Source organism: Cibotium barometz, chromosome 15, assembly GCF_041138505.1.
Source record: "Cibotium barometz isolate CiBa-2024 chromosome 15, ASM4113850v1, whole genome shotgun sequence".
NCBI lineage: Eukaryota > Viridiplantae > Streptophyta > Polypodiopsida > Cyatheales > Cibotiaceae > Cibotium > Cibotium barometz.
Genome location: NC_141060.1, coordinates 4,603,948 through 4,738,634, shown reverse-complemented (window position 1 = coordinate 4,738,634; position 134,687 = coordinate 4,603,948). Strand labels below are relative to the sequence as shown.

General features: G+C 44.3%; 1 protein-coding gene across 4 annotated transcripts; it reads left to right on the top strand.

Annotated features, from left to right (window-relative positions):
* Positions 1-21,789: 21,789 nt before the first annotated feature.
* On the top strand, positions 21,790-107,473 carry LOC147630874 (Transducin/WD40 repeat-like superfamily protein). Of its 4 annotated transcripts, none has more exons than XM_086809255.1 (9): positions 21,790-22,170; positions 22,404-25,316; positions 72,032-72,135; positions 100,051-100,120; positions 100,196-101,014; positions 101,094-101,281; positions 101,370-101,490; positions 106,166-106,375; positions 106,914-107,473. In XM_086809255.1, exons 1-9 carry the CDS (start codon positions 21,997-21,999, stop codon positions 107,061-107,063), a joined length of 4,749 nt encoding a protein of 1,582 aa, XP_086665381.1. In that variant the 5' UTR covers positions 21,790-21,996; the 3' UTR covers positions 107,064-107,473. The 4 variants fall into 4 exon arrangements, with proteins under 4 accessions (XP_086665381.1, XP_086665380.1, XP_086665383.1 ...); XM_086809254.1 differs by having other exon boundaries at positions 21,791-22,170; positions 22,401-25,316; XM_086809257.1 differs by lacking the exons at positions 106,166-106,375; positions 106,914-107,473 and adding an exon at positions 105,524-105,712 and having other exon boundaries at positions 21,791-22,170; positions 22,401-25,316.
* Positions 107,474-134,687: the final 27,214 nt, after the last annotated feature.

Here is a 134,687-nt window from a genome sequence, read left to right as displayed (position 1 = left end):
CTTTTTGACAAAGATCAAAGATTTCAAAGAGCAGCTCATTTCTGCAGATGAAATCCTGTCTGACAGTTCACTTGTGCAGACTGTTTTGAATGGTCTACCAGATTCTTATCAGGGTTTTGCTTCCACTCTTCGCTTGATGATGAAAGGCAATCCCAATGCCTTATCATTTGAGGAGTTAGTTTCTGTTTTGCTGCAAGAAGACCAGTCAAGGCAAAACAGGAATATTATGCGTGTCGCAGATCAAGCTTTCGTTGCTAGTCAGAGAAGCGGGAAAGGTAAAGCTGGCTTTTCTTCTAGTAAGCAGAAATCTGCAAATGCTGCGCAACCAAAGAAGGAAGACAAAGATGAGAAGAAGGGTGACAAACAGAAGACATTTTGCAAGTACTGTAAGGGAAATGATCATGTCATCAAAGCGTGTCCTAAGCTGGCTGCGAAAGAGGCTAAGAAGAAAGAGGCTGGTATGGCTGTTGCAGATGCCTCTCCTTCTAACAATGAATCTGCTAATGTTGTGCTAGATACAGAATGGGCATTCAATGCGCAGTGCAGTTATGACCCATCTTTGCATGACACATGTATGTCTGCAGTAGATTCAGATGTATGGTACTTTGACAGTGGTGCCACTAAGCATATCACCTCGCAGCGCAGTTTATTCACTTTCCTTGAGTCTGCTCCCACAGGGAATACTATCACTTGTGCCAATAACTCCTCTTATCCCGTTAAAGGAGTTGGAAAGATTGTGCTGAATGTTGCAAATGGCAACACCTTTACACTTTTTGATGCATTGTATGTGCCAGGGATCAAAAAGAATCTGCTGTCAGTCTCCGCATTTGCCAAAACAGGTTTGGTTGTAAAATTTGTGGATGACAGATGTACTGTTCATGATCTCTCTTGTGGTGACATCATTGTAGCATCTGGTTCACTATGTCGAGGGCTGTATAAGCTCAATATGGATGGCAAATGTGTAGAGGATTCAGCATGTGCTATTATGGATACGCAGGCTATTTCAGATGCAAAACTGTGGCATGCACGTTTTGGTCATCTGAATTTTGCAAGTTTGCTGCGCCTGCAGAAATCTGAAATGGTGTCTTCTTTGCCTAAGCTTGAGGCACCTGTCAAGCATGTTTGTGAGGGCTGCATACTGGGTAAAATGCAGCGTGCTTCCTTTCCCAAAGATGGATCAGTGAGAGCTGAACGCAGATTGCAGCTTGTTCACAGTGATGTTTGTGGTCCCATGCAAACTCCATCATTTGGAAACTACCTTTACTTCGTGACTTTCATTGATGATCTTACCAGGCATGCATGGGTATATCCTTTGAAGGCAAAGTCCGAAGTGTTTTTGTGCTTCAAACAGTTTTTGGTTATGGCTGAAAATGTGTCAGAAAGTAAGATGGGCACCCTCCGTTCAGATCGAGGGGGGGAGTATATGTCTTCAGAATTTAATGCATTTCTGGCTGAGCGTGGGATAAAACACCAATGTACAGTGCCGTATACACCACAGCAAAATGGTGTGGCTGAGAGAAAAAACAAGTCTCTCATGGAAATGGCAAGATGTATGGTTAAGAGTCAAAGTCTACCACATGGTTTTTGGCTTGAGGCTGTCATGTGTGCCACTTATGTACTAAACAGGTGTCCCACCAAAGCATTACAGGTTGTCACTCCATATGAGGCTTGGCATAGCCGCAAGCCATCTGTTGGCCATTTACGTGTTTTTGGTTGCCTGGCATATGCATTAGTGCCTGTGCAACATCGCAGAAAATTGGATGACAAAGCTGTCAAATGTATTTTTGTTGGATATAGTGCTGAGAGCAAAGGCTATCGTTTGTATCATCCACAGACAAAGCGCATTTTGGTTAGCCGTGATGTTGTATTTGTGGAAGATGTAGTTCAGCCCTTGGTTTCATGTACTAAGGAGACAGATATCAGCTCACGTGATGTCTATGATACATTGTTGCCTCTTTTCAGTGGTGCACAGTCAAGTGCAATACCTCATGAGGCAGTTTTTCAGCCTATGCAGGTTTTAAATGATGGCACAGATCAGCCTATATCTGATGCAGATGTGCATGATGCACTTGAGGATGAGAGACAAGAGATTGAAAGCTCTAGGAACATGCCTAGATGGCTGGTGCAGACTTTGCGTGACAGCAAGTTGGATGCCCCTTTGTCTAGTCGCACTCGTTCTGGCTCTCATGGTGCCTCTTATGCGTCAAATTGTTATGCATTGGCTGTTTCTAGTATGTGCGATGAAAGTGAGCCTGTTTCATTTGATGAGGCACAAAGTTCAGAAAATTGGATGGCTGCTATGCAAGCAGAATACGATGCTATTATGAAGAATGGTACATGGTCTTTATGTGACTTGCCCCCTGGCAAGAAGGCCATTGGCACTAAGTGGGTATACAAATTGAAGCGTAAGCCTGATGGCACAGTGGATCGCCATAAGGCTAGGCTTGTTGCAAAAGGTTATGCTCAAGAGAAGGGCATTGATTTTGATGAGACTTTTGCTCCCACATGTCGTATGACCACTGTTCGTAGCATCTGTGCATTAGCAGCTCATAATGGTTGGAATGTACATCAGCTGGACATAAAGACTGCGTTCTTAAATGGAGATTTGCATGAGGAGGTGTATGTATCGCAGCCTCGTGGTTTTGTTCAAAGAGGGCAGGAAAACAAAGTGTGCAGGTTAAAAAAGGCTTTATATGGTTTAAAGCAAGCTCCACGAGCTTGGTATGAAAAAATACATGCATATTTGACTGCACATGGGTTTCAGAATAGTCCAACAGAAAGCACTTTGTATGCTAAACGTGTGGATGGTGTACATCTAATCATTGCTCTCTATGTCGATGACATGCTGCTCACAGGACCAAATGAGAGTCATATTGCTGATTTTAAGGCTGATTTGAATGCCTCTTTTGAGATGTCAGATTTGGGGCATTTGCATCATTATTTGGGGATACAATTTAAGCAGTGTGATGGAGGTATTGCTTTGTGTCAGACAAAGTATATTGAAACATTGTTGCGGAGATTTGGCCTTGAAGACTGCAAGCCTATTGCTACTCCAATGGAGACAGGTTTGAAGTTGAGTCTTCATGATGCTGGAGATCACTTTGATGTCACACTCTATCAGACAGCTGTTGGTTGCCTCATTTATGTATGCATTACGAGGCCAGACATTCAGTTTGCAGTCTCACAGGTGAGCAGATTTATGCATAGCCCAGGCATTAAGCATTGGCAGGCAGTGAAGCGTATCTTTCGCTATTTGAGTGGTACTCGGCATCTTGGTTTGTTTTATCCCAAGGGGGGATCATTGCCGCCAGATTTACATGCTTTTTCAGATTCTGACTGGGCTGGTTGTTATGACACACGCGTGTCCACGAGTGGTTTTTGCTTCATGCTTGGAAGCTCATGCATATCATGGTTGAGCAAGAAGCAGCCTACTGTGGCCACTTCTAGTTGTGAAGCTGAGTACAGGGCAGCTTTCACAGCTACGGTTGAGTGTGTGTGGCTCAGACGCCTTATGGCTGATTTGGGTGTTGGGCAGCCATCTGCCACCACCATCTTCACTGACAGTCAGAGCGCATTGGCAGTTGCGCGGAACCCAGTGTTCCATGCTCGTACGAAGCACATTGAGGTGCACTACCATTATGTCAGGGAGAGACTCTCTGCAGGAGAGATCAGTTTGGCTTATGTGCCAACACAGGATAACCTTGCAGACCTTTTCACAAAGGCTCTGCCTCGTGAGAAGTTCGAAGCTTTTCGCAAAGCTTTGGGCTTACTCCCTTTTGTGGATTCGTCCACATAGCTAGACACTTCCCTATACATGAGTGCTAGCTCTTGTTCACCGCATCACTCCAGGGGGGATTTGTTACCATATTATAGTAGTGATGTGTGTGAACACACTTAGGACCGCCGGGGCACTTTTTCCCTCACTAGGAGGTTTTTTCCCCCGTGCATTGTATATACGCCCATTATCTTCTAGGGCTAGTAATCTTTCATTTTTGGCACTCATAATACACTACTGTGTTGTGCTCAAGCTTCCTCATCTTCTTGAAGTTGTGTGTGCATTCCTGCAACCCTAATTCCAACAAAAGTGTGGAGATATTCTGGGAAAAGTAAAGAGGTGGAGAGAATCAAGCAAAAGAGGTGGAGATATTCTGGGAGAGGTGGAGTGAATCAAGGAGAAATCAGTGGGATTAGATGCTTGGATGTAAACTCTATAAATTCAGGCATTGGCCTAATGAGAATTTGCTGGTTTTTTATTATCCATGCCTACATTAAGCTATTTGTTAATTACTCACTATCACGTCTTAATTATTTGCTAATCACTTTGTTAATGATGTTGATTCTAGTATTTGATCCACCATAGCTCATCACATTGCTCTAATTTCAACATCTTTGGCAATGGGTAGTTTTGGGAACTTGGAGTGCTTCTTTTGTAAGTATGTTCCTATGTATGTGGGGATATGCTGAGTGTGTGTATACTACTTTATGCCCAAAGACTCTTCCCACAACAGACTATTTATACAAACAGGGGATGCATACACATGAGGTACCAAAGGGGATGTGTAGAATAGCTTGGAGAAACACAAAAGACCTTGTTGCTTGAGTAGTCAGCATGGACCACAATGCAAGTCCGAGAAAGATTCATATGATTATTGCTAGGGAATTAATTTTGAAAGTGTTTATAGATGAAGATAAAAAGGTGGGAGAACACATGTTTGAGAAAGAGTTTTCTAAGATGGCATAAGAGCTCCAAGGATTGTTGAAGCTTTAGCAAGTAAGTGATTCCTAGTACTTTTATGTATTGTAGTTGGAAATTTCAAAACACGGCGTTTATGGATATATTTGTTGTGCGGGCTAAAGCAAATGGTCATGTAGAGTCAAAAGACTAATCGACCACAAGGTGAAAGGATAGAAGCAATCTTGGAACTCAAGAGAAAAGGTCATTTTGCATTCTTCCATGGCGGTCATTTTCCCTTACAAGCTCAAAATTCTGATGAGAGATATTTTATCTTTAAGATGTCAACAACAGGACCAGGCTCAGAGGGGTGGACATTATGGATCAAATGGATGCTGACGGTGATGGTGATTTGCGACACTTGGATTTGTCAACACAGGACCAGGCTCAGGGGTGGACATTATGGATCAAATGGATGCTGACGGTGATGGTGATTTGTGACACTTGGATTTGCTTTGATCACATTCATAGAGTTGAGGGATGGCATACAATGGCCACACATGTATATGACCCCTTGTGAGTAGTTTCATTTTTACCGCAACCTTCACTGATCAATAGTTTCCTTGCACACTTCTCTCATGTTTTAATTTTGTTTTCAGTGTTCGAATAGTTTCCTTGCACACTTCTCTCATATTTTAATTTTATTTTCAGTATCCAAGAGTTATTAACAATTGCCACATGTGAGTTCATCAAGGAAGAAGACGAAGAGGCACAGGTCTTATTCTGGGAGAATCAAAATTTAGTTATGATTGAGCAACGAGGGAATCTAGCAAATTTTTTGTGGATATATGGTTGATGAGGCAAGAGCCAATTGGAATGCTATTTGTAGGGTTTACAACAATGGCAAAGAGATGGTTGGAAAAGAATGCTCGTGACTTTTTCATTGGAGAGATAGCCTTAATATTCATACCAATAAATATATTTTCTCGCAGTATAGAGAGGTGCACATTCCAATGTGTGAAAAGTGAAGGACATGCAAGACAAAAGATGATGCTCTTGCATGGTTCAGAAACAATCTTGCTTGGTGGGCAACATGTAAAGATAAGAGCATTGTAAAACTTGATAGCTGGCTTATTTGGTGGCATTTTAGAGTAGGACACTAGGGACACTTCCTTGTAAAAGTGCATAAAAGTTCTTTGTTATTTGTAAGATATATGTTTTCTTCTTAAAATGAGATTGTGTCATGACCTAAGAATCATGTCTGTGTGTAGGGTGGGGATTCCACAGTCAGTGCATTGGTGCCCAAGACTAATCTATCGGAATCAAAACATGGGAGTTGGCTAGCATGAGAGGGTTATAAGCACAAAATTAGCCTCTATGATGCTTATGTCACAGATCTAATAAATGCAATCTTGCAATGCGCTTGACAATTAGGTTTCATAGAGGGAAAATACATCTGTAGTGGACTTGATCTTCAAATGCTAATAGATAGAACTTTGTCAAGACAAAAGACCAGCCCATCTCCTGGAGCCACTTCACGAATAGTTGGTGGTAATGCAGTGATGGGAACTCCAATGTTTACAGACATGATAAAATTCAAGGGGGAGAAGAAGACTATTCGAGGGGGAGAAGAAGACTATTCGAGCAAAGATAAATCTTCACCAACAACAAGGAGAAGAGGAAAATGCTACTAATTGTAGTCATAGACCAGAATTTATCTCTATGAGTAGACTAGGTGGACTCTGTAAAGGCAAAGGATGCAACGATACACTTGGATCATGATATAAACAAATAACTAGTAGAAATGGAAAAGGAAATTCATGATACAAATTGGACTATTAGAAGAGTTCCAAAGACAAGCAAGGTAAAGTGGCATCATTGGGCAAAGGGTCGTGAATGTGATGTGTAGTTGCGAGGTGGGGATGCTGCTTCTTGTTTTTCAAATGACTCTCAATTGTCACAATGGACAAAAGATAAGATGTGCTATTTTCACAATACTAATGTGAGACATACATGGAAGATTCAAACACTAATTTTACATCCACCCCTTAGTGTTCTTGATGTATGACCCATTGCAAAGGGCACCTCCTTGAAAATTAGGGAAGCACTAAAGCTTAGTCATGCAGGTTTTGATATTGGTATTCCACTTGAGGATCTCCCAATGTCCATAACTTCACACAGTGACAGTGAACTTCTTGGGGGAAAAAGCCATAAGAACAGATTCAGCAAGCATTCGACATGAAAGAAGAGATTGTTGGCAGAGTCGTATACAAGGCTGGTGTCAAAGAAATGTTCTATGTGAAAAAAATGATGCTGATTGTTAACCCAATTCTAGGGTTAACAAGATCTATCGCCATTATCTTACATGAAGGAGTCACGATAGAGACACCAAAGGGTCATACATTCAAGATATGAAGCAATAGTGTCCAAAGCTACAACTTGGACGGGCGCTTGTAATGGTGTGACGAAGTATTTATGGCGATTCTTGCTTCAAGAGCATAAGGTAACAAGTTAGGATGAAGTCATAAGTGATGTACTTCATGGATATATTATGAGAATAGTCATTGTAATAGCATTAGGCCTCTTAAAGTGCCCAGCCGGCCACAATTTAAGTACGTGTGAACACTTATTGCGAGGTATACAAGTGAATATCTCTCATAATACAACATACTCTCCCATTGTGCAATTGAGTCTTACTCTTGCTAATCTCTCTCCCTAATGCATGCTACTGAGTGTGTGTGAGTGAAGTGAGGTAAGAGGAGGGACGAGTACCCATAGTGCAACACGGCGGTGTGACAACGCTCACGAGGCGTGGTGGAATTGCTTCTCAAGGAGTTGTAGAGCTTGGAGACCTCAAGGGTTACGAGCTTAGCCATTGGAAACATCCTCACGACAGATACAGTTCTCCAGGTAATCTCTTGTTGGATGTGTTTTAAGGGGGGTTAGGGTGAGCCATAACATTTTTGGCACCGCTGCCACAGGGAGCCATCCCTGTGGCTTTTTCCATCATTTTTTCTCTAATCTACACATTACCCATTGCCCATAATCTTGATTAATGGTTTCCCATGAAAAAGATATGGAGTTGATGGTTGTGTGTGATTTGGTGTAGAATAGCTATCTTGTTTGTTTAGGGCTTGCACATAGTTTATATTAGGCTTAGTTTTCATCCATTGCATCAAATAATGCAATAATCTTGTTCAAGAGGCATAAATTTTAGAAAATGTGTTAATTGGAGTCAAAATTGATCATATGAGTAATCGAAATTAGTGTTTTTGAGTGTTTTGAGAGCATCTAAATGCATCAAAACACCTAATTACATTAATTTCTTCATTAATTGGAGAAATTTGACTCTCTTAATTAATTTCCTATTTTAGATTAATTTACATAATTGTTGATGTACAAAGATTAGCATTCCCTTGCTCTATCCAATGATGATATTGTGTGAATTAATCAAGGATTAGTGGTTAATTAGAGTCTTTGATTAGTGTAAAAGAGGAAAAGATTAATAAAAGTATTAATCTTAGATTAATTTTTAATCACTTTCTTATATAACTCATTAAGGCTAATGAGCATTCAATGATGAGTAGATGCTCATTCAATGATGAGTCATGAGTTGTCAAATTGTCCATTTTGGGGGTCATTTATGTAAGGGGTATCATAGAAAGGTTAACTTTTTTAATTCCCACTTACCTTTTTAAGAAAATGCCCATATATCCTTCATTTTAAATTCAAAAAATACTCCCCCCCCCAAAAAAGGAAATTCGTATTTCCCACTAGACTCAAAAAAAAATCAAAAAATGATTCGACGTGAACCATTTCTGCAACTTCACGGTCTAAGGTTTCATGCCCTAGGACTCTGCGCCCAAAAAAATAATAATCAAAAAATGGTTCATGCCGTGAACCATTTCTGCAACTTCATGGCCTAAGGTTTCACGTCCTAGGAGTCCGTGCCCAAAAAAAATTTTTTCGTGAAGTCTACTTCATAGCGTGAAATACTAAGGGTTCACAGTGTAAGACCCTTCATTCATGCGGCAAAAAATAATAATAATTTTTTTAAAAAAAATAAACGAATTGAATTTTTCCGTGAAGAAATGCTAAGGGTTCAAGGGTTCACGACGTGAGATCCTTCATTCATGAAGTTAAAAAAAATTCAAATTTAACTTTTTCATGAAGTCCGTTTCACGGTGTGAAATGCTAAGGGTTTACGGTGTGAGACCCTTTGTTCACGCGACAAAAAAATTCAAATTTAACTTTTTCATGAAGTCCGTTTCACGGTGTGAAATGCTAAGGGTTTACGGTGTGAGACTCTTTGTTCACGCGACAAAAAAAAAAATTTAACTTTTTCGTGAAGTCCGCCTCACGGCATGAAACACTAAGGGTTCACGGTGTGAGACCCTTCATTCATAACGGCCATTTAAAAAAAACGAATTTAACCTTTTCATGAAGTCCGCTTCACGCTGTCCGCTTCACGCTGTGTGAACTGCATCCTACTAGTTCACAACATGAAAAGGGGGTCCGTAGGCCCAAAAAAAAGACTCTAGAAAACACCCCTGTTTGGAAGCCTGTATCTTCTAAATCGTATATATGATAAAGCTGCTCTAGGGCTCAATCTCATCAGAAAGCTGACATCAAGCTCTTCAACTTTGGACTTGGCCGTCCAAAGTCCAAATCGATTGTTTTAGCTTCCAACCAGCACCCCTAAATTCGACCTTGAAATCAAAGCAAAAAATAGTCCAAAAACCATGAAAAATTGCAAAAAACAGCGTGACGACAACAAACCATATTTGGGCTATTTTTTGAGAGTCTAAAAAACGACAAAATCACGGACGACTCAGGGAAACAAAGTTGTAGTACTCCAAAAATACTACAACTCTCTCACGCAGAGTTTTTTAAAATTCCTATTGGAACACCCTAAAAAACGTGCTTCAAAACAGGGAAAAAAATTCTCGGAATTTTTTTTCGTCTTGAGACAGTGATAGAAAATAGGTTTTAGGACCTCCTCTTCCATCTGGGAAGTTACTAGCATACGCTTTTTCTGGAAAATTATCTTGAAGAGGTCGTTCACGTGCGTATAACGCCTAAGCTAATTAGGGAGAACGGACACCCGTTTGACCCAACGAAGAGAACGCCATGCCTCTTGAGGCTATAACGAGCTGTGAGAGAATATCAAAAGCAAAAAAAAAAAACATGTGTTTGCTCATTAACAAGAATTTAGGCAATCCGACATGGCAAAGATAGAGGGATTACTAAGAATCACACAAGGACTGAACCCAATGGCTGAAATCTTCGAGCCATGGAGATCTATGCCGCAACTGCACCTCCCAATACCATTGGCCATGCCCATAACAAGCCTGTCTCATCGAGTTTTACACCACCTATCACTTCGTTCCCACCAGGCTTTGGTTCCTTACCTAACATTCCCACAAATCCTATAGGTACCAACCCTTTCCTGGATGCCCACACCTTGGACATACTGACTAGTCTAGGAAGGGGGGTAGCCCAAGGACTCAGTGAGTCTCTCCCAAGAGCACTCACATACGGCCTCAATGTGAATCATACATAAATACAGCCATATAGATTTCTAAAATTATGGGCAAATACGACGGAATAACAGACCCTGTTCAATTTATTCAAATGTTTAAACAGAGATATGAAGCCTTTGGAAATCCCAACTGTCCCACCAAGGTACATGCGTTGAACCTATGCTTAGAGGGAAAGGCTAGTTGATGGTTCATCACATTGATGCCAACAATCAAGACCAACTTCAGAACCTTGAAAATAGCCTCCATCCACGGCTTTTCCAGATAGGGTGATCGGTGGAGTGTAGCAAAAGAACTCTATTCAATTGAGCGTAAACCAAATGAATCCATTAGAGACTTTATCCTATGGATAAAACTCTTGGACTCACAATGTGAGTCATGGGAAAATTTAAACGATATTCAATTGAAGAGATGTTTCATGATGGGCTTAAAGAATAACAGCTTACACAACTTGATCATTGTATCCAATCCAGAAACATTCTATCAATGTTGTAAAGAAGCAGTATGTTTAGATAACAAGATGCTAGAAGATGATCATGCTACGAGATGTTCCTCATCTAAACCAAGTGAAGCAATGGCAAAAGAAAGATCAATCTCGGAATTATCATTTCCCGAATTCTATGCAGCCTTGCTTAAAAGCTTTAAATCAACATTCCATGCCCATAGTCACTGACACTTTGCGACCCATGTGTGAACGATGTGGCATTGATCACATGTTCCAAGATTGCCCAAGACGAGTTGCTTCAATGCAACTTATCTCACAAAATATAACTCTTAACATCTTAAGTGTACAAAACGGGCAATTATCCACGGTACCCTTGAATGTGCTTACATGCTTACAAGTCAAGGCACGAGAGACGGTCAAAAAGAATGCAAAAGACAATACCTCAACATGGGTAGAAGAACATGATTTAAAGAAGAACCCAAAATAGAAAACAAAACCTTCTAAACCTAAGAAAGACAAGGGACAACAAACTATCGAAACCAAGGTTGAATTAAAAGACATGGAAAAGGAGCATGTGGTGGACATAAACCCAAAAGAGTCAGAAGCTATGTAGAAACGTCCACCTCAAAGGCCACCACACAAACCCCACAAAGCATATATGTGCGACACAGGGTATAAAAGCCCAAAGCATATATGTGCGACACAGGGTATAAAAGCCCAAAAGAAAATTCGATCTCGTCGCATGGGCAAACATAATGAAAAACTAACGATCCAAAGAAAGTCAAAAGAAACAAGTTCTAGTACGTCACTAAGTGAGGATGAAACAAGTTCTAACTCCTCACTTAGTGCACCACATAGACCAATAAAGAAACTAGAACCCACCCAACCACCCCAAATTGATAATCATGATCATATGACATATGCAAAACGCAAAAAGTAAGCTCAGGAGAGCATGCTTAGCTTGGTTGAATGTCTTACAGGATCACCTGTTGTGATTGAGCCTCATAATGCTAATCCTAAAAAAGCAACCAAAATACAAAGCCCAGAGGAGTACCGCTTCCCCTTTCAAGAGGAAGACACTCTCTACAACAGAAGAGTCATTTGAGACAGATTGCACGAATTATATACTTGAGAAAGCATGTGAGGAATTCGATAATTCCCTTACAAAATTAATGCAGTCTCTCAAAACCTCATTTGGAGAAATGCTCTTCTCTCATGGGAAGCAAGCATAACATCAGTATTTGCACCTATAAGGGCTCAACATGAGTTATACCAAGACATAAAGAACTCCATAGAACAGGATTGTGAGGATTCGCAAGCTTCCAAACAAACCTCATTTAGGATTGTCAGAGGCCAAGTGTGCCAGTGTACACATTGGGTACTCTTAAAAAAGCTGAGAGCCAAAAAGAGGATGAAAGTGAATGGGAATATAAAACATAAATAGGATCTGAAGCTGAAACAAAAACTGAAACATCCATGGTTCCTTTGGAAGATTCTATCATTGTATGGTTGGAATTCCCTATAGGCAATGATGTTAAGCGAAAATGCACATTGCCCTCGCGCTAGACATAACATCATAATAACAAGACACTTGGCTGTCATTGGGACAACCTAAACCCATCCCTATAGACAATAGTCTTGCAAGAGGAGCCAATGGATAAAACATTGAAGTTCCAGGTTTCTTTAGCTACACTACTCAAACAATCGGTGGCGATATAGAATTTACATTCCATGTTACCCTAGACTCCCTTGAGTATGATGTTGTCCTTGGGTGGAACTTGGATAGGTGAATCGTTGTATTCAATAGATGAATCCATACAAACAGTCACCTTGAACACTCCTGCTGTAAGATCCCTATTCCCACCGAGCAACAGATTCGGGATATTAGCAGCAGAAGTAGCACTTCTCGCGCGGGACAGGGGTCCCACATTCGGGGCCTCACCCCACGGATATCCGGATAAGAGATTAATCCGTCGGTTGTTCCAAAACCGAACCCGAAAAAACTTCCTTTACCGGAAAGCACGGGCGATTCCACTAGGATAACTTTTTACTCTAATGTAGTCAAGATCATTTCTGATCGAGCTGATCCAATTACATCTATAAGATACTTGGTCAGATCAAGGGAGAAACTTGCACTTGGATCATTGGGATCAATGCTTTTTTCCCCATTCAAGAGGCACAGCCGTTAATTCCTATCCATAGAACAGTTACTGTCCGGGATTTATTTTATCTATCGTAAAAACAAAAGTTTGAGTCTCGATTTACGGATCCATCAATCCAGCCTAACCCCATCCGATCCCATGGGTTAGCCAACCGCCCAACCACTGTAGTGATGGGATCCAATTAAGAATTTGGTTAGGTTTTGTCCCGGGTACCAAGGAAAAGAGTTCCAAGGCCCCCTAGCCGGATGTTCATGCAAAATAAAACTAGTCACACCACTCACACACCCAATATGAAATTGCCTTTTCACAGATTCAACCAGTTTAAAACAATCCTTTAATAAAACCATAGTATCACTGATCACAATCTTCCAAGTTATCCGGTTGATTCTTAAATTTTCCCATCATTCCTTCATCAGAGTATCTATGGCATCATTGGCAACTAGGACGCTCACCACCTGTCCACACACAGGGCCGTTTCCTAATCCCTAGCCCATAATACTCGGCAATATAATCTCTTATCAAGATGGACTCTCATTGAAGATCAGCAAGATCAACCAACAGATCCATATAAAGAGCCATGGACTCATCCATTGAAGACCAGCAAGGTCAATCAACCAGATCCATGCCCGATTTCAGAAAACAACTCCAACTCTGTTCCAATATCTTCCTCGACGCACGCGTGGGTATCCTAGGCGATCCAGAGCCCGAGCACCGTATGGTCAGCACCCTCTAGGATCCTTCGCAGGTGACTTAGCGCTTCACTCATAGGCCGCTTCCTTGGCCCCTCATCCACCGTACCGGAAGCTCACCATTTTAATCGCACCGAGGCTGGTCAAGACCTCGGCCAACCTTGCTACGCGAGACGTCCTTCATTGACTCTCCGTCAACAGTTGCAACTTTTTCAGTTAGGTCTCCACGACCTTAATCACAAGATGGTCACAATGCTTTCCCAGCAATCTTGACATAAAACAGTCATTTACAAACAGCATTTACAAACAGTCACAAAATACAGTTTCTATATTAACTCTCATTTTTCCACATTATCCCTCATCAATCCACATTGCTTATTCCACACTCCAGTTATATGTGTACTCATCCCATCACATCATTTTCCATCTCATCACTTCAGATTTCTTCACATCACATATCATATATTCACATCCATACATATATCTACATCCACATCCACATTCACATCCATACATCCACATCTACATCCATACATCTATTTTCACATCCATACATCTATTTTCACATCCACATCTACATGCACATTCAGGCATCCACATCCATACATCCACATCTACATGCACATTCACATCCATACATCCACATCTATATGCGTCCATTCACATCTACATGCATACATCCACATCTCTATGCATACATCCACATCCACATTCACATTCACCTCCATACATCTACATCTACATGCATACATCCACCTCCACATTCACATCCACATCTATACATCTACATCTACATGCATACATCTACATCTACATCTACATGCATACATCCACCTCTACATCCACATCTACATCTATACACCTACATCTACATGCATACATCCACATCTCCATTCACATCTACATCTTTACATCTACATCTACATGCATCCATCCACATCTACATCTATACACCTAAATCTACATGCATCCATCCACCTCCACATCCACATCTACATCTACATGTATACATCCACATCTCCATTCACATCTACATCTATACATCTACTTCTACATGCATCAATCCACCTCCACATCCACATCTACATCTATACACCTACATCTACATGCATCTATCCACCTCCACATCCACATCTACATCTATACATCTACATCTACATGTATACATCCACATCTCCATTCACATCTACATCTATACATCTACTTCTACATGCATCCATCCACATCTCCATTTACATCCTCATCTACATATCTATTTCTACATGCATACATCCACATCTCCATGCATACATCCACCTCCACATTCACACTCACATCCATACCTCTACATCTACATGCAAACATCCATATCTCCATGCATAATAATATTCTTTTAATTAATCTAGGATGATAGTTCCTAGAATATGGTAGGAAGTCCTCTTTTTATGCTTTGAATGAAATTATTTTATGCGTAATTTCTATAAAAATTTTGCCATAGCTTCGCTACTATGACTGGTAAATCTCAATTTTTTTCTAAGGGATAAGGCTCATTATTAAAGAAATAATTAGAATGGTCTCTAATTGGATCATCAATCCATAATGGTCTCTAATTGGATCATTAAGAAAATAATTAGAATGGTCTCTAATTGGATCATCAATCCATAATGGATTGAATCATCAATATACATAAACTAAAAGCATAGAAAAAAGCCATTAATTTGGCCTCAAGCATAGCTTAATCTTGGATTAAGGAAAAGCCTTATGAAAAGCTTCATTTGGATTGAAAAGGATCATGAGTATGACCATTTCTTAAGTGAGAAAGAGAGAAAAACCATTAGAATTAAATATAAATAGAATTTTATGTAATTCTTTACTATCATTAATTAATTAACTTCAATAGCATTTCAAAAACCATACCAATTAAGCTTCTCAAGCTTGAGAGAGGTTGAGAAGAGAGAATCATTGAGAAATTATAGAAAAGATCATAATTCACTATACTTATCTTATAATTTGCTTGATTCTTTGTTCACGGTAGAGGCCCCCAACCAATCAATTGGTTTAGTATGTTGATGGAGCCACCAATGGGGATTGAAGAAAGAGAGAAGTATAAAAAACTAGTGAATTATTAAAGAATTCACAGTTCTTGGCTTAGGTAGAGTAGAGTAACAATGCATAAGACATTATATTTTTTTCAACAAGGGGAGGCTTCTATTTATAGGAAAATTTGAGCTCCTAACCAAACAAACTGATTCTAGAATTTTCCAAGTCAGTTAGGTCACTTTTTGACCATTTTTAGGTCAGTTAAGCTAACTTTTTGGAACTAGACTTGAATGAGGAGAGAGGAGAGATGAAATATCTCAATTTTTATGAGTTTAAAACTCATTCAAGCATGTGAAATATGCACCTCCTTTAAAGAACTCTCCTTCCTTACATATGTGTCAGTTTTTTTTTACTAATAAACCTTGTACATTTTCAACTCTTCATCTTATGTGAAATATGCACCTCCTTTAAAGAACTCCCCTTCCTTACATATGTGTTTTTTTTACTAATAAACCTTGTACATTTTCAACTCTTCATCTTATGTGAGCATTTACTCATTTTTGGATACCCAAAATATCTCATATTTTTAATATTGCTCATAGTTTTTTACTAATAAACCTTGTACATTTTTAACTCTTCATCTTATGTGAAATATGCACCTCCTTTAAAGAACTCCTCTTCCTTACATATGTGTCATAGTTTTTTTTTAAACTAATAAACCTTGTACATTTTCAACTCTTCATCTTATGTGAAATATGCACCTCCTTTAAAGAACTCCTCTTCCTTACGTATGTGTCATAGTTTTTTTTTACTAATAAACCTTGTACATTTTCAACTCTTCATCTTATGTGAAATATGCACCTCCTTTAAAGAACTCCCCTTCCTTACATATGTGTTTTTTTTCTAATAAACCTTGTACATTTTCAACTCTTCATCTTATGTGAGCATATTTTTAATATTGCTTATAGTTTTTTACTAATAAACCTTGTACATTTTCAACTCTTCACCTTATGTGAGCATTTACTCATTTTTGGGTATCTTCTTTTTACAAATTGGATTTATCTCCTCCCTACACATGTATTGATGCTATTGGCCCATAGGAACCTTAATTGGACCATAGTCTAAAGATTTCTGAAAATCTAGACCCTTAAACTAAGGTTCTTTATACCTATTTCCAATTAATTCCAATTGCACATTTGAAATTTTTTTTTGAATTTCTGTTTCAGGGGGATTCATCTTAATTATATGATATATTTTTCTATCTAAAAATATTCAAAATCTGAATATTCTCTCTTTAGAATATTTTCTCTCTCTAGGTTAAAACAGTTAGAAACAAGGTCTTTATATTTCTGAAGAGGGATTGATTACAGGGGAAGATACTAGACATCAAAAAGGGGGTTGGGGAGGAATCTTACACCTGCGTGCAGACATTGTACAATTACTTTTACGAGAGAATGAGACCATAGAGAAACTGGAACTTCTAACATATCTTACTGAAAAGATCCCTAGGATTTTGGTTGGATTGGAAATTTCAAATAAAATCACCACAGCTCAAGCACAACTTTATCCAACACGAGAACACAATCTCATGACCCTCGAGCTATGGGATTTGTTAGGTCAACCAACACTCACGGCTCATACTGAAAGGATTCCTTTTACACAAGAATTGAACATGCCATGTTTGGGATACTTTGAACATACAATGTATATTGAAACTAATCCCCTTACTTGCAAGTTTTTTTTGGTTGAGTATGTGTTGGAAGTAGATTTGATCTTGGGGCATAAATGGACTATTGCTACCCAAGCACCATTTTGTGCTTCGCTCTAGCGCGATAGAGTCATCATGATGGTCAATGACAAAAAGTTGACAATACCATATTGCAAGGAAGAGGATCCAACTTTAATGGATTTCTATGATGCTGAACACAAAAGGTTACAAGCCTCTTCCAAAGAAGCCCCTCTACACAATGACCTACCATCTGTGTCGACGACCAACATCGATAAAGTATCTACTCCTTCAACCCTATCCTCACCAACGAAGTTAGATGCCGATACCTTGTGGTGGGTAAAAAGATTACTGCAAGCACAAGGATACTACCAAGATAATACTAAAGCTTGGATTCCGAAGCGCATCACAAAGTCCCCTAAGCTTGCACAAAGAAGAAAGCCTCAGCACCAAAAGCATCAACCACAAACTTATAATGTTCATCAAAGATGGGTGCCTGTGCATGTGCTTCAACAACAAAGATACTATGATGGAAATCCCATCATATGGTTGCTAAAATCAAATAATGTGAAGAAAGCCTCACCACCAACTTTAACCCCAACAGCTTCACCTAAAGTTTGACAAGCATGGAGGCCCAAACAACACCAAGCAAGTTACTTAACCACTCTCATGCATTCAACACCTACACAAGAGCTTGTGTGTTCAAGCAACCAAAAGCAATGGAGACTTATGAGGACATCAAAGACAAACTCACAATTCTCTTTTCACCCCTTTGGATGTGAAGTGTAAGTGCAGAAGCTACGTGGCAAACATAAGAACCTATTCTCTCAAAAAGGAGAATAGCCAACAAGAACTTGTTGCTCGCAAGGTGGTAACAAAACACACACACACACACACACACACACACACACACACACACAAATACAAGGGAGTCACACATATGGCCTATCAAACAACTCCCAAAAATCTTAAGTAGCCATTCCATTTTCGTTAAGTTTATGTTTCAAGGAGGGTTAGGGTGAGCCATCACACATCCTCCACTAGCTTATCCAATCGAGATAAGATTGGATGTGTAACAATTGCAAACAAGAGAGGGCAAATGGGCATCCGTGCATGACTAATCTCATCAAATGAATGGGCTCAGTCACCCCACCATTAATAAAAAGCCTTGCCAGTGCATGCTGGGGCTAATAATATAAATCAAAGAAGACATGCGAGGGGGGCCAAATCCCATAGTTTGCATAAGCTATGAAAGAAAAGACCAACTAACATTATCATAAGTCTTTTCAATATCCAATTGAATCATAACCACTGCTTGTCTTAAAGCCCTTGCATAATCGATTCCAGTTTGTACATTCATTATATTATGCAAAATATTCCAACCTTTAATAAATCCATATTGTCTTGGATGAATGAAAGTAGGAGAAATCATTGCAACCTGTGGCCAAGACCTTTGCAAATATCTTATACATGGCCCACATCAATGTGATTGGTCTCCATTGATGTAGATTAACTGGGGATGGAACTTTAGGCAATAAATGTACAAGCCCAATCTTTCAACTCGTAGGCATGATACATGTATTCCACACCTCCTGAAAAATAAAAGCGAGAGGGACCTTCAACTCATCAACATACTACGTGAAAATCTTATTGGGGAGCCCATCCCATCCTGGACTTTTCCCTTTAGGCAAACGCTTCAACACATCTTCCACCTTATTTAAAGAAATATCTATTTCCAATTCATTTGCAGAAACATCTAATACTTGTTGGTGACAAACCAAGTGAAAACAAAGACTCTCTAGCTGCAATGACATCAGAGATATGACCTCCTATGGACCCAACAAATAGCGATAAAAGTCCATACACACATCTAGAACACAAGTAGGATCAATAATCAATACTCCTTTCCTATCTTGCATCCTAGCAATATTCTCATGTGCATGCTTTTGCTACAAACGAGCAAAGAACGTATATGATTGACAATTAAAATCCATTAGGGCATGCATTTGAGCCATAAGCTTATATCTCACATATTGATTCTCGTGCAATGCTGCAACCTGATGGGACAACCAATCAATAGCTATCTCAATGTCAGGGTAAGAACCGTCCTCTTGAACCACCTGGTTCAAATCAACCAACAACGATTCTAGATTTTGCAACTTTTCCCTAAAATATAATGCATTATGAATCCCATACTAGCGAGTAAGATTTTGAATATTAACCATACAACACTCCCAAGGTGACACCCCAATAGAGATTACATGGCCTCGAAAGTTTTGTAACACTTGCAACATAAACTGATGGAAAACAATATGCTCCAAGAAAGTTTGGTTAACCTTAAGAGGAGCCTTTCCAATAATGGCCTATAAGCATCCACAGAATGGCTATGCATCTCCAATACCAAAGGGATATGATATGACAAAATATGTTTATATTCCACTTGCATGGAAAATATCTCTAGCAGAAACAAATCATGCTAGCAAATATACATTTGGTCCAGACGAGCTCTTGTACCCATGTTTTGTTGAGGGCATATGTAAATCCTCTCTCATGTGGGTGTAGCCACATATCTTGTTTCAAAACTTGACTGGCAAGCGCGTTTCGACTGAGCCTCTCTGGCCCATCCATAATAGAGTGAGGCGTAGAAGCATGCTCTGGCAATTCACACCCACCAACACAAAGCCAGCTTAGCATTGCACAAACACAATAAATCGTCCAATAACTGACGACGCTGTGCAACACCATTAGGTGCATACATCCCCATAAACCATAATGTTTCATCCATAAACTCCACTTCCACAACAACGAACCGCCGCCCTCGGACATCCTGCATAACCAATGATAGCTTAAATTGAGATTTCACTGCAATCATGACCCTTGATTGTGTAATGGGGTGCCCACTATAAAACATACAAAATTCCTTGTAATCATACACTTGTCCAGCCATGGAATATTGTTTATGCTCCACAACACAAAACATATCCCATTTACCTTGAAACATATCCCATTTACCTTGAAACATAGTATGCCACATGCGATAATTCTTGGACGATGAACACACACCTTTTACATTCCAAAGAGAAATCTTCATAATCCATCAAAACAGAAAGCCAATCAATGAGAGGTACCACCATCGGCCTCTCTTTCCTTAAAATATTGCACAGGCTCCTCTCTCTCTCTCTCTCTCTCTCTCTCTCTCTCTCTCTCTTTCGGGCATGCATGCATGCAGAGCTGCAAATGTAGGGCTGCCCATGGCCATGGACAACATGTGTCCTATGGCTTTAAGAGCTTCCCTTGCCTTGCGAAACAAGAAAAGAGCACAAAGCAAGAAAAAAAAAAGAAGCTGACCTACTAGCACTTTGCCCGTTTTGTTAGTAGAATACATGACCATAATCTATGCGAACCTCATTCAAAAATCATACCAAGCAAATGATGTGAACAAAACACAACATAGCATATGGTCGGCCTGATGTATATGTGCAAGGCTAAATATAACAAGAACGAGCATTAAAGCATGGCAAACAAGCATAAGTGCATGGCATAAGAGCATATGCTTGTGCTTGCTGTAACAGAACCGAGCACAAATGCATGGTAAAACAAGCTTAAGTACATGGCAAAATGAGTAGACAAGACCCAGCCTCGATAAAAATCACCACTATAGAAACTCTAATAAAGAACCAATCATAAGTGCATGGCAGACAAAGTAGACATTAAACCTAACCATAACGTGATTACCCTTGCCCCCTACTCGTAGCAGCGTTAAACCAAAAAAAAGATAGACAAACTAGAAAGCCTAATACAAACAAGCATGTAAAAGAAAGCGAACGACTAGGGCTAGAGGTTGCAGTGGCCCCCATCGTTAAACCATAAACGTAGCATTATTAAACCACAAAATGGGTAGACAAAGAAAGCAAACGAAAGAGAAAAAAATAACATTTATCTAGGGCTAAGTTGCGGCTCCCTCATGAGAGGAAGGAGCACAGGCCATGGTTAACGAAGCATAGCCAGATAACCAGATGAGGCAAGCTCGGCTGCCATAACCAAAGAAGGCGAGCTTGGTCACCATAAACAGAGGACGCACCGCTATAACTAGAGAAGGCACCGATGCACAAAAGCAAAGCGGGAGGGCCAACAATGGGAGACTTTTACCCTAAAACGAGGCTTACTGCTTAAAGGCTATAAATTTTAAGCCCAAAATGTTCATAAAAGAAAAAACCTCTAAAAAAGTTAACCTACGTACTATGGACACTGGCCCTCGCACACTTGGAGGGGTGCGCCAAGCTCATGAGATGATGAGAATCCAATGCAATCCTGTCTTTTATAGTAATATATGTTCATATGTAGATAATATTATCCACCTACTCTACCTACCCGTCCTCATCTTATTGGACAACTTCTGCAACCTTTAAGGACCTCAATTTTACCTTAGAAAACCCTCCAATTAATATGTGATACCACTTAAAACCTTCTAATATTTTTTTATTGATATATCTAAAACCTTTTGAGTTATCTAGTATTAAGGTAGATTCACTTTATGCTCCAACTTATGCAATTTTTAGAAAATTGCAGTTGTTTGTGTGTCATTGTCACTGTTTGCTTGCGGGTTTTCCCTTCCTTTATTTGGGAGCCTAAAAAAAAAACATGGAAAATAGTCCCTGCTGGGTAGTACAAAGTAACGCGAGCTGAGGTCCCGACTCTTCCTGTGAGGTGAATCAAAGCCAAAAAAGCAAGAAGTGGGAAGGCATGAGGTGCCACTCGGTTCAAGCTCTGTGGGCCTCCACGCCTGTTACACACGAGGTTGTGGCCATGGTGGCATCAAACAACCCACCCTCCCTCTGGACAGGGGGATCTCGCGGCGACATCATCTACTGGAAGCTGCCTTCCCGCCCTCCTGATGATCATGGCGCCTCTCAACAGGTACTTCAATGATGTTTTTCTGGGCCTGAGGCTGGGCTTAGACTACAACATCTTACTTGTTTCAAACGTGACTTCAGTCAGCCTTTATCAAATGAATGCAGGCGTGGGTTTCCCTTCATTATGGTGTATTGTCAAACCTTGTTTTCATAAAGGATGGGAGAGTCTTGTATGCTCGTCTCTGCTGGGTTTTGGCTTCATGAACCCTTATGCAACTGACTTTGAATGCATAGCAGGACTTGTGGCCAATGGCTTTACTCTGTGGACATACAGCTGTAATTGCCGATCTTGCGGTATGCAGACAGGATGAGGTCAAGGAGAAGGGGATGTACAAAAATGGTGCTTTGGTGGTGGACAAGAACTTTTGTGGGCTGCCCAAATTTTATGAAATTATAGTGAGCGTATGTGTTGAAGGATGGCTTTGTGCATGGGACAGCTTGATGGGACGATGCAGGCGGCGGAGAAAGTTGCCCCCATGGGTAGGTAGTCCTTGCATCATGACCACGCTACTGGGAGCCCAACAATATGTTGCCATTGCTTGTGATGGATGCACGACAGGTTTCTCCAGGAGCCTTGCCACCAATGATGGTGATAACGACATCAGGAGGCTAGTCGATAATGCTAGGACGATGGCTTGGGAGAGGTCAGGAAGCACAAAGAAGGATATGAGAGGTGCTGTCATCATTGTGGATTCTTTAACCCTTGGAGTCTTACAAGTTGTGTATAATGGTTTCCTTGGTATTGGACCGGTCAAAGCACTTGCTGCATTGCCAGACACTGATTTGCTCCACAAAGTAATGGTTTCTGACCCTGCTGGGCGCATTCGGGTGTGGAATGTATCTTTGGAAACACAAGGAAAGGGTGAGGCTGGAGGTGAGCAGTTGAAAAAAGTCAATTCATCTTGGCTTCAAAATGAGGCTGAGTTCGCTGAAAATACAGAGACAGTTTCCTTTTCATCAGATGGTTCATATGCACTGCTGGTTTATAGTACACATTGGGTCATCATTTTGACGGAAGATCAGAGTATTGTCCAAGAATCGGCTCAGATCAAAGGTAAATCTGCAGAATCTGGCTGGGTTGGAGGTCTATTTTTAGTTGGAACTGGTGTACCAGTTAAGTCTAAATCTGGCCAAAGCACGTTCTTGGTTTGGGATGCATGTGGAGGTGCAAGAGTGTACTATCTTCAGAACAAGCTTACTCAGATGCCTGTTGCAAAGGAAGTTTGCTGGCTACCCCCCATTTCTTCAGATTGTGAATTGCGATTTTGCGTTAAGTATCACCAGCTGCAGGAACTGCTGATATGTGTAGCATGCAGCTATTCACCTATATCAACACCTGACACTCAGGTCAGATTATGGCTTTTACCAGAAAATTGTATGTATTATTCAGACTTTCAAGATCCAGGAGTGTTTCCAAAGGAATGCTGCATAGAAAATGGTGTCTCAGCAAAGCAAACGAACCCTATCATGTATGTTCAAGGTGGCTTAAGAGCTCATTGGTTAAACCTGCCTTTCAATCATTCCCCAGATATAGCTTCAAGAAAATCAGTTGATGTGGAGGGAACATCCCAAAAATCTTTGCTAGTAGATATCAACTCTGCATTGTGTTCTTCTGTGACCAAATGGGTCACGTCATCAATGGTTCTTTTTGATAAATCTTCAATCCCTTTGGCCTTTGTTCTAGGCTTCAATTGTGGAGACATCAGACTTATCATCTTCAGAACCACACCACCAGAGCGAGAGAAAAATGGGCTCACTGAGGAGGGGAAAGACGGATGCACTGTGCAGGGGCTATATAAACACACGGGGCCTATCATTTGTCTTGCGGAACGTAGTGTGTTGACTGAAACATCTGCCTTGAACCCAGAAAAAACTGTGAAAAGATTCCTCATATCTGGTAGTATGGATTGCTTGACATGTATATGGGACTTAGATAACTGGGGTCAGCTCGTGGTGGCCCTTCATCATCATGTGACACCAGTGCACCAGATTTTGCTGCCACCATCAGGTACTTATGCCCCTTGGTCGAACTGTTTCATCACTGTAGGGGAGGATGGATGTATTGCCTTGGTTTCACTGGAGACTTTGCAGGTTGAAAGGATGTTTGTGGGACATCCTACGCAACCAAAGATGATAGCTTGGGATGGTACCAGAGGCTACCTTTCTTGTTTGTGCTCTAGTATTTCGATGCAATTGATAGGAAGTGATGTTCTCTTTATGTGGGATATGAAGTCAGGTGCCCTTGAACGCATTCTTCGAGGGGCTGCTGCACATCCCATGTATATCAACTTTGCAAGGCAGTTACAGAGAAGCTCAGTTGCTAGTGAATCGTTTGGTATCCAGGCAACGTCCATCTCATCACTGCTACATAAAGACATAGACTCGCCTTGCACACACTCTGCTTATAAATCTGCAACCTCTCAGTTTTCAGGTTTCAATTTGAAAACAAACACAGAGAGTGACTCTCAGTCGGTTTCAAGTCCTATCAGTACAACTGATGAGAAACATTCTGAGATTTATAGGCTAAATTCTGGAGAAATCTCCTCAAACAAAATGATGGGAAGCTTGGAGAAATTGTCTACCAGGCTTAGTCAGGCCCTGAACCAGGGGACAAAGGCTTCACTATCGTACCCAAAAGACCATGGGTTTGGAAGCTCATCTGAGAGCTCAAATCGCAATCTTTTTCATAATCAGCCACCTATAAAGGGAGTATCTCCTTTTCCAGGTGTTGCGGCATTGCAATTTGATCTATTTACTCTCATGGCTCCAGACTTGGGGCGTATGGGGAGAACCGTGAGAGAGAGTGAGCAATCAAAGATACAGGTTGCTGGTGGTCATCATTTACCTGGTAACCAGGCCAATGGAGATTTGAATAAAGCTGGCAGTCTAGGCATCAATACTCAAGACGGGGTTCTGGCATCAAAATCAGTTGAATTGGAACTTGCAAGCTCATTAGGCTCATCTGAGGGCCGTTTACTGGGTACAGGCTTGGCATGTCTGCATTTATGGGGGGCAGACTTGGAGCTTGACAAATGCCTCAATACGGAATTGCGAATTGGGCAACCTAGAAGTGTTGGTACTGCTGCAGGTTTTGCTGGAGATAGAGGGGCCACCACTCTGCTTCTGCCTGGCTGGCAATCCACCTTTGAGGTACTTCGCATGTCATTTTACGCAAATGCTTCAATAGTTTTGAGTGGGAGTTGAACATGGATTTTATAGTCGTGTACAGTTTTGGTGCTTAATTTAATGCATAGAAGTTTAAACCTGAGAATGCGATTGTGCATCTTGAAATGCTTATCATGCTCACATTCATGTCTTCCAAGATGTTTTAGTTTGGTGGTAGTATGTGTTTGCATGATTGATTTTATGTGTGTATGCTTGCATGCATGCACGGGGTAAAAGCCCATAATTGGTCTAGAAACATCCTAAAATACATGTAACTGTATAGAACATGCAAAATTTGCCTATTTTTGTGATTTTCCATCATGAAATTAAACATTTGTGCCCATCCATAAGCTTTGGCAAGGAGCTTTGATGGCGGTCTAGGTAGACTTAGAGACTAAGAATGTCATGCACTAGCAAGGGTGCACAGTGCAGTGAAGATAGAACTAAACTTCTTGATCTCAACATGATAGAGAGGTTGCCAAACGCATCTATATATAGTGGCCTGGGTTGGTCGTCAGCCCCATAGTCACATAAAAACAGGTTTCGTCCCTTTGAAATGAGATGAAACGTTTTCAAATAGCACTAAACCTCTTGGCTGAAATAGTGTTTTACCCAAATGCCATATTTTAGGTGAAAACATTTTTCCGAAGGTTTTTTCCCCCTAACCTTAGGTTTGAAGCTTGTGAAAGGTTGCATCTAGCCATTGCCCACAACCCATGATCCTTGCACGTGTCCGTTGACAATTGCTCCCCCCTTCGAAGTCTTTTGCTTCTGATCTTCATCACTTTCTTCTCCTCTCTTCCTCTGTTGTGCCGATTGTTGTCACGTGCAACCCATACTTGGATGCCACGTGGACATATCTGAACAGTACAGGTGCAAGGCTGAAGGAGATAGCACAATTGGAAGCATAAACAGTAAACATATTAGAGAGTGCAAAGTAGAATGAGAGAGTTGGACAAGATCACCTTTTATAACAGCAGTAAAGCTTTACAATGGCAATGGCTAGCAAGTAGATGTTGAACTGTGTGCAAGGGAATTGGATGAAGGAGTGAATAATGGGGAACTCCTTATATAGTGCATGAGTGAGCTGGCCGACTGCTCATAGGACAAATAAAACACCCCCTCTGTAGCTCATAGTGTGCAAAAGTCGGAAGAAGATAAGTCGATGAAGATGCAACCATGGATTCTCCAGCATTGCGAATACTGGAATCACCTCGGACAGAGCACCCACCGACCTGTTTCCTCGAAACAAGATGCCACCACGAACAGCAAGGAACTTTGCTTGGCCACGAATTCCTACACAAGTGTGCAGTGAACTCCAAGAATAGATGATGAGCTGTTGGACACACCGTGCCCATAATCCCCAATAGTGGACGGAACACATCACGTCCCAAAAGCCTCGAACAATGAACTTGGAAAAGATCCAATTCATAATTTATGCTGTACCAAAGATAACCATGTCTTGCCATATGTCTAATGCTTGGAACTCCGAATCACGGTTCCCATGCACCAGTAGGTGGAGTTGTAATGAGTCCCCTCTCCCGCTCACAGCCTCTTCTGGCTGGAAGCACATGTGGGGAAATTGCATGTGTACTAGAGAAGCACACCAGCTTGTGTCTCCTAAGCTGGAAGCGCCCTGGGAGCCCTAGAAGTGGTACTAGAATCTGTATCACTATCCTGTGTTGTGTCTTTGCCTTTTCTCTGAGATGAAGCCTTGTCCTTGCTCGTGTCCTTCTTCTTGGACAAACAATCTTTTGACAGATGGCCTCTTTTTTCGCAAGAGAAACAATTACTCCGACCTTTCTTTTGAACTGAGGAAAGTGCCTGGTCAGAACTGTTGACTGACACCTTCAATTTACCCTGTGAGATGAGAACGGACTCCTCCTCCAAAAGTAGGGAGCTAAGATCATCAAAATCCAGCTGAGTGGATGTGACCTGGCACTGCAAAGATCGAGAAATAACATCATAGTCCGGAGGAAGCCATAGCAGCACCCAGCTGAGAAGAGGACAAAGCAGCACCCATATAGCCAGTAACTGGTCATGGATAACCTTGGTCTTCATGAGAAAAGACTGCATGGAATTGCCTTCAGGAAATAACAAGCCGTAGAGTTGCCCTTGCAAGCTGCCCTCATCGATGAATCTTGTGCAAAGAGATCCTCCAACTTTGACCATACTTGATGAGCACTGGAGAGAGTTTGCACTGCCGGTGAGACCTCCTCGGTTATGGTCCGCACAAGCACAGAATGCGTCTTCGACTCTTGATTCTCCCAGTCTTGTAATTCTGCAGCAAATTCATCCTCCTGATCCTAAGTTCACCTCCTATAGTTTTGAGGACGCTCGGGCTTCCTTTCAGTGCCCTGAGTGGATGAACTAGACCCGCATCTGAAGCTTCCAATGAGCGTAGTTGGGTCCTTTCAACTTGTCATCTTTGTTCGTAAGGGGGGGGCCATATCCACAACAGCAAAGAACAAATCTCAGCTCTCAAACACTTCTCTCAAGTGCTTTCCAATGAAGCGAGGCACTAGGAACAATCAGCCCCCTCTCAAACTGTAGAGAGAAAGAGGCGGGACAGCAGCAAAATAGTCCAAGATCCACCGAGAACCGCCTACCGGAAGGGCAAGGACTCGTGGAGGAAGAAGAAAATGTATAGCCACTTGTCTGGCAACTCCAAATGCAAAGAACTCACCAAAAACAGATGCCGGTGTAGAAAACACAGGCACAACTCCACCTTTTATCTCTGTAGAAGAAAACGCAACCAAGTGAACTGGCCGAATTGCCTCTGTAGGAGAAAACGCAGCCACCAAAACTGGCCTGTAGCAAACAGCCGGCTGGCTGGACCTGAAAACGCAGCACTGTTGGGGAAATGCAGCCAATGTTGTCACAAATCTGCAGCTGGGAGAGATGTGGAGAAAAACGCACAACAAAAGGAAGGAAAGGTGGGCAGATTTGTAGAGTTTGGAGCAGCCTGGACCTAAGCGTATGATACCATGAAGGAGATAGCACAGGCGGAAGCATAAACAGTAAACATATGAGAGAGTGCAAAGTAGAATGAGAGAGTTGGACAAGATCACCTTTTATTACAGCAGTAAAGCTTTACAATGGCAATGGCCAGCAATTGGATGTTGAACTATGTGCAAGGGAATTGGATGAAGGATTGAATAATGGGGAACTCCTTATATAGTGCATGAGTGAGCTGGCCGACTGCTCACAGGACAAATAAATAGGAGAATACAATAAAATGTCAGATAAATGGTAAAAGCCCCAGAACACTGACATGCACAATTCTAACAAAGGCCTATGGTGGTTACTTGGTCCCATGTGAGCCCTTGTCAACAAGCTCAAAAAAACTTATGGAGGCCACAAAGGTCGAGCCTATGATTGCACATAATATGGACTCTTATGGCTAGGGAATTGGGAGTGAACCCTTGTGAGGTAGCTCTCAACTACCTTATGCGCACTGGGGATTTGATGAAGGGCCAAACATGTGAACTTTGCGTTAAAGAATCCCCGCATGTGGAGACAGGTAATACTTTGTCTCGTAGGATAAAGTCTTATGTGCACAAGGACAAGGCTTCAATGACGTCCAAGCAAGCCTCCACCCTGCATGGGTCGGGAAAGGAAAGAGATGTACATGGCAGAGAAGGTGGCAAACATGTTGGAAGTGTACATGTGATGCATGACTCCCATGGGGAAACTGTTGGGCACGTTAGCCGCTATACTTTGCCAATGGAATTGGCTAGAGAATATCCCCATCATGGGCTGAAAATTATGCATAATGTGGGGACAGCCAAAGCTGATCATGTATCACCCGCTACTCGTCACCGAGTATGCCCATGGAAAGCGAGTTTCATATACAAGAATCCTTTTGTGTAAGCAATTGCCGGGAGGGCACCTTTGCACATGTCATAGTTGCATTGGGCACATGCCTCTGTGGTACATGTTTATCACCATGGTCATATACAGGCACCTACTGCTGCCCCATTGGATAAGGGGAAGAGATAGATAGATGAGGTGAGTCACCATGCTAAGAGGCTTAAAGATTTCAAGGCGGTGATAAGTCTGTAAAGTTTGAAACTTATAATGTGATTATGATGCGAGTAAGGCAATGGCTTTCATAGCCCAGTTTAATATTGCCTTCAGTGATGAGTTGTTCTTCGAGAATCCGAAGATTCGCCATGTGAGCATGTTTCTAAAGGGCTCGGCTGCCCATTGGTGGATTATTGAAAAGCTTTCAAGCAGCCTACTTCAGACATGGGAGGACTTTAAAGAGAGGTTCTATGCATAGTTCTTGCCTCTCAATGCTGTGGAGAAGATCATGAGCAAGTGGGACAAGATAGAGCAAAAAGATAACGAGTCTGTGCAAACATGTGTGAACAAATTTTGGAAGATCTATTTGGAGGTCTCTCCAGTTCGTGGGTGAACCTAAAAAGAGGAAGTTCAAGTCTGGACCTCAACCGGTTTACAAATCCACTCTTGATACGCATCACAATGCTACTTTATTGGACTACATAGCAGCTGCTCTTGCCACCGAGCAATTAGAGCATAAATCGCAAGGTTTTGGCAAAGGAGACCATGCTTTCAAGTGCAAAGAGAGGGCTGGTCATAACATGCAAAAGGGTGGACAGTGCGACCGCTCCCTACAGGAGGCCTACAGATCGGAAGACAATATACACATATTTAGAACACTTACTATTAATCAATCGAAACAACATCAGCAACACAAACATTGGAAACACTGAAAAATACAAATGACACTAGCACTGGGGCCGGAAAGGGAAAGTGTTGGTCGGAGTAGCCTCAAATCACAAGCTCGTTCCCACCTTCACTGGGTGTACACTTGCCTTTCATTGGTCTTCCAGGACCGTGCACAAACGGGCACGCCCGTACTAACGCAGGCAACAGTGTACACCGCGGAGGGAACGTTTCCCGGTGCTCCCAATTAAGCTTTGTACTTGGTTTTTCCTCATACCCTCTTGACCTTCACTGGCTCCTCTATAAACGAGGGCGCGGTTAGGGCAGTCATGGGAGAAACCTCGTCTCATTGATCTTCTAGAGTGTATGCAACTGGAGAAGAACTTATCTACACAAAGCTTGAAATAACAACATTTAACTTGAATTATTATCTGAATTTGAAATAAAATATTGAAATAAATACCTGGCATGGATTTTAATTCAAATCTCAGTAATGAAGACCATTTCCCTTGTATTGTACTCCAAAAGGGAAGCTTCAGCTACTGTAAACAAAGCAACCAATAGGTACACAAGACAGGTCGAGCAGGTACTTATGGGCAGCCAGTAGGTGCAGCAAGAACTGTCAGGTACACGTGGGCAGCCAGCAGGTACAACAGGTACTGTTAGGTACACGTGGGCAGCCAACAGGTACAGCAGGTACTGTTAGGTACACGTGGGCAGCCAGTAGGTACAACACGTACTGATGGGCAGCCAGCAGGTACAATAGCGTGGGAAGTAGGCGACTGTATTCAGGTGTAGAGAAGGCGTGAAGGAGCAGGTACACCAGCGTGGGAGAGGTGGGCGCATCCAGGCGTGGAGAAAAAGAAAGAAAGAAAGAAAGATTTTATTAACGTCTTCCAAAAGACCGAACTCGGCCTATGAGACAAATCAGTGTACCTGTATGGGGTATCCTCTGTCATCCCAACAAAATGAAAAGGTACTGAACTAAAAAGCTGAATCTGGGTGTGCAATAAGTAGAATGAGTGGGGGAGGGGATGGAGCTCTACTACTAGGAGAATGCAAAGCTATATGCATGGAGTATACAATCATGATATGCAACCTAGCTAGCTCCATCCTGTACCATACTCGGGGTATAAAATGGTATACATCAATGAAGGGGGTGTCCACAGCTCCTTAAAGAACATGCCTGGGTCTGCTCTGAAGCGAGCCAGTCGCTCCGCACCTTCTCTGTGGAACTGAGCTCTGATCTCTGTCATCTCTCTCTGGTATAGGCGTGTGCTCTCTGGAGAGTAATTCCCTGTTGTGTAGGGGCTGGGAGTGGGGTGGATCTCTTAAAAAATGTAGTAATCTGTGTCTGTCGTCCCCCCTATGGAGCTGTCTGAGCCTGTAATGATGTCTCTCTGTGACGCTGTATGTCTAGAATGAATCTCCCCAGTATGCGCTGGTCTGCTGCCTCAAAGAGCTGGCGTAGGGAATGTGGCTCTTTGAATAAAATGGGATCTCTCTCTCTCATGGCTGTATATGCTCTGCATCTGCATACACAATGCTCCTCACTCTCCACCTCCTCTTTGCACAATCTGCATACCCTCTCCTCTCGGGGGATCCGTGCTGCTCTACCAGTCTCGATCTCCAGTGGATGTGATGAGACTAAGCTGACCAATAGCCCGTGTGGTAAAAAGCCCTCATGTATCTAGGCCTCTCTATAAATCCATCATCAGTGATACTCATGAAGTGATCTCTGTAGTACGACATCTTCGGTGGAAGAGGCTGTGTAGGCGATATCCATGTCTCTCGTGTATAGAGCTCCCATAGGTCCTGTCTCAATACTGTGTTCCTCTCACTATGAGAGACGGATATGTGGTGCATCCCTGTCATACTGGAATGGTGGTAGATGATCCATGTCTAGGCCATGCTGTGAGAACCAATGTGTGACCTGTGCATACCATGATCCTCTGTCTCCTGCCTCAGCCAGCTGTCTAGATGCCTCAAAAGCTCTGTATGACAATCTGTCCTGTGGCATCTCTCTGAATCTGTCTAGCAGGCATATAGTCTGGGATATGGCCTCTACCATCATAGGAGGCGCAACAAACTCTGCTCGGATAATGTCATGAGGTACTGACGGTTTGCTGTGTATCATGCGTGCCATCATGAGGGCTTGTGGTCTCTCTGTGTCCACCAATGGGTAGCAAGGCCTGGCGCCCATACCGCGGCTCCATACATCAGTTTCGGTGTGACTAATGTGTCAAATAGCCACCCCTTCGTTCGGGGCTCCTGAAAATGCGCCTGGTGGCACTATCTCTCTAGCATAGCCAATGCTGCATATCCCTGTGTCAATCTAGCTCTGGCTGCTGAAGCGTGTGGCTGCTGCAGAGAAGGTAACCCCTAGGTACACGTATGATGTCACCACCTCCACCTGCAAGAAAAGGAGCCAAAGAATCTACATCATATATGAGATGCTCACCCTGCAGGTCCATATGGTCGGCGGCCCGTCCATGCTGTAGGCGGCGGATAGCTTCCTGTACCATCGAGTGGGTAAAGAAGCTAGCTGTGGTAGGTCGAGGCTCCTGTGGTGGCTGAGGTATAGGTGGCTGCTGTGGGGCGTGGTATAGGTCCTCTGCATATGTGTGCCATGTCTGTGGGTGTGCAATGGGTGTCGGTGTCCGGGGCTCTCTGAAGTGCCGCCATGAGATAGGGCTATCTCTACTCATGAAGAAATGGAAGATCACTAGCTATGTATCTCTACGAAGGCCTGCCTTTTGCGGCGAGTAAGTCTCCTCATCTCTCTCCTCGACTCCTGCTCTGTGATGGCTCCCAAGGCTCTCTGTATGCGGAGCCGTGAGTATAGGGCTCTGCACTCGGCATCATACCATCTGTTCTGGGGGATAGTCCCAGATCTCGCAGGCTCTCCTGAGTGGACACAATGTGGGAAGCTCTGTAATGCAGCCGTGTGTAGGAGTGATGCTAGCTGGGCTGTAATGGTATCCATAGGTGCCAGGGGATCCATGAGTAGGAGCCCATCCTCTACTGTGCCAGTGTATATGTCTGCCATAATATGTGTGAAGTAGATGGTAGTGTGTGGCGTCGGTATGTGGGGGGCTGATGATACTGGTGATCTGGCTTGTGAAAATGCCAAGTATGTATGATCCGCCCCAATAGGACGAGATGGAATGGAGAATGAGGTGACAAGCTGTGATGCCTCCAAAGACCCCATAATGTAGTCTACCACCGTGCCTCCGGTCCGTGTATGACCCCCATGTGGGAAGCATGTCAGCCCTCCTGATCTCGGCCACTGTAGCATCCCGTTATAAATAACGAGACGATGCCTGGCTCCCAACTCTAGTAAGTGGTCCCCATAATGTCCTCTGTCTCGAATGTTGAGGCGGCGGGCATGCCTCATCTTCTCCTCCTCAATGGTGGTGTGAATGATTTGATGTCTTCCCTTTGAGTCTCCTCCCTCACTTCTTTACGGATGTTCTTCTTCACCACCTCAACTCATCCTGACTGCCTGGCTTCGAGTTTTCCCTCCATGTCCTTTGTGATCTCCTTGGAGATCTCTTCTTTGATGGCCGTGAGAGTGTTGTCATTGATCTCCCCTTCTTCCTTCTGGGTGTTCTTGACGGCTACCAGTTCCACTTTCAATGCACTCACGTCCTCCTTGAGTGCTGTGTCCTCTTGTTCAAGGTCCGTGACCTGTGCTTCGAGGGCCATGATGTGCTGGTGTAGTTTGTTCTCCACCTCATTGAGGTTGGAATCGGATGTCTTCTTGTTCTCCTTGATTAGTGCCTTCATTGCCGTCTCGAGGGCCTCGAGTTTCTCTTGGAGACTCGGGGCCATTCCTCCAGATTACTTTGCAGTCCTTCCCATAGGCAGGAGAGAGAGAGAGAGAGAGAGAGTTATGTTGCTGCTTGTGGGGACCTGAGCAAGGGTGTGTGGGGGAAAGGGGAGTGCGCCTAGCGGAGAGGGAAACAGGCCAGCATAGCGGGCGGCGGCGAACAGTGAAGCAAATCAGTGAGGCGGAATGTCAAATCCCCACGGATCTCCTCGTGATCGATCTTGGTACGAGACTCGAAACCTGCAAACAAACGAACAAACAACAAGGGGGGTGCAGGCTTGACTCACCTCCCAACCATGACAGCCATGGGCGAGCCCACAATCTTGGCTGTCCCCACCGAGCCACGAGCTGAGCTAACTAGGTTGACGTACGGACCAATCTCCTCTTCGCGACGTCCCATACCGCCACGAAGCTACCCTCGCGGGCCTCGAGATTGCTGCCAGCCTCGGCTGCGTAAAGCAGGTGCACGTCTGCACTAGATCCAGGCTCCAAGACCATAGAGCTCTCACAAACTCGCATTTCCCAATAACTAACCTTGGCCACCCTTTTATAGGCTCTTGGCCGGTCATCGGGCGTCCACACTTGGGCGCCCACCCGTCCATACTTGGGTGCCCGCCCATTAGTATATCCCTAACTCAGCTCGTCAATCAGCCTGCCTAGCTCCAAGCTTCCCCAAGCCTCGAAACTAGTCTTGCGTGCATGTAGCACACGGTAGATACACACTGTGCACATGACATACTCCCCTCTAAGAGCTCACTCCTGAGCTCACTAAAAAGCCAGGGTAATCTCTCTGAAGAGTAGTCAATGTCTCCCATGTAGCGTCCTCCTCAACACGATCCTTCCACTTGATCTTGTATTCCGTGATAAGCGTATTACGCAATCTTCTTTCACGAAATCCAAGAATCTTTTCAGGTTCGTGCGGAACAAATGTCGTGTCCTCGACATCTATAATTTCTTGAGGAGTAACTAACTGATCTGTTCCACCCAGTACTTCCTTAAGTCTACTGACATGAAATACAAGATGAACTCTCACATGAGAAGGCAAATCCAATTCATATGCAACTGAACCAATCCTTCGTGTAATACGAAGTGGTCCACAGTATCTAGGGGATAATTTCGGAGATCGACCTGTCCGTAAAGTCTCGGAATCTTTCGGAACTCGCAAATACACCATCGCTCCTTCAGAGAACTCTCTGGGTGAACGATGTCTATTAGAATAAAACCTGTCTCGATCTTGAGCACTTCTAACAGATTCCTTCGCAACTTGTAACATTTCTTGCATATCTTGCAAAAAATTACGTGCTGCATCATGCTGAAGTCCTGAGAATCCAACTGTTAACAGGTGATCTTGGTTGAAAACCATACATAAGCATGAAAGGACTAAAACCTGTACTCGTATGCTTAGTACTGTTATATGCAAATTCTAACATAGGAAGATAATCCTCTCATGAACTCTGTCTTTTGGATACGTATGCTCGAAGCATATCCTCCAAAATCTGATTCACTCTTTCAGTCTGGCCATCAGATTGAGGATGATCTGAGGAACTCAAATTCAAAGTTGTTTCCAACTTCTCAAAAACAAGTTTCCAAAAGTCACTCGTAAACTTAGAGTCCCTATCACTGACTATGTCCTGCGGTAACCCGTACAGTCTAAACAATTGCTCGATAAACTGTCGTGCTAATTGCGTAGCTGTAATAGTCTTTCGGGTCGGTAAAAATCTAGCCATTTTTGTCAAACGATCTACCACAACCCAAATAGAATCGTGGCCTTGATGTGTTCTTGGCAATCCGGTATAAAATCCATGGAAATACTTTCCCATTTATTACCTGGGATTTGCAAAGGATGTAACAACCCAGCTTGTCTAAAGCGTTCAGCTTTATTTGCCTGACAAATTTGACACTTGAGAACATAATCTTCTACATACCCTTTCATCTTTGGCCAATAAAAAGTGTGTTTTTCTAACGATAGTGTCCTATGTACCCCAGGGTGTCCAGTAGAAGGGGCGTCGTGACACTCCTTAAGAATCTTGGATCTAATGTCGGGGATCTGTGGTACACAAATTTTGTCATTACGGAATAGTAAACCATTCCGAATCATCCACTGGCCTCCTGCAGCCTGAATGGTAGACTGCTCAGTCATCGAGTCGTGGTCAATCAATGAGCTCCCGTCCTGGATCTTCTGCCAAAATGGACCAAAATAACTATCAGTCTTGCAAAGCCCTCTCAATGACTGAAATAAGTCAATAGAAATCTCGGTAAACGACAAAGTATTCACCACTCTAATTCGACTAAGCGCATCTGCAACACTATTCATGGATTCTTTCCGATAACTAATCTCAAAATCAAAATCTTGCATTAACTCAGCCCAACGAGCTTTCCTTTCTCTCAAATCATCCACATCACACACATACTTGATTGACTGGATTGACTGATGATCTGTCAATACCACAAACTTGGAGCCATATAAATAATGTCTCCAAACCTTGAGAGCATGAATCATAGCATAAAGCTCCTTCTCAAGGGTTGGCCAACGAGATTGAGTGTCGTCTAGCTTTTTACTTTCAAAAGCAACCGATCTACCATCTTGAAATAGAGCAGCCCCAATAGCATAGTCATTGGCATCAGTTTCAAGAACATAAGGCCGACTAGGATCAGGCAATGCTAAGATAGGTGCTTCCTTGACTTTATCTTTCAAAAGTTTGAAGGCCATATCCAAATCGTTATTCCAAGTGATAGGCTGATTTGACTTACGTCCACGACCTTTCAATAAGTCGATCATCGGTAGTGTGAGCTGAGAGTACTCCCGCACAGATTTCCGAAGAAAAACTACAAAACCGAGAAAAGAACGAAGTTGTTTCACTGCTCGCGGTATAGGCCAGTCCAGAACCTTCTGAACTCAGTCATAGTCAATGCTCAATCCATCTCTAGTGATCTTGTGTCCCAAGTAAATGATTTCTGTCATAAAGAACTCACATTTACTTAATTTAGCATATAGTCGATTCTATCTTAAAATAGATAAGACAATCGTGAGGTGTCTGACATGATCCTCAAGAGTACGACTATATATCAAAATATCATCCAGGAACACCACCACAAATTTTCCCAAATGTTCACGAAAAAGATCGTTCATCATTTGCTGGTTGCTGGAAAGTAGCTGGAGCATTGGTTAACCCAAAAGGTAATACGAGAAACTCGTAATGGCCATACCTAGTCCGAAAGGCGCTTCTTTCGACATGCCTTTCATGAATACGTATCTGGTGATAGCCAGTACGTAAAGCATGGTTAGTTAGTACGAAAGGTACGATACGGTACGGTACGATAAAATACGGTACTAATTGGTACCTTAAAATTTTTTGAGGTACGGTACGATATTAGTACGTTTTTTTAAAAAAAATACTTCCTAAACTTAAAAATTGTAGACAAGAAGTTACAAAATAGTAGAACCATGAACATAATGTCATCATGTCATTAGAGTACAAAATTGCTACAAAAGGATAGGCCAAAAACTCATGGCATGGGCGACTGCCAACATGCGTACATACATGATACTACATACTACAATACGTCATCGATGGGCTAGAAGGAGATAGATGCCCAATGCCTAGAGAGCTATAACATATCAAAAGTCTACATCATCACCAACATCTGCATGATCATCAACATGATCACTACTAGAGTGTCCATCAAGAGAGTTCTCTGAAGAGGACTCTTCGAAGGTGGACGAGACACTCTGGGGATCATTCTCGCTAAGTAGGTTGCCATCATCATCAAACAAGGGCTCTCTAGGCAGTGGGGTATCATCATGAGGGGGCAATGGAATATCATCATGAAGGCGGGGATTGGAGCTCGAGGATCCCCGTCTCACATATGTGCGAAGGCCACCCTTTGCCGATGCCGAAGGTGGAGGCCTATGAACTCCAACTGCTCGGCCCCGTCCATGTTGACTCCTGGTGCTGCGAGTATCTGCTGCCACAAGCTCACTATAGAGCTCCATGAAGATTGCCTCCTCCTCCTCATCAGGCAATATGATCGCTTGCCTAATATGGCAATGGCAAGTGCACACGCTCCTGACAAACAGCTCCCTATAGGCTGCAAAGGGCGATGAATGGCTCTCTAGAAGACTGAAATTGCTCCACGCAACAACAACAACAACAACAACAACAACAACAACAACAACAACAACAACACAAAAAAAATAAATCGTACGGTATCGTACGAATCCGTACGGTACGGCAAGTACGTACGGTTTCAGTCGTACGACGTACGGAACTAACCCTGACGTAAAGCTATCTTCGTGAAATATTTCGCTCATGCTAACCGGTCAATCAGGTCATCTGATCTAGGGAGAGGATAACGGTTCTTAATGGTCAGCTTGTTCAATCTCTTGTAATCTATACACATTCTCTAGGTATTGTCCTTCTTTCTCCCAAGCAACACAGGTGCACCCCAAGGTGATTTACTTGGACGGATCTGGCCCATCCTCAAATAATCTTCGAATTGTTTAGCCAACTCATCTTCCTCGGCTTGGCTCATCCTGTAAGGTGGAATATTGACAGGATGAGCACCAGGGATCAAGTCAATACGATGATCTACTGCCCGTTCAGGTGGTAAATCCGATGGCAGTTCCTTAGGAAATACATCTTGAAACGAATCAAGTATCTTCTGTAATTCTTTGCTTTCAAACACACTTAATGCATTGACATTCATGTAATTCTTTGCTTTCAAACACACTTAATGCATTGACATCCATGGAAGGTATGAGAAATGAAGAAAGTGGAATCAATACACAATGGAAAGCGGTATACAAAGAAGAATCCATTATATTTCCAAAATCAATTGTATTTACAAGAGGTCCCTGAGAGGGATGTATACAATCACCTAAAATACTATACTTGGTGTCCCTATGCTGAAAAGAAAAAATATGACTAGACCAATCTATCTGGACTTGAAGAGTCTTAAACCACTCAATCCTTAATAACAAGTTTACATTTTCTAGATGCATCACATAGCATTCCAGAGTGTCTTTGTAGTCCTGAATCGCTGAAAAGAAAAAATATGACTAGACCAATCTATCTGGACTTGAAGAGTCTTAAACCACTCAATCCTTAATAACAAGTTTACATTTTCTAGATGCATCACATAGCATTCCAGAGTGTCTTTGTAGTCCTGAATCTGGATTGGAAGCATGTCCACCTTTCGATCCCATACTTGCCTTCCCGTAGGTAGGCGTACCTCATAGGTATGATCGCTGGGTGTCGTATCAAGACTCAATTTCTGCACAAGTTTGTAGTTAACAAAGTTGTGTGAGCTGCCAGGGTCTAGAAGAATGTGAATCTTATGGCCATTCACTTCTCCATAAACTCGGAGAAGATCATGCCAGCCAAATACTTTAGAATTGAACAGACAATCAGAACAAGTACTAGGGCGAGAAAGTATAGAAATTGATGTACCTGTCAAAGACAACTGGTTAGCTGCCTTTGGCTTGGGTCCTACGTTTGTCTTGGTACCCTTTTGCTTTGGGCATTCATTACGCATGTGTCCTTTTTCTTCGCAGATAAAACAACGTTCTTCCTTCTTGAGCTTTAAAGCCCTAAGGAGTCTTTTCTTCTTCGTTGGTATCGAACTTGAATTCTTCGAAGGTTGGTCCGAAGACTTTCCTTCAGTCGTGTTAGCCATAGGTGCGGAGAACTTTCTTTTATGCTTGTTCCCCTGCTCGGTAATGGGTTTCGACTTGGAAGAGACCATTGTATCATCATAGATACGAGCTGAATGAATGGCCTCGTCCAATGTTTTACATTTGTTATTTTTAAACTGTAAACGGTATGAGTCTGGTAAACCAGCTACGAAGAACCCCAAAAGAGTAGTGGGATCCATCTTTGTAGCTTTCATCTGCAAGTCCCTAAACTTTTGGAGGTAGACCTTATAAGTGAGGTGCTGCGAGGTCATGGTCAAAGCTGAAAACCGAGCAACAACATCATAATCATCCTCTTTCTTGAGAAATTCTTTCTTGAAGACGTCTTCGAATTGTGCCCAAGTCATTGGCTTAGGGTTGAGTTCCTTCCACCAAAGCAAAGCTTTGCCGGACAGGAAACCTGCTGCTAACTGGATCTTCTTTCCATCATCATATGGGTGAAACTGAAAGTGAACTTGCCACTTATGTAGCCACGTGTCCACGATCTCCTTGGTGCGTTGCTTTTGCTCGCCCCGAACGGTTCGGGAGTAATGTTGGGGCCTAAAGCAGAGGCCAAGGTATCCATACCCGAAAGAGTAGAGAGGGTAGTGGTCAAGAGAGCAATGGAGTTTTGCAAAGCTTGCATCTGGGCTGCGATTTGTGCCCGATGTTCCGACGAAGAAGCTTCGAGAGCTACTTTGAACTCTTGGAAATCTGATTTTGACACATAATCGTCAAAAAGATCGGCATCGGTATCTTCCGAAGCCGGCAAGCCTTCGCGTTCCACAAGGGGCTCCAACTCCGATTCTTGGGTCGACATCGTGAAGAGGGTAAGGGGAGAGAAAATTTGATCTTTTCACAATAAAAGTGCGAGTGAACTTGAGAGTTTGAGAGCTTGAAAACTTGAAAACTTGAAAACTTGAGAGATGTGTGGCAAGAAGCCCACTTAAGGGGGTTTATAAAGGTTTCCACAAAAACTAAAAGCCCTCAAAAGCTATCTTTGGCTTTTGCTTTTGTGTTTAAAAAAAAAAAAATAAAAAGGAAAAAAAAACACATTGAACCTTAGGGACCCTCAACTTTTGTAAAAAAAAAAAAGTTTAATAAAAACCAAGAAAAACAAAATGCCGTGTCGAGTTGGGCGCTTTCTTTTGCTTTTTTTTTTCCAGTCTCGTCGGGAATAGCGCCGTCGCCACCAAACGCGTGTTGCCGGCGTGCTGTCTGCTGACGTCCGGTGCCTTCTCGCCATCCTGCGCCTGCGACAGCCCGTGTAGGCGTGGCCACAAGGCCACGTGGGCCTGGGCGCTGCTTGGGCCTGCTACGCAGGCCTGGTCGCCTGGCTGCGCAGGCCTGGCCGCCTGGCTGCGCAAGCCTAGGCGCTTGCCCGACTGTAGCTGCCGGTAGCCCATCGCCTGCAACTTGTACATCAGTACCCGGTCAGCAGTACAAACGACACACACACGTGCTCTCTCTCTCACTCGTTCAATGAAAAGCAAACTTGCTTTTTCTGTTTTCGCTGTACGTTCATGCGACTGCACAAACGAATCTTCCCTCTGCTTCGCGAAGCAAATGACCCTACTTAGACTATCACCTCCCATCAACATGGGTTTCTTTGATGAAGAAAAAATATATACTGAATCTGAAAACAACAGTATGCACAGAAAAAACAGCAAGCTTTTTTAACACATACCTTTCTTCGACCTCATCTTCTCTACCTACCGACTTGCTCGTTCACGAGGTATGCTCTGATACCACTGTCCAATCCCCACGGATCTCCTCGTGATCGATCTTGGTACGAGACTCGAAACCTGCAAACAAAGGAACAAACAACAAGGGGGGTGCAGGCTTGACTCACCTCCCAACCACGACAGCCGTGGGCGAGCCCACAGTCTTGGCTGTCCCCACCGAGCCACGAGCTGAGCTAACTAAGTTGACGTATTGACCAATCTCCTCTTCGCGACGTCCCATACCGCCACGAAGCTACCCTCGCGGGCCTCAAGATTGCTGCCAGCCTCGGCTGTGTAAAGCAGGTGCACGTCTGCACTAGATCTAGGCTCCAAGACCATAGAGCTCTCACAAACTCGCATATCCCAATAACTAACCTTGGCCACCCTTTTATAGGCTCTTGGCCGGTCATCGGGCGTCCACACTTGGGCGCTCGCCCGTCCATACTTGGGTGCCCGCCCATTAGTATATCCCTAACTCAGCTCGTCAATCAGCTTGCCTAGCTCCAAGCTTCCCCAAGCCTCGAAACTAGTCTTGCGTGCGTGTAGCACACGGTAGATACACACTGTGCACATGACACGGAATCACAGAGAGAGAGCGTCAGCAAGCGGGGCAGTAGGCAGGAGAGGGAGGTGACATAGGTTCGAAGAGAGAGAGAAGGCAGAGGGACGGGGCCAGCCCAGCGAGGCGGGCGAACAGCGAAGAGAGAGAGAGGGGGCGGCGGAAGCGAAAAGAGAGAGAGAGATGCGGGAGAGAGGGCGGCGAGTAGTGAAGTTGCCTTATTCGCATTCTCTCCATGAGCTACAAAGTGGATCACTTTCTCTTCACCCACCGCTTGTACGGTTGCTGACCACTCTAGGAAGAGTGCTTCTGTACTTTTCCCTGTCTCGGATGCATCATGCGATGAGATAAAGTAAGATTGCCCTCTGGAATAGGCAACGACACCATGAATGGATCTGGACCGAGTGTCACTCCAGCCATCTGCTATAAGTGTGATGCCATTCCTGTCCTAAGAGGACCTTACAATCTTTTTTGCTGCAACAACTGTGTCCTTCTCCTTTGCTAGTAAGGTGGTTCTCAATGCCTCTGATGATGGAGGAGTGTAGGTGGATCCATACTCTGTAATCTTGCGCACCATGTCCTTGAAGTAGAAGCTACGAGTAGTCTGAAAGGCAATGGCATCATGGTAGAAGAAGCACGCAACATTACCATCCACCTCCTCCTCCTTCTATGGGTCCCATCTACTCTGAAGTGTACTCTGCCTGGATCGAACAATACCCCTCGCGCCCACTGCTGGTGGTGGTGCACCAAATGGACTTGCAGTGGGTCCAAAAAATGAAGGCATTCCACCATATGAAGACCTAGTGGTTCCAGAGGTTTGTCGTGAAGTGCCCACATATGTGGAAGGATCTACTCCCACCCCTGCTCTCTGAGCCGATGAAGATGACCGCGTTGCTTCGTCTTTCTGACGAAGCTCCTCTCGTGCTTCACTAGTGATGTTGGTACAGAATGCAATGTCTTGTCCATGCTGATGAAGCAGGTGTGCTTGAATACGAGTTGCACTACTTGACTTCATAAGGAGACAATATTTGCATGTCCACTTTTTCACGCCTCCTGTTTTGTAGGCACCCTCCGCCAGGACCTCATCCCACCAAGACCACTCCGTAGATTTAGACTTCTTTGAGGTGGAATGATCCATGGAGGCCATGGATGCAAAGACTGCAAAGAAGGACCGAGGAACAAGGGTCATTGCAATGGACAATAAGGACAAGGTGCCAGGAGATTCTAAAAAAAGAAAGTACACAATAGAGCCGACAAAGTTCGGAGAAAAATAAAATTCTTTATTCATTCAACATTAGCAATAGTTACAACATGTGACTTTCTACATGGGCTTTATTGTCTTGATCCTCATGAATGGTAGGTGCCTCAACATCAACTAGGACCACAACAGGTTCTTCTACAAGCTGTAGGTTTTGCCATATGGGGGCTCGTCTTCGAGTGTGTCTTGGGACCATTTGCAATAGTAAGCAATCTTCATCATCCCAAAACCACATGGGAGGGCAATGACATCGTCGAGCCCTCTTAGAGATTGCCTCTTGCAATGTCAGGCTCTCTCGAAGAGGCTAAGGGCATCGACAATGAGCTGTCTCGATGTATTGTCGCTTAGCCACTCATGAACGACAACCACAACGCCGCTCATAGAATGCCATTAGTGCAAACTATTGAATGCAGCACAATAAGAAGAAGAGAGGGATTAATTGAAAAAGGACTTGTTATGTTAATAAAAAAGGTGCAATTTAATTAAGAAGCTTCCCATCTATTTTTAAAATAGTCAATGATCATTTAAAAAAAACAAGGTTCATTTACAATTTTTTTTTAAAAAAAACACTTACTGGTTAAAAGTTATTGACTGTGGAGGACCAAGTTGAAAAGTGCCTTGCTCCGACTTGAGCCTTGCTCCAGAACGGGAGAAAGGGAGGGAAAGAGAGAAAGGGGGGGAGAGAGGACCGTGCTGGAGCTTTGGGATTTGAATCTTAGCTCTAGGGACTTGTGTCATAGTCATAGGAAACAAGTCTTGTGTACACTGTACAAAACAAGCTTTGTACTATAGATTATATGGTGTGGTGTTGAGACAAGTTGCAAGGAGAGCAACGGGAAGGAAGCAACGGGCAGGAGGCGACGGTGATCGTTTTTTCTCAACAGGCATCGCATGCTGGGCGGGCCGGTTGGCCAACGTTTTTTTTCTATTATTTTATGCCACGTGGGCAGCGAATATCAAAGGCGGAGCCTTACATTTTATTTTGGGCCAGCCATCGTTTCTCAACGGGCATTGCATGCTGGGTGGGCCAGCCAACGTTTTTTTTAAATTATTTTATGCCACGTGGGTAGCGAATATCAAAGGCGGAGCCTTACGTTTTATTTTGGGCCAGCCATCGTTTTTTTAATTAATATATGCTACGTAGGCAGCGTCGACCACCCGTCCCCGTTTCTTGCCGTTTCGGTGAGTTCGACGTGGGGAAATGGCGTTTCCTCGTTTCGGGGCGCCGTTTCCCCCGTTTCCTATGACTGTGGTTTCATCCCACCGCCTCAGAGTGGAGACAGGTAGAGCTGAGCGGATCTTCAGAGCCAGGAAGCTCATACGGAGACCCAGAGAGGAGAGGATGTGTCGATTATGCCACACAGAGGTTGAGACGGAGGAGCATTACATATGCCGTTGCCCAATATTCTATGAGATCCGCGGGAGGTTTCACTATCTATTTCGTGAGGGATTCGGTCCACTCTCCAGGATCATTGACTTCCAGGACCAGTGTTGCCTGGGCCTCTGCCTGCTTGAGCTCCGCAGACATAGGGACACCTTCTTGAGAGAGCCTCGGTCCCAGCCACCCCGCCCCCTCCCTCACCAGCCAACCATCACCGGTTTCTTTCGGACCCAGGAGGTGGAGGACACCGACATAGTGGATCTTATGGACCCTCCACAAGACGCTCCAGACCTACCTCGCCCAAGAGGAGTTACCTTGGAGCGAGCCTCTGCACTCGAGCGTGCCCGACGCCCCCCCCCCCCCCCCCCCCTTCGGCCACGATCACCTCATTAGCTCCAGATCCAGGACATGCTCCACCGCCATTGAGCTACCTTTCCACGTGACATAGCTGAGGGAGACCTCTCGGCCATACTCATTAGCCCCATGCTTGATATTTTGGAGAGTTGTATGCCATCTATTCGGAGCTGATGTTGCTCTCATGTTTCTATGTTCTTAGTATTCCATGATGAGTTTCCATGGACAGTTTTGTATCACCCCAGTGAGTTAGCTATGTTTATGTTTTCTTTCTGTTTTATTTCCATTCCATGATGAGATATGCCATGGACATTATTGTATCGCTTTGGTCTCATAGGCCCATTCGGTCTTTAGTAGACGCTTAAGATATCTTTCTTTCTTTCTTTCTTTCTCTCTCATTTCTGTGTGAGCTTCTTATTCCTGCACCTAACTCTAATCTGCAGGAAACATTGGTGTGTGTGAGCCTTGTCTTCTTCATCACTAGATTTATTAAAGCTCCTATGGAACGGGTTTGGGCCTCCCCTTTGTCAGTGAAATAGACTTCTCTAGTGTACCATTATTTGCCTTCCAAACCCACCTAGCGTTTATTTGGACAATTTGCAAGATCCTAAGTGTGGTTTCTCATAATGGAGTCGTGCTAACTTTGCATGGCTCCCCTCCAGTTTGGGTCTGTGTGTGCTTCCTTCAAACTTGTTGGCTCCCGCACCTTCATTATATCAACTATCAAGGTCATATTGACAATGTGTGTATGTGCCCTCTTCCGGTTCTCTATTCTTTGACTTGTGAGCAGTTGCTGCCTCATCTTCTATATTTGGCGGAGCTTTCCCTTCAACGAGCTCGTGGGCATCCTTGTTTCACTTCCATGGTGCTAAGAGACCTCCTTAGAGCATCCTCACACGCATCTCACCCTGCCAATAACTGACTCATATAAGGCAATGATAGCCTAGATCATGTTAGACGGGACCCAAGATGCTGTAAACCCTAAAGGGGACGGGCCCGAGACGGATATGTGGTGCATCCCTGTCATACTGGAATGGTGGTAGATGATCCATGTCTAGGCCATGCTGTGAGAACCAATGTGTGACCTGTGCATACCATGATCCTCTGTCTCTTGCCTTAGCCAGCTCTCTGGATGCCTCAAAAGCTCTGTATGACAATCTGTCCTGTGGCATCTCTCTGAATCTGTCTAGCAGGCATATAGTCTGTAATATGGCCTCTACCATCATAGGAGGCGCAGCAAACTCTGCTCGGATAATGTCATTAGGTACTGACGGTTTGCTGCGTATCATGCGTGCCATCATGAGGGCCTGTGGTCTCTCTATCTGTGTCCACCAATGGGTAGCAAGGCCTGGCGCCCATACTGCTGCTCCATACATCAGTGCCGGTGTGACTAATGTGTCAAATAGCCACCCCTTCGTCCGGGGCTCCTGAAAATGCGCCTGGTGGCACTGTCTCTCTAGCATAGCCAATGCTGCATATCCCTGTGTCAATCTAGCTATGGCTGCTGAACCCATGGTGAAGCGTGTGGCTGCTGCAGAGAAGGTAACCCCTAGTAGGTACACGTATGATGTCACCACCTCCACCTGGCGTCCTGCGAGAGTGAATGTCAGCTCACTCTTGCCCTGTCTCGATGTATGAAAGACCATAACCTTGGTTTTCCCAAGGTTCACAGTAAGACCCCTCTGTGTGCAGAAATCATCGAGTGCATGTAGATGCTGCTGTAGACCTCCTGGAGACTCAGACACTAATACAATATCATTAGTATAAAGCATAATATGTACTGAGGTACTTGCTAAATCAACTCCATCTCCGCCTCCCCGTGTAATGAAGTCAGCCACCTCATCAATGTATAACCCAAATAGCGTGGGGGAAATTGGGCATCCTTGCTTCACACCAATGGTGCTAGCAATAGTCTCGGACATACCTCCTGGACATCTGACTCGCCCAGAAACCTGCTCATATAATGCATAGATGCCCCATGTCATATCTACTGGTATGACAAGAAACTGCAGGTGTTGAAAGAGCCTCTCTCGTGGTAATGTGTCAAATGCCTTGTCGAAATCCACAAAGTAGCAATAGAGCTTTGTCTTTCTCACTCTGGCCTGATCAATCATACATCTCAAAGTGAATACATGGTCGGTGGTAGAGAAAGCTCTCTTGAAGCCTGCTTGCCCTGATGAGCATAAACCTGCTCGCTCAGCATATAAGCTAAGCTCTTGCTCCAACAGTGCACCATAGAGTTTGGCCAACACGTGGCCAACCATAACCGTCCTGTAGTTGCTCGGATCGAGCATATCCCCTGTTTTGTGAATTGGCACAATAGCGTGCATCGTCCACTCCGCAGGCAAACCCTCTGCTAGTGCCCTGTTAAACAGGTGTTGTGTAAGAAAAGGAGCCAAAGAATCTACTGCATATATGAGATGCTCAGCTTGTAGGCCCATATGGTCGGCGGCCCGTCCATGCTGTAGGCGGCGGATAGCTTCCTTTACCATCGAGTGGGTAAAGAAGCTAGCTGTGGTAGGTCGAGGCTCTTGTGGCTGAGGTATAGGTGGCTGCTGTGGGGCGTGGTATAGGCCCTCTGCATATGTGTGCCATGTCTGTGGGTCTGCAATAGGTGTCGGTGTTTGGGGCTCTCTGAAGTCCCGCCATGAGATAGGGCTATCTCTACTCATGAAGAAATGAAAGATCTCTAGCTCCTGGATCTCTGCGAAGGTCCGCCTTTTGCGGCGAAAGAGAAAGAGGGGGCGGCGGAAGCGAAGAGAGAGAGAGAGAGAGAGAGAGAGAGAGAGAGAGAGAGAGAGAGAGAGAGAGAGAGAGAGAGAATGAATGAAATGTTATATTAATGTGAGAGAGAATGAAATGTTATATTAACGTCTTCAAAAGGCCAAAGTGACCTATGAGACCAAAGTTACAACCATATGACATCTGATACACTATCTGGAAAAGAAAAGAAAGGACTGAAGGTAAGTATCTAGCCCTACAATACATCAGTAGGGAGCATCCGGAAGCAGCAACTAGGGAGAGTGGGAAGCTAATGCTACTAGTCAAAATGGGGTACATGAGTACATGGATATGGGGGAGTACAAAAGTGACAGTGAGTACAACAGTATATGGCTGGAGTAGTAATCATCCTAGGAGCTCTAGCATGGGTCTCTGCCGGATGGCTTGGATATCTGCCATAGTGAGATGCCTGGTCGGACGAGCTCGATGCCTCGCAATGATGCTCTGAATCCTCCGGTGTAGGCACCGTCTCTGATGTAAGGATCCTTGAACCCTCAGGCATCTGGATCTGCCCAATTGGATAGCTCTCTCAACTAGAGTCCCACAGGGTGCCCACTGTTGGGCAGCGGGCTGTCGGCTGTGTCCCCTCCCGGGTAGTCCCTCTAAAGAAGTCAGTAATCTGTCTCTGTGTGGACTCCCTGCCAGTGGGGCGTCTGCTCCTCATAATGGACTCTCTGAGCCTGCGGATCTCCAGGAGATAAAAACCTAGGCATCGCTGATCACAATAGTCCATGACTCTAGCCAGTGGTCCAAATCCCTCTCTGAAAAGGCAATGGTAGCGCCCTCGAATCTCATAATATGCTGTGCAGCGAGACAGATGTAGTGCTCCTCCGTCTCTGGCTCTATCCAACAAATCTGACATATCCTGTCCCTTGGAGGTATGCCTCTAAATCTGCCTGTCTCTATCTCTAACTGATGTGAAGAGGTGCGGATCTGCCCAATGGCGCACCTCAATCCATGAGACAGATGGGTATCCATGTAGCTCGGTCTAAGTATAAAGCTATCCTCAGTGGTGCGGAGAAGATGGTCTCTATAGAAAGCCATCTTCGTCCCTAACTCCTGTGAGGGCTCTAGCCATGTCCTCCTAGTGTCCAACTGAATGAGGTCCTATATGATGACTCTACTAATCTCAGAATGTGTCAAGGTGAGAGAGGGTGCCTCTAGAGAGTACTGGAAGGGTGGAAGTCTGCCTAAGCTGAACCCGTGGAGCTCAAACCAGGATGCTATCTGTGCATACCAACATGAAGTGTCTCCCTCCATGGCTAGCTGATGAGAGGACTCTAAAGCAAGTCGTGCATACCGGTGCCGGGGAAGCTCCCAGGTGCTATGAATGAAGGACACTGATCTGGCAAGAGCCTCTACTACAATCGGTGGTGCTCCCATCTCGGCTCGGATAATCTCATGGGGTACCGAGGCCTTAGCCGGAATCATCCTGGAGATCATGGACACAAGTGGTCTCTCCATCGATCTCCATCCATCGTATGTGCGTCCTGATCGACTGTGACGATCTAGGCTAGGCCCCCAGATATGTACTCCATATAGCATAGCCGATGTGACCAGCGTATCAAAAAGCCACAGCTTAGTGCGTGGCTCCTTAAACTGTACCTGTGAGCACATCCTCTCTAGACCTCCTAGTGCTGCATATCCTCTAGTCAATCTGGCCTCTGCTGCCCCCCTCATGGAAAATGTGGGCCCAGTGAACACCACTACAAGATATGTGTATGAGTCAACATACTCCACTGTCTCCTGCCCATATGTGAAAATAGGCGCTGATCTCCAGACCCACTGAGCTGTAGTGTTAAACACCATAACCTTGGTCTTACCAAGGTTAACTGAGAGCCCACTGTCCTGTGCATAAGCATGTAAAGTATCCAAGTGCCTCTGCATACCCTCTGGTGAGTCTGCTATAAGCACAATATCATCAGCATATAAGAGGTATCCAAGTGCCAGCCAACTGGGCTCCTCTGTCCCCTCGTGTCCCAATATAATCAGAGATCTCATCAATGTATAGTCCAAATAGAGTGTGAGAGAGCGGGCAGCCCTGTTTCACCCCTATAGTGGAGTGTACTGGCTGGGAGAGACCCTCTGAAGTCCGCACTTGCCCAACTACTGTCTCATAAAGTGCCATAATACCCCAAATGAGCTCACATGGAACCCCCAAGTCTTGCAGCCTGCGCATCAGTCTAGCTCTGCGCACTGTGTCAAAGGCCTTGCGGAAATCCACAAAGCCACAATAGATCCTCCTCCCATGTGCTCTGCCCTCCTCAATGATAGCCCTGAGGGTAAAGATATGATCCAAAGTAGAGAATCTCCTCCTGAAACGGGCCTGTCCCTGAGCTCGGACCCCTTGTCTCTCTGCTCAACTCATGCTCAAGAGTAGAGGTATATAGCTTGGCCAGCAAGTGACCAATCATAATGGTGCGGTAGTTAGTCGGCAGGCTCGGATCTCCAGACTTGAGTACCGGCACAATCGTGGAAGTACTCCAAGTCCCAGGAAACCCCTCACACATGGCTCTATTAAACATGAGAGCTAGCAAGTCTGCTGTCATGGCCCTGTGAAAATGGAGCAGGACAAGTGTGGGCATGGTGGTTGCAGGGTCAGAATATTTTATGATTCACATGGGGGGTGCCCGGACAGTGTTTAAGATGTGTGGACATCCCTAGGTGTGAAGGGGGAACATTAAAACATTAACTTTTAATGTTTATTGAAGTTTTGCCCCTAGGCCTTAGTGGCCCTAGGAACTTATTAAGTTGGGGCCCTAGGGATTAACTTGGAAAGGAGTTTTCTCTCTCTTCACTCTCTCTCCTCCCTTTTTGGGGAGTCGTGTAGCAAAAGTGGAGAAAGCCCTCATGCGCTTGTATCCTATCGTGGAAGAGCTCAAGGAGGAGGAGGCGGCTGCTGAAGATCAGCTTTGTTGCTGTTTTTCTGAGAGAACCAGCCGTACAGCACTGTACGGCCAGTACTGGACTCTCTCTTTCTCTCTCTCTTTCTCCTCTGTTGCTGGCGGCGCACAGAGCAGCTGCTGGTGGCTGCGCAGAAGCCCTATACAGGCTGGACAGTCAGTTTTCCAGCCCATACCTTACTGTACGACTGCCGTACAGTGTACGGGCAGTCAGATACAGCTCATACAGGTGCAGGCGGCGCTTTACTGGGTGCTGGACAGACCTGTGCAGGCTGATTCAGGCAGGTACAGAAGTGGACAGCAGGTTGTTTATGCAAGTACAACGCCTGGCACGCATCCCGAGGCGGTACAATCAAGTACAGTGCTGATTTTCAGATCTGTACTTTCAAGGACAGCATAGGAGTGAGCATCAGGAGGAAGATACAGGCAAGTGCAAGCACACGTGTGAAGCAGGATTGTGGGTTCAAGTGCCTGCAGGCACAGATTAGTGCTGTTGCTTCCTCCAGTGTTGCTTCACGAGCTGAACTTGGTAAGCCTTGACTCTGTTCATCTATCTCTCTTTCTGTTGCTTGATGTCTGCTCTACAGGTATGTTTTATCTGGCTCCTTGTGAGAGGAGGAGTATGGCAGATTGACAAGAGATTAAGACAGGGATTGAACAGCATATGTATGTTGAGCTGAGAAGATGTATCATGCTTATGAGTTATGCCAGATGTATGCCCATGGCTGGCCTGCTTTGTGAACTTGGCTGATCAGAGGGAGGCACAGTGTGTTGTTTGAAGACACAGATCTGTGTGCATAGATCCTCTGTGCTGAGAAGGATTTGTGGGCAGTCAGATTGGACTACAGGTGTAAACTCTTGGCTGGTTTTTGTGTTGTACTCAGCCATACATATTATTTTAATGGAATAAAGAAATACCGCAAGGGGCGCCAAGCTTTGGGGCCAACAGGTGTCGTTGTGTTTTCAGATTTGGGCACTCTAGCTCCAATCTGTGTTTTGTTTATCATCTAGACTACAAGTGGACGGGTGTTAGCTCTTACCGCACTCTGGTTTTCTATCAGAGGCCGGTTTCAAGGTTCCGTCGCCGGGACCAATCATCAACTTTCTGAAGGGGGTGAGCTCGTGGTTGCTTTGAAGAAAGCCATCGCTGAAAATTCAGCAATCATGTCTGATACAGAAGATGAGTACTTCTATCATGAAGAAGAAGAGCAAGAGACTTCTCCTGAGAGAGATGTATCTGAGGATATTTTTGCAGGAGAACCGGCTGCAGATGTTGAGCCTTATGAGGATGTAACACAGCCAGAAGATGTGCATAGTAAAGAGGATGATGATGCTCGGTTCAAAGATCGCTTGGCTGGTGTTATGGATACTTTTATGCAGCTCACACAGAGCGAGAGATTTGCTGAATTTATGAGATCTCGCACAGAGCCCCGCACAGAGCCCCAGAAAAAGAAGAAGAAGGTTCGTTCGAAGAATCTTTCTCATGGTCATAGTGGTACCACTCCACAGGATCCATCTCCTGCCCAGTTTCCGAACATGCAGCATGCTTTTGGTGCTAACCCACAGAGTTCCTTCTATGGACAGCCACCTATTCCTCAGCAGAACATGCATCCAGGGTACTTTGGTGGTGGCTCAGTGTTTCAATCCATGACTGGGGGTTATCCTCAGGGAGGCATGGGTATGTATGGGCCTTTTGGAGCCAATTTTCAGCCTGGCATGCAAGGGAATATGTATGGTGGTATGCAGTCCGGTATGCAAGGAAATGTGTTTGGAAGCATGCAACCTGGGATGCAAGGCAATATGTTTGGTGGCATGCAGCCAGGTATGCAGCATGGAATGTATGGAAACATGGCTGGGATGTATGGTATGCCTGGTGTTGGAATGGGAAATGTTGACCCAATGATGGGTACGAATGTTGGGGGCAGCAATCTCACGAAACCACTTCCATATGATAATCTGACGCCTATGGGAAAGGCGAAGGATTACAAGGAAGGGGGAGCTGCAGTGAAGTTTGACACTTTCAGTGGGGCCAAGGATAAATTGAAGGCACTTACCTTTTTACAGCAGTTTGATGCTGCTTTTTCTGGTGGGAATTACACAGAGTCCTCTAAGGTGAGGAAAGTTGCCACTTTTCTCAAGGGCAATGCTTTGCAGTGGTGGTCTACTCTTCTTTTGCAGGGCATAGCACCCACCACATGGGTTCAATTTAAACAGGTTTTCTCTTCCGTATGGCTCACATCTACATTTGAGGTGGATGTTATGACCGCATGGCACAAGCTGGATGCTTCAAAGTGTGATAGTTTGGAGGATTATAACAAGAAGTTTTGGGAAGCTCTACTCCCAGTGACTTCTTATCGTGCCGTGCCATTATCTGAGCAGGTTGAGAAGTATTGTTGTGGGCTGCCCAAGGAGGTACGAGATTACTGTATAAAGACAAGAGTAACGAACATGTCACAGATGATTGAAAATGCTATGACAGCTAATGCGTTACTCACAGGTGGTTCATCTGGATTTAAAGGCAGTAAGAAGTTGGGCAAGAAAGCTGAAAAATTTGGGCATGCTTCTCGTGATGCTAAAGGGTCTTCAGAGACAAAGTATAAGAAGTTGCCAATGCCCAAAAGGACTTCTGAGGAAAGACAGGCTTTGAGAGATGCTCAAAAGTGTTTTTACTGTACTGAAGAGGGGCATATGTCATTCAATTGCCCCAAAAGAACGTCCAAAAAGGATCCTGACAATAAAGGAGAGCCCAAGCCAAAGAAACCAAAGCCTTCTGCAGGCTTAGTTCCTGATCTTGTGGGTGAGCAGCTAAGTGGTGAAGCTACAGAGTTGTGCAGGGCATGGAGCAAAGTGAGAGATCAGAATGCTTTGATCTTCTTTGACACAGGTGCTAGAGCCAACTTCATTTCACCAGATTTGGCTGGCCGATTGGGGATTCGCGCAGAGGAGATGGGGCCGTTACATGAGGCAAATATGGCTTGTCCAGGGTATGCAGAACCCGTTACTCCTATCATTGGGAAGCTTCGGCTTCATTTGCAGGGTTATGTGGACAGTGAGGAGTTTTTCATCATGCCTTTGGATGGCTGTGATGTTTTGTTGGGGATGCCATGGTGCCACAGGGTACATGCGGTGGTGGATACTTACAACAGGAAAATTACTCTGACTCATAGAGGAAAAGAGCATGTTTTGGATGTAAAACTCAAAGGGGAATCTGTTCCTATTGTATCCGCTTCGGCGATTTCATCAGTAATGAAAAAGCATCTTTCCGCGTACTTGATTTATGTAAAGGATGCACAGGATGATGAGTCTAAGTCTAATTTGTCAATGTTAGATAAAGACAGGGCTGATTTCTTAAGTGGGTTTCAAGACTGTTTTTCCGAGTCATTGCCAGGAGAATTACCTCCTGAGAGGCCAGAAGATCATGCCATAGATCTGATTCCTGGTAGTACTCCACCGAATAGACCGCCGTATCGTGTTAGTGCAGCCCAACAGGAAGAGATTATGAGTCAGGTGCAGGAGCTATTGAATAAGGGGTTGATTCAGCCTAGCTCATCACCCTTTTGCTCACCTGTGCTCTTAGTGCAGAAGAAGGATGGTTCTTGGCGCATGTGTATAGATTACAGGGCGCTGAATAAGAATACCATCAAGAATCGATTCCCCATACCGAGGATCGATGACATCTTGGACCGCTTACAGGGCTCCACAGTTTTTAGTCGTATTGACTTGAAAAGCGGATATCATCAGATACGCATTAGACCCGAGGATGTGCATAAGACAGCATTCCGAACCACGTTTGGGTTGTATGAGTTCTTGGTTATGCCCTTTGGTTTGACAAATGCGCCTGCCACATTTAACAGAATGATGGACAGGATTTTCAGGCCTCATAGAGAGTTTGTGGGCACATTCTTTGATGATATGATTGTGCATTCACAAACTGAGGAAGAGCATAGAAGGCATTTGGCTATTGTGTTTGCAGAACTCAGAAACCATAGATTGGTGGTTAATGGCAAGAAGAGTGAGTTTTTCTTGCAGGATATACATTTCTTGGGGCATATTGTGTCTGGTCATGGAGTCCGTATGGATCCAGCAAAGGTAGAAGCAATACTTAATTGGCCAGCTTTGAGGACCGTGCATGATGTACGCAGCTTTCTAGGATTGTGTTCCTATTACAGGCGTTACATACGGCACTTTGCTGAAATTGCTTCGCCTCTTCATGCTTTGACGAAGAAAGCAACTCCGTTTAGATGGGCTGATCGGGAAATTACAGCATTCAAAAAGCTCAAAGAAAAGCTTACTTCGGACCCAGTATTGGTGTTACCGGACCTCCGAAAGGCTTTTGTTGTCCAGTGTGATGCATGTGGAAGTAGCATTGGTGCAGTTCTCATGCAAGAGGGACATGTGATAGCCTATGAGAGTAGAGTTTTGCAAGATGCCGAGAAGCATTTGCAGGTGTATGAGAAAGAGATGTTGGCTGTAATTCACGCTCTTTCTACATGGAAACACTACTTGCTTGGGGCTGATTTCACTGTATAGACAGATCATCAGACCTTGCGTTATTTTCTCACGCAGACTAAGCTTTCAGAGAAGCATATGCGTTGGGCAAACTTTTTGTCAATGTTTCACTTCCAGATTGTACATGTGGAAGGCAAAAAGAATGTAGTGGCAGATGCTTTGTCACGCAAGCCACAGGTCTCTGCAGTTTCACTTGCTTATCATCATGAGCTTGATGAAATGAAAGACCAGTATGCCCATGATGAGGACTTTGAAAAGTTGTATGATCAGATGTCTGAGGGTCAGCGGCATGAGCATTACACTCTCAGAGATAGGTTTTTATTGATGCATGGCAGACTGTGTGTTACCAGGCCATTGCGACTCAAGGTTATGATTGAAAGTCATGCTCCACCGTATGCAGGTCATAGAGGTATTGACGCCACGGTCAAAGCAGTGGAGACTTTCTTTTATTGGCCAACCTTGAGAAGAGATGTTGATGCCTTTGTGAGGCAATGCATCGTATGTCAGAAGGTAAAGTTTGACCGTCAGAAGACACCAGGGTTATTACAGCCTTTACCTATTCCGGATAGACCTTGGGAGAGCATTGCCATGGATTTTGTATTTGATCTTCCACGGACACAAACGGGAAATGATGGCATCTGGACTATCATATGCAGGTTCAGTAAGCAGGCTCATTTCATTCCCGTGCGGAAGACAATTAAAGTGGATCATATGGTGAAGTTGTTCATGGCGAACATCTTCAAGTATCATGGCTTGCCTACGTCTATCATTAGTGACCGTGATCCACGGATGACGAGTTTGTTTTGGAGAGGGTTGTTTGACAACATGGGTACAACTCTCAAGTTTTCATCGTCATTTCATCCACAGACAGATGGTCAGTCAGAGGAGGCTAACTCTACAGTGTTGGATCTTCTCAAATGTTATGTGTCAGAGCACAAGCAACAATGGGAAAAGTTTCTTCCTTTGGTGGAGTTTGCATATAACAACACTGTACATAGCCCGACAGGCAAGGCGCCTTTTGAGATTGTAGAAGGAGGGAAGAAGGTTCCACCCATTTTGCATACCAAGGATAAGATCTTTGAGGCTGATCAGTATGTGGAGAGCTTAGATGAAGCTTATCGGAGAGTTAAGTTGGCCCTCCAGAAAACTCAACAGAAGCAAAAGAAAGCCGCAGACCGTCACAGACGTGATTTGCAGTTTGCATTGGGTGATTGGGTTCTTTTGCGCTTTGAAAAGGCTAGACTCAAGACGATGAAGGGTAAAGAGCGCTTATTCCCTAAGTTGAGTATGCGATATTATGGGCCTTTTCAGATTTTGGAAAAGATTGGTGAGGTAACCTATCGATTGAAGTTACCAGATCACTGGAGGATTCACAATGCTTTTCACGTGAGTCTTCTTAGACCTTTCCGTGGGGATGTGCCTGAGGATGTATCAGATGAGGCTCAGCCGGAAGTTGAGGAACTTGATGAGGTTCTGATTCCAGAGCAGATACTGGCACATAAAGAAAGGAAGGTACGAGGTAAAGTTTCCCGTCGCTATCTTGTGAAGTTCAAGAACTATTCACCGATGGATGCGAAGTGGATGGAGGAAGGTGACTTAACAGATTCACCTCAGGTTTTGCAGCTTTATCTCGATGCCTTTGAGTTAGAGCCGACTCTTATTGTGGCTCATTCAGGTTCAGCAGAGCATGGGTCTGGAGCATTACCTGATGCTCAAGAGGGGGGTAGCACCTCCACTCCCTTGCTACAGACAGGCTCAGATGACATCTAGAGGTTGCTTGGTGCAGATTTTATCTCATCCGAAGGTACTGAGGCTGACAGTACATCTGTTTATGGGACTTCTATGATATATGTGTACTAGTCACATGGAGATTTTTGTGGATATGTATGGTTCACAGTGGTATACAACTTGGACTATTACTATGCCAATGGTTTGCAGTGAATGATGATACATGTGTATGGCTCAGAGAGATTGGGACGCTGATCTTGCCATATTGTATGGTTCACTTTGGATATTTTGGTGCATCACCAGAATGCAATCGAGGACGCTTGCCATCTTTCAAGAGGGGGGTATGTCATGGCCCTGTGAAAATGGAGCAGGACAAGTGTGGGCATGGTGGTTGCAGGGTCAGAATATTTTATGATTCACATGGGGGGTGCCCGGACAGTGTTTAAGATGTGTGGACATCCCTAGGTGTGAAGGGGGAACATTAAAACATTAACTTTTAATGTTTATTGAAGTTTTGCCCCTAGGCCTTAGTGGCCCTAGGAACTTATTAAGTTGGGGCCCTAGGGATTAACTTGGAAAGGAGTTTTCTCTCTCTTCACTCTCTCTCCTCCCTTTTTGGGGAGTCGTGTAGCAAAAGTGGAGAAAGCCCTCATGCGCTTGTATCCTATCGTGGAAGAGCTCAAGGAGGAGGAGGCGGCTGCTGAAGATCAGCTTTGTTGCTGTTTTTCTGAGAGAACCAGCCGTACAGCACTGTACGGCCAGTACTGGACTCTCTCTTTCTCTCTCTCTTTCTCCTCTGTTGCTGGCGGCGCACAGAGCAGCTGCTGGTGGCTGCGCAGAAGCCCTATACAGGCTGGACAGTCAGTTTTCCAGCCCATACCTTACTGTACGACTGCCGTACAGTGTACGGGCAGTCAGATACAGCTCATACAGGTGCAGGCGGCGCTTTACTGGGTGCTGGACAGACCTGTGCAGGCTGATTCAGGCAGGTACAGAAGTGGACAGCAGGTTGTTTATGCAAGTACAACGCCTGGCACGCATCCCGAGGCGGTACAATCAAGTACAGTGCTGATTTTCAGATCTGTACTTTCAAGGACAGCATAGGAGTGAGCATCAGGAGGAAGATACAGGCAAGTGCAAGCACACGTGTGAAGCAGGATTGTGGGTTCAAGTGCCTGTAGGCACAGATTAGTGCTGTTGCTTCCTCCAGTGTTGTTTCACGAGCTGAACTTGGTAAGCCTTGACTCTGTTCATCTATCTCTCTTTCTGTTGCTTGATGTCTGCTAGAGGTATGTTTTATCTGGCTCCTTGTGAGAGGAGGAGTATGGCAGATTGACAAGAGATTAAGACAGGGATTGAACAGCATATGTATGTTGAGCTGAGAAGATGTATCATGCTTATGAGTTATGCCAGATGTATGCCCATGGCTGGCCTGCTTTGTGAACTTGGCTGATCAGAGGGAGGCACAGTGTGTTGTTTGAAGACACAGATCTGTGTGCATAGATCCTCTGTGCTGAGAAGGATTTGTGGGTAGTCAGATTGGACTACAGGTGTAAACTCTTGGCTGGTTTTTGTGTTGTACTTAGCCATACATATTATTTTAATGGAATAAAGAAATACCGCAAGGGGCGCCAAGCTTTGGGGCCAACAGGTGTCGTTGTGTTTTCAGATTTGGGCACTCTAGCTCCAATTTGTGTTTTGTTTATCATCTAGACTACAAGTGGACGGGTGTTAGCTCTTACCGCACTCTGGTTTTCTATCAGAGGCCGGTTTCATCTGCAATCATATCTCTAGCATGTATGAAATGCTCGGCTACAATGCCCTCATGATCCTGTGCCCTCCCTGTATGCAATCTGTTGATGGTCCTCCTCACCATCTCTGTTGTGAAGAGAGAGAGAGAGAGAGAGAGAGAGAGAGAGAGAGAGAGAAGAGAGAGAGAGAGAGAGAGAAATGAAATGATATATTAACGTCTTCAGAAGGCCAAAATGACCTATGAGACCAAAAAGGTTACAACAATTGGTGGATCTGATACAATGTCTGTGTAAGGAAAGCTAAAAACAACTAAACAACTAACTGAAACTGAAACAACTATGAGGAAAAGTACGGCACTAGGAGCTCCTAATGGATAACATCTCGGAGGAAAACTTCAGCAACAAAGGTAAGCATCATACACATCACTATCCAAAGATGTCTCTCATTGGTCGATGGCGGATATCCTCAATGTCCTCCATGGTGAGTACTCTGACTGGACGTCTCCCATGCCGTGCTAGTATGGTCTTGATCCTCTGTTGTAGTCTCCGCCGGTGTCGAGATGGGCCTCTCATCTTGGGGCGCCTGGACCGCCCCAGCTCTATAGCCCGATCAATCAGTGTACCTCTGGTGCGGCTGTACTCTGGGGCTAGCTGCAATGCCTGCTGGCCTGACTGCTGAATCTCTGGTCGAAAGAAGTCTGTAATCTGCCTCTGTAGGTGTCTCTCCCTCTCTGATCCCCTCCCTCTCAGGAGACCCCCTCTATGTCTACGCAGCTCCAGCAAGTACAATCCGAGGCATCTCTGATCCTGGTATCTCATGACTCTAGAAAGTGGTCCAAAGCCCTCTCTGAACAGGCAATGAAAACGGCCTCGTATCTCATAATATACTGGACAGTGACATATGTAATGTAACTCTGTCTTTGGCTCCATCTGACACATCTGACAAATCCTGGGCTCAGTTGGTACTCCTCTGAATCTGCCAGTCTCAATCTCTAGCTGGTGTGAGGATGTGCGCATCTGACCAATAGCACACCGTACCCCATGAGAAAGATGAGTATCCATGTAGCTGGGTCTAATCACAAACCCATCCTCCGTGAGCTGGAGAAGATGATCTCTATAGAAAGCCATCTTCGTACCAAGCTCGTGTGTCAGTTGTATCCATGTCCTCCTAGTGTCTAGCTGAGTCAAGTCCTGCTTGATAAGTCTGGTAATCTCTGCCCGTGTGAGAGAGAGGGAGGGTGCATCCAGGGAGTACTGAAATGGAGGTAGCCTGTCCATACTAAGGCCATGCAGTTGGAACCAAGCTGTCATCTGTGCATACCAACATGATCCGTCTCCCTGTGATGCCAACTGTCGTGAAGACTCCAGGGCTAAGCGAGCATATCTGTCTCTAGGGAGAGCCCAAGTGCTATGTATAAAGGAGACTGATCGAGTGAGTGCCTCTACTACCAATGGGGGGGCAGCCATCTCTGCACGGATAATATCATGTGGTACGGAGGCCTTGGCCTTAATCATCCGGGAAATCATAGAAACCAAGGACCTCTCCATACGTCTCCATCCATCAGTGCTACCAGCTCGGCTGTGGTGATCCACTGAGGGTCCCCATATCTCCACTCCATACAGCATGGCTGAAGTGACCAAAGTGTCAAAGAGCCAGAGCTTTGTTCGAGGTTCCTGAAACTGAACATGCGAACACATCCTCTCTAGTCTCCCCAATGCTGCAGAAGCTCTGGTCAATCTGGTCTCCGTTGCTCTCCTCAAGGAAAATAGTGGGCCACTAAAAACCACACCAAGGTAAGTATATGCATCTGTATACTCCACTGTCTCCTGACCATATGTAAAGGTGGGTATTGACCTCCTAACCCACTGTGCTGTGGTGTTAAACACCATCACCTTGGTTTTACCAAGGTTAACAGACAATCTACTGTTCTCTGCAAACGTGTGCAATGCATCCAAATGACGCTGCATCCCCTCTGGAGAATCTGAGATCAGCACAATATCATCAGCATACAATAACAGCGGAATCCATGTCCTTGCTAGCTGTGCTCCTCTGTCACCCTCCCGCTCTACATAGTCCGAAACGTCATCCACATACATCCCAAATAAGGTGGGAGAAAGGGGGCAGCCCTGTTTCACCCCAATAGTGGAGTGAACCATCTCAGATATACCTTGAGTAGTACGTACTTGCCCCACAACTGTCCTGTATAAAGCCATGATTCCCCAAATCAGCTATGTGGGCACTCCCATCTCCTGTAGTCTGCGCATCAGTCTGGCTCTCGGTACCGTGTCAAAAGCTTTGCGGAAATCCACAAAGCAACAATAAATCCTCTTGCCAGATAATCTGCCCTCCTGAATAATAGCTGAGTGTCAAGATATGGTCAAGAGTGGAGAAACCTCTCCTGAACCCTACCTGCCCTGATGCACGTATGCCCTCTCTCTCTGCCCATCTACTCAACTCCTGCTTAAGAATAGATGCATATAATCTAGCCAATGTGTGACCAATCATGATGGTACGATAATTCCCAGGAAGCATGGGATCCCCTGACTTGAAGATAGGCACAATCGTGGACATATTCCAAGTCTTAGGAGAACCCTCACACATGGCTCGGTTAAACATCATAGCAATAAGCTCTGCAAGCATGTCTCTGGCATGAATAAACTGCTCTGCTACCAAACCATCATGATCATATGCTCTCCCAGTCCTCATCCTGTCAATAGCTTTCCTTACCATCTCAGCAGTAAAGAAAGCACATGTCTCTGGGCATGGCTCCGATGGGTCTGGCAGGGGCGGCTGTCTTGGTGCTGTGTACAGGGATGCTGCATACTCACCCCAAATCTCTGTGGAGGTAATGGCTGGTGATGGTGAATGCTCATGGAATAGTCTCCATGCCTCGCTTGAGTCCTGACTCATAAATAACTGGTACAAATCCCTCTCTAACTGAGCAAGATAAGCCCTCTTCTTCCGTCGCACTAGGTGCCGGAAGGTAATCTGTGACTGTCTGTGAGTGGTAACACCCATGAGCACCTCTCTCTGTAATCTGATCCTCATCTCTCTGCACTCCTCATCATACCAACTGTACTGGGGCATGATACCAGATCGTCTCTGTGTAGGCTGACTATGGGGATATGCCTCTGATGCTGCAGCATGAAGCGTCTCTATCAATGTCTGAGTGAGCTCATCTAATGGCCGCCCCGGCTCCTCGGCACATAAGCGTCTGTATATCTCATCTGTGTACACGGTGTCAGTCTCCCTCGTAAAGGTATAACGAGTGTGTGTGGAGACCTGTCCCAATGGAGCGGTGCTGAACTGAAATGTGAGAGTGAAGGACAAGATAGCATGATCCACTGCTACTCCAACCGGCCTAGTGCCTACCATAAAATCCTGAAAAGAGGGAATGAGACTGGGCTGAGCCATAACATAGTCCACTGTACTAGCACCATGCCGATGTGGAAAGCTAGTGAAACCGCCCGATGTCGGGAATCTCTGTAGGCCATTCAGGATGGCCAATCCATGTGCAGTCCCCATGTCTATCAAATACCGCTCATACACTGTATGTTCCTCATCCTGGGAGAATCTAGATAGGCCCATATCCCTAACATCAAGCTCCCTCAACATCTCCTCGGAGGTATCATAAAATACTGTCTGGTTATGGGCGGTCCTGGCATTGAAGTCCCCCAAGAGAATGATGTCACCATCCCTGGAGAACTCCCAAATGTCATCATCCAGACTGCCCGCTAGGTGATGCATACACTGATGTACTAGGAGCAAAATAGCATATAGCAATGTAGAGATATCTGCCCGTCTCTGCCCTCAGTCTAACCCACATGTACCTAGCCTGCTCATCTCTGCGGACTATATGTATCAGTGGCTGTAGCTCCTCTCTAAACAATAGTGCCACTCCTCCTGAGCCCCGTCGTCTATGCTCTGAACGAGTCTCCTGTCTACAAGCTGTCTCCCATCGGTATCCACTAACATGTGGCATGGACTGTCCAGGAGCCTGATGCGTCTCACAGTAGAAGATGATGTCCCTCCCAGTGAAACTATCCTCAAAAGCCCCTACATCAAGGCGTAGAGATCCATTACAATTCCAAGTAGCAACTTTGAGTGTAGTCCCATAGGTCTCGCGCCGTCACTTTCCCTTTCTCTCGGGCTGCCCTTATCTCGGGCATAACTTCTTTCATGTGGGCAAGTTGCGAGAGTGTGAGGTAATCTCCAAGAAATATTCCCGTCTTCTTGAGCGTAGGACGTCTCTTCAAGAAGTCCTTCTTCGCTTCCATGGAGGGGAAACGAATGATAAGTGCTCTCTCCTTAGAAGATTCGCCACTACCTTCTCTCTTCTTTCCCACTCTCCATGCCTTTGTGTGCGTGGCTTCAATGCCCATCATAGAGAAGAGCTCCTTGGTTTCCCCTTCCGCATCATCACGGTCTTTTAGACCGGACACTCGTACATGTAAGGCTCGGGTCCTCCTCCTTTGCTCCTCTTCAAGGGTCATGTTGATTTGGTTGGAGTGGGGATGGGTGGCGGTTCTTTACCTTTCCCTTTGTTGGCGACCTCGATCCATTTCTCGGCCTCGTCCATCTTCTTTTGTGTCTTTGTGATCACCTCCACCCATGAAGATGTCTTCTCTTTATGTTGCTCCTCCTCCTCTCGAATGATCCTCATTTGTTCCTTCATGGTATTCAGCTCTTCAATAAAGGAGGGCTGAAATTCTCCATCCTCAAGCTTGCTTTTTGAAGTGGCTTTCAACTCCTTTTTGAGGGCTGAGATTTCAGCTGCTTGACTTTTAGCATGCAGTTTGGCCTCCACTAGTTCCTCCTTTAAGGCTGAAACCTCAGCCTCTTGCTTGGATGCTCTCAACTCGAGCTCTTGGATTTTGTCAAATCCCTTCTCGAGTTTGGAGAGGCGGTTTATGATTGCGGTAATGGAAGAGTCGACCATCTTCTTGTTTTCTTTGATAATTGTGCCGAGCTTGTCCTCCACTTTCACGAGCTCCTCTTTAAACCCGGTCTTGGCCATGACTTTTTGCAAAACTTCCCACAGCCAATGGATTGGAAATTAATCCATGACACAAGCGCGAAACAGCAGCAGCAGCAGCACAGCAGGGAGAGAGAGGGGGGGGGGGGTTCAAGCCATGTAGGGGAAAGAGAGAAGAGAGAAGAGATAAGAGATTCAGCAGAGAGAGAGTTATGTTGCTGCCTTGGGGGCCTAAGCAAGGTTTGGTGGGAAAAGGGAGGTGGGAAAAGGGAGGCAGTGGAACAGCGAGAGAGAGAGAGAGAGAGATGCGAGCAAACAGGCGGGCAGGGGCGAAAAGGGGAGGCGGAGCAGAGGAACAGCAAGAGAGAGAGATGCGAGCGAACAGGCGGGCAGGGGCGAAAAGGGGAGGCGGAGCGGAGGAACAACGAGAGAGAGAGATGCGAGCGAACAGGCGGGCAGGGGCGAAAAGGGGAGGCGGAGCGAAGGAACAGCGAGAGAGAGAGAGAGAGAGAGAGAGAGAGAGAGAGAGAGAGAGAGAGAGAGAGAGAGAGAGAGAGAGAGAGAGATGGGGGGCGTAGGCAGGCAGCGGGAGGGGAGAGCGAAGAGCGAAGAGCGAAGGGGGGCAGCGGGAGGGGTGGGCGCAGCGGGAGGGGGGGGGGGGGCGCAGGCAGGCAGCGGGAGGGGAGAGCGAAGAGCGAAGGAGAGAGAGAGAGAGAAATGAAATGATATATTAACGTCCTCAAAAGGCCAAAATGACCTATGAGACCAAAAAGGTTACAACAATTGGTGGATCTGATACAATGTCTATGTAAGAAAAGCTAAAACAACTAAACATCTAACTGAAACTGAAACAATAACTATGAGGAAAAGTAAGGTACTAGGAGCTCCTAATGGATAACATCTGGGAAGGAAAACTCCAGCAACAAAGGTAAGCATCATATACATCACTATCCAAAGATGTCTCTCATCGGTCGATGGCGGATATCCTCAGTGTCCTCCATGGTGAGTACTCTGACTGGACGTCTCCCATGCCGTGCTAGGATGGTCCTGATCCTCTGTTGTAGTCTCCGCCGGTGTCGAGATGGGCCTCTCATCTTGGGGCACCTGGACCGCCCCAGCTCTATAGCCCGATCAATGAGTGTACCTCTGGTGCGGCTATACTCTGGGGCTAGCTGCAATGCCTGCTGGCCTGACTGCTCAATCTCTGGTCAAAAGAAGTCTGTAATCTGCCTCTGTAGGTGTCTCTCCCTCTCTGATCCCCTCCCTCTCAAGAGACCCTCTCTATGTCTACGTAGCTCCAGCAAGTATAATCCGAGGCATCTCTAATCCTGGTATCTCATGACTCTGGAAAGTGGTCTGAAACCCTCTCTGAACATGCAGTGAAAATGGCCTTGTATCTCATAATATACTGGACAGTGACGTATGTAATGTAACTCTGTCTCTGGCTCCATCTGGCACAACTGACAAATCCTGGCCTGAACTGGTACTCCTCTGAATCTGCCAGTCTCAATCTCTAGCCGTACATCTCCATCCATCAGTGCTACGAGCTCGGCTGTGGTGATCCACCGAGGATCCCCATATCGCAGTCTCCCCAATGCTGCAGAAGCTCTGGTCAATCTGGTCTCCGCTGCTCTCCTCAAGGAAAATAGTGGGCCACTAAAAACCACACCAAGGTAAGTATATGCATTTGTATACTCCACTGTCTCCTACCATATATAAAGGTGGGTATTGACTTCCTAAACCATTGTGCTGTGGTGTTAAACACCATCACCTTGGTTTTACCAAGGTTAACAGACAATCCACTATCCTTTGCAAACGTATGCAATGCATCCAAATGACGCTGCATCCCCTCTGGAGAATCTGAGATCAGCACAATATCATCAGCATACAATAACAGCGGAATCCATGTCCCTGCTAGCTGTGCTCCTCTGTCACCCTCTTGCTCTACTTAGTCCGAGACCTCATCCACATACATCCCAAATAAGGTGGGAGAAAGGGGGCAGCCCTGTTTCACCCCAATAGTGGAGTGAACCATCTCAGATATACCCTGAGTAGTACGTACCTGCCCCACAACTGTCCTGTATAAAGCCATGATTCCCCAAATCAGCTCTGTGGGCACTCCCATCTCCTGTAGTCTGCGCATCAGTCTGGCTCTTGGTACTGTGTCAAAAGCTTTGCGGAAATCCACAAAGCAACAATAAATCCTCCTACCATATAATCTGCCCTCCTCAATAATAGCTGTGAGTGTCAAGATATGGTCAAGAGTGGAGAAACCTCTCCTGAACCCTGCCTGCCTTGATGCACGTATGCCCTCTCTCTCTGCCGATCTACTCAACTCCTGCTCAAGAATAGATGCATATAATCTAGCCAATGTGTGACCAATCATGATGGTACGATAATTCCCAGGAAGCATGGGATCCCCTGACTTGAAGGTAGGCACAATCGTGGACATATTCCACGTCTCAGGAAAACCTCACACATGGCTCGGTTAAACATCATAGCAATAAGCTCCGCAAGCATATCTCTGGCATAAATAAAGTGCTCTACTACCAAAGGGGCGGCTGTCCTGGTGCTATGTACAGGGATGCTGCATACTCACCCCAAATCTCTGTGGAGGTAATGGCTGGTGATGGTGAATGCTCATGGAATAGTCTCCATGCCTCGCTTGAGTCCTGACTCATAAATAACTGGCACAAATCCCTCTCTAACTGAGCAAGATAAGCCCTCTTCTTCCGTCGCACTAGGCGCCGGAAGGTAATCCGTGATTGTCTGTGAGTGGTAACACCCATGAGCACCTCTCTCTGTAATCTGATCCTCATCTCTCTGCACTCCTCATCAAACCAACTGTTCTGGGGCATGTTCCCAGATCGTCTCCGTGTAGGCTGACTATGGGGATATGCCTCTGATGCTGCAGCATGAAGCGTTTCTATCAATATCTGAGTGAGCTCATCTATTGGCCGTCCCGGCTCCTCGGCTCATAAGCGTCTGTATATCTCATCCGTGTACACGGTGTCAGTCTCCCTCGTAAAGGTATAACGAGTGTGTGTGGAGACCTGTCCCAATGGAGCGGTGCTGAACTGAAATGTGAGAGTGAAGGACAAGATAGCATGATCCACTGCTACTCCAACCAGCCTAGTGCCTACCATAAAATCCTGAAAAGAGAATGAGACTGGGCTGAGCCATAACATAGTACACTGTACTAGCACCATGCCGATGTGGAAAGCTAGTGAAACCGCATGCTGTCGGGAATCTCTGTAGGCCATTCAGGATGGCCAATCCATGTGCAGTCCCCGTGTCTATCTGAAACCGCCCATACACAATATGTTCCTCATCCTGTGAGAGTCTAGATAGGCCCATATCCCTAACATCAAGCTCCCTCAACATCTCCTTTGAGGTTTCATAAAATATTGTCTGGTTATGGGCGGTCCTGGCATTGAAGTCCCCCAGGAGATTGATGTCACCATCCCTGGAGAACTCCCAAATGTCATCATCCAAAATAGAAAAGGGAGACTGCCCGCTAGGTGATGCATACACTGATGTACTAGGAGCAAAATAGCATATAGCAATGTAGAGATACCTGCTTGTCTCTGTCGTCAGTCTAACCCACATGTACCTAGCCTGCTCATCTCTGCGGACTATATGTATCAGTGGCTGCAGCTCCTCTAAACAATACGGCCACTCCTCCTGAGCCCCGTCCTCTATGCTCTGACGAGTCTCGTGTCTACAAGGTATCTCCCATCGGTATCCACTAACATGTGGCATGGACTGTCCACAGGAGCCTGATGCGTCTCACAGTAGAAGATGATGTCCCTCCCAGTGAAACTATCCTCAAAAGCCCCTACATCAAGGCGTAGAGATGCATTACAATTCCAAGTATCAACTTTGAGTGTAGTCCCATAGGTCTCGCGCCGTCATGAAGAGCGCCTCTCCATAATCACCACTCTACCATCTCTATAGAAGGCCACTTTACCTTTCTCTCGGGCTGCCCTTATCTCGGGCATAACCTCTTTCATGTGGGCAAGTTGCGAGAGTGTGAGGTCATCTCCAAGAAATATTCCCGTCTTCTTGAGTGTAGGACGTCTCTGCAAGAAGTCCTTCTTCGCTTCCATGGAGGGGAAACGAATGATAAGTGCTCTCTCCTTAGAAGATTCGCCACTACCTTCTCTCTTCTTTCCCACTCTCCATGCCTTTGTGTGCGTGGCTTCAATGCCCATCATAGAGAAGAGCTCCTTGGTTTCCCCTTCTGCATCATCACGGTCTTTATGACCGGACACTCGTACATGTAAGGCCTTGTTGTTTGATCTAGCTGATCTTCAACAGAGAGTCCATTTAGATTTCATGTGATTATATTCCTAGGTACTATGGGCAAGGGACTATTGAAAAGGCCCCTATGTGAGCAGGTGGTGAGCGTTCTAGTTGCCAATGATACCATAGGTACGCCGAGGAAGAAATGATTGGAAATTGGACTGGGAAATGAAATACTGAGGATCTTGATGGGAAACACTGAGGTTTCGGGTCTTCCTCCTTTGCTCCTCTTCAAGGGTCATGGTGGTGATGGTGGGAGTGGGGATGGGTGGCGATTCTTTACCTTTCCCTTTCTTGGCGACCTCGATCCATTTCTCCGCCTCGTCGATCTTCTTTTGTGTCTCTGTTACATGAAGATGTCTTCTCTTTATGTTGCTCCTCCTCCTCTCTAATGAATTTGTTCCTTGATGGTATTCAGCTCTTCAATAAAGGAGGGCTGAAATTTTCCATCCTCAAGCTTGCCTTGTGAAGTGGCTTCCAACTCCTTTTTGAGGGCTGAGATTTCAGCCGCTTGACTTTTAGCATGCAATTTGGCCTCCACTAGTTCCTCCTTTAAGGCTGAAATCTCAGCCTCTTGCTTGGATGTTCTCTCCTTCGAGCTCTTGGATTTTGTCAAATTCCTTCTCGAGTTTGGAGAGGCGGTTTATGATTGCGGTAACAGAAGAGTCGACCATCTTCTTGTTTTCTTTGATAATTGTGCTGAGCTTGTCCTCCACCTTCACGAGCCTCTTTAACTCCGGTCTTGGCCATGACCTTTTGCAATACTTCCCATAGCCAATGGACTGGAAATTAATCCATGACACCTGCACGCAGCGCGAAACAGCAGCAGCACCCGCCGGGGGGGGGGGGGGGGGGGGGGGGTCCAGCCATGTAGAGAAAAGAGAAGAGATTCAGCAGAGAAAGAGTTATGTTGCTGCCTTGGGGGCCTGAGGAAGGGTGGGTGGGAAAAGAAAGAAAGAAAGGTTTTATTAACGTCTTCCACCAAAAGACCGAACTCGGCCTAAGAGACAAATCAGTGTACGTGTGTGGGATATCCTCTGTCATCCCAACAAAATGAAAAAGTACTGAACTAAAAAGCCGAATTTGGGTGTGCAATAAGTACAATGAGTGGGGGAGGGGATGGAGCTCTACTACTAGGAGAATGCAAAGCTATATGCATGGAGTATACAATCATGATATGCAACCTAGCTAGCTCCATCCTCTACCATACTGGGGGCATAAAATGGTATAGTGTCCACAGCTCCCTGAAGAACATGCCTATGTCTGCTCTGAAGCGAGCCACTAACTCCGCACCCTCTCTGTGAAACTGAGCTGCTCTGATCTCTGTCATCTCTCTTTGGTATAGGCATGGTGTCTGAAAGCCAGATGTCCTTTGTTTCCTGCGGGCTCTGATTGTCTGTGCTCTCTGGAGAGTAATTCCCTGCTGTGTAGGGGTTGGGAGTGGGGTGGATCTTTGAAAAAATGTAGTAATCTGTGGTTGTCGTCCCCCCTCTGGAGCTATCTGAGCCTGTAATGATGTCTCTCTGTGACGCTGTATGTCTAGAATGAATCTCCCCAGTATGCGCTAGTCTGCTCCCTCAAAGATCTGGCGTAGGGAATGTGGCTCTCTGAAAAAAATGGGATATCTCTTTCTGATGGCTGTATATGCTCTGCATCTGCATACATAATACTCGTCACTCTCCACCTCCTCTCTGCACAATCTGCATACCCTCTCCTCTCGGGGGATCCGTGCTGCTCTGCCAGTCGATCTCGAATCAATGTGATGAAACTCTAAGCTGACCAATAGCCACTTGGGAGCCGTGTGGTAAAAAGCCCTCCATGTATCTAGGCCTCTCTATAAATCCATCATGAGTGATACTCATGAAGTGATCTCTGTAGTATAGCATCTTCGGTGGACGATATCCATGTCTCTCGTGTATAGAGCTGCCATAGGTCCTGTCTCAATACTCTGTTGCTCTCACTATGAGAGAGACACATATGTGGTGCATCCCTGTCATACTGGAATGGTGGTAGATGATCCATGTCTAGGCCATGCTGTGAGAACCAATGTGTGACCTGTGCATACCATGATCCTGTGTCTCCTGCCTCAACCAGCTGTCTAGATGCCTCAAAAGCTCTGTATGACAATCTGTCCTGTGGCATCTCTGTGAATGTGTCTAGCAGGCATATAGTCTGGAATATGGCCTCTACCATCATAGGAGGCGTAGCAAACTCTGCTCGGATAATGCCATGAGGTACTGACGGTTTGCTGCGTATCATGCGTGCCATCATGAGGGCCTGTGGTCTCTCTATCTGTGTCCACCAATGGGTAGCAAGGCCTGGCGCCCATACCGCTGCTCCATACATCAGTGCCGGTGTGACTAATGTGTCAAATAGCCACCCCTTCGTCCGGGGCTCCTGAAAATGCGCCTAGTGGCACTGTCTCTCTAGCATAGCCAATGCTGCATATCCCTGTGTCAATCTAGCTCTGGCTGCTGAACCCATGGTGAAGCGTGTGGTTGCTGCAGAGAAGGTAACCCCTAGGTACACGTATGATGTCACCACCTCCACCTGGCGTCCTGCGAGAGTGAATGTCAGCTCACTCCTGCCCTGTCTCGATGTATGAAAGACCATAACCTTGGTTTTCCCAAGGGTCACAGTAAGACCCCTCTGTGTGCAGAAATGTAGATGCTACTGTAGACCTCCTGGAGACTCAAACACTAATACAATATCATTAGCTTAAAGCATAATATGTACTGAGGTACCTGCTAAATCAACTCCATCTCCGCCTCCCTGTGTAATGAAGTCAGCCACCTCATCAATGTATAACCCAAATAGCGTGGGGGAAAGTGGGCATCCTTGCTTCACACCAATGGTGCTAGCAATAGTCTCGGACATACCTCCTCGGCATCTGACTCGCCCAAAAGCTTGCTCGTATAATGTATAGATTCCCCATGTCATATCTGCTGGTATGCCAAGAGACTGTAGGCGCTGAAAGAGCCTCTCTCGTGGTACTGTGTCAAATGCCTTGCAGAAATCCACAAAGCAGCAATAGAGCTTTGCCTTCCTCACTCTGGCTTGATCAATCATACATCTCAAAGTGAATACATGGTCAGTGGTAGAGAAAGCTCTCCTGAAGCCTGCCTGCCTTGATGAGCGTAAACTTGCTCGCTCAGCATATAAGAGAGAGAGAGAGAGAGAAATGAAATGAAATGAAATGATATATTAACGTCTTCAGAAGGCCAAAATGACCTATGAGACCAAAAAGGTTACAACAATTGGTGGATCTGATACAATGTCTGTGTAAGGAAAGCTAAAAACAACTAAACAACTAACTGAAACTGAAACAACTATGAGGAAAAGTACGGTACTAGGAGCTCCTAATGGATAACATCTGGGAGGAAAACTCTAGCAACAAAGGTAAGCATCATACACATCACTATCCGAAGATGTCTCTCATCGGTCGATGGCGGATATCCTCAATGTCCTCCATGGTGAGTACTCTGATTGGACGTCTCCCATGCCGTGCTAGTATGGTCATGATCCTCTGTTGTAGTCTCCGCCGGTGTCGAGATGGGCCTCTCATCTTGGGGCGCCTGGACCGCCCCAGCTCTATAGCCCGATCAATCAGTGTACCTCTGGTGCGGCTGTACTCTGGGGCTAGCTGCAATGCCTGCTGGCCTGACTGCTGAATCTCTGGTCGAAAGAAGTCTGTAATCTGCCTCTGTAGGTGTCTCTCCCTCTCTGATCCCCTCCCTCTCAGGAGGGGATGAGAGAGAGAGAGAGAGAGAGAGAGAGAGAGAGAGAGAGAGAGAGAGAGCTGTATTAACGTCTACTAGAGGCCGAACTCGGCCTATGAGACAAATCAATGTACAATTGTCAATGTCGTTTGGATGTCCAGAAAAGAAAAAGGACAAAATGAACATGAAATAAAGTATGAAAGTACTGAGCTAGTGGGGGGGTGTGATGGATGGAGCACTACTGCTAGAGCTCAGTTTGCAACCTATATGCGTAGGGTATACAAGAATGCAATGCAGATCTGTGTAGCTCCAACCAGTACCATAATGTGGGTGTAATGTGTGATACATATGTAATATGAGAGAGAGAGAGAGAAAGAAAGAAAGTTATATTAAATGTCTTCAAAAGACCCAGTGGGTCTATGAAACCAAAAGTGATACAATAGTGTGCATGTAATCTCATCATCATACATAAGAAAACAAAGGCTAGGGCTATGATGTTGAGAGAGAGATAGAGAGAGAAAGAGACGTTTTTCTTACAACTTTCATTTTGAAAACAGATGTGGACTTTATCAGCAGAGTTTTGTGCCTTAAGGTCTCTTACAATTGTTTCTACAGCTTTGCGCATGACAACCCTTTCGCGACACACCTCTAATGCAAACAGGTATGTTTTTAAATGTTTACCTTTTTTTTTCAAATGATTCTCCAATCTTGAACAATTGCGCTTGCAAAGGTAGTAGTCAACTCTCTTCAAGACATTTTATTTGCCAGAGTGAGGGCTTCAAGTCTTTTAATGCAAAGCTCAAATAGAGTAGCATCCTTGTATTCTTTGCTGAGCATTTTAGAAACTTGATTTACCATTTTCACTTTGCATTTGAGCTGCTTAGAGTGGCAAATTTAAGTTTGTCTGGAATCCCTCCTTTTCTACATACTATCTTGTGGAACCATGTCAAATACTTCTTTGATGGTCTACAGAGCAGCGATACAGCTTGTTGCTTTTGAGTCTAATGGATATTATGGATCTGCAGCTACTGGGTGCAGGGATGGGGCCTTTGAGAACTGGGATGTCTCGCTTTGAAAAGGGATCGTGCACGCTCACTAGCGACACCCCGTGTACATGGGGCCAGAAGCTCACGTGCCCATATAAGCCACTCTGGACCTGAGTGATCCTGTTGTTGCTTTTTTCGGGCTACTATAGTGGGTGGTTATGACCAAAAGAAATTTGTGATGAAGGTCTGGGAGGCATCTCACTGGCTCTGTTTCTCAGACTGATACCTCAACATGACCTCTCTGTGCCTTTACTATAATAGAGATAGGGTCTCCTAAGTCCACGAAGGGGACTACTTTGCTCAGTTGTGCTGTAAGTACATCTGTATCTAATATGTAGTCTTCTCGAAGCTCTGGAGCTATGTCTGCCCTATCCCAGCCTTGAGGAAGACCACCGACTCTGATTACCTTTTTGTTACTTTCCATTCGTTCCTTTTCTTTGACCGCTGATATGACTTCTTTAACAAAATGTTGTGAGTTAACTGAATTTACCTTTGAAACATGGTTTGTCGTTTCTGTTTGTAATGTTGTAGGTATGGGTCCTTCTCGTCCTTCCTCTTGCTTCGTCTTTATGGCTTGCACTTGCACTTTCAGTTCGTTGATTTGTTCATCTTTCTTGATAGTCTCGTGTTTCAGTGCTGCTAATTCTCCCTGGAGTTTCTTCAGTTCTTGCATGAGGTAGGCTTCCCATGGTGTCGGCTTGCTCACGAGTGGAGGAATGGGCGGTAATCGTGAAGCGGTGACTGAGGCGAAAGACTTCTTACTTTCCATGTGTTGCTGCTGATAAAGGAGAGGGCTGTTGGTGGAACGAGTCTCCCCTCAAGGGTACCCTCTCCCCTTTGGGGGAGACTCAGAAAACGGGACCTACAAGATGCTCAGCTACAGGTGCAGGGGGGCGCGCAAGGTATGCAGTTGTAGGGGGCGGGCTGAGTGGGCTGAGTGGGGCGCGACTAGCAAGCGACGTGCTGGAGAGAGAGAGGGCAAGGTGCGCGCATGCGACGCGCTGGAGAGAGAGCTGCGCGCGCTGGAGACGTGCGCGTGCTGGAGAGAGAGCTGCGCGCAGGCACGCGCTGGAGAGAGCGCGCGAGCAGGCGACACGCGCAGGCGAGAGAGAGAGAGAGAAGAGAAAGAAAGTTACATTAAGGTCTACAGAAGGCCAAAATGACCTATGAGACCAAAAGATTACATCATGTCATGGAACGCATCATCATGGGAACTGAAAATAAAGGAAAGGAACAAGAGCTGAAATGCCAAAGCTGATCCCAATACAAAGAGCGTGAAGCTCTCACATCACCCTAAAATATCCCCCATAGGGTGTTGCATCATGGTACCCAATGTAGTAAAGTTGAGCCGGCGGGAGAAAGCCTTGTGGTGGTGGGAAATGATGGCTCTGATTCTCTTGTGGTGACGTGAGTGTGGGTGAGGGCTACTGGGTTAGGGGCGTCGGGCTCTGCATAGCTCAATGGCTCTATGTAGTGTCACTCCTCTCGGCTGCCCTACATCAATCTGGAGGTCGATTGTAGTTGGTGGATTTGGTCTCGAAGCTCTAGTCTGGAAGAAGTCAGCGAGAGCCCTTTGTGCTGGTCCTCGGGGGGTGCAGCTGTTCTAGGCCGCAATAAGGACTCCTTGTGTCTGTGGAACTCTAGAAGGAAGAGCCCTAGGCATCTCTGGTCTGGGAAATCCATGATCCTGGGGAGAGAAAGAAGGACCTTGGCCACGCTCTGGGCTGTCTCGAACTCGATCTGGTAGTGTCCACGGCCCAGTAGCTGAACGTCCAGGATCTTGCCCACATCTGCAAGAAGGCGGGCTTGGAGAAGATCCCGGATCTCCCCTCTGTTGGGGCGAGTGCTGACTATACGGCAGATGGTGGAATGTGCCTGGAGGCGTTCCACCTCTGCGGTGAGGCTTGCTTCCTCTTCTGGCGAAAGAGAAAGCATGATGGGATCCTCAGGGGCGGGCGAGGGGGCTGCGGGAGAGTCCCTCTAAGGTGGGGCGGGAGGAGTCTCCATCAGAGTCGAAGCTATGTCGAAGGCGGAGCGAATGCGGAGAGTCCTGCAAGAACCGAGCTGCACACAAAGGGCGGAGGGGGAAGGGGGAAGGCAAAAAAAACCCCAGGGAAGGGCGGAGGGGGAAGGCGGAAGGCAAAAAAAAACCCAGGGGACAAAAAAACAGAAAGAAGGGGAGGGGGGGATAAGGCGGCGAAGACAAAAAAAAAAAGAAACCTAGGGGGGGGGGAGCAGCGTGAAAAAAGGGGGGGGTGGGGGGGGGGAGAGGGCGACGGCTGGCGGAGGGGGGGCGGGGCGGGGCGGGGCGCTGATGAAGGGAGGGGAGGCGCGAAGGAGAGGAGCAGGGGGCCGGTGCGCTGGGGCGCGCAAGAAAGCCAGGCGGAGGAGGGGGGGGGAAGCTTGCGTGAGGGCAGGCGGGAGGGGGAGCAGACGCGTGGGCGGGAAGGGGGGGAGGGCGCGCAGGCAGCAGCGCGAGCAGGGGGGGAGCGTGAGCTTCAGCGAGCGTCCAGTTTGTTCCGACCAAAAAATTACATCATGGTGGATCTGATACAATGTCTGGATAAAAAAACCAAAAAATGAAAAATAAAGATGATACTACTGGCACCTAGAAAATGAATCTGGAACTGGAAGGTAAAACAGAAACCCTTATAGGGTGTGAATATAGTGAGGGGAGGTGAGTGGAGTACAGTGAGGGGATACAATATCATGTGGGACAGGGGGTACACTATGGAGGTGGCTCCATCTCATAATATGTGCCGCATCGGATGCTGGCAGATCTCCTCAATATTCCCTGTGGTCAGCACCCTGACTGGGTGTCTTGCATGTCTCGCAAGAATAATCGGAATCCGCCGCTGCAACCTCCGTCTATGCTGGGATGCCCTCCTCCGTAGTTGTGGGCGTCTGGACCAGCCAAGCTCAATCGGTGTACCGCTCGTGTGGGCGGTATCCATGTCCTGCTGTGGTCCATGTGGCGCAGTGATGGCTGGACTAAAGAAGTCTGTAATGTGCCTCTGAGTCTGGCTCTCTGTGCGCCTAAGCAGGCTATCTCTATATCTCCGCAGCTCAAGCAAGAACAATCCCAAACACCTCTGGTCCTGGTACCTTATGACTCTGGAAAGTGGTCCAAAACCCTCTCTGAATAAATAGTGGAAACGACCACGTATCTCATAGTATGCAGTACAATGGCATATATAATGCAGCTCTGTCTCTGGCTCCCCATGGCATACTCGACATATCCTGGCCTTAGCTGGTATACCTCTATATCGGCCAATCTCAATCTCAAGCTGGTGTGAGGATGTGCGAATCTGACCAATAGCACATTGTACTGCATGAGACAAGTGTACATCCATGTAAGAAACTGGGTCTGATCACAAAACCATCTGCTGTGAGCTGAAGAAAATGCTCTCTGTAGAAAGCCATCTTCATGCCTAGCTCCTCATTCGGTTGTATCCATGTCCTCCTAATGTCCAGCTGAACTAAATCCTGATGGATGAGTCTGGTAATCTCTGTCCGTGTGAGAGTGAGAGAGGGTGCCTCCAGAGGATACTGGAAGGGAGGCAATTTGTCCATGCTAAAACCATGTGCCTGGAACCAAGATGTCATCTGTTCGTACCAACAAGCCTTGTCTCCCTGTAAAGCTAACTGTCGGGGCGAGGCGCGCATATCTCTCTCGGGGGAGATCCCACAAGCCATGTATGTAGGAGACTGATCTGGTACGAGCCTCAATCACCAGAGGGGCAGCCGCCAGCTCTGCTTGAATAATCTCATGAGGTACCAAGGCCTTGGCTCTAATAATCCTAGCAATCATAGATACCAAAGGCCTCTCCATACCTCTCCACCCGCCTGCGCTGTGATGGCCCACTGAAGGTCCCCATATCTGCACTCCATAAAGCATAGCTGATGTCACTAGAGTGTCAAAAAGCCAAAGTTTCGTTCGAGGTTCCTGAAACTAAACCTACGAACACATCCTCTCCAAACCACCCAGGGCTGCATGTGCTCTAGTCAATCTAGTCTCTGCTGCTCTCCTCATCGAAAACACTAGCCCACTGAATACTACCCCAAGATATGTATATGCATCTGTATACTCCACAATCTCCTGCCCATATGTAAATGTGGGAGCTGATCGCCTAACCCACTGTGGCGTGGTGTTAAACACCATAACCTTGGTTTTGCCAAGGTTGACAGACAATCCACTATCATGTGCAAACTCATGTAAAGCATCGAGATGACGCTGCATACCCTCAGGGGAGTCAGAGATCAACACAATATCATCAGCACATAACAATAGTGGGATCCATGTACCTGCGAGCTGGGCTTCTCTGTCCCCCAATCTCTCAATGTAGTCAGAAGCCTCATCCACATACATACCAAACAATGAAGGACATAACGGGCAACCTTGCTTCACTCCTATAGTGGAGTGAACCAAAGTAGAGACCCCCTCTGGGGTGCGTACCTGTCCTGCAACTGATCTATATAAAGCCATAATCCCCCATATGAGCTCTGTGGGTACCCCCATCTCCTGTAATCGCCTCATCAATCTGGCTGTGGGCACTGTATCAAATGCTTTGCGGAAGTCCACAAAGCTACAATAAATCCATCGCCCATGCGACCTGCCCTCCTCAATAATGGCCCGCAAAGTCAAGATGTGGTCAAGAGTAGAGAAACCTCTCTTGAACCCTGCCTGTCCCTCTGCTCGAATGCCCTCTCTCTCTGCCCATCTACTCAACTGCTGCTCAAGAATGAATGTATACAATCGTGCTAGTGTGTGACCAATCATAATAGTGCGATAATTCCCTGGCTCCATAGGGTCCCTTGACTTGAAGATAGGCACGATGGTGGACATACTCCAAGTCTCGGGTAAGCCTTCACACATGGCACGATTGAACATCACTGCTAGAAGCTCTGCCAGCATGTCTCTCGCATGAATAAAGTGCTCAGCGACCAATCCATCATGATCATATGCTCTCCCAGTCTTCATCCTATCAATGGCCTTCCTTACCATCTCTGCGGCGGTAAAGAAAGTACATGTCTGTGGGCATGGTGCTGGCGGGTCAGGAAAAGGTGTCTGTCCAGGAACTGTATATAGAGATGTTGCATAACTACCCCAGACCTGTGTAGAAGTGATGGCCAAAGCAGGGGAGGACTCATGAAACAAACGCCAAGCCTCCCTCGAATCCTGGCTCAAGAACAGTTGGTATAATTCCTGCTCTAGCTGAGCAAGGAAGGCCTGCTTCTTCCTTTGCACAAGGCGCCGGAAGGCAATACGTGACTGTCGGTGAGTAGTGACTCCCAAAGCAACCTCCCGCTGCAGTCGAGCTCTTGTCTCTCTGCACTCCTCATCATACCAGCCGTTCTGGTGCATACACCCAGAACGCTGTCTCTGTCCAGGCTGAGTATGTGGATATGCCTCTCTCGTTGCATCCTGTAAAGTCTTTGTCAGTATATGGGTCAGCTCCTCCAAAGGTCTCCCTGGCTCCTCTGTGTACAGACGTCTATAAATCCCATCTTTGTAGACAGCATCAGTCTCTGAAGTAAAAGTATATCGAGTGTGATCTGCCCCTCGTGTCCTCTGAGCTGTGGTAAAGTGAAAAGAGATGGTCAATGTCAACAATGCATGATCCACTACTACCCCAATCGGCCGAGATCCAACTGTGAAGTCCTCAATGCATGAAACAAAGCTCAGCATAGCCATAACATAATCCACTGTGCTAGCACCATGTGTATGTGGAAAGTAAGTAAATCCAGTTGCTGACGGAAACCTCTGCAAGCCATTAAGTATGGCCAACCCACGTGCAGTCCCCATATCTACCAAATATCTCCCATACTCTGTGCACTCCACATCCTGTGAGCGTCTGTCTAATCCCATATCCAGAGTGTCCAGCTCTCTCAGCATCTCCTCTGAGGTATCATAAAAGGTTGTCGGGCGGTTGCCCGTCCGGGCATTAAAGTCCCCTAACAAGATGATGTCTCCATCCCTAGAGAACTCCCATATGTCATCATCTAGCACAGAGAAAGGAGACTGCCGTCTAGGTGCTGCATATGTCGATGTACTAGGAGCAAAATAGCATATGGCAATATACAGGAATCTGCCTGTGTCGGCCCTCAGTCCCACATATATCTGGCCTGATCATCTCTCCGAACGATGTGTAGAAGCGGTTGCAGCTCCTCCCAAAAAAGAACTGCCACCCCCCCGATCCTCTACTACTGTGTACTGATCTCGTCCCTACTCTGCAAGCTGTCTCCCATCTGTATCCTGTCACCTGTGGCATCATCTGACCAGGGGCCTGGTGAGTCTCCGAGTAGAAGACTATATCTCTATCTCTAAAGCTGTCATCAAAGGCACCTACATCAAGTCTGAGGGATCCATTGCAGTTCCAGGCTGCTAGCTTTAATTTGGTCCCATAGGTCTCGCACCGTCATGTAGAGCGTCGCTCCACGATGACCACCCTCCCTTCTCTATAAAATGCTATCTTTCCCTTTTCTCTTGCCGCCCTAATCTCTGGCATGACTTCCTTCATATGTGCAAGCTGTGAAAGAGTAGGATCGTCACCAAGAAAAATGCTGTATTTTTTAAAGTGGGTCGCCTCTTCAAGAACTCCTTCTTCGCCTCAATAGAGGGGAAGTGAAATATGAGAGCTCTTTCCCTTGATGTTTCCCCGTTGCCTCCGCTTTTTTTGCCCACTCTCGAGGCTTTTGCGTGTGCCGGACTGTCAATCCCCATCAACACCATAAGCTCTTTCACCTCCTCTTCAACTTTATCCCCGTCTTTAAGGCCGGTAATCCTCACATGCAAAGCACGTGTACGTCTTCGTTGTTCCTCTTCCAAAGTCATGTTAATGATTGTAGGTGTAGGGGTTGTTATCTCCTTACCTTTACCCTTCTTGGCGACCTCTATCCACTTCTCCGCTTCATCCATCTTCCTTTGAGTCTTGGTGATGACTTCCACCCATGAGGAAGTCTTTGCTTCGTGTTGCTTCTCGTCTTCCTTAATTGCCCGTACTTGTTCCTTGATAACCTTGAGCTCTTCAATCATGGATGGCTGAATTTCTCCTTCTTCAAGTCCACCATTTGCCTTAGCCTCTGCAAGCTTCCTCTGAAGAGCTGAAATTACGCCTTTGAGCGTGTTGACTTCCCCGTGAAGGTCTTTGACTTCTGCTATGAGGTCCTCCTCCTCTTTCCACCGCTTACACTCATTGAATACCATTTGGAGAAAGTTGGCTTTCTCCTTCCACCATCCCTCCATCTCCGCCTTCCATTCCTTCATCTCCTTTTCCACATTTGTTATCCTCTTGTTTGTGACCATAAAGGTCGCCTTCGTCGGGTTGCGCAAGGGGGAAGCCATGGAAGAAGCGAGCGAGCGAGCGAGAGAGAGAGAGAGAGAGAGAGAGAGAGAGAGAGAGAGAGAGAGAGAGAGTTATGTTGCTGCCTTGGGGGCCTGAGCAAGATTGGGTGGGGAAAGGGGGCCAGCCAGCAAGGCGAACAGAAGCCGCAGTGGGCGGCGAAGAGAGAGAGAGAGAGAGAGAGAAAGAAAGAAAGAAAGAAATATTAACGTCTACGAGAGGCCAAAGTCGGCCTATGAGACAAAAAATAATACAACTGTGTTCTTCCGATCATCGGAAGAAAAGAAACAAAAGAAAAAGTGTGCATGTGTCTGGATACAACTGTGAATCATCATGGATCGGTGGAGCCCATATACAAACAATATAAGGGGGGTGGGGATGTGGATGGAGTGCTAAGGCAAGATGCATCTCTATATGCTGAAGGGGTAGTACAAGCATGCTATGCAGATCTATGTCTAACTCCATCCAGTGCCATAAGAGGGATATAAGATATCATACATCGCCGATGCTGAGGCTGTGAATGGCATGAACATGTACCCTGAGTCTGAATGAAAGCGAGCTAGCCTCTCCTGTGTCTCCATCTGGTGTCTCATTCAGATAGCTGCTATCTCTCGGCGACGGAGTCGGGGTGCTCTATGTCCAGTCTGTCTAGGTCTCCTCTTGGCTCTCAATTCCTCTGCTCTCTGTGCGGTCACCCCACGTGGTACGTCAGCTGGCACAGGCATAGCTCTCTGGAAGAAATCTGTGAGCTGGGACTGTCTTCCACCCCTAGTGGGAGCGGGTGTCTGGAGGAGTCTCTCTCGAGAACTATGAAGCTCTAGTAGTAGTCTGCCAAGCTGTCGCTGGTCCGAGGCCTCCATCAACTGATGTAGTGAAGAGTGCTCCTCAAACAATCCTGCATATCTATCTCTGACCCCCTGGTGGGCTCTACATCTACATACAAAGTGATCCTCAGTCTCCACCTCCTCGCGGCACAATCTGCATATCCGCTCAGCTCTAGGAACCCGTGCCGCTCTCCCAGCCTCTATCTCTAGCTGATGTGATGAGACTCGCAGCTGTCCAATAGCAACACGAGAGCTGTGTGGCATGTATACATCCATGTACCGCGGTCGATGTATAAACCCATCCCCTGAGATGCTCATAAAGTGGTCTCTGTAATACAGCATCTTCGGTGGTAGTGGGCTCTTTGGTGCTGTCCATGTCTCCTGTATGTAGTGCTGCCATATGTCCTGTCTCATCACTCTGTTCCTCTCATTGAGAGAGAGGTAACCCCGTGGAGCAGACTGATCATACTGAAAAGGTGGCAACCGCTCAATGTCTATACCATGATGTGAGAACCACTGTAGCATCTGTGCATACCAAGATCCAGTGTGTCCAGCCTCGGCCAGCTGTCTGGATGCCTCAAAAGCTCGGCAGGATAATCTCTCCATGGGCATCTCCCTCATCTTGTATATAAAGGAGATCGTCTGGAACAATGCCTCCACTGCCATAGGTGGTGTAGCAAACTCAGCTTGAACAATGTCGTGCGGGACAGATGGTTTGCTGCGTATCATCCTCGAGAGCATCAAGATCTGTGCTCTCTCCAGCTGTACCCATGTGGAGGCTGCAAGCCCTGGTGCCCAAACCGCTGCTGCATACATCAAGGCTGGTGTCACTAATGTATCAAAGAGCCACCCCTTCGTGCGGGGTTCCTGAAAATGTTTCTGATGACACTGACGCTCAAGGCCAGCAAGAGCTGCATACCCCCGGGTCACTCTGTCTCGGACTGCCTGAGCCATGGAGAAGCGTCCAGCTGAGCTAGTAAATGTGATGCCAAGGTAAACATAAGAGCTCACCACCTCGACCCGCCCTCCTGCTAATGTGAGAGTAGTGTGGCTCCTGACTGCGGGTGAAGTGTGGAAGATCATAACCTTGGTTTTCCCAAGGTTCACTGTGAGCCCCTGCTGTGCGCAGAAGTCATCAAGAGCCACAAGGTGTCTTTGAAGCCCAACCTGCGTGTCGGATACCAAGACGATGTCATCAGCATAAAGCATAACATGGACAGTAATACCTGATAGCTCAACCCCAGAGCCTCCTCCCTGTGTGATGTAATCGACCACCTCATCAATATAGAGCCCAAAGAGCGTGGGGGAGAGCGGGCACCCCTGCTTCACACCAATGGTGCTAGCAACTGTGTCGGACAAGCCTCTTGGGCATCGGACTCTCCCAAAGACCTGCTCATATAGCCTGTATATGCCCCACATCATGTCTGAAGGTATGCCTAGTGTCTGTAGTCGCCGAAAGAGGTGCTCTCTGGGCACAGTATCAAATGCCTTGCGGAAATCCACAAAGCAACAATAGAGCCGTTGCCTCCGTGCCTTGGCCTGATCAATCAGGCACCTCAATGTAAAAATGTGGTCGATGGTCGAGAAGGCTCAACGGAAGCCTGCCTGGCCTGCTGCGATCAATCCCCCAACTATTGCATGAGTGCTCAGCTCTGCCTCCAAAACTGCCCCGTATAGTTTGGCCAATATATGGCCAATCATGATGGTCCTGTAGTTCCCGGGGTCTAGTACATCTCCCGCTTTATGGATCGGCACAATAGTGTGCATCGTCCACTCAGCCGGAAACCCCTCTGACAGAGCTCTGTTGAAGAGATGAGCAAGAAATGGTGCCAATGTATCAATAGCATAGATGAGATGCTCTCCCTGTAATCCTGTATGATCTGTCGCCCGACCATGTTGGGGTCGGCATATGGCCCTCCTAACCATAGGTGGGGTGAAGAAGGTGGAGACTGTGGGGCATGGCTCTGTGGGCTGTGGTATAGGGGGCTGTGCAGGCACATCATAAAGTCTCTCTGCATATGTCTGCCAAGTCTGAGGATCGGCAATAGGTGTGGGAGGACGGGGCTCTCTGAGTCTCCTCCAAGCAGCAGCAGCATCTCTGCTCATGAGCATGTGATATGTGTCCCAGTACTGAGCCTCCTCATAAGCTCGCCGCTTACGGCGGGTGAGAGTGTGCATCCTCCTGCCTGCCTGCCTCCGGGTGATCTCCCCGCCAGCCCTCTGCACTCGGAGACTGCGGTAAAGGTTTCTGCATTCATCATCATACCATCGGTTCAGGGGCATGCTCCCAGATGTAGGTGGCCGTCCTGTCTGTATGTGGTATGGGAAACTCCTCGCGGCTGCGGAGTGCAGTACATGTGAGAGCTGGGAGGTGAGCATGGCCATGGGTGCCGATGGATCTAATGCAAATAGCTGATCATGAACATGATAGTCGTACACCTCGGCTAGGTCCTGAGTGAAGTGAAAAATAGTGCGTGGTGGCTGTATGATGGGTGGGTGGGTCTCCAATAAGCTCCTGAAAGTGAGGGATAGGTGTGTATGATCCGCCCCAATGGGGCATGGTGGTACGGTGAAGTGAGACACCATATCTGCTGCCTCCCGGGATCCCATCACATAATCCACTGTACTACTACCGCCTCCCACACTGGAAAGCAAGTCAACCCACCTGAATCGGGCCACTGAGTCATCCCGTTATAAATAACGAGATGGTGTCGGGCCCCAAGCTCCAGCAAATTTTGCCCATATCCAGTGCTGTCAGCTCCTCCATCAGCGGAGATCCGAGTGGTCCCTGTATCCTCTGTAGCTAGCGGCTCTAGTCTTAGGGGATCCTCAAAGTCATAGATCTCGCACTGCCTGCTCTGAGTCCGTGCATTGAAGTCCCCCATCAAGAAGACTTCTTCCTGTGTCGAATAGTGTAAGATCTCCTCAGATAAGACAGAGTATGGAGACTCACTAGCCTCTCCTCCACCCGGCTCCTCGGTGGTGGCAAACCGCGACCCCTTCGGAGGAAAGTAGCAAAGGGCGATATAAATCCATCTGGTCTCGAGAGGCGTAAGCTAATCCACATGTATCTCGCCTCCGAGTCTCGTGCTACGACTCGAACATGCTCATGTAACCCATGCCTGAAAAGCACTGCAATACCTCCTGAACCTCGGGAGGTGGCCTGTCTCATCCCCTGTCGGTGAGCTGACTCCCACTGATAACCCTCAACCCGTGGTAAGCCCCTCTCCGGGCTTTCATGTGTCTCTGTCATCAAGATGATATCCCGGCCCTCCATCACCTCCTCAAGTCTCCCTAGATGTGTCCATAGGACTCCATTACAGTTCCAAATTGCTATGTGTATCTCTTTGTCTTCATGTTGTTTCCTCCGTGTCTCATAGGCCAGATGGCGCTATTCGACCCTCTTCCCATCAATGTAGATGTGACCATCCCTATAATGTGCCTTCTTCCCTTCTTTGCGTGCCGCCTTGATCTTCGGCATGCATAATCTTCTGTGCTCCAGTTGCATCCATGTGAGGTCATCATCGAAGTAGATGGGGTCCCCTGGCAAGCTCCTCAAGATAGCCCGTCTTCTCATAAAGCTCATCCTACTCTCCTCGTCCGGGAACTGTAGCACTAAGGCCTTGCCTTTGGTGGAGTCCTTTGGGGTTGTCCTCCATACTCTAGTGAATGGGAGCGGCTCATCCTCCTTTAGTCCTACCTTGGTACATAGGTTCCGCCCGTCAATCTCGGGCGTGGAGGTAGTGCTCTCTGGTATCCCTGTGACTCGGATGTTGAGGCGCCGGATCCGTCGCATCTTCTCTTCAGCAAGAGTAGACTGCATCATGTGTACATCTTCTTGTACCTCCTTCTTGATGTTCTTCTTCATCACTTGTACATCTTCTTGCACCTCCTTTTTGATGTTCTTCTTCATCACTTCTACCCATCCTTCGCGGGCCGCCTCCATTTTCCCCTCGATTGTGTGGGTAAGGGTTTTGGTGATCTCTTCTTTGATTGCCTCTTTGTCCACCTCAAGAGTCTCTCCTTCCTCCCGTGGACGATCGCGTAAGGATGCCACTTCGCCCTTCAAAAGGTTGATTTCCTCCTGCATGGCGAGCTTTTCCTTCTCCCACTCCTCTTTCATGGTAAGCTTCTCTTCCTTCCATATTTCGGCTTCGGCCTCCAGCTTCCCCATGCGCGTCAATAAGTCCTTGATGGCGGTGATGGTGCTGTCCAGTGTCTTCTTCTGGTCCTTAATAAGATCCCTAAGGATATGATCAAGCTGGCTGATTTTGTCGTCTATAGACCCTCCCATTGTAGAGGGAGGGAATGTTTGAAAGGAGCAGGTAAATATGTGGGAGAGAGAGAGAAGAAATGGATGAAATTCAAGTCCCCATTATGTTGCTGCCTTGGGGGCCTGAGCAAGGGCAGGTGGGAAACAGGCGCAGAACAAAATGGAACACTGACAGAGAGGCGCAGGCAGGCAGCGGGAGGGGTGGGCGCAGAGCGAAACGGGACAGATGCAGGCAAAACGGGACAGAGAGGCCTGGCGAAAGAGACGGGCTGAGAGGGGGCGGCTGCAGGCGAACAGTGTCAGAGAGGCGCAGAGCGAAACGGGAGGGGTGCAAGCGGGAGGGGTGGGCGCAGAGCGAAACGGGACAGAAGGCGCAGTGGGCGGCGAAGAGAGAGAGAGCAGCGAACAACGACAGTAGCGAACAGAGAGCAGTGGGGAGAAGGTGGCGGCGGTAGCGAACAGGGGCGGTCCCGGGAGAAGGCGGCGGCGAGCAGGGGCGGCCCAGGGAGAAGGTGGCGGCGAGCAGGGGTGTGGGCAGCGGGAAGAGAGAGAGAGAGAGAGAGAGAGAGAGAGAGAGAGAGAGAGAGAATTAGATTAGCATAGGCTAAGGAGGATGCTCTAAGCTACCATTCATGGTGTGTTGATCACACTAATTAGAGATTAAGAGAGAGAGAGAGATTAGAGACATCTCTGTTTACCTGTGACTTGGTCGCCTGAGTCTCTGCGATCTGTTGGCTTGTTCGATGTGCGACCTGCTTGCCTCCTCATCTGCGACTTGCGACGTGCTCTTTGCGTTTCATTCTTGTTTCTTGAAACCTTCTCATTTGCTTCCTTTGATTTGTGTTTGCTTCTAGTATCCAACCGATTTCTATTTTTTGTTTCTCCTCTCTGTACATCTCCTTCTCCGTGTGTGTGTGTGTGAGAGAGAGAGAGAGAGAGAGAGAGAGAGAGAGAGAGAGAGAGAAAGAGAGAGAGAGAGAGAGGGTCTGTGTACAGGAGACCTTGCGTGCTTTCTGAAGTCTTTGCAGACTGCTGAATTAGGGTTTGCAGGTGCTGAATTAGGGTTTGCAGGTGCCGAATTAGGGTTTGAGAGAACGGGTTTTCTTTGCTTTTGTAGATGGATTTGGATGACCCGGCTGCTGCTGTTGGTGGCATGGCTGCCAATAGCCTTAACATGGATCTTATTGAGGAGATGATCGAGAAGGATGTGGGTTATGCTTCAGATGCCTCGGAGCAACAAAAACGTCAAAGGCTTGATGTTGATGCAAGCTACACTCCGGTGAATGTTGGAGAGAATGCAGAGGAAAGTTCTCAGGTACCTTCTCCGGAGTCTGCACGTTTGCTGCTGCAGATCACTGGTGAGCTTCTGCAAGAATATGTGAAGGCAAATAGCGTGCAAATGGCTGCAGTAGATAATGGTGGTGTGGCTGATGTATGCATGGAGACTCCTTTGTTGCTACAACAGCTAGCAGATTTTCATGATCGTGCTGCTATCTTCTTCTTTATTGGGCGTATTCCGTTGTTGCCTTGTCTTAGAGCATGGTTGGGCCGCTTGGTGTCGCCTGAGGCACTTGAGGAGATTTATGATGGTCCGAGAGGCTTTTATGAAATACTTTTTCGCACTTCGGAAGCCCGTAGGGCAGTCTTGGAGCAGGTGCCACTCTTTTTGGATGGGCAGTTGGTTCATGTGGTTCCGTGGAAGCCTATGGCAGAGTACCAAGATATGTTGCGCCAGGCTTGTCCAGTCTGGGTTGAAGTGAAACAATTCCCACCAATGTTTTGGCGTGTTTTACCAGGTCTCATGCGAGGTATCGGTGATGTCTTGGTGGTGCCTCGAATGACATCTAGAAACCGAAATTGTCTATGCATGTTGTGGGATACTGGGAGACCTAGGCCGACACATTTGCGTGTCAATATGGCTGGGCTGCAACCTTTAATGTATGAAGTGAGGTGGGATACATTTGCTGGCCACTGTTTCAAATGTGGTGAGATGGGCCACTTTGTCTCCGAATGTCCTAAGAAAGAACAAGTTGTTGCTACCAATGATATCGTTGATGGGCAGTTACCCGTGGAAGATGAGCATGATGCTCCTTTACATGATGCCCAGCACATGGATGTACATGTGGATGTTCAGAATGAGGTTGAGCAGCCATGACGTGGTAAAAAGACACGATTTGTTGCCCCGCGGGGGGATTTCTCAGATGCTGTTTGGCAGGGGCCTTTGCGTACTCATCAGGGGCCCTTACATACATATGCTCGTCGCCCTTTGGGTTCAGGTGCCCAGCAACAGACCAGGATTGAGAGGCCGGGAGGCCAACTTTCTCAGGGTACAGGGGCTCTTGGGGTGGATAGAGTAGAACGCTATCCTATTAGAAGTCGCCTAACAAAAGAAGCACAACAACAATTGCCTCTTGTGTTTGGTTCGAAGGGTGAGGTCATTACCCTTCGGCACGTGCTGGGGAACTCCAAGGGCAGTCTGAGATCACAAATACCATGTCTAAAAATGCAATGCTTCAAAAGGTTCGTGATTTGGCAGATTGTCCTGGGCCTAGTACACGACCTTGTTGATTCCTTTTCTGGAAAGGCTTATGAAAATTGTACAATGGAATGTAAAGGGTATTTCTTCGCGCCAAAAGCAGTTTAGGCTTTGGCGTACAACTTTTCTGGAAAGGCTTATGAAAATTGTACAATGGAATGTAAAGGGTATTTCTTCGCGCCAAAAGCAGTTTAGGCTTTGGCGTACAACTTTTTGTCATGGTTGGGATGTTTTGTGTGCAGTTGAACATAAGCAGCATAAGTTGGCTGGCAAAGCCTGTGTATAAGGGGTTTCATGTTTTCTACAGCGGACATCCTGCTTCGCAGTCAGGTGTTATGTTTGCTGTTCGTTCGCTGTTTCAGCCTTCTCTTGTGATTCAAGATGTTCATGGAAGATTTCTAGTGATACAGATTGTTTGGGGATGATACGCCTTTATGGTTGCTAGGGGTGTATGCTCCAAATAATGCTCGTGCACGCAGTTTTCTGTGGAATGACTTGTGTGCTCTTTCAATCTCTCATCCTGGCTTTGTGATGGGAGACTTTAATATGTGTGTCTCCAGGGAGCAAGCTACGTCACCTCATTCTGTAATGGATGGCCCGGAGAGAATGACGTGGGAAGCTTTTGCAGCAAGGTCGCTAAAACAAGACATGTGGTCTGAATGGGAGAAGAGATTAGGGTTAGAGATTCATGTGGGAGACATAGAGAAGCAAGGGAGAGAGAGAGAGAAAGAAAGAAAGAAAGAAAGATTTTATTAACGTCTTCCGAAAGACCGAACTCGGCCTATGAGACAAATCGGAGTACCTGTATGGGGATAAGTCAACTCACCAAGATGAGTGTGTGACTCCCCTATCACACATGTATATTGCACTAGTACACATAGTGCACTTAGTACATTAAAAGTACTAAGTGTACTATGTACTATAACTTATGGGCTTGTACACACTATAAGGGTGGGCATAACGCCTTTACCCCAACAACCTCCCACTTAAAGGCAAAGTGCCCTTAAGTAAAGGAAAAGAAAAAATCAGCATGTACATGATAATATACAAGGCCATATCAAGGCTGAAACTGGCCTCATCCAATGCCCATCAAGTGTCTGCAATGAGCAAACCGCTCCGGAGGCAAATTCTTTGTCAACAGATCAGCCGGGTTGTCATCCGTATGAATCTTAACAAGCTGAATTTGCTTGTTCTCTATCACCTCTCTGATGAAGTGATACTTCACATCCACATGCTTCGTCTTTGCATGAAAGACAGGGTTCTTTGTCAACTGAATGGCACTCTGACTGTTACAATGCAACAATGGAATATCCCCTATATATCCCAAATCAACCACTAACCGAGATAGCCATAATGCCTCCTTGCAAGCCTCTGTGGTTGCAATATACTCGGCCTCTGTAGTAGATAAGGCAGTGCACTTCTGCATCCTGGATATCCATGACACAGCACCTCCTGTGAATGTAAACACATAACCGGTAGTAGACTTTCGGTTATCTGGATGACCGGCATAATCCGAATCCGTGTAACCATGCACTAATGCATCCTGTTTGCCAAAACAAATGCACATATCCTGTGTGCCCTTCAGGTATCTCATGACACCTTTCACTGCTTCCCAATGCTTCTTGCCAGGGTTGGCCATGTATCTAGAAACCATCTTGGCAAAGAGTGCAAGATGGTGGAGACAAGCTGTGTCTCAGGAATAATCTCATCCACATTGATGAGTTGCTCTCTCAAATCCTGCAGCTTGTTTAAGTGGCTAGACATATCATCTCCTTCATTCATTTTCTGATTTTCCAGCTCTCTTTTCAAAAATGAGATCCTAGCCTCATTACGAGCAGCATACATCTGCTCCAAAGTCACCCATGCATTCTGTGAAAAGCCAGCTGAACGAATATGAGGTATAATGGACCTCTGTACTGACAATGCAATGAGTGACAAAGCTTGTGCATCCCTGGCATCCCATGTCTTTTGAGCATTTGTTCTTTGAACAGGCAATGGCTGTCCTGGAGCCTGTACCTGTTGTCCTCGTCCACGAGCACCCCCTTGGGGAGGAGTCTCTGGAGTCAATGGACCTGGACGTGGTTCATCACCACTAACAAAATCCCAAAGACCTTTTGCCACAAGCACATTTTTCAGCATAAAACTCCACAAGGAGTAGTTCGTGCCATCCACTTTGTCTTCCTTAGACAAATATGTGAATACATCACTTTGCTGTTGATTTGCCATTATGCTTACGCACAATGTTGTACCTGTTTATCAAAAAACCCAATAGCAGAAACCCTGAAAATAACTGTACTCCACTGAATACAGTTCACCCAAATATGCCTGCACTCTCAATCCTCTGAATGTGCAGTTCAAAGCACCAATGACTGAGTAGAGCAGCAAATGGCGTACACAATGCCAAAATGCCCCAAAAATGCCCAAATTTGCTGCACCCAAACTGTGCAAAAAACCTGTATAGTTCTTTGCTAGAAAATCTGCTTGTTGTGCCTGTATATTTTCACAGAGAAAATAAAAATGCCCAATACTTAAAACTTGCAATGCTTACCACAGTGTGATGTTAGCAGGTACAAGTTGACTTCAATGCGAATAGACTGCAGGTACTGTTGAAGTACAATGAATGTACTCTTACGAAGCACTGTATTGAACAATGCGAACAGGTACTCTGCAGGTCTGGTCAAAGCAGGTACAGTGTTGAAACTTCAGTCGAATGTACAGAAAGTACAGTCGACTGGTACAGCAGAAGGTACGCAGCACTGAATGCTGCATGGTTCTCTGCGCAGGTGACAGTTGGCGTTGACAGGCACGGACGTACGTAGCAGGTACAGCAGCGCTGACAGGCGCAGTCTATCGAAGCTGATACACGTGCGCTGACAGTACGGAAGCAAGTCGACGCCTGTTGCAGCAGTCGACTGAGTACACTAAGGCGACCAGCGTTGACAAACGGACAAGTACTTATGTACGGGCTGGAAAGAAACTGAAGGCTACTGTGTACTGCAATGGCAAGCCTTCACTGCTCTGATACCAAATGAAGGCAATGAAGTGTTAGGGTTAGGGTTTACAGGAGCTTCAAGCAGGCGTGGAAAACCAAGAGAGAGAGAGAACACGACTTCAGTATATGCTTAAATGATCAAAGTGAAGTACAATAGCCACATAATAGTGACCCTAAAGATAAGTGTTCACATGTCCGGCCATAAAATGTGCCGGGTGGACCAAAACACTTATAAACTGCATATAACTGAAACTGAGCTAAACTGGGGGAAAAAACCTCCACTAATTGAAGTAAAAAGTGCCCCAGTAATCTACTGATGATCATTAGCACTCCTCTGGGTGCATACACAGCATAAAACCCAACATATTGCACTAGTACACATAGTGCACTTAGTACATTAAAAGTACTAAGTGTACTTTAATGTACTAAGTGCACTATGTACTATAACTTATGGGCTTGTACACACTATAAGGGTGGGCATAACGCCTTTACCCCAACAACCTCCCACTTAAAGGCAAAGTGCCCTTAAGTAAAGGAAAAGAAAAAATCAGCATGTACATGATAATATACAAGGCCATATCAAGGCTGAAACTGGCCTCATCCAATGCCCATCAAGTGTCTGCAATGAGCAAACCGCTCCGGAGGCAAATTCTTTGTCAACAGATCAGCCGGGTTGTCATCCGTATGAATCTTAACAAGCTGAATTTGCTTGTTCTCTATCACCTCTCTGATGAAGTGATACTTCACATCCACATGCTTCGTCTTTGCATGAAAGACAGGGTTCTTTGTCAACTGAATGGCACTCTGACTGTCACAATGCAACAATGGAATATCCCCTGTATATCCCAAATCAACCACTAACCGAGATAGCCATAATGCCCCCTTGCAAGCCTCTGTGGCTGCAATATACTCGGCCTCTGTAGTAGATAAGGCAGTGCACTTCTGCATCCTGGATATCCATGACACAGCACCTCCTGTGAATGTAAACACATAACCGGTAGTAGACTTTCGGTTATCTGGATGACCGGCATAATTCGAATCCGTGTAACCATGCACTAATGCATCCTGTTTGCCAAAACAAATGCACATATCCTGTGTGCCCTTCAGGTATCTCATGACACCTTTCACTGCTTCCCAATGCTTCTTGCCAGGGTTGGCCATGTATCTAGAAACCACTCCCACTGCAAATGCAATGTCCGGCCTAGTAGCAACCATGGCATACATGAGACTGCCACAAGCTGAAGCATACGGAATCTTGGCCATATCAGCCCTGCCACTATCTGACTGTGGGCTGTCCATAGCACTGAGTTTCACATATGGAGGCAAAGGAGTACTAGTCTTCTTCCCCCCGTCCATATTGAACCTCTGCAAAACTTTGCCAATGTATTCCTTCTGAGACAAATACAACACATGCTGATTTCTGTCCCGAAGTATCCGCATACCCAAGATGTGATTTGCATCACCCAAATCCTTCATATGAAAGGTTTGATGCCGGCAATCAACATATCATCAACATACAAGATGAGGATCAATAGACTGCCATCCAAAGCTTTCTTGGTGTATAAGCAGTGATCTATGTCACTTCTCCTGAATTTCTGGGATTTCATGAATGTATCAAATTTATGATACCATTCCCTTGGTGCCTGTTTGAGCCCATAAAGACTCTTTTTCAGCTTGCATACAAGCTTCTCCTTTCCACTTACTGCATAACGCTCTGGCTGTTGCATATATATCTCCTCATGGATCACCGTGAAGAAAAGCAGTCTTCACATCCATCTGAATCAAGTCCAGATCATCATGCGCAACCAAAGCTAACACAGCTCTAAGTGTGGTCATTTTGACCACTGGAGAGAAGATCTCAAAGTCCACACCATATTCCTGCTTGAAGCCCTTAGCCACTAACCTGGCTTTGTATCTTGGCTTTGCATCTGGTGCAACTTTGAGCCTGTAAACCCACTTGCATGGCAAAACCTTCTTGCCTGCAGGCAAATGCACCAACTTCCATGTTCCATTTTTGTGCAGAGAATCCATCTCTGACTTCATGGCACGCTCCCATAGAGCCTTGTCTGCCCTCTATAAAGCCTCCTTATAACATGAGGGCTCCCCACAGTCAGTGAGCATCAAGTAGTCAACCCCTGGAACAAACCTGTCAGGGGCTCTGGAGGGTCTTGTAGACCTCCGTACCCAATGACCATCATTTGCAGGTTGCTGTCCAGCCTGCATATCACCCATTGGTGGCTCCTGTTCCATGCCATAAGGCTGAAAAATCATGCCCGGTATCTCCTCTAACTGTGGTATATCCATAGGGATATCTTCTGCCATCTATGGCTGTCCATTTGGACCATTTTCAGCACCATTTAAGGGCTGGTTTTGCTGCTGTAATGGCTGATTTACAGCCCTTTGTTGTTGTCCATGATGTCCATCATCATCAAAGATGACTCTGCCAGGCTCCTGTTGCCTTGCAGGCTCCTTATACATGCATGTTTCATCAAAAATGACATCATTGCTGCGTATAATCTTTCTATTCACGGGATCCCAAAGTCTATACCCCATTTCACCTCTGTCACCATATCCTAGGAATATGCATTTGTGAGACTTAGGATCAAGTTTGGTGCGCATTTCCCTGCGTATGTGCACGTACGCAACACAACCAAACACTCTCAAGTGCTTGTATGACGGAGGCTTCCCTGTCCATACTTCCTCTGGCACTTTCCCACCAAGCCTCGTGTTAGGTGACCTGTTTATAAGATGAACGGCTGTCATAACAGCTTCAGCCCAAAAACCATGAGATAATGCAGCATGTGACAACATAGAACGGACCTTCTCCTGAATGGTCCTGTTCATCCTCTCTGCTGTCCCGTTTTGTGGAGGATCGTAAGGAGTAGAGAGCTCCCTCTTGATGCCTTTAGCATCACAAAAGTCCTGAAACTGTTTGGACATATACTCTCCGCCATTGTCGGAATGCAAAGCCTTCAGTGTTTTGCCAGTTTGATTCTCAACATGAGCAACAAACTTCTGAAACACTGAGAATGTATCAGTCTTCAAACGAAGAGGATAAACCCACACCTTACGTGTGGCATCATCAATAAATGACACAAAATATTTTGCCCCTCCCAAAGAAAGCTGAGGCATCTCACATACATCCGTATGCACAAGCTCTAACTGAGCATCTTTCTCTCCAAGAGCTTTCTTGTGGGGGCACTGTAGTTGCCTACCATATATACAATGCTCACAAAACTGAAAACTTGAAAACTTTAGAGAAGGCAAGTAACCCAAACGAGACAATTGCTCCATTCCCTTGACACTCATGTGTCCCAACCGGCTATGCCACACAGAAATTTCCGGCAGCTCGGTTGCATTTACATTAGCATGGTGACAAACACCTGCATGCATGAAGTAAAGAGTGTCCACCTTAGAGCCTCTGGCAACAACCAGTGAGCCCTTACTAATCTTCCACTTTCCACGACCAAATGTGGTAACATAATCAGCATCATCAAGCTGTGAGCCATGCCTGACATCATGGAGCATAAGCTGTGAGCCATCTGAAAACACAAGCCTCACATCACCTCTGCCAAGAATCTTGCATGCATGGTTATCACCCAAATAAACCACTCCTTCATTGCCAGCAGTATACCTGACAAACAAGTCTCTGCAACCTGTGACATGAAAGGAGGCACCTGAATCAATGATCCATGAGTGCATACCATGACCACCTGTAAGAAGTGAATGGGCATCAAGTGAAGACGTAAATAGGACCTCATCCTCACTGTCACCTGCATGTGACACGTTGATTTCTTCAATCTTGACTCCACTTTTGCCCTTTGGCTTTACATCTTTGGCTTCATCTTTGTCTTTGTCTTTGCCTTTTCCCTTTTCTTTTTGATCATTTTTCCATTTGTAGCATTGCTTTTTAATGTGTCCCTTCTTGCCACAATAATGGCATTCCAAGTCCTTTTTGGAGCGAGACTTGCTCCTTCCCCGTTCTTGGCTTTTACCCCTTTGCTGGGATCTCCCACGTGCATTCATTGCATTGGACTTTCCAACAGAGTTGTTTTTCCTGTTCATCTCTTCTTGAAGAAGAGCACCCTCAACATCTGCATATGACAGCATAGCATGCGAATTGCTAGTGGCTGTCTTGAATGTGTCCCAACTCTCTGGCAAAGTGCATAAAAGAAAGGTGGCTTTGAACTCATCGTCCATTGCCAACTTTTGATTTATAACTTGGCTGACAATACCATTAAACTCATTTAAATGGGCTGTCATAGACGCCCCTTCCTTCATCTGAAGACCTATGAGTTTCTTCAACCAATACACTTTGCTTGAGGCACTTTGCTGGGCATACAAGTCCTGCAATCTCTGCCACATTCCCCAAGCTGTCTTCTCTTCACGAATGCTGAAAAGTAATGAGTCTGACACAGACAACATGATAGTAGATCTTGCCAGCTCATCCATATCTTCCCACTCTTCAGCAGTAAGAGAAGCGGGCTTTACACCCCTTTCTTTGATAGGCTTGTGCTGCTTCTTCTGGAGCAACACATTATAGCACTGGGTTTGCCAAATATCATAGTTATGTGAGCCTTCAAGCTTCTTGATGTGAAGCAATGAAGAGCTCTCACCTGTGGTTGCCATAGCAATATGCAACCTGTCAATGCCTGACTCCGTGCAAAATGTGCAAACACTGCACCAAAAGCACACAAAGTGCTCACAGTTGTTCTCCCAAGCTTTATCTCCCACTGCGGAAGCACGAATGCAACTTTTCTCCCACTGTATGTGATGAAATCAGCAAAATCTGGTTGCTGCAGATTTTGGACAGCACCTTAAATGTGCTCTGTTGCCCTCCCAAAGTACTGTACAACAGTACCAAGTGCTCACCTGTGATGTACCAAACCTGTACCGGCAAGTACAGCAGCTGAAATTAAACCTTTTCCTCACTCAAATCAGTGTACAGCCATGCCAAAACTTGCACAAAGCTGTGCCAAATCTGTACCAGCAGGTACAGTAGCAATAAATGCTCTCTTGGCTGTCCAAATGAGTGAAAATCTGACTTTTACAGTCCCGAACACTGCATACAACAGTTCCGAACAGAAATTGGGCAAAAGCCCCTTGACTGCAAGCTGATTTCTGAGAATTCAAGGCATAAAAGTCTTGCCTGCTGCTTTGCCAAGCTCAACAAGCATAAAATCTTGAAAAGCCTCTTGATTTAAGATCAATTGCTGATCATACATGGTACATTGACGCACATGAAGGCATCCAAAGTCTTCACGGTGCTTCCCCCTGGCCACATATACATCCAATACATGAAAGCCCCTTGATTTACAGGCACATTGAGTGCTTGTAAGGCATCAACACATTATCCACAGCATCAAATGCGAGTGCCTGCATGCAAATCAACCCAATCGGCACAAAAGCCCCTTGATTTGCACTGCAATTTGCTGCAATTTTGCCCAAATGTGCGATTTCTCACATCATACAGCATGTATGAATGCTTAATTGCACAATTACATCAAAAGCCCCAAATTTCGACATCCAATTTCCTGCAAATTGATCCTGATTGTGACCAATGTCACCCAATTTTGCCAATTTTGCTCAGAAATTGAGCAATTCGGCACCTGTACCTGCCCAATTGATTGAATTGATAAGAAATTCCCAAAATTGAAGGCAAATACCTCTTAATTTTTTGAATTTCTCTGATCTGCAGGCTGAATTTCAGTTGTTGCAGGAGAAAGGGGGGGGCACTTCTTGTTGATGTTGATGCTGTTGCTCCTGCTTGTTGCTGTGGATTTGATTCTGTCCACAGGAGGCTTCGCTCCCAGCCAGGACCATACGAGAGCTGTGAGCTATGGCGTTTGAGAAGCAATAAGGGCAACGGCTTCTGCACAATTGAGGCGGAGACCTCTAGCAAGGCGTTTTTGTGCAAGGAAGCATGCCTGATGCAAGAAAAGCTTCTCTTTTCATGGTTGACAGAGATCCCTTCGCTAATCTTGCAATAGCCCGATTGCTGTGCGCTTAATAGCCTTACGCTACGAGTGTTTTCGCTACACGCGTTGCTGCACTTTTTGGACCAATGCCTCAACGCCACGTGCTCGTTGCTGTGTTTGCCTGGGTTCGTGTGTTCGCCTTCAATCGCCTGTGTTCGCTCGCTGCTGAGCGCCACTCGCCTAGTAGCCAGGCGACCAACGCTTGAAAGCTGCAAGCGCTGGGCAGCCCACACTACTGGCTAGGGCTGGTTGCTGTAGGCGCCTGACACGCTGTTTGATAGGCTGCGCCTGAATGGCTGGGAGCAGCACAAGCCTGTTGGCTCCTGTTGGCTGGGCAGAGAAAGGCGACCAAATGAGGGTACGACCAGCACCTTCAGAATTCAGCACGACAGTACGAGTTAGGCTTATGGCTCTGATACCAGTTGAATGGGAGAAGAGATTACGGTTAGAGATTCATGTGGGAGACATACACAGAGAAGCAAGGGAGAGAGAGAGAGAGAGTTGTGGGGATAAGTCAACTCACCAAGATGAGTGTGTGACTCCCCTATCACACATGTATATTGCACTAGTACACATAGTGCACTTAGTACATTAAAAGTACTAAGTGTACTATGTACTATAACTTATGGGCTTGTACACACTATAAGGGTGGGCATAACGCCTTTACCCCAACATGGTCTTGGTTGCATCCAGATGAAAGGGGTTACACTTATGCCTCACAACAGTTTTGGGGCACTTATGCTAGATTGGATAGGATGTATATTTTACATCAAGATCTCTTTTTGCCAGAGGTTCTTACTATGATGGTTGATCAGCAACAGGTTTTGTCGGATCATTGGCCGCTTGTGTTTGAAATGGTCTATCATCCTGTGGATGCATATAAAGGCTTGTTGGGACGCTTGCCTTTGCGCTTAAATCACACTTTTTTGGAGCATGAAGTTTTTGATGTTTATATGCGTCCGTTGATACGACATTTCTCCACAAGAGTGTCCATGGCTGATTATCATGCTTTGCCAGTGTTCCTTACCAACACTCGGAAATCAGCGCGGCATTATGGTCTTGCTAATGCCTCTATACAAAAACAGCATGTGGCTCTTCTTGAGTCGCTTTTAAAGGGCTTGCAGGCGTTCATGTTTACTGACTCTATGGATGCTGAAGTTGTGGATGCCATAGAATGGCTGAAAAAGGAGCTATCTAGGGTGCAGGAAGCACAATATGTTCGCTTTAAACTACTTGCACGTCTTGATGCTTTGCGGGATGCTAACTGTCAATCTCATCACTTCTATGATAAGTTGCATCAAAAACATATGCGTGAGAATATTGTTAGGCTGATGGATGCCCAAGGCAACCTTGTTACTCAACCTTCTGAGGTTATTCAGCATTGATCTCTGTCATCTCTCTCTGGTATAGGCGTGGTGTCCGAAAGCCAGGTGTCCTCTGTCTCCTGCGGGCTCTAAGTGTCTCTGCTCTCTGGAGAGTAATTCCCTGCCGTGTAGGGGTTGGGAGGGGTATGGATCTCTGAAAAAATGTAGTAATCTGTGTCTGTCGCCCCCCCTCTGGAGCTGTCTGAGCCTGTAATAATGTCTCTCTGTGGCGCTGTATGTCTAGAATATATCTCCCCAATATGCGCTGGTCTGCTGCCTCAAAGATCTGGCGTAGGGAATGTGGCTCTCTGAATAAAATGGGATATCTCTCTCTGATGGCTGTATATGCTCTGCATCTGCATACATAATGCTCCTCACTCTCCACCTCCTCTCTGCACAATCTGCATACCCTCTCCTCTCGGGGGATCCGTGCTGCTCTGCCAGTCTCAATCTCCAATCGGTGTGATGAAACTGTGAGCTGACCAATAGCCACTCGGGAGCCGTGTGGTAAAAAGCCCTCCATGTATCTAGGCCTCTCTATAAATCCATCATCAGTGATACTCATGAAGTGATCTCTGTAGTATAGCATCTTCGGTGGGAGAGAGAGAGTTCTATTAATGTGTACAGAAGACCAAAGGGACTATGAGAAAAGTGTTACAATGTGTCCATGAAGTGAGAAAATCAAACATGATTAAAAAAACCCAACTAGAGCTTAGAGAAGAAATAACAGCCCTGTAAGTGGCACTGGTACAATGCTACAATGATACAATGTGCGGGGAGCCAAGTGGGTCCTCAACATCCATGACTGTGTAGAAGGTCTCCACATAGGGCACTCCTGTATCTTTGGTGGATCTCTAGCTATTGGGTGGAGCATCTCCTCGGACTAGTGGTTGTCAGCCGTCTAGCTCGCTGCACCTGAATCACTTTGTCTAGGGAGATGCCTTTTAGGCAGGGTGGCATTTGTGGCACATGCGCTGCCAGTGTTCACTGCCTGGTTCGTTGAACAGGAGCATCCGGGTCAGGGCCCTCTTGTGTTGGTCAGCGAGGGCCTTCATCTTGGGTCAGATGAAAGAAACTTGTGATGATGGGCTGTGAGATATCTGGGGACTGCCTATGTGCCATAGCTGATCTCTGTGGCGCACAACTCGATCAGGTAAGAGTCCGAGGCATCGCTGGTCTGGGAAATCAATGACCTGAGACAGTGGTCCAAATCCCTCCCTGAAGAGGCAATGAAACTACCTCTGAAGACCATGCATGTGTCGTTAATGTTCGTAGAGCATATGAACAGCTGGTAACAGTTATCTTTAAGGTAAGGTTAAAAAACCTGTGATGCTGCTTCCTTTTGCTGCCATGTTGCTGCAGGAGACACAGTGGGCTTGCACTTGTCAGTGCTGCTTATTTTGTTGCTGCAGGTCGTGCACGGGAGCTGCTGTTTCTGCCGGTCATGGTTGGGAGGAGCAGCCGTTTGAGTTGCTGGTGACAAGTGGGTTGAGTTATGGTTATGAAAGCGCAGCTGTTCCCCCCCCCTCCCCTTCTCTCTTCTACGCCGGGCTGGGCAATGACCCTATGCCCAGATTGGAGCTGCTAGGGTGGTTTACAGTGAACTGTAGAGAGAGAGAGAGAGAGAGAGAGAGAGAGAGAGAGAGAGAGAAATGAAATGTTATATTAACGTCTTCAAACTGTAGAGAGAAATGAAATGTTATATTAACGTCTTCAAACTGTAGAGAGAAAGAAAGAAAGAAAGATTTTATTAACGTCTTCCAAAAGACCGAACTCGGCCTATGAGACAAATTGGTGTACCTGTATGGGGTATCCTCTGTCATCCCAACAAAATGAAAAAGTACTGAACTAAAAAAGCTGAATCTGGGTGTGCACTAAGTACAATGAGTGGTGAAGGGGATGGAGCTCTACTACTAGGAGAATGCAAAGCTATATGCATGGAGTATACAATCATGATCTGCAACCTAGCTAGCTCCATCCTGCACCATACTGGGGGTATAAAATGGTATAAACTGTAGAGAGAGAGAGAGAGAGAGAGAGAGAGAGAGAGAGAGAGAGAGAGAGAGTTATATTAATGTTTTCAAAAGACCCAAAGGGTCTATGAGACCAAAAATGATGTATACAGTGTCCATGAAATCTCCAAAGAGTTCTCAACACATTGGACATTGTCACCTGACATACCATTCTGATCTTTCATCTTTTTGGATTTTGCTAGTACAGTGCCCTAGCTGCATTCTATACAAGGGGACTTGCAGAGAAGTTTCCTAGAGTTAAGGCACCTTCTTTGGAGGTTAGTAGCATAGTTCTTGTAACAACTATGTCTCATAGTTTAGTTGGACAATGCTAATATGCTGTTTGCTTGCAGCTATATGCATGCTTTTGGCAAGATCCAAGTGAGCATGTCCGCATGGCTGCAAGATCTTTGTTTCATTGTGCTGCTGCACGAGCAATCCCTTCAGTTTTACTTGCAAAGGGTGCTCTGGGAGCATCGGAGAAAGAAACCGAACACATGGAGCATGGATTTAATGAGAACACTGATACCCTTTTAAGATTGGAGCAGAAACTAGTCAGCGATCGTACACATGAGAAGGCAACTTGGCCGGATTCCATTTCTTCCTCAGATGAGATAATTGATTGGCTTGAGTCATATGAGGGGCAAGCATGGACGGCTGTTGTAGGAGGCACAAGCCAAGATGCGAGAGCAGGCCGCATAATTGTTGGTTCAGCTTTGGCCGTATGGTATCCTGGCCTTGTGAAACCGGAACTTGCCCCTTCGGTGGCCCCTTACCTTGTTAAGCTTGTCAAGGCCGTGGTAGATAGACACAGTGCAGTGGCCGCAGAACTTCTTGCAGATGGTATGGAAAGCGTTTGGCGGCACTTGATATCGGCAGAGATCCCACAATTGATTTCTGATGTGTTTTTATTGATTGAGTGTTTAAGTGGGGGCGGAGCAACCAAGCCCAGCCTGGTCAGCAATCCAGCTACGGCAATGACAATTCGGGAAACCTTGACAGGCAGCCTCCTGCCATGCCTGGCCATGGCAGATGTTGCCAGTTTCTTGCGAATCGTGCAGACCCAGGTTTCATCCGCGTCTGCGGATTCATCAGTGCACTTGGTTGCCTTGATGACTACAATAAGGATCATTCGTGGTGCCCCGAGAGCAGTCGTTTACTACCTGTCTCAGGTGTGTGTCATTGCAGAAAGCCTCATTGATTAATTGTTTGAGGTAACACACGATCGTGATGATGAATTGTTATTTGCAGGTCATGTCAATCATTCTACAGACTATGAATACTGGAAAGCACTGCTACCAAACTGCCATGGCAGCGGTGAGAGAGATGGTTCGTGTCTATCCTATGGTTGCTCTCCATCAAGGCTCTGGGAAACTTGCCGTTGGTGATGCTGCCGGGGATGTGCACTGTCTGGCCATACAAGTCTATGATCTGAACAGGTGCGAATCCAACAACTTCATGCACTCTCTCTACAATTGCAACTTGGTCATGGTAAGGGTAATAGTCCTGATTTTTTGTGGTTCTCAGCGCTTCAAAGCTAAGGGTTTTGGATGCCAGCGGACCGCCAGGTCATCCAGCCTTACTCATGAATGATGGTACATCGAACACAGGTGGCATATCAGCATTGGCTTTCTCTGAAGATGGAGAAGTAAGTATAGGTGTGTCTGAAGATGTAGAAGTATTAAGTTTTTTGCATGCCTTTGTTAAAGGGAAGGGCATAGGGATGTATTGGGTTTTTTGGCTATCAACTAAAACAAAATCTTATATAATTGAAAAATTAGGTTTTTTCATCAGCTAAGGGTAGAGACTGGCAGATACGAGGGGATGAAGCCAAAAGACCGCATTTGTCAGCTGTCACCAGGAAGTGGAGTCAGAGGAGCACTACATATGCTGATGTACCGTATACTATGAGATACGAGGGAGATACTGGTGTCTTTTCCGAGAGGGTTTTGGACCATTACGACATGTGATGGAGTTTGAGGATCAGAGGTGTGTGGGGCTTTTCTTATTGGAGCTCAGACGCCATCGAGAGGCTCTCCTACGAGCCAGGACAGCACACCAGGATCCACCCTGCCAGCGAGCCATGCCAGATTTTTTCAGGTCCAGGACCACCCCGGCAGATACGACCAGGACTTTGACTACCCCTCGACGAGCCAGACGTCCCGTAGACGTCCTTCAGGAGGAGTCACCCTTGACAGAGCCATAGCACTTTGTCGAGCGAGACGCCCACGCTTACCAAGACCTCGTCCACGACCGCTTCATCACCGGTGGATTAGAGCCATCATCACCCGCCACAGGAGACGACTATCCCGCCACTTTAGTTTCTCTATCTTATAGCACCCTATGAGAGAGATCCTGAGATGAGGAGATTACACCAGTCTTATGCTAGTTGTAGATATTATACACTTTTGTTGTACCTCAGTCGGAGTATTTTCCTTTCATAGCTGTTTAGGACTGTTTTAGTCCTTTTTGTCTTACTTTTGATGAGACACCGTCAGCTGTGTACTATTTTTTGGTCTCATAGGCCACTTAGGCCTTTCGCAGACGTTAATATATCTTTCTTTCTTTATTTCTTTCTCTCTCAGCTTGAGGAGATCTTGGAGAGGCACAGAGCCACCTTCCCATGCGTGGTGGATCTGCAGTGAACTGGTTGACCTGCTGTCGGCCACTTCTATGGACCTGGAGAAATCCCTTGTTGCCGACACCATCATGTTAACGCTCCATCTGCTGGCCGACAGAGACCTGGTCCACCACAATGCCTTGCATGCCTATGACAGCTGCTGAAGCTCCAGAATCAAGTCTTTAATCTGCTGCAAATCAGAGGCTAACACTGGGATTAGCATGTCCATGTGCATGCACATGACACCTAGACTTGCCTAGACTCTCCCTAGCACCTAGAGAACCTAAGCTACATGCATGGACTCTTTAATATGAACCTAGGCTTTTATAACAATGTAACATGCTTTGAGGAAGCGTGCTCATTATGTGCTGCAATTAATGGTAACTGACACATAAATTGAATACAATCAAATGGGAGAGAGATTCACCTAATCTGGTGAATGTATTAAACAGTTTTGGGCAGCCAAGTGTGTGCAGACCAGTCGGCCAATGGGCCATGTGTTGGGCACCTTTAAAGCAAAATATGAACACATTAAATGACTGTTATGAAACTCTTTTTGGGCTTGCAAAAGGCTGGCTGACTGACATTAGTTTTGCTTATAAATAACAAGGTTGGGAGAGCATAGGGCATTCCATGAGAGGAGAGAATATGCAGGGTATGCCTTAGTTGTCACGTGCACACCCATGCCATGGCATAAAGTCAGCATACTCAGCATATTCCCTGGTTTAGGACAGCATCTTAGAGTAGTCTAGCATTAGCAAGGCTAGGATATGGTCTTATGAGCAGTTGGCAGCAGCGTGGGTACAGTCGGCAGCATGAACAGCATCAAGGCCACACGTGCGAACATGAGACAGCATTTAATGCTGATTTCCATCAAGTCGTGGACATATAAACAGGCCGACAAGCCCTACATCTGGCTGACCAGCTCTACCAAGGCCTATATGAGTTGTAGGCATCATTTGTACAAAGCATCTCTTCCCTCCTTTGGGATTAGGTCATCATGTAGTCAAAAGAAGCGCAGCAGCCACCTTTTGGGCAGGCTAAAGGCCCCATGAAGTTGTAAAGTCATACATCTTTTTGTAACATAGTAATATAGTGAATACCAACAACCATCTATCTCTCTCTCTTCTCTATCTAATCATTTCATTAAGCATCTACAGGTGTTCCATAAGCAGGTTTAGGGCTGAGGATCAATCAGCAAAGCTTCCACGCAGGCAACATTGGTATCAGAGCATTCAGGCTCAGCCACTAAGCACATTGTCCCAAGAAGGTGTACAGATCCATCAGATGAATGCAGCCAAGGTAGTAGTAGATGGAGTGGCTTGCAACAAGCAAAGCTGGAGGAAAGCTTTCTCTAGGAGTATGTACTTAGAACCAGTACATCAGTTAGCTCTGAGATCAATTCCAAAGGCCTAGCAACAGGCATGATCAGTTCCGGCAGGTGACCCGCTGTTGTGTTAAGAGAAAGGGATAGCAAGCATGGGGACAATAGTGGAATAGATGCTTAGCTCTTCATCAAGACTTGGAGTGGAGTTTTGAAGTGAGCGGTGTTCAGTTAGAGTGTCAAAGTGAGTAATCTAGAGAGGACGGAAGGATGACATAGTATCCACCCCGTCATCAAGTTTAGCAGGAGGGAATGTCACGTGCACACCCGTGCTTTGGCATAAACTCAACATATGCCCTAGTTTAGGACAGCATCTTAGAGTAGTCTAGGGCATTAGCAAGGCTAGTATATGGTCTTATGAGCAGTCGGCAATAGCGTGGGCAGTCACAGGAAACGGGGGAAATGGGCGGGTAAACACCGTTCCCCCTCTCTTAGAAGACAAAAACGGCCTAAAACAGTGGAAATGGCCGTCGCTTGGCCCCTCACAAGAAATGGGTTGAAACGGCTGTCCAGCCCACCGTTTCCTGGTGAGGGCCCACGCCACGTGGCCAAATTTCCCCAAAAAATTAACGTTTCCCTTGCCTACCCAGCATCAATAAATTTTTTTTATAGATGACGTGCGTTGCCCGGCCCCTAAAAAAAACGCACGCTGCCTGAAAATGCACGTTGGCTGCCCAGCATCTTAAGAAAAAAAACATAAACGACATGAGTGCGCTACAAAAAGAATATTAATGTGGCCCCACCAATATGCCAGCCCCAAAGTGCTGATTTGCGATATGATTTAGGGAATGTTAAAAAAATGTAACGTTGTGGATGCTAATGAATATGGGGCAGACACTCGAGAGTTGCAACAGTTGGCCGTAAGATTCTGAGCCAGGCGGCCAGTTCCTCTTGTTTGGAGCAACCATGAAGCTCATTTAGCCATATCACTTCAAAGAAGCGAATACACAGCTGGAGAACTTGTCCTTTGTCATTGCTAGTTGTGTAAATGCTTTTGAGATTTGAGGTTGAGCTTCATAGGTTAAGGTTTTATTGGGTTTTAGGCTTATCTAGTATGCTTTTATACTTTGCAAGGGTCAAGTTTGTACACACATTTGCTGTTATCACTCCATGTAATTTCCCTTTATTCTGATGGAGCAAGTAAAGTCATCCACTTCATCCTCTCCACCCTCATCACTCTTCTATGAAGATCCAATTTTGGGAGGGCTGTAATCACGGCCTCATCTTCATCGATGGCACATTGAAAGATGAGTGCTAGAGGAAGATTCTATACGAGGCTACTCTTGGAGATTGTTCGTGCGGCTTGACATCTTCCATCACTTTGTTAGCCTATCTTTGGTTCATGCCTCCTTTTCATTGAGGGAGGGATTGTTAGGGAAAGTCAATGTTAAAGGAGATTTGTATAAAGTGTGTTGTGTGGGAACAACCCCTTGTAAAGATATCTATTGTGTAGATTCCTTTGTGTGGGAACAACCCCTTAGGATTTTATGTGAGCATGTGCACCTATTGAGGACACTTGGCATCATATTAAGCAGCATATACAGATGATGTTACTGTAATTACGAAGTCAAACATGTAAACCATTGATTATGTATAGTATCATATTATGTTTAATAACATGAAATTTGAACAATAGGGAATTATATTAATATAATTATTAATAATTTAAATACCCAGATCCGACAGACTCAGCTGACCGATTTCTTCCAGAGGACAGCCATGCAAGATCCCGCAGTGATGGGCTGAGGGGTCACTTTGAGGAGAGCAGAGGAGATTCGAGCATTGCGGCATCCACGAGCGCCCGGATACCGACCTTCCCACAAACATCGACATATGATCAGGGACATTCGGGCACGACACCAGAGGCGACTATAGGAGAGAGGACAGCCGGGACCCATTGATCTAGCGGCCATCCATATCATTACAACTGGCACTGACATGTATGACATATTAACACCACCCCCCCCCCCCCCCCCCAAAAAAAAAAAAAAAAAAACAAGGTTGGTCCAAGATAGGTCAGAACTCGTTCAAATTTGTGCAGAGCTTGCTCAAATTTGTGGGAGAATGAGAAGAATCCTCTTCAAAATTTTAAAGCTTTAGTTATATTTTGCAAAATTTATGGTCATATTTTGCAAAATTTATGGTCAATTTCCTCTTCAAATTACAATGAGAAGGTTTTCAATCTGGCTCAATAAAATGTATTTTCCGGCTGGTCGTTATAGAGGGACTTCTTTACACCTTGAATACTCTGTGATTCCGTGACTAATATAAAATTTAGTCAGGAAAATACTGAAAGAAACATATTGTGTTTGGGTGCAGGGGGTGGTGGCGTTTTCTCATTACGGTCTGATGATTCGTTGGTGGTCACTCAGTGCTGTATGGTGGGAGAAGCTTAGCAGAGTGACAACTCCTGTTCAGTGCAATAAGCTAGTCTTGGTACCACCATGGTCAGGGTTCTCGCCTACATCATACCGTTCGAGTATTATGGCAACGATTTCCAACAGCTCTGAGATTACTAATATGTCCGAGGTTAGTTTTTGTCATGTTATTGATGTACACTAGTTTTTACAGCTTCATCTATTCCATCCTCAACATGTAAAAAACTAGCTCAACTTTCAAGAGTTGCACCCTCAACAGGCTACCCTTCGATTTTGAAAGATGTTAATTTAAATAAGCGATGAGAAATTAATTGAATAATAGTAATAATAGATAGCCAACTTTTCATTGATCAACAACTAAAGCAGTTATAATTAAATTAAAAAGCTACATCAATGTAAATTTGTGTGTTAAAGCCCACACAAAAGGCCTGAGTTCGATCCGCTCCCTGGCTAAAAGAGACATGAGGTGTAGCCAATCACCTGATTACTTGTTTGCACTGGCAGCAAGGGCTCTCTCGGCCACAATGTATCGCTCTTGTTAAAGCCCACACATCAATGTAAATTTGATGTGTGTGCGCGCATGCGCACGTGTGTGTGTGTGTGTGTGTGTGTGTGGACGGGTGGTGCGTGTGAGTGTGCACGAAGCTTGCTGCTTTTTGGCAGGAATTAATTTATTGCAATTTTGGCAGGAAATGAAGGGGCAGTTACGAGAAGATACTGCAGCAGCAGCAAGAGCATGTGGTCAAAACATTGATTTGTCTTTTAGACTTGAATGGAAACATGGAAAGAGAATTCTACTACTGCACCATGGGCAAGAGCTGGGAGTGTTTCAGCTTTGAGCAGCAGTAGGAATCAATTCTTCCTGGAGAGGTCTCAATTGTGTACAGCAATATCTATCCAGTAACCAAGCCAAGCTTTATTAAGCTCCATATATATATATATGCAGAGTTGTTTATCTTGTCTCATTTTTCTTTGGTTGGAAGGCTCTCTATTATGCTATTTGCCTCCTTCCTGCCCATCATTTTTTGCAATGTGTACAAGTGGGATGTTCTTATTGGTGGGGAGCCCTTGCCCACACGTGGCCACAGCTTGAATCCTGACACTTAATATACACTGTATACTTGATTCTTAAAAAAGCATAATTATGTGCTCAAAGGATCTATTAATAATTGCTGGGCAATCTACTTTTTTATAGCGTTGTCCATTTTCACGGGAATCAACAGTAAAGATCAAAATTGTGGTCTCACTATCATTCTTTGTTTATTTAGAGAGGAACAAATAAATTTGCAACTATCACTGTTAACTTTCATCCATAACTGTTTTCTTGTTTTTTGTTGCAATAGAAGTATTCTTGTGTACAACGATTCTGCACATGCGGTTCCCAAATCCTAAAATAGTCCTCCATGTATTTGTTGATGAGCTTATACGTAGTTATTTTGGCTTTCTTTAGACATATGTAAACCTATGCACAATAAATTTTATTTGGGAATAATAAGTATTTATATTTATATTTAAAAGATAAAAGCCTCCATTTACAAAAGGTCCTTTTTTACACCTACCATATCCAATCTACTACCAATCCTTGTTAAGTAGATTACAAATTTTATCAATTTTTATCAAGTGATAGTTAGATAATGGTGACACATCAAGGAGAGCATTAGGCTTGGGGTCCTTTTTTTTTGGCATTAAAATTATAGAATTTGCCATGTTTTACGTTTAAAATGCCCTTAAAGATGCGATTGGCATCAAAGTCCAACCTATAGTGTTGGTAATCCCTACGGTGTCAAAAAGAGGACAAGATCGGGCTTGTCTTCCTTGCTTTAAGATGTTATGTTTTTCTTAGCTTCTTTTATTAGATAATGATACACTTGATTGTAAATGTCTTCAATGATAAGCATAAACCAAACTCTATTTTTTCATTGAAACTTCACTCATAAATAAGCAAGTAGTTGCAACGATTTGTAGTTTTAAAAAGCACGATCATCTAGATCCACTTTTCTCCTTTTGCATATCTTCCCTTCCCCCTCCTTTTTCTTAGTGGAATTCAACTTTAACATATCTGTTGCTTCTTTGCTTCCTTCTTCACCAAGATTTACAAGTAGCTTCATCTCTACCATAGCTATCTTGTGATGAAGTGTCATCCATTTGGACAAAAACCTGTGAGTTATGACCATTTTTGCATTACGACCATGTAGTTACTCTTTTCTAAAGGAAAATTTTAGAGATAGCTTTCTCTCTACTATCTTGATCTTCTTGTAGGTTTTCATCTTATTTAGATAAAATCCTAATGAGTTCTTGTTGATTTGTCATGGCGTCCGAGTTTTAATGCTTACGAGTGTGTGGTTCTTAATGCTCTTCTATATTCAGAATCTTTATGTTGTATATTGTGGGTTCTAATGCATTGTTGTTGATTATATTGTAGTTTCTATTGAATCAGAGCATTTCATTAATTTTCTGGTTGGTAACAGGTAAATGCTTTTTGTTGTTATGTTGAAATTTTACTGTTTGTAGATGCTTTTGTTGTTATGTTGGATTATAATGCATTGTTGTTGATTATGTGTAGGATGTGTTTAATCATGTTATTTTATGAGTTTAGGATTGTGTTTCTTTTGCGACATGAATTGGAGCCAACATTGGAATATAATGACTCATTGGGTAGATGTATGATTGTGTAATGTATTTTGCAGGGTGAAATTTTCTAGTTTGTAGAAGTGTATGGATCTCAATCTTCCCATGAGCGGGAAAGGATCTAGAATTTCTTCAATTTCTATCCTTGGTTAACAAATGCTTTTGTTTGTGGAGATTTTAACAACTCTTCACAAGGGAGGATAAATCATCTGGCTCTTCTCATATGTGACATGTTGAGCGTCGGGCTTGGGACAATTTCATCTTGCACAAACAAGTGCCTCTGATCTTTGGCTTTCTACTATGGATGGAATTCCAGAATTCACTTATCGCCATAATGCTCTTGCTCAATACTGGGCTAGATTGGACAGATGGTATCTGCTGTTACACACTCGACAGTACGACTTTCTCATGTAAGCTTTGGGTTGATTATGTCTCAACACTCTCTGATCATCTTTGAATATATACCATGCGACTAATGCAGATAGTCATTGTGTCAGGTGCTATGTTGCTGATGCCATAGGGGCAAAGAGTTAAAATGGCTAAGTGACAAATCAAGTCACTCACAATGCTCAGCCATATTTAAACTCTTATGCAAGATAAAAAAAATGTGTTGTCTGAAGCAAAAGTGTGTCTCTGTGAATCAACAAAGAAAGATAAAAAAATGGCAAAATCCGATCGAGATGTAAGCAAATCCAAGATAAAGATTGCTCATCAAAACAAAATTTTAAAAGCATTTGGGATATCTACTAGCATGGTATATGTCTACGTAGGAGGCCATTCATTGGGTATTGAATAAATTGAAGTCCAAGCTAGTATATTGGAAGCTTTCTACATGGCCTTTACATATGCGTCTCAGAATTGTTCAATCGATCATTATGGCCTATGTGCAATTTTACTTGCTGTTGTTGATTTGGCATAAAACTGATATTGATACTTTTATGTCTGATGCCTTAGAATTGCTGTGGAAAACCAAGCATCATACAAGAGCATTGCGTCTTTTGAGATGATCTTTGGGCTGCACACCTAAAATGCATGGTGGACTAAATATACTTGATTTGCATTATCATCTCTTGGCAAGAAAGAAAACTATGATTTTCACTTTTTTTCAACTCTGACAGCCATGGCCATAATACTTGCAAACATGTGTGCTTCCATCAAGACTAGAGCTTACGGCAATTGGTACATTTCTCACTGGGAAGCAATGCTGAGTAAATTTGAATTTTGGGATGCCCTTATCCATCTTCCCTTCTTTGTGATTGGGAATTATCCTCGTCTTCTATTCACTAGCATGGTAGAGATGCATTGACTAGGAATTCTTTTCGATTGGAAAGCATTCATTGGTCTTCGTTGTTTCGTCAACCAAACTCCAAGACGACACCATGAACTAATCATTTTGAGACTCGCACGAGTGTGGGTGAAGCAATTTATGCAATATATAGATCTATGTTTATGCTTTTGATAGTTGAAAACTAGAGCTAGTGGACCAAAGCAAAGCTTGAAGTTCATGGTTAAGTATTTAGCAAGATAATGATACACTTGATTAAAAGATAAGCATAAACTAGAGTCTAATTTCATTGAAACTTCACTCACAAATAAGCAAGGAGTTGCATCAATTTGTAGTTCAAAAAAGAGTGAGCATCTACATCCACTTTTTCTTCATTCAATCCATCATCTCCTATGTCTCACCTTGATTAAATCCACCTTTTCTTGAATATCTTTTCATCACTATTTAAAGTTATATTGATGAACTTTGCATCATTAGGGGGGAAGCATGTCTTGGAAACCATGAGTTGCCATGCCACCTCCATGGTGTATCATGATATCACACCACAAATGACATAGACGGTTGGCCAACATACATTAGGTAAAATTTATACTAAAAAAAGGTCCCTTTAACTAATTACTAAAACAGAACAAGTTAACCAATGAGAATGCTAGGATTCCAGATCCATGTAACATAGATCTTTTTGGTAGACCACAAATCTCTCAAGATCGAACAAAAGTGGAATTAGAAGTTTGACTTCTGAATTGCATTTCATATCGATTTTTTAATGCTAAACTTTTCACTTTCTCCCCTTTTGCATTTCTTCGCTCCTCTCGTTTTTCTTGGTGGAATTTAATTTTGACATATCTCTCGCTTCTTTGCTTATTTCTCCACCAAAATTTACAGTAGCTTTATCTCTACCATAGCTATCTTGTGATTAAGTGTCATTCTATTTGGACAAAACCTGTGTGAGTTATGACCATTTTTGCATTTTGTCCATGTAGTTATACTTTTCTAAGGAAAAATTTTAGCGATAGCTTTCTCTCTACTATCTTGATCTTCTTGTAGATTTTCATCCTATTTATATAAAATTCTCATGAGTTCTTGTTGATTTGTTATGGCATCCATGAGTTTTAATGCTTATAAATGTGTGGTTCTTAATATCCTTCTATATTCATAATCTTTATGTTGCATATTGTGGGTTCTAATACATTGTTGTTGATTATGTTGTAGGTTCTATTGAATCAAGGCATTTCATTAGGTTGGTAACAGGTAATAAACATTTTTATTTTTATTGTTATGTTGAAATTTTACTATCTATAGATGCTTTTGTTATTATATTAATTTCTAATACACTTTTTTTTAATTATGTTATAAGTTGTGTTGAATCATAGTATTTTATTAGTTTAGAATTTGGTAACAAGTAATGTTATAGGTTGTGTTGATTATGTTGTAGGCTGTGTTAAATCATAGTATTTTATTAGTTTAGAGTTGGTAATAGGTAATCAAATTTTCTATTTTGTTGTTATGTTGGAGTTTTGTTGTTTGTAGATGCTGTTGTTATTATGTTGGATTCTAATGCATTATTGTTAATTATGTTGTGGGATGCGCTTAATGATATTATTTCATTAGTTTAGGATTGATAACATGTAATAAACCTTGTATTTTGTTATTATGTTAAAAATTTACTGTTTGTTGATGTTTACTTACAAGTTGTATTATTCTAAGTAGTATTGTAATGGTGTAGGGTTGGAAGTTAGGATTATTACTTTAATCTAATGTTCTCAAGATTTTTATTCATTAATATGATCATATGCTGGTTTGCTATATGGATATTGATCTTTGCTTTGTGCTTTGTGCTTATAAATAGAAGGGAAATAAGTAACATACAGTCCATTGAGGTCATAAGTAGGACATATGATAAATTGAGATGGGTTAAAGACCTTTATAGTAAGTATGAATGGGTGCTAATGTATCCAAGTACAACAGGATCATTAAAATTTAAGACTAAGGATAGAGAAGATCAAAGAAATCGTTGGAAGGCAAGGATAATGGATTTTGGATGGCATACCAATGGAACAGAGGTACTTATTCAACATGCATATATGCACAAAGATATCGGTGTGCATCCTCCCTATTAGGATCCCTAAGCACAGGCCAAAAGGTGAGTGTGTGACTTGATGTTGATCTAGAATATAATTAAATCATATGTCTTCTTTATCTTTTTGTTTCATTTGTGATACCTTTATCATGGTACATTATTCCTAGCTTTATATGCATCAAGAATGGAAGAGTGGCAATCGGTGGAGTGCCTCAGTGGAAAAATAAAGGTTTATCATTCTAAAATTAGGGTGTTGCTATTTGAGGATAATAATGGAAGCTCAACAGATCTTCTTTTATGATTTTGTGTATGTATCAAAAACTTGAAGCTCAAGACTCTTGTTTATTATGCTTGGGTCTTAGCCCTTTATATACAATGTTTACAAAAGCAAATAGCTTTCCTAAAAAAATCCTAAGCATGCTTTTGACAATGAAGTATTTTTGCCAAAAATATTTACTCTACAACTTTTAGAGTTTGTTCTGATCTCTCTCTTCCCAAACTTTTCTTGAGCTCGCATTCTTTCAACTTAAGGTTTCAAACCTTGTTCACATGCTCTTGTACTTGAGCTTCCATGCTTCAACAGTCTCCCTCAAGCTCAATTATGCTCTCGCCCATATTCCAAATCCTAATTTGGAATTACTCCCCCTTGAAGACAAATTGGGAGTAATCTTCAAACCATCAACAAAATATATATAAGTCCACACATGAATTGACTTCACTTATGCAACTTGCATAGTTAGTCTACGATAACACAAATATATTATTTATCTTCTTGAATCTTTAATCCTTCATGATGAGAAAAACTTTTGGTCTTTAAAATCTTTAGACTCTTCCAATCAATAGCTAGCATTGTTCTCTCCATTGAGAACTTTATTTATCCATGTGAGAATCATATCATCCAAATCATACATAACCTGTGTCAAGTGATCTCAAATCATATCCATAGTAAATCCATGCTATATCCAAATAATGTCTACAAGGTCACTTTTTGTAGTGATGCATATTGCCTTGATTCTCTTGCTTGTAACGAAACTGCCATGTATAACCATTGTGTGTGCACATCTCCATGTCATTCTTCTAATGATAACGTCCAAAACCTCTCATGATATGCTTTCGATACATGTCTCTTAAAGAAAAAATTATCCATGAGGTTTACCTCAATGCCTACATTAATACACACAACATGGGAGAATTAATTGAATCCCTCAATACCTAATTGGCTTGTTGATCAGCCCTTAATACATCTAAGAGAATTAACTCAATCCTCAATACATAATTGGCTTGTTGATGCGTCCATAATACACCTTTTTATCCTTATATTACTCACTCTAATCTCACAAAGAATTATATTGAATATATATAGTTCTTTGAGCTTGATTGGTGGTGTGGTCCCTTCAACATGAGGAGGTTAGTAGCAGTGGTCTACAAATCAAATGGTGGTTAGTACAAGCAGTCTACACCATGTGACTGGTAGAATAAGAACAAGGACCACCATGGAATGATTTGCATGGCTAGATGGCGGTCAGGATCTTCATGGCACAAAATGAGAGCATGGCATGATCTCATAGCATGATGCTGAAAGATGAGGCTTCTTCGTGTGTGGTGGCAAACATGTTGGCTAGGGAAAGGTTGTGGTGGTCATGAATTAGAGTCAAAGTAAGGGGTACATGCATTGAATCTCTTTGGAGGTACCTCCAAGGGCAAGCCTCCAAGGGCAAGGGTCCTCCAAGCACGATGGGTCGTATCATGGGCCAAGCTTACATCTACCACCCCATCAAGAGATATTCTTGGAGGCTTGGCATTCGGAGAGATTAGTTGCATGTGTGTGATGGTGAGATGTGACAAGTAAATAAATACGATTCCCTCGTAGTGAAATATGCAAGTGAAGTGTGCATGGGCAATGGGTGAAAGGTGCGCCCGTGTGGGTGCACTTCTCCACCAACACAAAGACTTCTCCAACTCGATTTCTTGACTCTCGTTTCTACTTCTGACATTTACTTGATATCCCTTTTCTTCTGGGGAGTCAAGATTATTACATTATTTAGGGCATTGCAGTGGATGTATTGGATGGTATTGAGATGCTGCAACTAACTAGCACTATATATGTACTGAAAAAGTATTTAAAAATACTAACTAGAAATATTGCTTTAAAGCACTATTAACTACTTGAAAGCACTATGGACTGAGTATACACTACTTTTTGCAGAGATGAAAACATAGATTAACACTTAATTGAATATCAAGATCAAATACACGCACAGAGAGAATCTTGTAGCAACAGAATAGAACATTTAGATTGGACTAAAAAATGCTTGTATTATGAAAGATTAATGCTTGTGTTATGAAAGGTTAATACTTGTGCACAACAACTTAGAATGAACTAGATGAGATCAACACATGGGAGAATTAACTCAATCCCTCAATACCTAATTGGCTTGTTGATTAGCCCTTAATACACATGGGAGAATTAACTCAATACCTAACTCAATCAACACATGGGAGAATTAACTCAATACCTAATTGTCTTGTTGATTAGCCCTTAATACACCACATGGGAGAATTAACTCAATCCCTCAATACCTAATTGGCTTATTAATTAGCCCTTAATACACATAGGAGAATTGACTCAATCCCTCAATTCCTAATTGTCTTGTTTGGTCAGCCCTTAATACACCTTTCTATCCTTATATTACTCACTCTTATCTCTCACAATGAATTACATTGAGTATATATAGTTCTCTTTGACTCTCTTGTTTTTATTTTAAATTTTTTCCATGTAGCTTGTGTGCAGCGGGCTCGACGAAGGGATGAGACTTACCAGCTCACATTGGTACCAAATATACCACTAGTCTTGTAGAGAAAGACGTGATGAAGGGCTTTTGAGATAGCTACCGAATTGGTGCATGATCTCAAAGGGCTTCCAAAGCCTAGTATTAGCACCAAGATGGCTTTAAAAGTGACCACTCTATGGCCATGGGAGTATTTGACCATGCCATAAAGGTCTACTATTGTAACAAAAGTTGGGACCTTCATTGAGATCGAAGACCATCCACTCTTTGCTTGTCCATTGGTTCTTAGCCACTTTGTCTAGGATGAGGATGGTGAACTAGAAGAACTGGCATGTGGCAAAAATAGACCAAGATCGGGGAACCTTTGTGTAGTAGAGGCTATTGAAGTGATTTATTTGGATGTGCATCTCCATGGTGGTGAAGGGTGAACCATTAACATAGGGAAAGTTGTAAGCCAACCGTTTTCCTCCCATGTGTAGGAACTTGTGCCAAGACCACCTTCTTTCGATTGGCATCATATCAATATGGTTTTCTCTAGTTGCGGTCATGTATTCTCGCCAAGACCACCTTCTTTTGATTGGCATCATCTCCATACGAATTTCTCTAGGTGCGGCCATGTATTCTCACCTATTTGGTGATCACTGATGAGGAGATAGGGCATGCACCTCTTAGGTTGGACACCGATGTGACCCTATGGGACTGGGTAGTCCTTGGGATCAATAAATTGGGATTAACAAAGTGCTATCGCCTCCTCTCATGTGCCACAGGTGGTCAATCTTCCACTTGGCAAACAAATAAAAATTCCATGTGTTGGTTCACCATATGGATTTTGACCATGTCAAAGGGTGTATCCAGGTGGCTATGAAATTTTCCTTGGAATGTGATATCCCACATGATTGGCAGCTGAGTATGTGAGCTGTTGTTCATGAATTGGCAAGGACACCCTGGGACCTTTCTATTATCTTTACTGGCTTATTGTGTGGCTTCTTCTTGAGTAGTTTACGATGGTTCTCATTGAGATCCAACCCCTCATGGAATGATTCGAGGATGGTGAGTTTATGGATACAATTAATGAGGGGGTTCAATTGGTTAAGAAGGTTGAGGGTGTCAAGGCTTTGCGGTTGAGTAGTGGATGTATAAGGGGCTGCTAAGGAAGTTGTTATGGATAGCATGAGGGAGGGTTATGGGTGGGGGCCGGTTGGAGAGGTGGCTGAGTTTGTCTTTGGGGGCTATAATGGAGCTCCATTTGGCTTCACTAGGCAAGAATTCCACATTGAAAGTGGGTCTCAAGACCTCATAGAGCTAGCCTTTTCAAGAAGTTTTATTGATCTAAACCATTCACCTACTTTGACTTTATGCAAAGTTCTAATGAATAGATCTTGGTCCGGATAATAAATCCATCCCATGGCCTTGATCAAACTTCTCTAGGTACCAGATGAGATCTCTAGTTCCATAGTTTTTGGTCATCATCCTTTAGATGTGGATTGACTTTGTTTTGCCCAACTTTGAGCCTCTAGCTTATATATTTGTCACAACTCCTCCTCCCCTTTCAAATGCCATCTTCAATATATCTTTTGTGCATTTACATGACGATGGAACATAAGGAGGTGGTTACATGAAACCCTCTATTTTAAAGTACATGATCTCTTGCCCTATGGGATTAGATTGTGCACTTTCCAATGGCACTTGTTCTCCAACAATTTGGCTTTGGGGCTACATGCTCGCTACATAGCTGAGGACACGTTTTGGGAATGCTCTTGTGGATCCCTTTGGTTTGAGGTAGTCTTTGACATTAGCTCTTTACCCTTCCCAATGTTCCTTGTTCCTCATCTAGATGGAGAAGAACTGAAACTTGGTTTTATAGTAAAGGTTCTTCTAATGCGCTCTTCTATGGAGAGAAAGTCTCCTGCTTATGTTGTGTGCTTGTTGTGCTTGTTGTGCTTGTTGTTAGGTATAATGAGGGATAATTTTCTATGGAGAGAAAGTCTCATGATTATGTTGTGTGTGCTTATTAGGTGTACTGAGGAACATTTTTCCCTGGTGGTATAGTAACAGTGAAGTGTCTCGTCTCGCTTATACTAATTGTGATTATGGGACTACTTGTTGTTGGTTATGGTTGGCTTGGGATAAACCCAGCTCAAGATTGACACCAAATGTTTGAAACATTATGGTGTCGAACATAGTTTAAGTGCGTCTTATGGGTGAGAACCTTGAGGTTCACCATTGAGGTTCTTGGTTCTTCTCCCACTCCTTCATTAGAGCTGCACCAAAAAAATAAGGTAGTTGAATTCTTTTTTTATAAAATTAAAGGTGCGATTTATAGAGCCAATTGGTGAATCTGGAGCTCGAAGAACTGTGGGTTCTGCTATTTCCAGATGTTCCAATGTTCCTCCACTCACGTATGTTTCATTGGCTCATTTCTTCCCAAAGCTCTTTACTTGAGATGGATCTGAAGGAGTCTAGCCTCTTAATAGGGGGCACTCTAGCTGAGTGCTCATTGTTTACTAGGATCAAAGGCTACTATAATCAAATATATTGTTATTTTCAATAATAATTAGTCTAGATCGAGTTCACATTAAAGGTCCTTAGTATTTCTAGTGCAGGTCTGAAATTGATTTTAGGCCTAGAATCGAAGGCTTTGGTGGGTTTCAAGAAGCACTGTGGCTTGATGTGCTATAATTAATGTATTATCATTTTCAACATTCCGGTGGTGCAGGTCTAAAACTGATTTTAGGCATACACCACATTTCTATTTTCAGACACAATTTTTTTCTCTGCTAGGCTCATGCCTATGGGTTCATGTATGTAGGCTCATGTAAGTAGATTCACATATCTAGGTTCATATCTCTAGACTCATGTATACAGGTTCATGCCTCTGCATTCACATCTATAGGTTCACATGTCTAGGTTTACACCTCTAAACTCTATCTCTCATGTGTCTAAGTTCATGTCTCTAGACTCGTGGCTCACATCCTTTGTGTGTGAATTGATTCACATACTTTCTTGCTATGAAATAAGCCTAATCAGGGCACAAAATACTAGGAATTAGGCCTACGATAGGGTTGGTGTGCACTTATCATACTTTAATTTCCTAATAATTACAAAGAACAAGAATTTTTCTTGGAATTTATAGCTTGTATAGATTGTATGACATGTTAACCTTGGAATTGGGCCTATGACAGGGTTGGTGTGCACTTTATCCCCAATAATTATGAAGAATAATAAATTTCCTTGGAATTTATTTCTCATATAGATTGTATATGATAGGTTAATCTTCCAAGGACATGAGTAGGTATGTCTGTGTAGTACGAGTCTTTATGGCAGTAACAATTGGTCCATACAATGTTAGGTATACCCACATCTAGACTCATGTATGTAGGCTCATGTGTCCAGACACAGCTAGGCTCACGTCTTTTTGTGCATCACTATGGGCTCACATCCCCAACTTGAGAGATAGTTTGGCCTAATTTTTGTGGTGGTTTTTACGATTTTTTGGACTTGATGGTGTGTGATTTAACATGATGTCTCAAGTGTTTAGGCTTACATGTGGTGTTCATGTTAAGAATCTTCTTACTCTCTAGCAAGGAACCATAGTGCTAGTGATTAGACCACTTATCTTGGATCATGGAAGTCCCTATTGGAGAGACTAAAGAGGCCATGAGGTGTGTCAATCCCTCTTGTTTGATCCCTTCCTTTGCTCTCCCGAATGAAGCTAGAAAGCTTGAACCAACTTCTACTCCAATGAGGATCAATCACACTCTCACTCAAGCAAGCAAGCGTGAGTGTGCAAGAAAGCATTCACACTCAACACTCCACACACAGACCTGTACACACACACACACACACACACACAGACACACACACACACGCATGCATATATATCCTACAATCAAGCAAGTAAGAAGGTAAGAGCTCAAGAGAAGAAATCTTTTCACTTGAGAAAATATTAAATTCCCTCATTCACGTTTATATATATAGAAATGGGATTTGCTACCTAATTTAAGAGGGTTACTATTACCTATCTCTACCCATATGTACAAGGCTTATGGTTGGATTTTGATACATCATCATTGGCCCATAGCCATACATAATGTGAACAAATCTTGAACTAGAGGCAAGGATTTTTGAACTAGTGTTAACAACCCCCATTGCCTTTACCTGCTTCTGTCCTTGGAAGTTATGAATTATGGACATGTTGAATGAGAGGATCTTTAAATATCTTCATGATGATCTCATCAGATGGAAGTATGGCCACTGCCTTTAGACATTGGAGTGGCTTCCCATTGTTGTGCAGGTGAACACAAAGTTGTAGCCGGAAAGGATAAACTCAGATTAGAACATCTCTTTGGAGACCCGCATTCTTAATGCTTCCAAAAATTAGATATGCACAAAAAACCCATAGATTTATCAAAGTGTGGGACTAAGGTTGATATCAAAGGCAAGGCCTTGCACATGTGATTTATCATATTTTTACCATGCAACCCATAGATTTATCAAAGTGTGGGACTAAGGTTGATATCAAAGGCAAGGCCTTGCACATGTGATTTATCATATTTTTACCATTGCATGGGGGCCTTCTCGTCCTTGAAATTTTGTAAGCAAATGCAGATCGTGTCGATGAGAAACTTGATGGGCAACTTGTATGATGGAGATATTTGGGGTATCTTGATATGAAGTAATAATTTGTGATATCAGCACACGTACATCCATTCTTCCATTGGATTATGTCAAATGGTAGAGATTTAAATTCCAAAACGTTGAGGAGGATAGGGTTGATCTTCTTTTTAGCATCATTCCTTTCACCTCGTGTGAATCCATAGTGGCATGTATATTGGATTTATTATCTTAGATTAATTGGCGTGCACATTGTATATGTGGCCCAACAGTGCAGATTATGAAGGTCATAGAGCCACTACTTGGGCTGGTTCTTCATTTTCATATTATTAAATGCTTTGTCATCTATTGGCTGTTGTTAGTTGGTCAATCTGACGGGTAATATAGTATCACTGGTTAGAAGTAATTCTGTTAATGCCTAAGCCCAATGGGTTCAGAACTCACAAGCTGTCGACCTAAACAGAGAATGCACACAGAACTACAAAAGCTCACTCTCTTACTCACTCACTCAAATAGTACACAATAAATGATACTCAAGCACTTTGTATTACTGTTAAACTTGTACAATGCTATTTTGCTTCAGACTAACTTTGTATTTACTGTTCTCTCTATCTCTCTATATATCTATCTCCTAACTACTAACTACTTCCTTCTTTACTATCTTGGAAGGACATTCTCTTTGTCCCATCCTGCCGTCGTTGTTGTCCTTATTACAAGACTCATTTTGTTATCAAATTGTTTACAATAAAGTACACATGAATGCAATAGGCATGCATGTGCGTTGCCGTCTATGCATGACTATTAGTGTACTGGCCTTTTACTACTATCAGCCTGTGTTCTCCAGCTAGTTTCTCAGGTCCCACCAGTCAGCTCCTATCGGGGCCGCTCAACACTGACACACTTGGTGGCTCTACTCCAGCCAGGCAGTTGCCTTAGTTGATTGGAAGGTTTGATGGATGGGTGGGGGTGGTTGATGTTGGGTTGACTAGGATAACCTTTTATTTTGACGCTTGTATCTATCTGCTTCCTATGGATCACATCCTAAGCCTCCCCTATTATCATGTGGCTGAATCATATCAAAACTCTATTTTCATCAGCATGCACTACTTGGTAATTTAAAGAATGAAAAGAATAATTTAGTAGATATCTATATCCGTGGATTGAAGTCTAGCTGTTTGCGCAAGGCCTCTCTGTGGATTGGAGTCTAGATGTTTGCTGTAAGGCCTCTTTGTCTTCATCATAGATATTTGATTCTTCTTCATCTTGCCCTATAGCAGTTGTGCACCATCATTTTCCTATGGATCACATCCTAAGCCTCCCCTATTATCATTGGGCTGAATCATATAAAAAACTCTATTTTCATCAGCATGCACTGCTTGTTGGTAATTTAAAGAATGAAAAGAATAATTTAGTAGATATCTATATCCGTGGATTGGAGTCTAGCTGTTTGCTGCAAGGCCTCTCTGTGGATTGGAGTCTAGATGTTTGCTGTAAGGCCTCTTTGTCTTCATCATAGATATTTGATTCTTCTTCATCTTGCCCTGTAGCAGTTGTGCACCATTATTTGGGATCTTCTACTAATGAAGATCCTGGGGCCTGGGATGTGGAATTTTCCTTTGGTTTATATTTACAGAGGAATTCATCAAGCTTGTATGGGTTTACAGGCAGATCCCATTCTACTTCTTCATATTATTGTTTGAATTTGGTGAGCAAGTAGGTAGCATACTCTAGATTATGTGCTCTGGCATTTTGTTGTTCTATTGCCTATGCATGTTGTCTCGTTGATGTGCCTTCTAAAGATTTACCATCTTCTGACGGAGGATGTTCACTTGATTGTTTGTGGGTAGTTGGCAGAGTTGTTGATCTCAACTGCTGCTTGACTGTCAGCAATAGCTCTTCGTGTATATTCTTGTGTTTGCTTTTCTCTTGCATGAGCTGCATTTGAACCCTTTGAGCTCCAGCTCCCTTTGCATCTCCAGCTCCACTTGGTTTTCTTTGGCCAACCACTTGCATTTGAACCCTTTGTAGCTCCACATCCACTTGGTTTTCTTTGGCTAGGCTTGTGTCCCTTATTTGGATTTCTTTGTGTAGATTTATCCATTTTTTGTTTACTGTCTTTGTCAGCTTCTCTGGTTTTTCTTATGGTTTACTGGCCTCTTCCTTGATAGCTTTCAGTTAGGAGGCCAGCTTGAAGTTTTCTTCTTTCAGATTGCACAACTACTGTAACTTTTTGGCGGCAATGGTTTCCTGTTATTCTGTTACTCCATCAATCTTCCGTTGGGACCTTGTTTTAGGGGAGGCTTTCTTCTCCGTGGCCTGCTCCTCTAGTTGAATGAGCTTTGCCTTTTGTCGATCAAGCTTTGCATATTCTTGAACAAGTGCCCTGTCTGTTTTCTTAAAAGCTTCCCCTAGTTCTAGCAGGGTGGTCTGTCTGTCTGCTGTGCTGGCTGTGTTTGCATCTTGTTGCACAGACATCTGCTTCTCCATTGTTCTTTTAATTGAGCTCGTGTCATCTGGTCAATGGCATGTGCACTTCCGATTGTTATTTTCTTTATGTTCTTTGGCTCTGCTGTATCGGTTCTTTTCCCTTGGCTAGCGCCAGCATTGTTTTTTGTTGTTTATTCTTCAGTTTCCTTTTGAGTGTTTTGATCTGCTTTTGTTGGTCCAAGAGCAGCTGTTGCTGTTGACCCTGTGGAGATTTCTCCTATGGTGTATTTGGTTGACATTTATTTTTGGAGTAGCTTCAGCCTAATCTCTTCCCCTTCCAACTACTATGTCAGCTTGTGTATTTTATTTTGGAGCTCCTTCACTTGCTAATCTGACTGTGTGTTTCCTCTAGAGGTGGTGACAGTGGAGGTGGTGGTGGTTGCTATAGTAGAGCTGAGGTTCCTTATGGTTGTGTAGAAGATGACTCTCCAGTTTCGGCTCCAACTTCATCTTTGTCTTGAGGTGGAATTGGTGGTAGCCAGTAGGTGGCATGTGGGAGTTGGTAGTATCATGTATTCTTTTAGTAGCTACACATTGTCCTCCCAACATGCTTTTTAAGATGCTGTTAGTTCTTCTTCCCATTGCTCCATTAGTTCCATAGGCATTTGGACTATGTGGAGTTCTTCTTCAGCCTCCATGGCCTCATGTATCCATATCTTCCCTTTCACAAGGATTAGCTCCTTGCGATCTTTTTTTGCTACTAGCTCCACATTGCGGATCATTTGAGTGGCATGGTCCATAATGTAGGTTGTTGTTTTCGCCTGTTGATTGAGCTACCTAATTTACTTGCTATGCAACACCTTGTTTTGTATTTCATAATTTACTTTAGAGCTCAGCCAACCACCATCTCTAACTCATCTCCTCTCCTCCGCAATGTTGGTGCTTCCTCCTTAAGTCTTGCAATGATTGCTGGAGTAGATTCTGAGCAACGAATTGTTGATTATGCTAGTGGACTTGAGTGGACAATAGTTGCACATGTGCTTCCACTTGATCTATTCTGGTGAGTCTTTCTTCATTCTCCAGCTTGTCCATGACACAATTTGCTATATTTTCTAGTGCTGTGAGAATGCTCTATGAGTGGTTGGATCAATTTTCTACATCATCTTGCTCACCCTATCACTTAATGAGGTTGGTGCTTTTTGGATTTCCCACTATGCTTCTTCTTCGGCTATTTGTTCTCTTCTTGAGGACAATACACTCTTCACCAGATGTTTGCCTATGCCTTCAAGTTATTGCTTTTGTTTTTCCTTGGTTTCTTGGGCCTTCTTTTGTTTCTTTATCTTAAGAGTGCTATTGTGCTGAGACAACTCAAACTTCCTTTTGTGAGATTCTGCTTTGGAGGTCTCTTCCCGAGTTTTCTTTTTAGCTTCTTTTGAGGTTGTGTTTGCTTTATTCTTGGTTGCAGATTCAACTGTAAGGTGTTTTTGTTATGCCTTTACTGCCAGCCTGGTTGCAGATTCAGCTGCGAGGCATTTTTATTCTACCTTTGTTGCTAGCAAGGTTGGATTTGGCTACAAGCCATTTTTGTTCTACCTTTGCTCCAGCTTTTTCCTTTCGGATTCCTCCACTTGTCTCTTCTTGGCTATGTCTTCTTCCAGCTTTTGCCTTTGAGACTCCTCGTCTTGTCTCTTCCTAGTTGCTTCTTCTTCTAGCCTTTTTCTTTGAGACTCCTCCTCTTGTCTCTTTTTTGGATTCCTTTCACTACTTTATAGTTAAGTCATCCTTCTCTAACTCATCGAGCTGTGCTAAGGCTTTTAAGTGACCTGCCAATCTTTGTGTGACCTCTTGATATAGCTGAAGCTTTTGAGCTTGGTGCTGCTGCATGTTTTTGGTCACCACCACTGCTGCTGCCCAATTCACCTTTTGGACATGTCTATTGTTTCTAACACTCTGTATAGTTAGTTCTACTTATGTTGGTGTTCTTGGAAAGCAAACAAATCATATCTAGGTAAAATCTAAATTTCTTTTTCTTGTCTGGATCACAACATGTGGTGACAGAGTATTCCTTACCAACTTTTAATAGCTCCCTCGATGTCCACATCATAGGATTCGACGTTGGTGATGCCTTTTCAATAGGAAGATTTAATTCTTTCGGTATGTTTTCTAGCGTGACTATCACCACAGCACGGCCTTACACCCTTCCATCTTTTCTATGTTGTTCAATGACAACTTGCTAACTGTGCCTCAGCTTCAATGTTTTCTTGCAGGCAAGTCTAATTATTTGCTACAAAGCCATACAGTTGGACCTTATGCACATCCACTCATGCTAAACCATAGGGTCCAACATGGTGATCAAACTACACCTGCTTATTACTGCTGCTAGACATGGTAGATGCTAGTTGTTGAGGTTTGTAAGAAGGGGAAAAGATAGGTGATGGCAAGAGAGCTTGAGATGGCGAGATAGTGGGAAATAAGGAGAGAGAAAGTTATAAATGATTCAAGGAGAGTGAGGGTCATGGGGTTTGGTCGTGGTTGGGTTTCTTGATTAGGGCCACATTTTCAAGGCATTTTCTCCTTCCCATGATGATTTTTCCAAAAGCAAGGTAGCCGCCCAAGAATGTCATGATTCCCACGTGTATGTGCCATATTTATTGCTCTTTGCTCCATAGTCCCATTCCTTTGATTCTCATCTTAGATTCTCTCTCTATTTGATGTTGCCCATTGGAGTGCATGTGTCTTCATTTGGTTGCACTATATAGATGGGGATTGACACCATCATGCATTGGTTCGTTGTCTGCCTTTGTGTTCTCTTGATTGGTTGGTTGTTGCCCTTTATCATTTCTTTCTTTGTAGGGTTTGAGTTTGAATCTGTTTACAAGCTTGGGTAGTGTTTTACCACTTAGTGTTTTTAGCATTAATGTGCCTGAGCTTAATTGTTATGCTATCTTATAGGGACACATCCAGCGTATTTTGAGCTTCTTGGGTGTGATTTGAGCTTTGAATTGAATAGCAATACTTTGTCAGCCTCCTTAAAGATCTTGGGTGTGGTTTGAGCTTTGAATAGCAATACTTTGTCAGCCTCCTTAAAGATCTTATACTTGCTATTTTCGTCCACCCACTTCTTTCTTCTTTTTTGAGTGATGTCTACCACCCATGCATTGTGTAGCCTGCTTTCCTCCATTTGCATCATCATGAGGTGTTGCATCGACGCCTGGTTGTCTGATTCCTCTAGGCTGAGCCTTTTGGTCAGGGCTATTTTAAGGCTTGGGACAACATACTCCATTAGAAGTACTACCTCTAAGCCATAGACCAAAGAGAATAAGGTGAATCCAGTGCTTACCTTGTATGTTGTGTGGAACGCCCATAGTGCTGTGTAGCTTTTCATCCCATACTATTTTGTGTTGATTGATCATCTTTATGAGGATCCTCTTCAGCACTTGATTCGTAGATTCTGCTTGACCATTTACTTGTGGATAGTAAATAGTTTATTTTTTTGTGCAGTATCATGTGCTGCTAGAGTCAATTTTTGAATCACTTCATTGATGCAGTTTTGTCCTTAGTCACTTACTAGCTCCATTGGACATCCAAACCTCGCCATGATGTTCTCATACAAGAATTTGGCTACTTCTACGAGGATGAATCATCCTTGAGGGCTTTTACCTCCACAAATTTAGTGTAGTAGTCAATTGCCCCATGAGGATGTATTTGTTACCAATCCTACTTTTTTGCTGGAGGTTTAAATGGTACTACAAAATCCATTCCCCACTTGTTCAAGTGGTAGGGCTGGCTGATGAGGCATTTGATTCAGCAGAGTTGATGGCTATTTGATCTGGACACACGTCACATTGCCTGACATGATCCCATGCATCTTTAAGTATAGTGGGCCACCATAAGCCTGCTTGCAAGACTTTTCTATCCGTTGTTTCTCCAAAGTAGTGCTTGCCTCTGAAACTCCTTGATATGCTTCTGTCAACACAACTATTTGTTCATGGTCAGGCACAATTTTGCGGACAATGTGGTCAATGCCAAACCTTTTTTGTACAAAGCTCCTACAATCTCAAGGTAATCCGTGCTTCAAAGAGCCAGTTTCTTCTAATGAAACCTGCTCATGTTAGCGGGCCAATGTTCCTTCTTGAGATGAACTGTAGCATGTCAAAGTACCTATTTCTTTGCATGGGTGCAAATTGAACAACAAATAGGTTTGCATCTGGAAAATGTAAGATTCCTCCTCAGCTTGAATAACAATTAGGCCTCTACTTCAATCCCTTGTAATCATTCTATGTTTTTGAATACAAGAAAATATTATTTTTCCTTATTTGGCCTAGTGAGATAAAATTTTCTAGAGAGTGGTAAATTAATATTGGGATATTTTTGGATAAATAAACTTTACAAATATCAAAAAAATATTTTCCTGAAACAGAAAATCAAAATAGATTTTCCAAGGTGCAATTGGAATTAATTAAAAATGATTTAGAAGACTTTAGCCTAAGGGTCAAGATTTTTTAAAAATTTTGGATTAAGGTTCCTATGGACCAATAAGATTAATCCAAGTGTTGGGATAAGATAAATCCAAAGAATAAAAAAAACCTAAAAATAAGTAAATGCCCACATAAGATGAAGAGTTGGCTAAGTACTAGATTTATTAGTTAAAAATTATGAAGTATTAATAAAAAATGAGATATTTTAGAGTAATCATTCATTTTTGACACATTGGTAATAAGGAGAAGGGGGCCCGGAGGCACCTATTTCACATGTGTGGATGAGTTTTAAACTAAAAAATAATAGGATATTTTTATCTCTCCTCTCTCCTAGATCAAACCAAATAAAAAAGGGAGCCAAATTTGTCCAAAACTTGTCCAAATTCAGCCAAACTGAAGCTAGAAAATTCTAGAACTCAGTTGGACTCAGTTAGTGGCCTCCCTCACCTATAAATAGACCCTCATTCTTTTGTATTCTTATCTGTGAACTAAAATATGTCGGTATTACTCTAAGATAAGCTTATTTTCTATTATCCTCTATAAATTGAAGAGATTGGAGCTTCTCTCTCTCTTCAATCTTCCTTGGAGACTTCATCAACATACCAAACCAATTGATTGGTTGGGGGCCTCTACTTTGATCAAAGAATCAAGCAATCTAGGAGGTAAAATGTGGTTTATGGTTTTTTTCTTTAATCTCCAAATGTTTCTCTCTTCTCAACTCCTCTCAAGCTTGAGAAGCATTTAAATAAATGGCTTCTTAATACAATTGAAGTTCTTTAATGAATTGTAGTGATAAAACACATAAATTTCCATTTATGCTTAAATTATAATGTTTTTTAAGCATGTCTCTCTCTCCCCCAAAGAATGGTCATTCCTATGACCTATTCTATATTCAAATGAAGCTTCTCATGAAGTAATTCTCTAATCTACAAGTAATTTCTATGCTTGTCAAATTACAGGCGGCCAAATAAGTGGATTTTTAATGCTTTTATGCTATTTAATTTATGGAAAAAAAAAGAATCAAGTCCATAATTGGATATTAATCCAATTAATGGTTATTCTAATCATAGGGATATTACTAAACTTTATGCTTTCAAATTATTGAGAATTATCAGTAATAGCAGCAGCCAGCAGAGCTATGGTAAAATTTTTAAAAAATTAATACATAAATCATTTTATTCATAATATGAAAAAAGGACTTCCTACCATATTCTAGGATTAATCATCCTAGATTAATTGAATGATTCTCATTAAATCATGAAAAATTAATTTTTATGTTTATGCATAAATAGTTAATTAGAAAAAAGAGAAATTTTTAGTAATCCATTTTTATGTTAAAAGAGTAATCCCCATGACAATGGAAATCCATGTATTCCAATGAAGTGAGAGAAAAGCTGTGATGCTAAAATAATGTATATTTTATTTAAAAATTAAAGAAGGATTTTAGTTAAATTTATCTTTTTGTATAGATAAGTTTAAATGATGAAAGAGGAATTTCCACCATATTGGAATTCAAATATTTAAATGAGAAAAGTGTAATTCCTAGTGTAAAGGAATTAATGGAGATTTTTATTTATTTTTTAAGAGAAAATTTTAGTTAAATTTATCATTTTATATAGATAAGTTTAAATGATGAAAGAGGAATTCCCACCATATTGGAATTCAAATATTTAAATGAGGAAAGTGTAATTCCTAGTGTAAAGGAATTAATGGAGATTTTTATTTAATTTTTAAGAGATAATTTTAGTTAAATTTATCTTTTTGTATAGATAAGTTTAAATGATGAAAGAGGAATTCCCACCATATTGGAATTCAAATATTTAAATGAGGAAAGTGTAATTCCTAGTGTAAAGGAATTAATGGAGATTTTTATTTAAAATTTAAGAGAAAATTTAGTTAAATTTATCTTTTTGTATAGATAAGTTAAAATGTTGAAAGAGGAATTCCCACCATATTGGAATTCAAATATTTAAATGAGGAAAGTGTAATTCCTAGTGTAAAGGAATTAATGGAGATTTTTATTTAAAATTTAAGAGAAAATTTAGTTAAATTTATCTTTTTGCATAGATAAGTTAAAATGATGAAAGAGGAATTCCCACCATATTGGAATTCAAATGTTTAAATGAGAAAAGTGGAATTTTTAGCTTAATGGAATTAATGGATATTTTTAAGTAATTTTTAAGAAGAATTTTAAATAAATTTAATTTATGGTAAAAGAGGAATTCCCATGATAATTGGATTGCACTCATTAAAATGAGAAAAAGAGGGATTTCAAGTTTATTAAAAAAAAAGATATGATATTTAGTTAAAAAGAAGAATTTTTATGATAATTAAGAAAAGATGGTTTTGAATTAAATTTTAGTGTTAAAAGATGAATTTCCACCATAATTCTACCTAATGAATTAAGGTTGAGAAATTATGTGATAGAAGGAATATCTTGGATATTTTAATTGGTAAAATCACTAAATGGATATTTACCCAAAACTAGATGTTTATCTGAAGGGAATCCTTGTAGAACTAAACCGAATGAATTTGGTTAGACTACGAGAGGGACGGACAGTAAACCTACTTGTCCATCTCTCGATCTGAATCAAGTAAAAACTTTGTGTGACCAATTCCAGTTTCTAAACACAAAGAATAGACTACGGGAACTAAACTAGTTTCTCCTGATGACCGAACTCACTAAGAATCTAGTTGGATAATCAGACTGAATGATGGGTAGATTACGCTGATGAGAGATCAAGGATCCTCATTATGAAACTGGGAATTATGGCAAAAGGGTTTTTGGAACCAATCTCAAATTGGAATTTTACTTGCATCATTGGAACCTCTGTTTTTTAATTCAAAGGATTGTTTTACGCTAGAATGCTGGAGGAAGCATTTGGCTTATGTTTTTCTAAGAGGAGGTTTGTTGGAACAGGCGGGGAGTCGTCATCAAGGGACGTCACTCGCGGCAAAGCCTGCTGAGGTCTTGAGCAGCCTCGGTACGGTTAAAATGGTGCGCTTCTGATACGATGGGCGAGAACCGACGAAGCAGTTCCTGAGTGAAGTGCTAGGACACCTAAGGAGGATCCTAGGGGGTTCTGACCAGGCGATGCACGGGCTCGTGGTTGCTAGGACACCCATGCATACGTCGAGGAAGATTTCGGATGGACTAAAAGGAAAGATTTTGGGAACCAAATTTTGATACTGGATCTCGTTGGTTGGCCAGCTGGTCTTCAACGGAGAGTCCAGAGGATATTATTGTAATACAATGGACTCGCAATTTTGAAAAATGATGATAAAAAATATTATGATTTCTATTGAAGGATTGTTTTAAAGCCAATCGAATCTGTTTTAAATGGTAATTTCATATTGGTTGTGTACGTGGTATGCCTACCTTAATTTTTACATGAATCGCCGGTTAGGGGGCCTGGGAACTCTTTTCCTCGGTACCCGGGCAAAAACACAACCAAGTCTTTATAAAGGAATCCCACCAATATAGTGGTCGGGTGGTTGGCTAACCCATGGGCCTAACCCATAGGTTGGATCAGAGGATTCGTGAGAAACAACTAGATACGATTAGTTACGTTAATTAGTTTAAATCTTGAGAAGACCTTGTTCTGTGGGAGGGGATCGATGGCTGTGCCTCGTGAATGAGGGAAAAAGCGGTGATTCCATGGAGACCAAGTGCAAGTCTCTTCTTGATCTGACTATGTGACATCAGGTTTGGTCAGATCAGTTTATCTAGTTAAGACTTTGACTCGTTAGAGTAATTCCCCGTTAGAAGATTTTTCCCATGGCCGAATCGCCCATGCCTTTCGGGCGAGGGGAGTCTTCCGGGCCCGATCTTGAAGGGACCGCCTAGGCTAGCCTCTCGTCCCGAACATCCACGGGCGAGGCCCCAAGTGTGGACCCCCGCCCCGCGTGCAGGAGGTCGATGCCGCTTTCGCCGTCGGCATGGGTACCACAGGTAGGGGGCAGGGGCCTCACAGTTGGTATCAGAGCTTTGTTAAAAGCTAATAAGGATAAACAAATTCTTATCAGAAATTGATAACAAAAACTTGGAAAAAGCATTTTACATAATGTATTTTCATTCCGTAAGTCTCATTAATAAAGAATTTTTAATCAAAGAAACTGTTTTTTAAAGATGGAAGTTCCATACTTATCTGGTATTCTCGACCTCACCCAGTCTCACAAGACATGACTGCGTTCGCCTTCGAACATCTCATCTATTCTGCTACAACTGGAACAAGCTGAGTCAGACTCGCACGCCATTTCGAGGATTTATATTTTCTTGACCCAGCAGAGAGACGTCAGCATAAGTGGTTTGCAGGGCAGTATGTCCACGCCTCTTGAGACCGGCGTGCAATGCTGAGGAAAAACCTCTCATTGGCCATAGAAAGTGGTACATGGTGTCATTCTATATCATTTAACGCCTCGAAATTTCAGACTTTCATGCCAAATCTACAGACTCCTTAGTCGCTTTATTCCAAGGAGAAGATAATAGCTCCCTTGGCAGTAAGTGAACGTTTGTTGGCCTAGTACTGCTGTCTTATGCGTCTCTCCCGAGGAGATTTTGATTTTTGAAGCCGAGCTACTCTATGTACATATTGTAACTTTTATATAAATAAAGAAATGTTTTCTGGAGAAAAATTCCCTGTTGTATAAGTGATTGTTTATGGACGAACTGATAAAGAAAAATCTGTTACCGAACATATGTCATAGATCTCCAATAAGATCATTTATCTTGTTTAAGAAATTGTTTTCCGAATCCCTTAAGTCTTAGGATCTCGTGGATGATATCAAAATAAAAATTTAATAATATATCATTTTTTGGTAGAATCATGAGACGAGGAAACCGTGGCCGTCAACATGACCCTCTCTTTGAAGATGATGAGCTTGATCCCGACGTTCGCAAGGCTCTTCATAGAATTCAGCTAGGACCCTTCAAAGGAGAAGGGGAGAACTTGGGCGAGGCTGTGGAGAAATGGGTGGAAGCTATGGAAGAATATTTTGATGTCATTGGCTACAATGAGCGGAGCAAAATGGCTCTTGCCAGGCTGAAAATAGTGGAAACAGCTAGGATGGCATGGAGGAACCATTGTGACACCAACCGTCTGGACAGGAATACTCAGTCCTGGAACGACCTTAAAACCTATTTGAGGAAAAGATTTTGTCCCCCTTGGTTTTTGGAAACCAAAATGAACGAATTCTTAGAGCTAAAGCAGGGGAGCAAAACCATCGAGGAATATCACCAGGCCTTCACTCTTCTACTCAAATATTCACCACCTCTAGATGAAGAGCAACTCATGGCCATGTTCATTCGGGGAATGAACAAACCCTTGGACACACTGGTCAAGAATGCCAAGCCAGTGTCCATATTCATTCGGGGAATGAACGAACCCTTGGACACACATATTCATTCGGGGAATGAACGAACCCTTGGACACATTGGTCAAGAATGCCAAGCCAGTGTCCATGGCAGAAGCTGTCAGAATGGCGAAGGACTTTGCCAAAGCCTTCATTGTGAAAGTCCTGCCAAAGCTAGCTCCCTCATCCTTTAAAAGATTTTAGACACTGGGAAGTTCTTCCAACTTTCTACCTCCAAAGAGACACTAAGGTCCTAATCTGAATGTGGAGATGGGAAGCTTTAGAAATGAAGGAAGACCTTTTCCCCGAAGTACATTCTCAGGAACTCCGGCTCTCTCGAGAATGCAAAAGGAAGAGCTTTGAAGCAAGAACAAATGCTTCAGATGTCAAGGATTTGGGCACCAGCTCAAGGATTGCCCATCTCCTTCAGTGGGCTAAGGAAGCCAGGGTCCCAGAGTTCAGAGACCGACTCCTTCTTATCAATCCAATTAGGGTCCCCTGCACCAAAATCAGGGTAACCCAAGAAGAGTGCCATCTCAGCCTACAGCCTCCATGCAAAGCAGTTTCCGAACTCCCTCCCAGAATTGGAATAACCAAAGAGAGAGAGTTTCACCTCTCAGAGACTGCAGCAGCCAGAGCAGTCACCATAGCTGAGGAAGTAGAGGAAGAGAAAGGACAGATCTATACAACAATAGAGCATCAGGGGAATAACCATCAATTTTCAATCCTCCAGACTCTAGCAGAGTACCAAGGTAAGCAATTCAAGCTTTTGATTGATTCAGGCAGTACTCATTCTTTTATTTCCCCAGGATGTCTGTGTAAATTAGTCCTAAATTAAAAATCAGGGAAACCTATGCAAGTGGAATTAGCCAGTGGGAAGATTCTTTTCACTCACCTTGAGACTAACCTTATTCAGTTTAGCCTAGATGTGGGAACGTAACAGAGTGCCAGTTCAGAGTCCTACCCCTAGGAATATATGATGGAATCCTTGGAATGGATTGGCTCCAAAAGAATCAGGCTGACATTCATTGTCACAAAGGAACCATCTCTTTCCTTGACCTTCACGGGAGTAAAGTTCAAGGAACTAGAATTTCTGGATCCCAAGTGCTACAATTAGTCAAGGCTTCCAAATTATTGAAAGGGCTCAGAAAGAGGCTAGCTGTGTATGTCATTAAAATGAATCCAGTAGACATAAAATGCAAGGCTAAAGAACCAGAGTGGTTAAGTGAGTATGCAGATGTGTTTCCTGAAGAAGCGTTGTCTGAGATGCCTCCATCTCGTGAAGTAGATCATGAGATCAAATTAACCCCCCGGAGCTCAGCCAGTAGCCCAGCGTGCATACAAAATGCCAATCCCTGAAGCCATAGAACTTAAGGAACATTTAAGACAACTGTTAGAACAAGGATTCGTCAGACCCAGTGTCACCTTTCCTAAAGAAGCGTTGTCTGAGATGCCTCCATCTCGTGAAGTAGATCATGAGATCAAATTAACCCCCCGGAGCTCAGCCAGTAGCCCAGCGTGCATACAAAATGCCAATCCCTGAAGCCATAGAACTTAAGGAACATTTAAGACAACTGTTAGAACAAGGATTCGTCAGACCCAGTGTCACCTTTCTTGGGGTGCATCCGTTCTCTTTTAAAAGAAGAAAGATGGAACGTTAAGACTCTGTATTGACTACAGAGGACTGAATTAATTAACAATTAAGAATAAGTATCCTATTCCTAGGATTGATGAGCTTCTGGATCGGTTAAGTGGGACCCAAATGTTCACAAAGATAGATCTCAAATCTGGGTACTACCAGATCACAATCAAGGAGTAGGACATTCCAGAGACGCGTTCAATACTTGCTATGGGCATTATGAGTTCACAGTCATGCTGTTTGGATTGACTAATGCCCCGGCAACATTCAATCGTCTTATGCAAGATATTCTCAGAGAATACTTGGATGATTTTGTACTTGTCTTCTTTGATGATATCTTAGTATACTCAAAGAATGCTGCAGACCATGAAGATCATGTGCGCAAGGTCCTGAAAATCCTAAGAAAACACCAACTCTTTACAAAGAAGAGCAAATGTTCTTTCTCTGTTGACCAGGTGGAATACTTGGGATTCATAGTGTCAAAGGGCAATGAGGAAAAAAGCGTCGGTCTCTATGATCCAAGTACAATCTTTTCCCTGATCTGACTATGGGACTTACGGATTCGGTCAGATCAGTTCAGTTAGTTAAGGCTTTTGACTATGTTAGAGAAAAGTTATCCTGGAGGAATCGCTTGTGCTTTCCGGGCAAGGGAAGTTTTTTCGAGTTTGGTTTTGGAAGAACCGATGGATTGGTCTCTTGTTCGAATATCCATCGTGTTTGAGGCCCCGAGTGTGGGACCTTGCCCCATGCAAGAAGTGCTACTTTCGCTGCTAGTATCCCTGAATTCCTTGCGCGGTGGGGAGAGGGACCTCACATCCTCCACAAACTCACGGGGGAGCCCTTCTAAAATCCACTCAAAGGTCACCATTTGCAACCATACAACAGGTCGATGTCCACTGACACGACTCCTTCTGAATGGAGTCATTCCTATGGAGACCTTGTAGGCTATGTGGAATGCCCATTGATATGTTGAGATATCGAGCTCAACTAGTTCTACGGCGGACATTGATGACTTGCCTGGGTGATAGCTTACACATCTATACCACTGGCATGGTTGGTGAGATTCTGAGTAATATGTGGTCAGTGGGATGACATGCTATGTGACAGCCATTTTGGATTACTAGAGACTGGCATAGTTATAGTGCCAACTCATTTAGTCGGGTTCACATTA

What these genes read in the sequence shown, in the direction of transcription:
- LOC147630874 (XM_086809254.1), top strand. Translation starts at nt 21,997, where the DNA reads ATGAGGTGCCACTCGGTTCAAGCTCTGTGGGCCTCCACGCCTGTTACA. An exon ending in TTAAGGCACCTTCTTTGGAG is followed by an intron (nt 100,121 to 100,195) that starts GTTAGTAGCATA and finishes GTTTGCTTGCAG; the next exon opens with CTATATGCATGCTTTTGGCA. An exon ending in TCGTTTACTACCTGTCTCAG is followed by an intron (nt 101,015 to 101,093) that starts GTGTGTGTCATT and finishes TGTTATTTGCAG; the next exon opens with GTCATGTCAATCATTCTACA.